Source organism: Corythoichthys intestinalis, chromosome 10 (genome assembly GCF_030265065.1).
Source record: "Corythoichthys intestinalis isolate RoL2023-P3 chromosome 10, ASM3026506v1, whole genome shotgun sequence".
NCBI classification, from domain to species: domain Eukaryota; kingdom Metazoa; phylum Chordata; class Actinopteri; order Syngnathiformes; family Syngnathidae; genus Corythoichthys; species Corythoichthys intestinalis.
Window position 1 is genome coordinate 28162414 of NC_080404.1, and position 121896 is coordinate 28284309.

The 121896-nt window shown below is 39.5% G+C and overlaps 1 protein-coding gene across 1 annotated transcript; it reads left to right on the top strand.

The window, feature by feature from the left end:
• The first annotated feature begins 47239 nt into the window (after positions 1 to 47239).
• Positions 47240 to 117788, top strand: oprm1 (opioid receptor, mu 1). The gene is made up of 6 exons (XM_057849029.1): positions 47240 to 47566; positions 110274 to 110623; positions 113918 to 114093; positions 114337 to 114515; positions 114587 to 114770; positions 115298 to 117788. Exons 1-6 carry the CDS (start codon positions 47289 to 47291, stop codon positions 115301 to 115303), a joined length of 1173 nt encoding a protein of 390 aa, XP_057705012.1. The 5' UTR covers positions 47240 to 47288; the 3' UTR covers positions 115304 to 117788.
• The last annotated feature ends 4108 nt before the right edge of the window (positions 117789 to 121896 follow it).

Sequence of the window (121896 nt, forward strand, 5' to 3'; positions counted from 1 at the left end):
TCGGTGGCACATGTGGCAACAAGACACACAAAGCTCCCAAAGGTCAATAAAGAAAAGCCATTAAGTGATATTAACAGGATACGGGCTGTGTGTCTTGTTTTGGTGTCAATGTGAAACTGTTTCGAAAAGAAAAGAAAAAAAATCCCAAATGGCTAAATTTGACATTCAACAGTTTTCCATATCAAATGCTATAAAAAGATATGAGAGATAAAGGCAATAATAATGGCTCCTCTGCGTGGACAATAATGGAACAAAGACATTGCATGGCACTACATGACAGATTAATTACACTAAAAATTGCATTTGAATTCATCAGCAGCATCACCGAGCAGCGGCCATTTAATTATCCGACACACATACACACATAAACTCAGTGATGCATTAAAGTGTATCAAGGGTGGGGCCAAATCTACGTGCACCTCTTAAGATTATTTTAAAAAATACATTTATCAAAAAAGGAGAATGACTTGTCTTGTCAAATTTAATATTTTCTTTAAAATTGTTATGTTACAATATGGATCCAAACACAGACTTTGAAATTAGAAGTATTTATTACAAAAACGAGAACAAAGGGAGCACGCCAAAGTAACGCGAGTAAGAAAATACAACTGAGAGAGTACGCTAAGTAACGCGGGTAAGAAAATACAACAGAGAGCACGCTAGAAAACGCGGGTCAGAAAATACAACTGAGAGAGCACGCTAGAAAACGCGAGTAAGAAAATACAACTGAGAGAGCACGCCAAAATGGCGTGAATATAACAGTACAAAATTTCAATTACAAAATCCCAATAAAACACAAAAGTAAATGAGATCAAACCAGAACACGATCGAAGAATGTCGGGAAGCACCAAGGGTGACGATGAGCACACAGCGGTAAGCAAAGCAGGTAACAAGCAAATGCAATAGTCCGACACTCGCAGACGGTGACAGGAGTCCTTAAATAATGAGCGCTCCAAATGTGCCACAGGTGTGCAGCACAGCCCCGCCCATCCAGCTGCATAATGTGCTGGAAAGGAAAGAAAAGAACTGAGAAGGCACATAAACATGACAGAACCCCCCCCTCAACGGACGCCCCCTGGCGGACCACCTGGTTTCAACGGATGGAGGGAGTGGAAATCCCGCAGAAGTGACGGGTCGAGAATCCAGGAGCGGGGTACCCAGGAACGTTCCTCAGGGCCGTAACCTTCCCAGTCGACCAGGTACTGCACCCCCCTACCCCTCTTCCTGGAATCGAGAATGACACGCACCGTGTACACTGGTCCACCGTCGACTATGCGAGGAGCAGGAGGAGGCACTGGCGGAGGGTTCAGAGGACAGGTGGAGACAGGCTTGAGCAGCGAGACGTGGAAAACGGGGTGAATCTTCATCGAGCTGGGAAGCTTCAGCCTGACTGCGACAGGGTTCACCACAGAGTCCACCGCGAAAGGGCCCACGAATCTAGGGCCTAGCTTCTTAGAAGTCCCAGCAAGGCGTAAATCCCGCGCCGACAGCCAGACCATCTGGCCCGGACGATAAGCTGGAGCAGGTCTCCTATGGCGATCAGCAATCAGACGGTTGCGGGCTGCCGTGCGAACAAGTGCCGCCCTAGTGTCTCTCCAGACCCTATGGGCTCTCCGCAGGTGCACCTGGACAGATGGCACAACGACCTCGGCCTCCTGAGAAGGGAATAGCGGCGGCTGGAACCCATATGCGGTCATGAAAGGTGACCTCCCGGTGGCTGAGCAAACGAGGGTGTTGTGAGCGTACTCCACCCAAGGGAGGTGTGAAGACCAGGAAGCTGGGTGCAGGTGACAGACACAACGGAGGGCGGCCTCCAGCTCCTGGTTGACCCGTTCCGTCTGCCCGTTGGACTGAGGGTGGTAACCAGAAGACAAACTTGACGTGGCCCCCAAGGCCTTGCAGAACGCTGCCCAAACCCGGGAGACAAACTGGGGGCCCCTGTCGGAGACGAGGTCACACGGGATGCCATGAGTCCGAAACACGTGCGTTACCAGCAAGTCAGCGGTTTCCAGAGCCGAAGGCAACTTTGGGAGAGCGACGAAGTGTACCATCTTGGAGAATCGGTCCACCACTGTCAAGATGACGGAATGACCCCTGGAGCGTGGAAGGCCAGTGATGAAGTCAAGTGCAACATGGGACCAAGGGCGAGATGGAACAGGCAAGGGACGCAAGAGTCCTGCTGGAGCACGGTGGACTGCCTTGCCCCGAGCGCAGACGGAGCAAGCAGAAACATAGTCCATGACGTCCTTTCGCATACCTGGCCACCAAAATTTTTGGGAAAGTAGGAAGAATGTGCGGGACACACCCGGGTGGCAGGCAAACTTTGAAGCGTGACTCCACTTCAGCACTGCTGCACGCTGAGCAACCGGAACAAATAGCCTGCCAGCAGGACAGCCCCCAGGCACCTTAACGCCTTGCAGGGCCTCTTCCACAAGCCGTTCGACCTCCCAGCGTAGCGCGCCGACTATCAGGTTTCCAGGAACAACAGGCTCCTCCGAAGGCTCCTCCCCCGCTGGCTCATGAAGCCTTGAAAGTGCATCGGGCTTCCCGTTTCTTGAACCTGGACGGTAAGTGATCACGTAGTTGAATCGCGTCAGGAGTAATGCCCAACGGGCCTGGCGTGAGTTGAGACGCTTGGCGGCCCGAAGGTATTGCAGGTTCTTGTGGTCGGTAAGTATTTGGAACGGTACCTCTGTGCCCTCCAACCAGTGCCTCCATTCCTGCAAAGCCTGGACTATAGCGAGCAGCTCCCTGTTGCCCACATCGTAATTCGCCTCGGCAGGGGTGAGGCGGCGGGAGTAGAAGGCACAGGGGTGCAGTTTCTGGTCGACTGAAGACCTCTGGGACAGGATTGCCCCCACTCCGGAACTCGACGCGTCAACCTCGACCACAAAAGGAAGATCTGGGTCAGCATGGACAAGGACGGGAGAGCTCGTGAATGACCGTTTAAGACTTACGAATGCGGCCTCTGCCACTGGAGACCACACAAAGGGGCGTTTGTTAGAGGTCAGCCTGGTTAGGGGCTCAGCCCTCATACTATAATTTTGGATAAAACGCCTATAAAAATTGGCAAACCCAAGGAATCTTTGTAATTGCTTACGTGAAGTGGGAGTCGGCCATTCTGCTACTGCCTTAATTTTAGCTGGGTCAGGTCGTAGCTGCCCTTTTTCCACAATAAAACCAAGAAATTGGATTGACCCTTGGTGGAACTCACACTTTTCAGCTTTGACAAACAGTTTATTTTCTAGTAGTCTTTGCAGAACCATGCGGACATGTTGGTGATGTTCCTGCAGGCTTCTAGAAAATATCAGAATGTCATCTAAATAAACAAAACAGAACACATTTAGCATGTCACGCAATATATCATTTATGAGGCTCTGAAAAACAGCAGGTGCGTTAGTTAGGCCGAAAGGCATGACCAGGTACTCGAAATGCCCGAGCGGGGTTTTGAAAGCGGTTTTCCACTCGTCTCCCTCACGAATCCTGACTAAGTGGTAAGCGCTGCGCAAGTCTAATTTGGTGAATACTGTGGCTGATTTCAACGGAGCAAAAGCCGAATCCAACAACGGCAGCGGATATTTATTTTTGATAGTGATCACGTTGAGACCCCGATAGTCGATACACGGCCTAAGACCCCCATCTTTTTTGCCGACGAAGAAAAACCCCGCCCCCAAAGGAGAAGATGACGGGCGAATAAGGCCAGCAGCCAAGGAAGAGGAGATGTATTCCCTCATTGCCTCTTGTTCCGGTTTAGAGACCTGGTATAATCTAGAGCTAGGCAACGCGGCATTAGGCAATAATTCAATTGCACAGTCGTACGGACGGTGCGGTGGCAGGGTCTTGGCACGCTCTTCGCTAAAAACGTGCTGGAGGTCATGATATTCGGCCGGAACATTCTCCAAATTGACCGGCTCGATGGCCGTCTGCGTTTGACCAGGAAGTAAACATGCAGAACGTAAGCAGTGCGCATAACAAAATGTGCTCCACGTCACTACTTGTGTCTTGGCCCAATCAATATTAGGGTTATGTACTTTTAACCAGGGGAGCCCAAGTACAACTGGAGCCGATTTGCACGGCATCACTAAAAAACTACGGATCTCAAAATGATTACCGGAAAGCTTTGTTTTGAGCGGAGGCGTAATAAATCTCACGTCCGCCAGGGGTCGCCCATCGAGATCTAAAACCTTTTTAGGCCGAGCTAGTTTTATCAACGGACATTTAAGAGCGTCAACAACACTTCGGTCTATAAAGCAGTCATCCGCCCCCGAATCAACTAAAGCAGTAAACCTAAAATTAATCCCACTATATGACACCTCTCCCGGCAGTTGCAGTCTCAAATCACCTCGAGGGTGTATTGGTTCATTTAATTTGTCGCGAGGCAACTCGTTCGATGGACTGCGGTCATGCCCGAATCTCGTTCCCCCTCGGGTGAGGGGAGCCCCAGCAGCCGAAGATCCGAGGCGACCTGAAGGGATCGCGTCACAGGCGGCGACATGGTGCCCCGGCAAGCCGCAGTACAGACACAAACCCGTTGTCATCCGTCTCCGTCTCTCCGCTGCAGAAAGACGACCGCCACAGAGTCGCATAGGCTCCACTCCTGTCGAGCCTGGACCGCGCGTCGGCGTGGAGACAAATGACCGCTCGACGAAGCCATCTGCACGGTCCGCTGTCGGGCCGCCCCGCGGCGAAGGCCAACGACGTCCCCGAGTCTCCATGGCTCGTTCCCTCTCGCGCTCCTTCAGACGATTGTCCAAAAGCACGGACAGAGAAATCAGGTCCTCCAGACCCGATGAATCATCCCGGGCCGCCAACTCATCTTTGACAGCAGGCGACAGCCCCCGCCGAAAAATACCACACAGAGCCGCTTCGCCATAACCGCACTCCGCGGCCAAAATGCGGAACTGAATGGAGTAGTCCGCCACAGACAGATCGCCTTGAAAAAAATCCAACAGGCGGCTGCCTGCCTCCTTGCCTTTAACCGGATGGTCAAAAACCCTCATAAACTCAGTCTTAAAAGTCTCGTATGACTGACGGATCGTGGGTGTAGAGTTGCTTACCGCCATGGCCCACGTAGCAGCTTTACCGGCGAGGAGACTCATGGCATATGCTACACGGGAGCTATCACTCGCAAATGTGTATGGCTGTTGGTCAAAAACAAGGGAGCGCTGGTGCAAAAATTGTCGGCAAGCACCGGGTTCTCCCTCATATCGATGGGGGTGTGGCAACACCGGCTCCCGAAAGGACGCCGGCGGGCACATCGAAGAGGGAGGGAGCTGATCGGGCGCCACCGCAGCGTCAACTACGCCACAAGACTGTGAAGGTGACGTCATCTTTTCTACACGTGTAATTAGCGAGCCGATCGCGTTTGCTAGTTCACGCAGTGACTGTTCGTGCTGGCTGATCACGTGACCGTGACAGGCGATTACACGGCGAGTACTTTCAGAATCTGTGGGATCCATGGTCGGACTATTCTGTTATGTTACAATATGGATCCAAACACAGACTTTGAAATTAGAAGTATTTATTACAAAAACGAGAACAAAGGGAGCACGCCAAAGTAACGCGAGTAAGAAAATACAACAGAGAGTACGCTAAGTAACGCGGGAAAGAAAATACAACTGAGAGAGCACGCTAGAAAACGCGGGTCAGAAAATACAACTGAGAGAGCACGCTAGAAAACGCGAGTAAGAAAATACAACTGAGAGAGCACGCCAAAATGGCGTGAATATAACAGTACAAAATTTCAATTACAAAATCCCAATAAAACACAAAAGTAAATGAGATCAAACCAGAACACGATCGAAGAATGTCGGGAAGCACCAAGGGTGACGATGAGCACACAGCGGTAAGCAAAGCAGGTAACAAGCAAATGCAATAGTCCGACACTCGCAGACGGTGACAGGAGTCCTTAAATAATGAGCGCTCCAAATGTGCCACAGGTGTGCAGCACAGCCCCGCCCATCCAGCTGCATAATGTGCTGGAAAGGAAAGAAAAGAACTGAGAAGGCACATAAACATGACAAAAATGCTTTATAATAGAAATAATCCCCCCAATATCTCTAAAAGACTTTAAGACATTATAATTTGAAGCTTAGCATTTTAAATTATGACTATTCTTGTACAATGTTGACTCCTGTAAATGGTTACTTCTGATATGAAAAAACGAATCTCCCAATTTTAATAATTGTTCTATTTACACTGCTGGCCAAAAGTATTGGCACCAGTGTTGTTAATCTTACTGAAAAAAAGTAATTAATTATAGTTACAAATTACTTCTCCCAAAAAGTAATTGCGTTAGTAACTCAATTACCTAAATGTAAGAGTAATTAGTTACTTGGCAAAGTAATTGGTGATAATTACTTTTTTTTTTTTTCCCTAAAAAAAAAAAAAAAAAAAAAAAAAAAAAAAAACACACACACATTGGCCACACTATGTGAAGTTTTTTGTGAAGGTTTTTGGTACAATTGGCCCGAGCCCAATTCTTTACCCTAATTTACCCTTTACCCTGAATCAACTGTTAAAAGTTGTTAAAATTGCTCCCATTATTGCATTTGTTCCCGTCTCTCTACTTTCGACATATGAAAGTTTTAAAACGGTTTCATCATTTAAAGATAGATTCAAGTCAAGATTTTGCCGATTTAGAAGTATTTTAGATAAAAAGTTACTTAGGTTCGCTAGGAAGGTTCTCTACAACAGAGCCGTCCTAAAAAGTCTACTGCTTTAAGATGGCGGCTGTCTACTAACGCATTTAGTGCCATGCAGTGTTGTTAATTTTACTTTAAAAAAGTAATTAATTACAGTTACAAATTACTTCTTCCAAAAAGTAATTGCGTTAGTAACTCAGTTACCTGAATGTAAGAGGAATTAGTTACTTGGCAAAGTAACTAGTGATATTTTTTTTTCCTCAAAAAAAAAAACAAAAAAAAAACCACAGGTCACACGATGTGAAGCTTAAAGGGTTTGGGGGACAATTGGCCCTAGCCCAATTCTTTACCCTCCACTTAACTAGACACGAGGGTATTGCGATAACTAGCTAGTAACCTTTGCTATGTGTGGAAGTCATTTAAAGTTGTGAATCAATCGTTAAAGTTGTTAAAATTTCTCCTGTTATTGCATTAGTTCCCTTCTGTCTACTTTAAACATGTGTAAGTTTTAAAATTGTTTCATCATTTAAAGATAGATTTAAGTTAAGATTTTGCCGATTTAGGAGCATTTTAGATTTTTTTAAAAAATTACTTAGGTTCGCTAGGAAGGATCTCTACATCAGGGCCTTCCTGAGAGGTCTACTGCTTTAAGATGGCGGGTGTTTACAAACGCATGTAGTCCTTAAAACATGTTGGCAATGCAGCAGTGTCTGTCATTTGCATCTAGTTCTATAATATGATATCTACCGAGTCATGTGGGTGTAGTTTGTCGGCTATGGCTGCAGTCAGGTATTATTGGAGCCACCTAGCATCGCGGTTGCAACGGCGTCTTCCCCACTCCTGCTCTGCTCTCGTCCCGCGAGTCCGTTTCTCTCAGACTTTTTTTTATTCAACCAACTTAGTAACGCATAGTAACGCACGCCTTTCCCGCCTCAGTAACGGTAACGGCGTTGCCAAAATGAGAAAAGTAATTAATTAGATTACTCATTACTGAAAAAAATAACGCCGTTAGTAACGCCGTTATATTGTAACGCCGTTATTAACAACACTGATTGGCACCCTGGCAATTCTGTCAGATAATGCTCAATTTCTTACAGAAAATGATTGCAATTACAAATGCTTTGGTAATAATATCTTCATTTATTGATTGCAATGAAAAACACAAAAGAGAATATAAGGCAAAAATAAATCATAATTTTACACAAAACTGGGCCAGACAAAAGTATTAGCACTCTTTGAAAAATCATGTTCATGCTTCTCGATTTTGTGTAATTAACAGCACCTGTTACTTACCTGTGGCACATAATATGGTGGCAATAACTAAATCACACGTGCCGCCAATTAAAATGGATTAAAGTTGACCCAACCTTGTCTTGTGTCCTTGTGTGTAACACATTGAGCATTGAGAAAAGAAAGTCGACCATGAGGGGCTTAGAGGGATGTCAGCACTCGAAATTGGTATCTCAAGCCCCCAATTTACTGCAAAATGGACCCGAATTTGTGTTATGATCGTGCTAGTCATTAGGACACCCCTCTATTATCAAGAGAGTTGGTACCCTCCATTAGCCGCGGGAGCTAAGCGTAAGCTAAGAAAAAGCTACGAGTGACGTCCCCACTCGTAATTAATATCTCAATAAAAGCATAATACTGTTTCTACAAAACCGTTTTTTTTTTTTTTTTTTTTTTTTTTTAACTTCCGGGTCATCCACTTGCCGTTGTGTTGCGTGATTTTGGAGTTGTGCTCCGAGCAATATGCTGTCGCGTTTTATGAGTTGGGATTCGTGCTTTTGCCAATTTGCAATCGCGCGTTAGGAATTGGGAATAGTGTTGTGGGAATTTCCATTCGTGCTACGAGCCATTTGCTGTCATGTTGTGGCAATTGGGGTTCGTGCTTTTTTCTTTTGCAAAGCGTTTGCAATTTGGGTTTGTGTTTTTTTCTATTTGCAAAGTGTTTGGACTTTGCATTTCGCCTGACACCTCTCGGCCACCGTACCCTTCAAATCTCAAAGAAGAAGGGCCAAAGAAGAATGGTCCAAATATCCAGCAAAGCATTGTAAGAAACTCAATGATGGGTACCGGACGCGGTTGTTCCCAGTTATTTTGTCTAAAGGTTGTGCTACCAAGTATAATGCTGAGGTTGCAAATACTTTTGTCCGGCCCATTTTTGGAGTTTTGTGTAAAATGATAATGTTTGTGTAAAATGATAATGATTTAATTATTATGTTATTCATTCTCTTTCTTGTTTTTTCATTGCAAGCAAAATAAATGAAGATATTACTACCACAGCATTTGTAATTGCAATCATTTTCTGGGAGAAATTTAGCATTATCAGACAGAATTGCAGGGCTGCCAATACTTTTGGCCAGCATAGTGATTAAAAGTATCCTGTTCTCGGGAGTTTTGATTTTATCTTGGAAAAAAAATGTTGTTCAGGTGATATAATATGAATGAATATTTCCCCCTCTCCTCTTATATATCGCGGAAAAAACGGACGAGACTGAAAAAGCAGTTTCTGATTTTGCACTACTCTTTAAAAAAACTGCCGTATTATAAAACAACTGTTGTGTTTGATAGAACAATATGTCTATATGCTGCCATAGCAGATTCATGGGGTGTTAGCCGCCGAACTATTTTTAATTTGTTCCGTTTTACCTTGAAACCCCCCGTTTACAGACGTCGCACAACCGCTTTTGTTTCAACCCAGCTATAAAACGAACGTAATTAATTATATTTATTATTCAAAATGTCTGTCGTTTTTAGCTTAGAATCAATAATTGATGTCTCATATTTCATTTAAAAAAAAAAAGACTGAAATTATTCACTCACATATTTAAAACTTTTTTGTCACTGTCGCATTTTCTCTGGTATGTTAGATGATAAATAATCGATCCAAACAAAGAAAAATTGAAAAGAAAAAAAAAAGTTTAAAAGGGTAAATGTATGAAAATGAAACTCTCGAACACTCCTTCATGTCTGCGATTTGTGCATCGTGACCCTTGTTATATTACCATGCTTCACCCATAAAAGCCCCCAAAAATCCGGCTGTGGTCATTCACATCTGTGTCTTGACACTCGATGATACATGCTACATGGAGTTTTTGGATCGAAACAAGGTAAGTACGCGATAATATCTCGTTAAAGTCATGGCGTCTGTAATTCTGCTCTCGCGTGCTCTCACCTCCAGACAGGATTTTGCTGTTTAAAAAAACTTTTTTTTTTTTTTAAATCCCCTCCTGTTCAAAATTTTTCTGGCCCCAGAAAATTGAGATCTTAAGCTTTCCAATGATGTATCACACTTGCATATCAGAAAATTTTGAAAGTTGGCCAAATTGGGGGTTTCAGAGCGGAACTTCAAGTCACCTGAGTGTTTTCCGCCATATATAACTTACTAAATGAAGGATGAGATGACAATTTTTTTTCTTTAAAAAAAAAAAAAAAAAAGACATGTGATGTCATTTTTTTTAATATTCAATCATAAAATGTTAACTTTAATATTGTAATATTCTAACTTGTTTCCCCTTGGAAATATGAAATTATGCCGATATTGTTTTTGACGACTTCATCCTCGTAAAATTTCAACTTTTCCTGATGATGAATAATGTAAAAATATGTTTCATTTCTAATAAAGATGACATTCAAAAAATACTAGGAATATAAACGACCTGATCCTCAAAATTTTCTTTTAAATTCACTTTTGTCTTTTAAAATCCTAACATTATATCACAATGAATATTACTTTTTCTCATGACATTACAACTTTTTTTAATTTGGTGTTCTATTAGATCCTCAAACGACTGATAAGATGAGTTAAATTTAAACTGAGGTGAGTTGATGGGCCGTACGCTCAGATAGGTGATCTCAGTCATAATGCAAAGATGAAAGCGCTCCAGGCTGGAACGTTTACGATTACCGAAGCTGTCGCCTCCCCTCTTCCGTTTATTCCTTTTCTGTCTGCTCTTCCTAATATTTAGAGCAGAGCCTGACTAAGATTGTAAACAGGCAGCTTTCAAGGGCTTCCTGCCGGTAACAATGAGGCACCTTGCCGTTTACTTGCTGTTTACATTGGCGCAATTGCACACAACATTTTCCATCAGCTTGACAATGTCTTCCTGTCTAAATTGGTGCATCAGTGGAATTGTGTGAAACATTAACTCATTGACTGCCACCAGAGGTGTTTAGTAGTAAGATATATTTAAAAATCTGCAGAAATGCAAGGGGTGTATTCACTTTTGTGATACACTGTAGTTAAGTAGCACCATGCATGCACTTTGAAATGTGAAAAAAATCAATGGATAAAATTAGTGTACCTTTGGCTTGAAATATTTACGTAAAATGAATACTAACTGCCCGTTTTTTGCTTTTAACCAAGAATCTAGACTGCTTTACGTTCATATTGATAGAAATTCTGCAATTTAAGCATTTATTGCAAGATTTTTCAACTTAAGAAGCTCTTTGTTTCGTGACGGCCGCCGTGTTGGATTACACAATACCGTAACTTTTGCTTGATGTATTTACGTAAAATGAACGATAACTGCCTGATTTTTTGCATTTAACAAAGAATCTAGACTGTTTTATGTTCATATGCATATAAATTCAACAATTTAACCCTTTAATAGCCAAATGAATCACATTTGATACACCTAAAATTTTAATGATTTTGAGAGTAATTCAGAATTTTGACATTTCTTTTTGAAAATAATGATGGATGCAAGTCAACACATGTATCTGCAGGTTACATGAGGAAAAAAAAAACAGGATTTAGCTAGGGTTATAGATACTAGAGCGCTTATTACACATTCATTTTGACATTTCTTTTGACAAATTTGAAAAAAAGAATTCATTCGGATCTTATTTTTCAAATTTTGGGATTCTCTGATAACTGCTTCATGTTGCAGGCATTAAAGGGTTAACCCTTTATTTCCATGAATTTTTAATTTAAAAAGCTCTTTGTTATGTGACGGCCGCAATGTTGGTTTTTCTATCTCTACACAATAGCGGAATACAAACTAAATAAGTTGTGATTGTATGTAGAAAAATGCACATTTTGCTCTTACTGGATAAGATTAAAGATTATTCCGCATGCTTTCCTCAAGTATTACGTTTCTGATTTGAAAATTGAGTGATTTATTAGCTGGTGAAAAAAAATGAAGTTGTTATTTCGGGCAACAACTTATTTGACATGTTAAATATCACTATTGATCCTCAAAATATAGGTGATTATCTCTGCATTTGGTGATTTTGTGCATCTAGTGTAAAATTTGAGGATTTTACAGCCATTTTAAGTTTTGTTATATTTAATCGGGATTTTATTAGGGAATGACTTAGAATTTTTTTATGTCACTGCTCATGTATCCATGTATTCATACAGTATGCCTAAGGGAGGTGCCTGGTTTGGGTTTAGGTTGCTAGCGGCTTTGGTTTTGAATATATTTAAATTTTAAGTTTTTGAAAATAGACCCCCTACGGATCAGCCCCGAGTCTATCAAATGTCCCATCAAATAATAGTGAAGTCAGTAGAGTAGTTTTAACACGCCAAATTTTTTACTTTTACTTTCGTGGCTTTGTGAAAAAAAAACGTTACTCTTACTCTGTTACTTTGTGCTACACCTACATTTTTCCTCTTTATGCTACATAACATATTTTGCTTTATTTTTGCCAGAGATGCCCACTGTGGCTCTACCAGTTTCACCAATGAGACGGCACAACAATAATTACATGATTGCATCACACCAATCAGATGTATCAATACAGTCACATGACACATAAAAAAAAAAATATATATTTATTCATAGAGCGCTGTCGTCAACATTACTCGAAAACGTGAATTCCAACCCCTCTCCCTGTATTTATTCGGCACCGATGGACCACAGAAAACTGGACATGTGATTGTAATTTCATGGTAGGTAATGTTTTCTCCACTAGAGGGCACTCATGCTCTTTGGATGGGTGATATTTCATTTCTATAGATTTGTATAGTTGGAATACGATGATTTTTGTGTGTGTGTTTTTTCATTGAAAGCAGTTAGTCGTTACTTGAGTATTCTTTTTACCGAATACATTTTTACTTGTACTTTAGTACAGTTTTTGGATGACTACTACTCCTTTTAACTCATTTGCTCCCAAAAATGTATAAACACGTTCTATTTTTAATTGTTTCAGTGTCCCAAAGACGTTTTTTTTTTTTTTTTTAAAGAGACATCTCTGGGTTCCGATTCAATTTATGAATGAATGAATGAATGAATTTATTGTCATTGTCATCATCATTTGTAACATTAACAAGTACAGAGTGTGGGATAGTTTGGCCAAGAAAGAGAAACACTGACACAGAATATAGAGTAATTGGCCCGAAAAGACGATGACGGACAAAGGAAGATGGGAAAAAAGCATATGCTTATCGATACCCGTCCCCCAACAGCCCGGGACGCACAGTCTAGCATGTTAGTGTTGCACAGTCGATTTTTTTTTTACTCATATATCTTTCCAAGACATGGCCGTTGGTTTGGTGCAGGTCTCTTATCTCCAAAGCAAGAAGCTGACGATCCATTTTAAAGCAATAAAACTGGCCACTGGAGGGCAGTAGCGCATTTGGTAAGACACGCAAACCGATTCAACAGCAACGAATGGCCAAGCCGCACGGCTGGGGAGCCGGCGGAAGATGACCAAATGGATGCCAGGCGGCGGACGACTGAGCAGAACAACCGGTAGGACGCCCAGGAAGCCAGGTGTTGGACGACCGAGCAGAACGACCGGGACCACTAGTGCAGCGGACGATGCCTTTGAGTCTGTGCTGCTCGCGAGCAAAGCCCGCAGAGACTCAAAAAAATTCATATTTACGAGACAGGCGGCGATAAGGGAAAAGTTAAACCGGCTGTCGCGGCCGGAACAGTGTCATCTTTCAGTTAGTTATGTGTAAATAAATTGTTACTTTGCTATCAAAAGCTCTATTTGTCTTGTTATCTTATTTTGTAGAAGGAAAACATTATTCAGATGTTTGGGATGTAACTAAAGCAAAAAATAGCTGTGTTAAAGTCAAAGTTATGTTTGAAATGTATGCTTTCACAAAAAGCTCAATTTCTCCGTTTCTTCATCAGAAATTGGAAAATTGCTCAAACTATTTTATAATGCTTATTTCTAAAGAATGGAAAAAGATATGAACTAACTTTTTTTTCTGCTGAAAGAAGAGAGTGTAATCTTTCTTTTGGTCGGTTCCATGTTTATATAGCAATAGAACATAATTTTCTGTGGGCCTTGCAAAATCAGTCAAAATCCAGTAAAACGGCCAGAAGCGAAGGGGGTTGCACTAGTGAAAATGGCTGGGAGTGAATGAGTTAAATGAGTAATAGTATTTTGAAGTCATTCTACTCTTACTTGAGCAATATTTTTTGCTGCTCTACCCACCTTTGATGGTGATAATTGTCTTGTCCATTTGGAGTGGGAGGGCTGCCAATAAAGATTGCCAAAATGAAAACTGTTTTGCAAAATATCTGAAGAAAAATGTACAATATTCCCGGATAAAAATATTGAATGATAACATGAAAAATCTTATTCATGAAACTATACAGCAAAACTGCACTGTTGAAACGCACCAAACGTAGTCTTGATTGGTCCGGTTTCTGTCCGACCAGTGACCGCGCCTCCAGGTTATGAGTGTGAAGGGAGCTTTAGAGTACGTCATAAAAATTCTCAAAAAAAACTAAGCAAAATAACTCTCCAACAAGAAAATCAGGCTAATAAAACTTCAACGCTGCATTTCTTCATGGTCGCTGTTCACCCGCAGGCGAGAGCAAACCGGCATTGGCAACACGCTCACGTTTTTCGAGCTGCAAACTTAACGTCCGTTGGCTTTCGATGTCAAATGGCTTCGTTGTCCGCTTGTCCTTCAGCAGCCGTGTTGTTCGTCACTACTGACAAAATCCATTTATCTGACAGATTGCGCTTGTGTACTCCTAACTCATTTAGAATGAGATCTAGTCTGGAATGTATGTATTTTCTTGCAACAACAGTTAATGATGATGAAGCTTTTTTATTTCGAGCATGCTAATAAGAAACAGAAATGCAGAATAGTTCAGATGAATGAAAGGATTGTTCAAAACCATGAGCTTTGCTTAAAGAGCATATGACATGAGAAAAAAAGTCTTAAATGGCATTATTATGTGAATTAGAATCATATTTTGAGACGATTCGACTATATACAACAATTTAGCAAAGCACAGATGACGAGAAATTAGTCTTTTAATCTGCCGGTTAGCCACGCCTACCATTACAGGGCTTTAGCGTCCCCAACAGGTGGATGACATCAGCGGTAGACTGGGCTCATCTGTTTTACTATTCAGCCCATTAAGGGGGAATTATTCAGAACGAGGAAAACGCGACGAAGAGAGCCGCAAAATGTCATTGTTTCAGTCTCTCTACTCCAATATTTTTACAGGATATTCTTTTTATCCAAGTATTTTTCCCCAATAGCTATATAAATGGCTTGAGAAGGACCAGTCAGCCCGTCAAGGGGGAACTATTCACAACGAGGAAAACGCAACGAAGAGAGCGGCAAAATGTCAGTGTTTCTGTCTCTTTACTTCAATATTTTTACAGGATATTCTTTTTATCCAAGTATTTTCCCCAATTGCTAAATAAATGGCATGGTCATGACAAATAACAGTCTTGTGCTGAATGGAATATGAAATAATAAAAATGCATTTAATCAGGACGACATGGCAAAATTACTCCATAATGGTCAAAACTGTCGACTTCATCTTTACTGTCGCACCTCCCGAACGATATTTTATGACACCTAAATTGGACATATGTCATTTCCCTTCCCCGGCTTCGGAGAATGTAAACAAACCAGAAGGCGTGACAGCTAGCCGACATGCTAACCCGGACCGAGTGATGTTTCAAAGTCTTCGAAGCGGAAAATCACACATAATTAGCCTGGATTATTTGACATGACGACCCGGTTGTTGATTGTCTTCGTGGATCGGCAAACCGCCCGGCGGAGAGCAATTTACAGTGCGTTCCCGGAGGTGGGTGGCTGGAGTTGTTGTGCAGCTAACGTGCTGCTGCTAATGAGCATTAGGAGAGCTTTTTACATGCCTATCAATGATCAAACGTAAGTAATCCTTTATTTAAAGGAAGTTTGTAGTGTTTACTTTGTAATCGCTGTATTCGTATTTGACATAATACAAAACAAGATGTTTACTCACTTCCTCCTAAGTCCAATGGTCCCACAGTAGTAGGGCTTGGCCAATATCCATGGTGAATGGGAACCTTTTGAAACTCCAAAAAGGCGCATACGCCTCTCCCTCATACAGAATGATTTTTCTGCAGCCGTTTGGCGGGGTTTGGGGGGGTAGGCGACAGCTTGGATCATTTCTGCTCCAACCTTCCAGTTAAGACAAAACATCAAGAGTTGCGGTTAAAGTTAGCAGTGTGTTGACAAACTCAGAATCAAATCAAAGGGAACCACTGATTCTCCAAAAATGGATTCAGCACAATGTACATGAGGGTCCGGAACTTGGCATCGTGGCTGTGCGAACTCCTGGAAGCGCCCAAATATTAGGGGTGTAACGGTACACAAAAATCTCGGTTCGGTACGTACCTCGGTTTTGAGGTCACAGTTCGGTTCATTTTCGGTACATTAAGAAAACAAAATGCAGAATATAAATGTGCTAGTTGTTTATTTCACACTTTTGTGCTTTCAACAATAGGAACATTAGCCTATACAAAGCTAGAATTCTGCTCAAAAAGTAGCGCGTATTTAAAGATAATCCAGCAACAATTTGCCTTTCAGACCCTGCGTATTGGTCAGCTTTCTTTCTGAAAGAAAGAAGAAAAAGAAGTCCTGTGCTAAAGAGAAAAGCAATCCCAATGACAAAGATTTTAACATGTATTTACAAATGAAATGCCTCAATGAAACTTTTTTTTTCTTATGAACGGTTTTCAAAAGCTTTATTGGTGGATTTTCTCAAGTTAAAGCGCCACACAGAAATTAATAAATTTAATTGTGTAAGCAGGATATGTGTATTATTCTTATTATTTAACGACAGGTGTTTTAGCTCATTTCAATTCAATTTCATTTTATTTAAATGGCCTATTATTTATTTTATTATCTGTTTATAGTTTACAAATGTGATGTAGTATTCATTTATATTGTATATTTTATGTTGTATAACTTTAGTTAATATGTCAATATTAGTTCCTACTTGTTTTGTTGTGGTAGGAGGGTTTTGTATTGAACACAGGGCCGTGTTGGTTATTATTATAGCAGAGAAGACAGCAGTAAATAAACAAAGACAAGTCAACTGTGTCCTGATCTACCACTCAAGAGATCTGATGGACTCAAAAAGTGTGAGTGACTTCCAGCCCAATCCTAGCTACCGGTAGTAGTAGTATTGACGCAGGAGGGCCGCGTCTCGCGTCAAATAATAAACTCTGTCATTCTTTTCGCGTGCGCCGCGTTGAGCCGCTTCTGGGACGCATCTAACACGCAGCTGCACTGCGACTGGTGTGCATTGTTTGACTGACTCTAACGCCCGCGTTTCACTGCGTTCTCGCGGCGGCCATGTTGTCGCGCCGGAGACGTTTATGGGTTATACTGTCCTACCGTGTTGGTCCTCATTATAGTAGAGAAGACGGAGTAAATATAATCGATACAAAGAAACTGTAACCCGATCGACTCACAGCCTCGAAAAGTAAGGGTTATATTATGTCAGAAACTCGTTCGGTACGCGTCCGTTCCGAACCGAACGCCACGTACTGAAACGTTTCAATACTATTACATGTACCGTTACACCCTTACTAAATACCGTATTGGCCCGAATATAAGACGGCCCTGATTAGAAGACGACCCCCTCTTTTTTCAAGATTCAAGTTTGAAAAAAGACTTTTTGAACACCAAATTCAGTTTCAAACAGAAAATAATTACAGTACATCTGAAACAAATGATTATAGCAATATATTTGAGAAAAAAAGCATGTTATTTTGCCTCATTCAAATCCTAATATCTGAACATTTAAATATGTAAACTAAAGTGCAATCACATTCGTAAATGAATGGCTCTGGTTTTTGAAATGTTAAATAAACCAATCTATTCTGATAAAACAACAAAATTGCAATAACTGAATTAACCATCAAAGTGAAGTTTAACTGTAACTGTAGTCTTGAAACAAATCTGAGTAAGGAAAAACATTGCAATAAAATAATGCAAACTGGTTAAACTTGAGAGTAGCTGAGATCAGTCATGACAGAACATCGCTTAGTGATATCTGCCGCCATCTAGCGTCGTGAATGGGTATAATGTCTAGACCGCGAATATAAGACGACCCCCACTTTTTCAGTCTTATTTCAATGCAAAAAACATCGTCTTATATTCGGGCCAATACGGTATATGGTTTGAAGGGGAATGGGTTTTATCACGGACCAGCTACAAGGCGCAACTGTGGATGTACCCTGCCATACGCCTTACATCCAAAACCAGCAGCAGACAATATTTCAAGAATACGGATCGCTTCTCTAAAAATAAAGGCTCCACCTAAAAGGTTATATGTTTGTTCTTATCACTTCGTAGATAAGAAACCCATCGAAGAACAACCTTTCCCAGAATTTTGATTATGTTGTTGTAGTATCAGCTACAGCAGCAGCAGTAGTTGTGGTAAAATGATTAAACTTTATAATTACATTCATCATCGTAATATCAATAACTAAGGCAACAAGTCATTTCATGCGGCAGATTTTAGGATTCATATTTTTGGAGATAATACCTTCCATAACACAGCGGAAGCATGACTACTCGAACGCTCGGGACCCGCGATACATGTACGGTCTGCAGTTTCGACGTCTCCCTCCTTTGTTACCAGCACCCATGCTTTGTGGTACGTAGCACTGAGGCACTGGCTTCATTCCACATCCCCCTTCATGATGAAAAAAATTCCCGTGTTCGTGTATGAGGACACATCCAACTTTGTGGCTGTGCAGGTACTGTAATGCCTCGGAGCTTTTCAGGTTCTGATGGCGTTTCCATCCACTGCCATAGCGTAAATAAAATATGATAGTATTTTACTTGTGGTCACCTTCGGACATTTCTTCCTTCGGACACCAGAGCTATTGCTGTCAATGTTAAATAACATGAAAACGGAAGCCGCCAACAGAAAGCAGGAAGTAAAGCGGAAGTACTACGGAAACTTGTCTATATAAAGTCATAATTGAAAACCAGAAGCACATATTGAAATCCTATTTTGAATCTAGAACCTAGGCTACAAAACCCTATTTTGTAACTTTAACCCTATTTTTTTTTCTTTAAATAAAAGCCTGAATTGAAACCATAAATTTGTCTCGAAAAATGTTTCAAACCCTAATGTTGAGAACCAAACCTGAACTTTGAACCATTATTTTGGCAGGCTAACCATGGCTTTGAAACTCGAAACTTGAACCCCCAATTTTGACTTCTGGCCTTTTCCAGAAATCTCCATTTGAAACTATAACACTTATTTAAAACACCTCACGCAGGCTTCAAACCCAAACTTAAAACCTTTATGCAGGCTTGAACACCTAACCCAGGGTTAACACCCTAATTTGCCCCAAAAAACTCTAACCCTGTTTTGAAAATTAACATTGGCTTCAAATACAAACTCTCAACCAGGCTTGAAACCATAACCTTTGGTTTAAATAACCCAGGTTGAAACCTTGCTTGCTAGAACCATTTTCATTGTATCTGCAGCATAAAATGGCAATGAAGACTTTCTATTTTATTGCTATCTGTCAACAAAGGTTTAGGCCCGTGGTCCTCAATTAGCGGACCGCGGTCCACGGCCGGACTACGGCACACCTCTCTGCGACCCATGGACAAATGAAAAACAAACAAACAAACAAACAAAAAAAAATGAATAAAGTTTTTTTCAACATACATCATTTGTATGAATCGCCGATCTATTGCTATGCGCTACTATTCTATCGCTAAATTCTTTTTCATTTTTAGTCAAATATCTCCATGTTCTCGCTTCTGTTGTCATCTCTATGACAACGATGCACTGATTGGCTGAGAGAGCCTGCGTGGATGCGCTGATTGGCTGAGAGAGCTTGCATGCTACTACCTAGCATGGACTGACCGCAGCAGTGTCAGCAACCTCAAACACAAGTCGCACCAGGCACTTTGCAACCTGTTTGTACATGCTGTCGTGTACTTTATTTTTCATTCAAGAATGTGACTCATACTGTGAGCATACGTGATTTATATGTTTATTTATTTATTTATTTCTCTGTGTTACGAGGGCACTCTTGTTGCATGCGGGCACCGTTCAAGATCACAACGTTGAGCAACGTTTACTAACACCACACATGCTACTAGTAGAAGACCGAATCTAACAAAATGGCATGCTCAAAGTTGACCAAGAGAAGAAAAGTGGTCGACGAAAATCGCCGTTTTAATGAGGAATGGAATGACAAATATCCGTCCATTTTACCACCTGAAAGTACCAAACCTATGTGCTTGATATGCTTTAAAGTGATCCTCTAACTTAAATACATGTTGGCTCTAATAAACCACAATTCTTCTCTTGTACTAAAATATGTTGTTAGAAACACATAAAATGTTAAATCAATGGCAATATTTTTTAATATTTAGTTCATATTTTGACCGTTAGTTGGTGCCATGGTTTTCGGGCTCGCAGTGATGACCTAATTGGTATCTTTCCAAATATGTAGCGTGTTCAACAATTGCTTATTGCTGCCTAAACTCGCGAAATAAAATGCCACGATGTGCTGCTTTTGGATGCAATTTCCAGTCAAATGGAAACAAGGGGAGTGGAGTGAGTGGTCAAGGTGAAATTATTATTTTTAGTGAATAAATGTGCATAAGTGGAAGCTTCTTCCCCTTTTTGGTCCCTGTATGCACGTATCTTACCCACCAAGCGTTACAACTGGCGCCCAAACATTTTTCCTGGATCCTCAGTCAAGTAAGGGATCCGTCTATTTTCTGGATCCGACGGTCCCACCGCGTCTGCAATATTGGTTTCGGATCTGTCCATTTTTTTGATTCGTCGGTCCCACTGCGGCTTTTCGGATCAGTGTATTTTGTGGAACGGACGGCCTGACGCGGCTGCGACATTGCCATGGGATCGGTCTAATTCCTGGATCTTCGAGTGAGTAAAAAAACGCGGATTTGGATTACTATTGCTATCTTTTAAGTTGACTATTCTTCGTGGGAGTTTTCCCCAAATCATACTAAACAATTAAAGCACTATGGCACGCTACAGTGACGACAGTGACTCTGACGTGGACCTCACAACAATGTTGGAGTTCGTCAGGGAACGCGTGTTTGCGTACTGCTGAGCTCCCGATTGAAGAGTGGTCAAGGTGGAAATATTGTTTTTTGTGAATAAATGTGCATAGTGGAAGCATCTCCCCTTTTTGGTACTTTTATACACATATTCTAGCTACCACGCGTTACAATGTACAAGACATGGATTACACAAGGTGTGCTCTTTGGCCTGTACTGTATGTAAAGCACACGACAGCTCTGGATGCTAACACTCTACATAATTATATTGGGATAAATTTGAAAACGCAATATGCTTACCTTGAATATCTGCTAATAAAACCAGAGTTCCAAATAGCATACACTCTCACTCCCAACCGGAGTTCCAAACAGCATACACTCTCGCATCACCAGTTTTGCCCAACTTTTGTCTTATCAGGTATTTGCTGCACGCATTTTCCCCTGAAGCTCATCTTGTGAACGACTGACAGTGCCGTCCTGCTCTTCACTTTTCAGATCGGGTTCAAACAGGAAGGGTAGAACTGACGACATGTTTGGAAAGCTAACGAGTGACACGCTGGAATTTCGGCAACGGGACCGGTGACTGCGAAGTAACAAGAATGGCGACCTATCACTTGAAATAATTTTACAAACTTTATTCAAACAAAAACATTAAGATGGGTTTTAATATCAAATTATTATAACTCATACTAACATTTATCTTTCAAGAATTACTTGTCTTAAAAATAGAGGATCCCTTTAAGATAGTTTCTCTGATAGAAAGTGAAAGTGTGAAACGCCATTATGTTAAAGAGCACAGCTCTTTAGAAGATAGGGTTCCTCCTAAATCAGAATTGAGAAGGCAAGAAATTAACAGGTTGAAGCAGTTATATCAAGAGTCAAGCAAGGTTATTGTTAAATCTATGACACAACAACAAATTGCAACGGAATGCTCACTCATTGTCGTGGGTGTTGGCCAAACATATGAAGCCGTTCTCTGATGAAGAAATTAAAAAAGTGTATGACTGAAGTGATGACTGCAATGTTCAAAGGGAAAGAAAAGGAGGAAATGACAACAAAAATCAAACAAATCTCACTCTCCGATTTATCAACTACAAGATGCACTGAAGCACTGGCTGATGATGTGAGTAAACAGCTTTGTGACCCCCATATGCCAGTTCTCTGAGCAGTGTTTTACAGTTAAAGTTACTGTCAATAATGTTATGTTTGCACCTCAATGACAGATCTAGTCAATTATTAGTGTACATGTGTAAACATTGTACTTGCATGTTTTTTTTTTTTTGTGTGTGTTTTTTTTTTCAGGTCAAAAAATGTTTTGTTAATTTACTTTTATCTAATCAGAATGAACATTGTATTTTTGTTTGATTAAAAGAAAACCACCATTACCACCTTCGACCTGCCTTGTACTTGACCAACATTAATAAATGGACCCATGCTTGTATGAAAAAAATAATTGTGGACCTTCAAGATTTGTATTTGAGGACCCCTGGTTTAGGCTATTGAGATTTCATGTGCAACATCTCATCAAAACCTAAGCATTACGTGCGCATACACATATATGGTATATTGAGTACATTTCTATGCAAAGCATTATTTTGTGTCAGCCACACTGTCACGCACTCTTTCTCTCCGATTGGCTGTGCCGCCTTGCGCACTACAGTCGCGCTATTGTTGCACAGCGTATGCTCGCTCGTTAGTGTGTTACAAACAAAAGGAGATAGGGATAGTATGAGAAATGGGGGATGGCGAACAAGGGCTGTGGGTCTCATCAAGCCAAAATCCTAACCTCACATTCTAAAACCGTCAATTTAAATTGGATTACTACTTTAAAAATCGCAGCAGGCTTGAAACCATCGAATGAAACATCTTCAGCTCCTCTTTAAAAGCCGAGATGACTGTAATCTAAAACACTTAACTTAATGGCACAAAACTTTCAAACTCTCATCCGGACATGACACTGTAACCCTAACTCACCCAAACTATGATAAAGATTGGTTAAACACTAGAAATCCCAGAGAATTCTGGTACTCCTACTAGTCCCAAACAATGGCCGATATGGCCTCTCCCCCGGAAAACCCAGAGGTGGCAAAAATGACCCAAGTGCTTTTGAATTGGCAAGTCGTTGTCGGACAGACAACAGCCGCTCATTTGGAAATAAAACCACTAGACATACATTAACTTCAGACACATTGACCACAATCCATACTCCATGCCCCTGATTCAATCCTTCTAAACTATAGACACAATTCGTGCTTTACACTTAAATTGCAGTTCGAAAACGCTTTATTTTTTTCTTCAAAACAATGTACACATTTGGGCCATTCTTTCTGTTGTTATGTGTGGAGTATAGGAGAAGTGAATTAAAAATTTGTAAAAAGTGTCAAACTTCATAAATAAATGTAATTAAATAAATGCAGCTTGACTTGAACTGACACAAACTATCACATGAGTCACGGAAGAGAGGCCAAATCGGCTATTGCTAGGGAATATTAGGAGTGTTTGTCTTGGGAGAGGCCAAGTCGGCGTCTGCTGGGTTTTCTAGTGTTAAGATATGAAACTTCAAGCCACTTTTCAGACACTTAAACCCCTTATTTTAAACTCCAATTTGTCTTAAACCATGCAGCACAGTGGTACATCGCAGTGTTGTTTTGGCAGCCATTTTAATTTTCGTCTAAGTCTTTTGGACGAAAATACTGATTAGTCTTAGTCATATTTTAGTCATTTCAAAATGTGCTCATCTTCGTCTAGTTTTAGTCAACAAAAACTCAGAAAAATTTTGTCTAGTTTTAGTCGAAAATTCTCAAAAATTTTTTTACTATAAACTTCACTTCAAAGTTTTAGTCCATGAATAAATAAATAGATAAAAGGCTTCCCACAATGGCGTACCGCACGCTACACGTCACTTCCGCTCATTAATATTCATGACGTTAGCTAAGGTTGTTAAGGGGGTATACGCTACCGTTTGTCCCCAATAGGAAACGAATGGAAATCGTGTTCGAAGGAGATGTTTACAGAGCTAAACCTACCAATTCTGTCTGAAAATGAGTTCCCTGGTGCCAAATTCACTGGTAAAGATGTGGAAGAACATAATAATGTTCAGTTAAAGCAGTACTTCTCAAATAGTGGAGCGGGCCTCCCCAGTGGAGCGCAGAGCGATGCTGGGGGTGGCGCAAGTGACCTTGGGGAACATACTTTTTTGCCGTACTAGAATAAAGTATAATTGCACATCCACCGAGTGGGTGGCAGTGGCGCTCTGATTTTCAGCATGTGCACAGTATTTTTGAACCAAACAAGAGCACGCAGCAAAGAACACTGGAGATATGAAAAGCTAAGATGAAGAAATATGACGAAGCATATGTAGCATTTGGCTTTGACTTTTAGTACAGTGGGAGACGAGAAAAGACCAGTCTGTTTACTTTGTCTAAAAATATTTGCAGCGGACAGCAGGAATTCTTTTTTTTTTTTTTTTCCCAGCAAAAACGTGCCGAATATTGCCAACAATCGTCCCGCTTTGTCAGTATTACATCAGTAAATCAGCTAACATTGTCAGCATCACATAAGGAGGCATACTAAGTTTCCAAATGCAAAATAACCCAACACCACAGCAAAGGAGCTGATACTGCCTGCAGCAAAAATAAAAACTGTCTCTCTGTCCAATGACACTATCATTTTTGTTGTATTAATTTTTGTTTTTTCAGTCAAATAGTTTGACATATTGTCCTCGCGAGTTAATGTTGCTAATCAATTTGAATTTAAGATTATTTATTGATTTTATTTATTTATTTTTTAGTGTCAAATGGTCAAAAATGTAACGAGTCTATTTTTACAGTATGGATGTTTTTTTTTATTTTTATTTTTTTACATTTTTCTTTTTTAATATTAAGAGGACACAATGTTATGCAGAGGTGTACTTATTATAATACGAATTTTATAGACAAATCATACTACAGTAAATTTATTGGCGGCAGAGAGTTGGGGGAGCGTAGAACATTTACGTCTACCTGGGGGGGGGGCGTAACAGAAAATAATTGAGAAGCACTGAGTTAAAGAGATGGCTTGAGTGTTGAGGGCTAAAAAAGACGAGAGAAAAAAAACTAGCCGACCTAAGCATAGCCTTAGCTTTTTTATCGACACCTTTTTCTTACCCGACTGACAATGACTTTCTCCTGTTTTAACAATCTATCCGTTACCACCACATGCCCTGTCTATCTTATATATTATATCCTCTGGTTGTCTTACGTCCCTGACCGTTTTTTTGGGCAACTGACATTGCTATTTTTGTGTAGCGATCGACAATGCTACTCGTTGAGAGCCAACGAACACTTAATTTTTTCATTAATAACAAATCTTAATTCTATAATTTATATACCTGTACACTTCCCTCTTACTAAAGTTTTTTTTTTTTTTTACAATAGAAAAGGTAACAGTGGCAGTCAGATACCATTTTAATTCTTTTCAGGTCATTCATTGTCAGACAGAAGCAGCACAGCACAACGCCCTGCTAAAAAATAAGTTAATAATATCAAAATGGCTTAGCTACATTGGGGAAAATAAGTATTTAGTCAACCACCAATTGTGCAAGTTATCCTACTTGAAAAGATTAGAGAGGCCTGTAATTGTCATCATGGGTAAATCTCAACCATGAGAAACAGAATGTGGGGGGAAAAAACCTGAAAATCACATTGTTTGATTTTTAAAGAATTTATAACCAAATTAGAGTTGAAAATAAGTATTTGGTCACCTATAAACAAGCAAGATTTCTGGCTGTCAAGTAGGTCTAACGAGGCTCCACTCGTTACCTGTATTAATGGCACCTGTTTTAACTCATTATCAGTATAAAAGACACACGTCCACAAGCTCAGTCAGTCACACCCGAAGCTCCACTATGGCCAAGACCAAAGAGCTGTCGAAGGACACCAGAGACAAAAAGACTGATTCTGCAATTGGTAAAACACTTGGTGTAATGAAATCAACTGTGGGAGCAATTATTAGAAAATGGAAGACATACAAGACCACTGATAATCTCCCTCGATCTGGGGCTCCATGCAAGTAACAAAGGCTACTATCAATAACACAATGCGCCACCAGGGACTCAAATCCTGCACTGCCAGACGTGTCCCCCTGCTGAAGCCAGTACACATCCAGGCCCGTCTGCGGTTCGCTAGAGAGCATTTGGATGATCCAGAAGAGGACTGGGAGAATGTGTTATTGTCAGATGAAACCAAAATAGAACTTTTTGGTAGAAACACAGGCTCTCGGAGGAGAAAGAATACTGAATTGCATCCCAAGAACACCATACCCACTGTTAAGCACGGGGGTGGAAACATCATGCTTTGGGGCTATTTTTCTGCAAAGGGACCAGGACGACTGATCTGTTTAAAGGAAAGAATGACTGGGGCCATGTATCGAGAGATTTTGAGTGAAAATCTCCTCCCATTGGCAAGGGCATTGAAGATGGGACGTGGCTGGGTCTTTCAGCATGACAATGATCCCAAACACACAGCCAGGGCAACAAAGGAGTGGCTTCGTAAGAAGCATTTCAAGGTCCTGGAGTGGCCTAGCCAGTCTCCAGATCTCAACCCCATAGAAAATCTGTGGAGGGAGTTGAAAGTCCGTGTTGCCCAACGACAGCCCCAAAACATCACTGCTCTAGAGGAGATCTGCATGGAGGAATGGGCCAAAATACCAGCAACAGTGTGTGAAAAGCTTGTGAGGAGTTACAGAAAACGTCTGGCCTCTGTTATTGCCAACAAAGGGTACATAACAAAGTGATGAGATGAACTTTTGGTATTGACCAAATACTTATTTTCCACCATGATTTGCAAATAAATTCTTTCAAAATCAAACAATGTGATTTTCTGTTTTTTTTTTCTTTCATATTCTGTCTCTCATGGTTGAGGTTTACCCATGTTGACAATTACAGGCCTCTCTAATATTTTCAAGTGGGAGAACTTGCGCAATTACTGGTTGACTAAATACTTATTTGCCCCACTGTACGTGTCTTTAAGTCCAAGGTTCCCTTTATAGCCTACTTTAGAGGCATAATGTATTCGTGCGTGTTGTTCTCATCATTACATGCGTCCGCTTGTTTCAACTGTTCAGTTTTGGCCACGTTTCATGAGGCTGCACACGCACAGTTCCTGGAGTACAATTTCATTCGTCTCGTTGAATGAATATAAACATCTTTTGTGTATTTTCGAGTGACTGTGACAAAATGCTGCAAGGCCATCAGCGGAATCGCAATGATGCATGTCTGTTTGTGTGTGTGCGTGCCCTATCAGCACAGAACATGTGGCTCTGAATATTTTCCAACGCTTTGAGTCATTCGTCTTTTCCAGTTGCCTAATATCCTGTATTACTGTCTCAGAAACGAATTGCTGTCTTTAAGATTTTGTTCCCGCTGTATCAGCCACATTACTAATAGAATTAATTTGGGCATCGAATTAGTATTGTGATTATGCACAGCTCGACCGGCTGGCGACCGGTTCGAAGTGTACCTAAACTCTCGCCCAAAGTCAGCTGGAGAAAATGAATGGCTGTACAGTGCCCATCATAATTATTGGCACCCCTGGTTAAGATGTGTTTTTTAGCTTCTAATTTTTTTTTTTTTTTTTTTAATTCAAATAACATGGGACCTTAATGGAAAAAAAGAGAAAAATCCAACCTTCAATACAAGTGCATTTATTCAGTGGGGAAAAAATCCCACATATCCCACGGTCCCAGGCTTCAACTGGGACCGTGTGCTTTGGTCAGATGAGACCAAGAAAGAGCTTTTTGGAACCAAACACTCTAAGTGGGTCTGGCGTGCCACGAAAGATGCGCATGCTGAAAAGCACCTCATACCCACTGTGAAGTATGGGGGTGGGTAAGTGATGCTGTGGGGCTGTTTCGCTTCCAAAGGCCCTGGGAACCTTGTTAGGGTGCATGGCATCATGAATGCTTTGAAATACCAGGACATTTTAAATCAAAATCTGTTGCCCTCTGCCCGAAAGCTGAAGATGGGTCGTCACTGGGTCTTTCAGCAAGACAATGACCCCAAACAAATGGCCAAATCTACACAGAAATGGTTCACCAGACACAAAATCAAGCTCCTCCCATGGCCATCTCAGTCCCCAGACCTTGTTTTGTTGGCAAAAGGGGGTTGTACAAAGTATTAACACCAGCGGTGCTAATAATTGTGACACACTAATTTGAGGCCAAATATTTTTTTCTTTATAAGGGATTTTTCCCCCACTGAATAAATGCACTTGTATTGAAGGTTGGATTTTTCTCTTTTTTTCCATTAAGGTCCCATATTATTTGAATTTAAAAAAATATTAGAAGCTAAAAAACACATCTTAACCAGGGGTGCCAATAATTATGGAGGGCACTGTAATATGGTCTATAATTAACACAGATTTTTCATTATTTTAGTAAATGAAATCTCTTCAAATGAATCATTGTGACATGAAACATGGATGGGTGGATACACTTGAGCAAACATGACTGACTGCTGAAATAAATGTTCTTTTCTGACATAAGATAGACAATGTGATTTAGTACGGTATGTGCATGGAATGCAAATATGTCATTTGGGATAATTGCTTGAATAGTACACTGCGAGAAAGACACATGGTAGATTATGTCTTGGACAGCGCTCGCTCTTGTGGATTTACTGGCTTTGACGCCATGCTTGTTTTGGGACTTGTTGCGGGAGCTCGAATGCCAAAAATGAGCAACCCATCAAAAAAGATTCAATCTGGCCTCAGCAGAAGAAAGTTTGGCTGAAACCTGGACCTAATATGCGCATGTGACCATCTGACACACAGTACAGAATTTCTCCAGAAATGGTTAGGAGGTGTTTGCCTTATTTCTGGCACTTGAGGTTTTCCAAATTAGAGGTAGCCATCTTGGCATGTTCATGTTGTTATATGATTTAACCAGGTTTAATTAAAAAAAAGACTATTCAAAATTGTGTAAATACCCAGTAAATATGACCCTTGGTCAAAAGATATGAGAGGCGGAGTTTATTTACATTTTTTTTTGGGGGGGGGTTAAAGTATTCATTCAGATTTAACAGCATTGCAAATCCGATCTGGGCCACGTTTATCCAGAATGTGGCGGCGGTCTAAACCGTCAAGTCTCCCAAATCGGAATTAATGCAACAATTACATCAGCAAAGAGCGAGAGTGACAGGCAGGACGGCGGCAATAGCTGTTCATTACCGTTGGCGCCTAGCTTGAACTCAGCTTTTAAGCAGGAGGCACACTTGACCAGTCATAAAATAAAATAAAAATAATAATAATAATTTTTATTTTTAAAAAGGATAAGCTTGATAATGCTCGGTTTTCTTTCTGTGCGCCAAACAAGGAATATTTCAGTATTGCTTACACCAGGGGCGTCCAAACTTTTTGTGAAGGGAGCTGGTTGGATTTGGTGTGGTAAAAATGTGGGGGGCCGACCTTGGCTGACGTCCTTCATGTAGAACAATATATTTAAGCAAATTTTAGCAAGCCCTTCTGTGTGTCACATTTGCTTTATTATTTTTTCAATCAATAATTTCAACAATCTCGCAACTAGCCTTTGTGGCGTTGTCTTTCAACTCTCGGGCTCTTGCGAAATACTGCTGCTGTGTAATTGAACTAGCTTCAAGTTGCTTCAATTTCTCACTACGGATCCAATGTTTCCCACAGGATTTTAGGAGACTGTGGTGGGAGGGTTTCTGACCCTCAGGGTAGGGTGTGTGTGTACATTTTCAAGCCTGGTGTATCTCTTTAGGGCATTTTGAGACCACTGAATGTAATATAAATTGCTGTATGCGGTGTCGCCGGATCGCGCCAAATGCAGCAGAATGCAGCAGACAGTAGTCCCGTAGCCTGGTACACCAGACTCAGCGGCAATATGTTCCAATCCGCGGTAAATTCGGTTTTACATGACCAAAAACACATCGAGTCGCTAAAACAAACAGTCTGTCTCGCGCTAGCCATGTTGAATATGTTGAAATGTCTCTCGCTAGTTTCTTGCCGCTTTACCAACGTCGCGTCAGCCCGTCGCTGATTGGTCCGCTCCGCTGTCTATTTGCTGTGGCTGGCTCCGCCCTGGAAATTACTCTCATAGCCACGATGGAGGTAGATGTGTTTTTATTATTCAATCAAAAAACAAAGTTACTTCTATCAAAAACAAAGTTGCTTCAATCAAAATACAGTATATACTTTTAATCCCAAAAAAGTAACTTCAATAAAAAAAAAAAAAAATGTTTTTGATTGCAAGAATAAATTTGAGACAAAAACCATTTTAAAACTATTTTTCTTGATTGAAACACATTTTTCCATTGAAGTAATGTTCTTTTGCGTTTGGGCCACATTTTGGCTAGGACATTTGTGTCTTTATTATTCAATCAAATAAGTTGCTTCAAACAAAAAAAATATATATAAAAAGAAAAACTTTGCACATGTGTCAATCACCGTTTAACAAAGCCTGAGAGGGTTTGAGTAGACTCACTATGAAGCATTTAATAAAGCCAAGCATTTTCTTACTACTTTATTCTTGTTTAAAAAATAATTCGGTGGGGCAGTAACATGTTTAAAACTTATCATAATTCTTACATTTTGAAGTGCTTGAAAACCATTTATAAATGATACTTTGGTGAAAAAAATGAAAAAACATGTCTTATATATAGTTATCTTTTTTCCAATGTAAAATCTGAATAAATACATTGAACACGCACAAAAAAAATGGGGGTTTGCGCTACTTCGCGGTTTTCACTTATTGCGGCGGGTTCTGGTCCCCATTAACCGCGAAAAACGAGGGATCCCTGTATTTCTGAAAAGCTTTAAGAAGCAAGAGTCATTCCCACCACTCGTCGGGCCGGTGTTGTGCCGACACCGGCCGTCAGCTCAAGTCCCAGCCGAAAATAACGCGTCTCAGGTGGACGACGGGAGCGATACGAGGCGCCCCCCTCCATCCGAGAGCATGCCGCTTAATTTGACTCAACAGTGTGTTTCTTCGTTTATATTACCGCTAAATACACAAGCTTGACGCCAATTTAACGGGAGCTATTTTTTTTCATGGGAGATTTGGCTAGCTCTGGCAGTGTTCAACGCAAGCTGCAATGAATGGCAGTAACTTTTTTATATCGCAAAATGTGAAAACAATTGAAACCATTACTCACCAAATTCAATCTGCTGGCAAATACAGGCAAGTGTGTATGCTGCGCTCTGGTCTGCCCCGGTGTGGATAAGGCCTGCTTTTTGTTTTCGCAGCTTTGCAATGCAACCAAAGGCTCTCCGAGCACTCCATGGTAACGTAAGGAGTGCGCGCGTTTGGAATAATGGAACGCAGCTTGGGGCGATGATTGGTTCTCGTCAGCGAAGCATCTAGAAGGATTTGCTGACTGTCCAAGTGTCCAAGTGCGGTTTATTATTTTTTTAAATTAAGAATTTCAACAATCTCGTAACTAGCCTTTGTGGCGTTCTCTTTCGGTTTATGGTTTCGGCCAAACATTTTCATTTCGGAGCATCCCTTGTACATGTATGCATGTATTTATCTGTTCAATCACAAGGTTTCAACTCCTTTTTTTTGTTTCATCACCACATTGCGTGCTCAAACTTTATTTGATTAAAAAGAAAAACACTGTTTATCCGACGACATTTTCCTTAAAGACCAAATGTGAAGTAATTTCATAACATGCCAAATAGGGTCACAATTAAAGTAATTAAACATTGTCCAACAAATAAAGCATGAAAAAATAATTTATATGTTGTATATTTGACAAAATAATTGTGTTTCCGAAGTTCGAGCCTGAAAGGGGACGAACCCGGAAGTGATACGTCACACCGAGAACAACGATGGCAGCACTCCATACGGCCGCCATACAAAGCCGTTCAAACAATAATATAAGCGATAGATCGAGCGCAAGGGAGGAGATTTTGAAGTTTTTGAAGAGTTGGCGGAAGAGGAGGTTGGAATTTTATGTTGGACCTAACATGTATTCGCCAGACGCTAATCAGGATGCAAACAATGTGCCTAGACCACCTGACATGAAATGGATACAAGACCCATCGAGATTACAAGATTGGTAAGATATAGGCTGTTATTATTTTCATGATTTGAAGATGCAGGCATTTGCACATAATTTTATGTTTTTGTCTATCTGATGACATTGCTTAAAAAAATCTGGCAGCTCTCGTGCATATAAAATAATAATATAAAAACGTTGGGGAGGAAGAAGGAGATGAGTCGTTGATGGCTTTCTCCACTTTATTGTGGCAACAATAAGAAAACAAAATACTAGCGGACTGCCGCCACATTCGACCGCAAAGCTTTGCCTCACGCTCATCTCACCCCCTCGCCTCCTACTACTCACAGCTCTCCAGTCCCAGTGTCTCTTATACGGATCGTGCATAGTGTCTTGTTATGAGCTTTTTGTTGACAAAGGTATCAAACACACGACGTGCTGACAACTTTGTTTCTTTATTAACACGTGGAGCTAACAGTACGAACACAGCCTGGGGCTCTCGGCAGGCTGTGCGGAGCGATAGATAGAGCCTGTAGAAGTGGCGTCTAATGGCATGAGGAAATATAGTTTTTTTCACACAAGCGAACAGATTACAAAGCACCACTTCAGGGTTGTCCCGAGACTACATTTCCCATGATTCACTGCGTGACCAACGCCGCTCGCAGATTTGCTGCGAGATTGACTCAATGGCTGCGCTAAACCAACACGCTAGTTGTCAACTGTCCCCTGTCAGCGGCTCTCGTAAAACACAAACTAGAAGGCTATCATGCGATCACCGTGAAAGAAACGCCGAAACATCCAAAAAGCAATGCAATGCTTGAAGCATGAAGGTGGAAATACATAATACAAATGTGCACAAACTCACCGGCGTTGTGCGTCTCTTATGGCAACGTGACCATGAATTACCATGACGCCGACCCGTTTATATGCACATCCACAACCCTTTCCCGAGTGACAGTGGATTAACCCTTTCGGACAAGATCGTAGAAGACGCACAATTTAAACACGCTTAACCTAGCGAACGCAACAACAACTATGATCGGGGATAGCCTCGGCTAACGTCGCTAGCTTCTACTGTTCATTCCACAACAGTTGGCAGCTCTGCTTTGACAAAGTCATCAGTCATCTATCCAAAAATCACACTTTTTGGCAAATCCTTGATTATAAGCAAACCGGTTGAGGAAGCAGGCATCTTCGAAGCCTTTGTAGCAGAGAACACGACTTGATGATGGCGTGAAATTCATTCGCTTAGTGCGAACAAAAGATGTCCATTTACGTGCCCTGCTATCCTTCAGCCACTCATACTTTTCTTTAGATTGAGAACAATACATCGCCAAACACCGCTGTGGCATCTTACCGAGAAGCAATGCAACAATACTGTGTGTATGGCGGACTTCCCTCGCAGTTCTCGGTGTGACGTGATTTCTGAAGATTGTCGAAGAAAAGCCTTTTCGTTGTCAAGGGCGTTGCTATGGGTTAAACAAAGAATCTGGAAGGGTTGCGTTAAAAAAACATAACGAAAATATGCTTATAATTGTTTAGCCATTGATATTATTCAAAAACATGGTAGGCCAACCTTACTTCACATTTGGTCTTTTAAGATTTCAACACTTTTAATAATAATTACATTTTTGTGCCTATCCAATTAAGGCTTGTTGGGCAGATGGCAAGGGTTAGTGTTATTGAAAATTTTTATCCCCTCTATGATTTTCCATTTCACTCCCATTGTGCACGTAACAAAGCTTGCCATTAGTGAAAGGGAAACTCCAAACAGCCAAATAACCTTAACTGGTGTTCTTACACTCAATTAGACAATCAGAATAAACAAACTTGATTTCTTCATTCTTGATTAAGATTTATTATCAGGCAGACAATGATGTTAATTATAGCACCACGTTGGCAAACAGTAAGGCATGGGGATAAGAAAGGGTTAACAGTCATCCTTCATGAAACACGCATTATGACACTGATTACCTGTGGAGCCAGTGTTGCTTCTATTAAAGTAGTCACCATGGCAACAAGGTAAAGCTCCTTTTCCCCAATGGGACGGAACGACTCCACTTGATCCAAATTACGTGTCTTTGCTTTCACCTTTTGCACTCAAATGAGAAAACTGTTCATAACCAATATGGTTCATCATAAATATGTGTACGATTTACCCCGCGGTGACTGCCCGCGTTGTGCCCAATTGTAATAAAGCCTTCTCTCTGATTAAAAACTCTAAATCTGTTCAAAATCACCCCATCCACGACACGACAGGAGCTTATCCGTCCCGCTAAGTGGAGCCTATAGCGCTCGCGGCAAATGCCGAGCTTCAATAAATCAAGCGGCTATCCTCCAAAGGAATTTATGACCTTAAATTCCATGAGTCAAGGCAGTTTTTTAAACGAAGAGGAAAAATCTATAGCAATGAAATGGTCATCTATTCTTGTTTAGTGGGAATGGAGCGACTGCAACACAGACTCTGTATCAAATCCAATACAAATTTTGAAATAAATACCAAGTGTTTTTGGTTTGCTTTTTAGCAACTTTGAAAAAGCGGGAAATGAAGAGTGTATGCTGGTAAACTAGGTTGGCACATTTTTTAAGGAAAATGAAACTTCCATATTTATTTATATTTATTATTTTTGTGCATTTTTCCTAATATTTGTCCATTTTTAAAAATTCAATAGTCTCATATGGTTTCTATTTAGTAAATTTTAAACAACAGTTTTGAATATACATTTTTTTTTCATGCAAATTTTTCATTGTATTTTCTAATTTTGTGGTTGTATGTTGAGGTTTTTGTCCGTAACATTTAACATTTTTCCCCATTACTCTTGGCAAATATAGCTTTTCAGAAACATCAAAATACAGAATTAATAAAGAATTTTTTGTGTTTATCTTTCTCCATAACGTTGGTACTACAGTTCATAGGCTTCATAATGACACCTTCAAGTAGGGGGCCGTCCCACACACCGCTTCAGTCGTCGAAGTCGGTCGCAGTTATTCTCAAACACATGCAGCGATCCAAAGTCGGATTTAGGTTGAAAAGTATGAAAGCTATTTCACATTCAAAAAGGAAGGATTGTCTCAGGAGTGATTTGTTTGAGGATTCAAGGTAATCATTATATTTTTCGTACCATGCATGCATTTTGAAACATTGTGAAAAAAATCAATGGTAGAAATGAACCGCTACGGCATTGGCGTTATAATTCCAAATATTTATGTAAAATAAATGCTAACTGCCCGTTTTTTTTGTTTTTTTTTTGCTTTTAACCAAGAATCGAGACTGTTTTACGTCAATATCTATAAAGAATTCAGGGATTTAAGCATTTTTTCACAAGAATTTTCAACGTAAAAGCTCTTCGTAGTGATAAGGTGGCGCTACAGCAGCATAAAGACTAGCAGTACATTCGACATATTTACGTAAAATAAATGCTAACTACCCGTTTTTTGTTGTTGTTTTTTTTTGCTTTAAACCAAGTACCGAGATTGTTTTAAGTTCATGTCTATAAAGAATTCAGGGATTTAAGCATTTATTCACAAGAATGTTCAACGTAAAAAGCTCTTTGTAGTAAAAAGGCGGCGCCACAGTGACTTAACCCTTTAAGGTCTGGGCCTATTTTGTCTGATTTTGCATGCCTTTGAAGTTGCCTTTGTATTTCAAAGAAAGAATTGTTTACGATGGCCTGGTTTGGTCCCTTTTTTTGTGACACCTTGAACTTCATGTCCAAACTGTTGTTTCCTTCACTGACCGATTATAAATCATCATTTTGGGCCCAAAAAGACCAAAAATTCCAAAATCGTTTTGTCAAAATTTTTAATATTGATGTCCAATTGACAACCAAACATGCGTAACGAACAGTTTTGAAACTTTGTAATATTTATGCAACATGTTAGGATGAACATTCAACCAAAAAAATTTAGAATAAATAGACTTATATTTGACAATTCAACATAAACAACAGGTATAGCCATAGGCGTTTTTTGCCTTTATACATGCTCTAGTCAAAACAGGTTATATACAGCAGACCAAACAGTGAAGAACAGTGAAAAAATATATACCATCTAACACAAAAAGTGTTTAGAGGCCATCTCTTTATGAGTTTAGGTATTGCGGCCCATCACCTGATGAAAACTATGTACACACAATCAAGCTTCTTGAACACACATTTATATACACAAATTGAGAAGACTGATTGTGGGGGGAAAATATATATATATAACATTGGAAAAAAAAGTATTTTCAAAAATATTTACAATAAACAAGTACAATTTTTTTCAGGCATGCCACTCCGAAAAGCAGTTTCGTCCTGGAATTCGAAACAGGGCGACATCACACAGCCCACACTTCCATGGGGTGTTGGTCCTCTTTCCACCCTTCCATTTTCATTTCACTTTACTTTCATTGTCACTATAAATGTACATGAAAAAAAGTCAGTATTTATGAAAATAATAAAGTATAAAATAAAAATATATAAAGCAATAAATAATATTGGAAATCTATATGTATGACAATAGAAAGAATACCATAGCTGAATATGTGCTACATCCCTAATCTTCATATAGAAAGAAGAACACCACAATTATAAATTCCTGCCTTGGATACACACAGTTCACGTACGACTTTGATCTGATATGCACAGTTTATTATTATATACACAAACACAAACTTATATTGCATCAAAATTAACTTTGTCTTGCAATATCAAAAGAAACTTTCAAAAGAAACTTTTTCCAGCCTAAAAAAAAAAAGTGAGTTTGCTTACCTCTGCTCGTCGATGGCGTCACCCACGTGTTCAAATCCGTCACTATCTTCACTCGAGGACTCTTCCGAAGAAGACGATGATGACGAATTTGGACCATCCTCTTCCTCAAGTTGATCAAAAAGCACAATTGCTTGCGCTAAATTCAGTTTTCCGTTCATTCTCAAAGTCACACAAAGTCGCTGCTCGATCCAAACGGCCGTCGCTCGCCACCTCGCTGCTTCAGAACACTCCTCCCTCTCGTTCGGTGGAACCTCGCACGGCAGTTATATTTATTAAAAAAAAAAAAACACGTATTTTGTGCTTCCACTGTGACTTCGAAAGGGTTCGTTTGATTTGTGTTTTTTTAATGGAGCTTCCGTTTTGAAAAAGGACAAGAAATGATGGAAATATAGACATAAACAAATGATCCATGCAGCGTTTTAATGTTTTTTTGAGAGGACAATAAAACTATAAAACTTAAATGACAATATCTCACGTTTTAGTTGGTCGATTGACTTCAAATAATGAGAGTAAACCGCAACTTCCGCACTTTAAAACGAGACCAACCAACGGCATGTGGGTGACGTAATTAAAACGTGAGGGCGCTTCAAAGACGATGTGCGCTGAGGATGCGCCGGCGCGTCCTTCGACTCTCAAGGGTTAAAGACTAGCAGCACATTCGACATATTTACAGTACGTAAAAGAAATGCTAACTGCCCGTTTTTTTTTTTGTTGCTTTAAACCAAGAATCGAGAATGTTTTACATCCATATCTATAAAGAATTCAGGGATTTAAGCATTTATTCACAATAATTTTCTACGTAAAAAGCTCTTTGTGGTGATAAGGTGGCGCTACAGTGGCTTAAAGATTAGCAGCACGTTTGACATATTTACGTAAAATATATGCTAACTGCCCGGTTTTTTTGTTGTTGTTGTTGCTTTAAACCAAGACTCAAGACTGTTTTACGTCCATATCTGTTAAGAATTCAGGGATTTAAGCATTTATTCACAAAAAATTTCAACGTAAAAAGCTCTGTGGTGATAAGACTGCGCCACAGTGGCTTAAATGATAGCAGCACATTCGACATATTTACAGTACGTAAATTAAATGCTAACTGACGTTTTTTTTTTTTTTTTGCTTTTAACCAAGAATCGAGACTGTTTTACGTCCATATCTATAAAGAATTCAGGGAGTTAAGCATTTATTCACAAGAATTTTCAACGTAAAAAGCTCTTTGTCTGTGTTTCCACTCGGTCAGCTTTGACGGAGATAGGCCCCCTATTAATCTGCCCCACGCTCTGTGTCCCATCAATATATTATAAAGCCTATGTACAGTTATACTTTAAATAACATTTTCGTGTTTTTGGTCAGTTCAATTTTGCATGTGTATAATTCAATTTTCCTGATATGATTGGTATTACGTATAAAACAGGGGTGTCCAAAGTTTTTGCAAAGGGGACCAGATTTGGTGTGGTAAAATTGTGGGGGGGCCGACCTTGTCTGACATCCCTTTACGTAGAACAATATATTTAAGCAAATTTTAGTAAGCCATTCCGTGTGTCACATTTGCTTTATTATTTTTTTAAATTAAGAATTTCAACAATCTCGTAACTAGCCTTTGTGGCGTTCTCTTTTCACTCTCGGCTCTTGTGAAATACTGCTGCTGTAAAATTAAACTAGCTTCAAGTTGCTTCAATTTCTCGCTACGTATCTTCCCTGTAATCTTGTCGTACATGTCAGCGTGTCTTGTTTGGTAATATCGCCTCACATTGAACTCTTTAAAAACAGCGACTGTCTCTTTGCAATTGAGGCAGACACAGGTGTTGTGTATTTTAGTGAAGAAATAGTCCAATTTCCACCTAGCCTTGAAGCATCGGCCATCGCAGTTAACTTTCTTTTTTTTTTTGTTGATTGTCGCCATTTTAGAAAATTGGGAGTAAAGGGTCACACGGAGTAATGTTGCTTAGAGTGCTGCTGCCTTTTAGTGGGTAAATGAGGAGCTGACCAATTTATTAAGTCTGTATGCAGGCCAGACGTAATTGATTTAATGACAGAGGCTGGGGGCCGGATGAAATTTGACCAAGGGCCGCATTTAGCCCCCGGGCTGGACTTTGGACATTACTGGTGTAAAACAAAAAAATCCCTTATCTTAAAATTGCTTTGACAATTACTGATTTTTATTGTAGCATTGAACTTCAAGTATAATTTTTGATATTTTTTTCTAATTGTATATAGTGTATATTATTTATTTTCCTGTAAATACTTGTAAATTTTTAAATGTGTTGTATCCCATTCCCCCATTGTACTCTTATTAGTATTCACTCCATCAAGTACAGTCGCATTGTTGTGTACTAATTAAAGTATGCTTGTTTTAAGGAAAAGCCTGCCGATAGGTACACACGAGGACAATTCTAATCCATGACTCTCCATTGATTTAGACCTTCAAAATCGATAAAATGTGCTGTTTTGTTTGTCGGACTTTGTTGAGTGAATCAGCGGCAAACGTGTGGGCAATGTCACGGAGGACTGGCGCTGCTTGTCAGTGTTTGTGCAGACATGCCTCTGGTACATTTAATAAATGATCTCTTCACCCCTTTTGGGACTGTAATGAGACAAAGAGGAACATTATCCAGATTGAAATCGATCCAATTAAATTAGAGAATTGGCTCTATTTCCTTACTCGTTACGCCAATACCATGTGTGTGATTGGAAAGAAAAACAACCTACAAGTGTCACAGATACTGGCATAAATATATTGTGACACATTATTAGCTCAAGAACCTGAATATGTCAGATCATGTTGAATGACTTAGCTGACGGACTGCTAAGCGCAGCCTGTGATGCTAACTAAACACCATTTCCTTGATATGGAAGCCTGTTACGTTCAAAAGATATGTTATTTCAGCAATAGTCCTGACCACGGTGCGGTTGCTTTCACACCTATAGTGAACTGCACCACGGTCCGCTTGGAAGCGAAACGAGACCACCTCTCCAGCGAGGTCTCGGACCGGCTATTTAGTCCGCACCAGGGTTTGCTGGTTTGTATTCACACCAGCAAGTGCCGCTCGGCCGATGCTGCCTCGTGTGCGCCAACCGGGAAGGCGGAACTTCGCGCGTTCTCTTCTTATTTTAACCCTTTGTACTGAATCCATGTTTCAAAAGTTTAAAGAAGACTCACCGAAAACAGGTTGACAATTTATTCGTCAACAATGGTCAAAAACAAGGCAAAAACAGACGATGGAGGGAACAATGCTGAATCAAAAGCAAGGCTACATGGCAAATGTTTCCGAGCAGCAAATCTGTCTTATCTCAGTGTCCAGCGTTTTTTAAGTCCGTGGGCCGGCCGAAGGTGTGTCCGGGCGTTGCTTTGGGATCATCCCTCTCTGGCCAGTTTCGGGCTGTTTAGGTTTGTGCGTGGATGGGATGTGGTTGCCACAGCGACCGACGCTGGTCTTGACGTCACAAGCGCCTGCTACCAACTTTGTTATCCGGGCTGGCTCTACTTGTTTTAGGACAAAGCGCGCTGGTCTTTGTCCTTGTTCGTTTGTCGGGAGGACTGATTGCCAGAGTTGGTGGTCAATCTTGCTCGTGGCACCCACTTTGGGCTTCTGTGATAAGATGGCGTTGTGCATCTATTCTGTTTCTTTAAACTATGGTGTGCTATTTATTTTACATTAGGTGTGTTAGAGTAGTGCAGCCCTACAGTGAATATGAGAAATGATACTATTCCCTGATTGATTATATTACGTGTGTTCGAGTAATGCAAACAGTTAGACGGTGCCTACGAGAAACGGTACCATTTTTCCTTTTCCCTCTCATGAGCACCGATAAGGTGATTCACTTTACTGTGTTCAAGGCCACTGAGTGAAGTCTGCCTAAACTATAGTTAAAGGAATGTGTTATACTAATTGCAAACAATTATATGGTGTGTTCAAGAACGGTACCTTTTCCCTTCACTGTGAATGGCCACAGCTGGATTTTTGGGGGATTTCATGGGTGAAACATGGTAATATAACAAGGGTCGTGATGCAGAAATCGCAGACATCTAGAAGTGGTCGAGATTTTCTTTTTCATATATTTACTCTTTTAAAAGTTTTTTTTTTTTTTTCAATTTTTCTTGGTTTGGATCGATTATTTATCATCTAACATATCGGGGAAAATGCGACAGTAACAAAATAATTTAGAGATAGTTATGAGGTAGATATCCGTGACTTTTTTACAGACGCCATTTTTTTCATTGTGACATAATTTGTTTAAAAGTTTATAACATGCAAGTGAATATTTTTTTACAGTCATTTTTTTTAAACAAAATATTAGACATCAATTAATGATTCTAAGATAAAAATGACAGACGTTTTGAATAATAAATATAATTACCTTGTTTTCATGGCTGGGTTGAAACAAAAACGTTTGTGCGCCGTCTGTAAACGGGGGTTTCCGGGGTAAAAGGGGCAAATTAAAAATAGTTCGGAGACAATGCACCATGAATCTCCTATAGCAGCATATAGACATTTTAAAGAGGAGTGCAAGAGCAGAAACTGTTTTTTCAGTCTTGTCTGTGTTTTCCGCCATATATCTATACAGTGGGGCAAATAAGTATTTACTCAACCACTAATTGTGCAAGTTCTCCCACTTGAAAATATTAGAGAGGCATGTAATTGTCAACATGGGTAAACATCAACCATGAGAGACAGAATGTGGAAAAAAACAGAAAATCACATTGTTTTTTTTTTTAAAGAATTTATTTGCAAATCATGGTGGAAAATAAGTATTTGGTCAATACCAAAAGTTCATCTCAATACTTTGTTATGTACCCTTTGTTGGCAATAACGGAAGCCAGACGTTTTCTGTAATCCTTCACAAGCTTTTCACACGCCGTTGCTGGTATTTTGGCCCATTCCTCCATGCAGATCTCCTCTAGAGCAGTGATGTTTTGGGGCTGTCGTTGGGCAACACGGACTTTCAACTCCCTCCACAGATTTTCTATGGGGTTGAGATCTGGAGACTGGCTAGGCCACTCCAGGACGTTGAAATGCTTCTTACGAAGCCACTCCTTTGCTGCCTTGGCTGTGTGTTTTGGATCATTGTCATGCTGAAAGACCCAGCCACATCTCATCTTCAATGCTTTTGCTGATGGAAGGAGACTTTCACTCAAAATCTCTCGATACATGGCCCCATTCATACTTTCCTTTACACAGATCAGTCGTCCTGGTCCCTTTGCAGAAAAATAGCCCCAAAGCGTGATGTTTCCACCCCCATGCTTCACAGTGGGTAGGGTGTTCTTCAGATGCAATTCAGTATTCTTTCTCCTCCAAACACGAGAACCTGTGTTTCTACCAAAAAAGTTCTATTTTGGTTTCATCTGACCATAATACATTCTCCCAATCCTCTTCTGGATCATCCAAATGCTCTCTAGCGAACCACAGAGGGGCTTGGACGTGTACTGGCTTCAGCAGCGGGACACGTCTGGCAGTGCAGGATTTGAGTCCCTGGCGGCGCATTGTGTTACTAATAGTAGCCTTTGTTACTGTGGTCCCAGCACTCTGTAGGTCATTCACTAGGTCCCCCCGTGTGGTTCTGGGATTTTCGCTCACCGTTCTTGTAATCATTTTGATGCCACGGGATGAGATCTGGCCTGGAGTCCCAGATCGAGGGAGATTATTATTGTCTTGTATGTTTTCCATTTTCTAATAATTGCTCCTACAGTTTATTTCTTTACACCAAGCGTTTTACCTATTGCATATTCAGTATTCCCAACCTGGTGTACGTCTACAATTTTGTCTATGGTGTCCTTCGACACCTCTTTGGTCTTGGCCATAGTGGAGTTTGGAGTGTGACTGACTGAGTTTGTGGACAGGTGTCTTTAATGCCGATAATGAGTTAAAACAGGTGCCATTAATACGGGTAACGATTGGAGCCTCGTTAGAAGAAGTGAGACCTCTCTGACAGCCAGAAATCTTGCTTGTTTGTAGGTGACCAAATACTTATTTTCCACTCTAATTTGGAAATAAATTCTTTAAAAATCAAATAATGTGATTTTGTTTTTTTTTTCCACATTCTGTCCCTCATGGTTGAGGTTTACCCATGTTGACAATTACAGGCCTCTCTGATCTTTTCAAGTAGGACAACTTGCACAATTGGTGGTTGACTGAATACTTATTTTCCCCACTGTATATTTAACAAGTGAAAGTGGAAGGATTAGAGGGTGTAGGTTTGCATAGGGACGGTGGGGACATAACACTACCAACTTTTTCAGGATGCTGAAATTATCCCCACCAGCATTGAAGCAACCTTATTTACATAATGACTTCAGTTATATTGGTCATTTAGATTGTCTTCCTATATGTTGTAAGAATAGAATTGATCCTACCACAATTAAGTGAATTACAGTACTTTCATTATGTTCAGACTCACATTGACCCCTTTTCACTCACAGAATGTGCCAGTCCATTTTTTCCCCTCACATACACGTTTGATTGGCTCACGATTGCCCCCCCCCCCCCCCACACACACACACGCATTCACAGCCCGACAGAAATACAACATCCCGCCTCCCCCGCCATCTTCGAAGATGAGGGATATTAGAAGTTTTTTTCCCCGCCAGCAGCAGCAGCCACTGTAAGTAATGTAAAGACGTCAATGTTGTGGAGGTGGGGAACACACCACTAATTTTGCATCTGCTACTTTGCTTCAAGTCAATTTTACTCACTTAGATTTCTTGACATAATAAACACAGCTAGCTGAAAACAAGATTAACAGACTTATTTTCAGCAAAAAATTGTCTATTTAATAGGGCTGTCAAAATTATCGCGTTAAGGTGCGGTAATTAATTTCATAAATTAATCACGTTAAAATATTTGACGCAATTAAAGCATACAGTATGCACCGCTCAAACAGATTAAAATGACAGCACAGTGCAATGCCAACTTGTTACTTGTGTTTTTTGGTGTTTTGTCGCTCTCTGCTGGTGCTTGGGTGCGACTGATTTTATGGGTTTAAGCACCATGAGCATTGTGTAATTATTGACATCAACAATGAAGAGCTACTAGTTTATTTTTTGATTGAAAATTTTGCAAATTTTATTAAAACGAAAACATTACTATGAAGAGGGGTTTTATTACAAAATTTCTATAACTTGTACTAACATTTATCTTTTAAGAACTACAAGTTTTTTCTATCCATGGATTGCTTTAACAGAATGTTAATGCCATCTTGTTGATTTATTGTTATAATTGTCATGATTGTTTGTATTCTCAGTTCATTTTCCTGTATTCAGCACCTGATTGAGCCAGCTGGGCGGGGTAACGTGACACACCTGTGCTGCATTAGGAAGACTCAATATTTAAGGAAGCCTGTCACCATCTGCAAGTGTCGGATTATTACTTGCTACTTGCCTTGCTTACCGCCTGTGTGTTCATCGTCAGCCTTCGAGTTTCCCGACGTTCTACGGTTGTATTTTGGTTTGGTCATCTTTACGTTAGTGCTCTTTTGGGCTTTGTAGTTAGATTCTTGTACTCTGTTATATTCATGCATTCTAGCGTGCTCTCTTGGTTGCACTTGTTAAACTCGCGTTTGTTAGCGTGCTCTCTTAGTTGTTCTTGTTAAACTCGCGTTTGTTAGCGTGCTCTCTTAGTTGTTCTTGTTAAACTCGCGTTTGTTAGCGTGCTCTCTTAGTTGTTCTTGTTAAACTCGCGTTTGTTAGCGTGCTCCCTTTGTTGTACGTGTTAAACTCGCGTTTGTTAGCGTGCTCCCTTTGTTGTACTTATTAAATACAAACATTTACTCTACTGATCTCCTGGTCTGTGTTTTGGATCCACATTAACGGCTTGCCGTTCATAACAATAATAAACAAATACAGTACTTACAGTATGTTGAATGTATATATCCGTCTTGTGTCTTATCTTTCCATTCCAACAATAATTTACAGAAAAATATGGCATATTTTATAGATGGTTTGAATTGCAATTACGATTAATTAATTTTTAAGCTGTGATTAAGTCGATTAAAAATTTCAGTCGTTTGACAGCCCTAATATTTAATCTTAAAAGAAAACGTCAGATATGTTCTTAATGCAAGAATGTTGTTCAAAACATTATTTGAATTCAACTTTTAGATGTATGGGCTCAATACAAATAAGTAGTAATATTTACTTAGAGTAAGTGTAAGAATCTGACGCATTAATCTGTTAACTAGCCTTTAACACTCAAAACAAGATGGGAGAAAATTATTTGACTTGCTTTTACAAAAATATATCAGATTAAGACGTTATACATTTGAAGTGTGAAAGTTAGTATAGGTCAGTCCTTTTCAAATAGTGGGGCGCGCCCCCCCAGTGGGGCGCAGAGCGATGCCAGGAGTGGCACATGTGACCTCAGGGAACATGCTTTTTTTTTTTTTTTTTTTTTTTGCCGTACTAAAATAAAGTGTACTTGCACATCCACTCAGTGGGTGGCAGTGGGGCTCTCATTTTCAAAGTGCGCGCTGTATTTTTGAAGTAAGCAAGAGCACACAGAAGAGAGATATGAAGAGCTGTGCGCCGTTTTCGAAAGCCGCTTTCCGGCCGGACTCACGCAACGACCTACTGTCTTCTCCGGTTCTCACGTGTCCGCCCGAGAAGGGCCATTTTCGGCTTGGGATCGTCACGACGACCGCCCTCACCTACGGTTGTCCCTCGGCCGCCGAGAATGCGCTTTTTTTGGGCCGTTTGCCTTTTGGCTTTAACATTTAATACAGTGGTAGATGAGGAGAGACCACTGTTTACTGTGTCTAAAAATGATTATAGCGGACAGCCGGAAGCCAATTGCCTGGCTCTGCCCGACTATTCTCCCTGTATTTTTCAAACACTGAGAGTATAGTGTGGGAACCAGCCCATTAACGGCCTCTCGAGCAGGTACAAAATCAATCGACAAATCAGATTAGTTTATTTGCGTGACGTGTTCTTAACGAGCAACGTCACTCTTGCGCGTCGAAAGTCATCTCCACAACACAGATGGTGAACGGGAGAGCCGAGAATATATTCCAATCCACGGTAAAATCAGTTTTAAATGACCAAAAACACATCGACACGAGTCATTGACAACAGTCTGTCTCGCGCTAGCCATGTTGAATAAACTCCGCTCTCTTCGTATGTTTACTTCCGCGCGCAAGTCCCTCGTCCTGCCCTCGTCATTTTACTAACATCCCGTCTGCCCGTCGCTGATTGGTCCACTCCGCTGTCTGTTTGCTGTGGCTTGCTCCACCCTGGAAATTGTATCCGCGTGAACGGTGGCCAGACTCAAGTCTGGTGTACCAGGCAAGGAAGCCAAATCAATTAAGACGCCACTTAAAGACATTAGACCCCAGTCTGATAAACCGCTTGGTTGTTTTTCAGCGAAAACGTGCTGAATATTGCCAACAATCGTCCCGCTTTGTCAGTGTTATATCAGTAAACCAGTGAGCAATGTTAGCATGCTCAGTGCAAAATAACCCCACACCTTTGCAAACTGAAGGTGATACTGTGAGCAGCGAAAATAAAAACTGTCCTTCTGTCCAAAGACACTTTTTTTTTTCTTCTAATCTGTTTTGTTTTTTCAGTCAAATTTTTTGGCATATTGTCCTCATGAGTTAGTGTTTCTAATCAATTTGAATTTATTATTATTTACTGATTTTATTTTTCAGTATCATATGGTCAAAAATGTACCTTGAGTGTATTTTTACAGTTTGGAAGTGACTTTTTTTTTTTTTAATTCAGGCAAATTGATGCACATTAAGTCTTTTCTGTTACAAACAAAACAATTTAAATAAAGTTATACTTTATAAGTTGATCTCTCTTATTTTCTCTAATAGAAAAAAGGACACAATGGGAGGCAGAGGCGTACTTATAATAGTAATATTATAGACAAATGATACTATTTACAGTGGCGGCAGAGTTTGGGGGGGCGCGAAACATTTACTTCTTCCTTGGGGGGGGCGTAACAGAAAATAATTGAGAAGCACTGGTATAGGTCAATACTGATTTATTTTTGCATGATTCATTTAGCCTATCAATTAATTCGGTTCATTAATTAATTAGGTTCATATTGGTGAGAAGTGACCCTGACCCCCGTTCACCAAATCTATTTGGTCTTATTAATGTCCCGTCCTCAGCCAAAAGTGTACATGCAGGTTATACTGTCATATCGTGCCTACCAATTTTGAGACCAAACCTATGCCCTTGAGTTGGACCTTGCATCCTTTGAATTTTCTGAAAACAGTCCTCAAAGAAAAATGTTAAGGTACCCCTGAGATAAGCTATTGATAGGTGTGGAATACATGTACTAAACCCTGAGAGAGTTCATTAATGATTTCCTCAGTCCCCCCCCAATGTGCGCAAACAAACATCACAGCTGGATGCTGCTCCTCGGTGGAGGTAACAAAATGAGCTGATTGTGTTAAAAAGGTTGGTAGCTTGAATGGTGTGAAGAAGGTGATTATGGATTATATAGTGGGAGGAGAGGGAGCAGTGTAAAGAAAGGGAGGGAGGGGAGGGGGCAACTATCTTTTTTTTCTGTCCCGTTAACGCCTCACTCCAACTCTCCCACCTCATCATCCTTGCTTTAGTCTTTCGCAGCTTTCACTTAAGACCACAACCGTCCTTCCCTTCCTCCTCTACAGCCGCTTTTTTAAGAACCATGGAGAGCGCAGGTAACCTCTCGGACGCGGATTACGGGAGCCCAATTGTCGCCTTTACTAGCAACGGCAGTGGAGGCATGATGGGCGACTTGTGTACGCGCAACCTGAGCGCGGGCTCCAACAGCAGCGTGTGCGAAGGGGAGCTTGCCGCGAGCGGCGACCTGGACTACGTCGACTCCAACCCGGTCATCATCGCCATCGTCATCACGGCCGTTTACTCCATCGTATCCGTGGTGGGGCTGGTGGGCAACGTGCTCGTCATGTACATCATAGTCAGGTATGAGCACGCACACGCTCGTTGAAGAAAAGTCTGGCGGGAGTTTTCATTTATTTATTTTGCTTTGTTGCCGAGTCAGCACACGCTTGTGCGTAAAAAGTCACCCGGAGTTGCGCTCCCTTTTCCCCAATGCAAAAAAATACATCCATTCACGTTTTGAAAAGCTTCAAACAGCGTTATGGTGAGACCTCTGCCAAGGAAACGCAGAGGAATCTTTAAAGTCGAGCACCCCTAAAGTCGTACTAAATTCTAATCATCTGAAATAAATCGCAATCTACCAGTCACGTGTATGACGTCACACATTAGACCTCAGTTCTGCGAGTTTCAACCTTTTACCCCCCTTTTGTAACACTTGTCACTAGTAAATGGCATAACACCAGACCTCAATTCTGTGAGGTTTACGGCTTCAGTTTTGTTTTTTCAATAGTTTTTTCTTAACCCTTTAATGCCCAAAATATGAAGCAATTGCCAGAGAATCACAAAATTTGAAAAATAAGGTCTTAATGAAACCCTTTTTTCGAATTTGTAAAAAAGGGAAAAAAATATATGTGTAATAAGCGCTCTAATATCTATAACTCTTGTTAAATCCTGTTTTTTTCTCATGGAACCTGCACATATATGAGTTCACTTGCATCCATTATTTTTTGGGGAGGAAATATATTTCAAAATTCTGAATTAGTCTCATAATCATGAAATTCTAAGTGTATTAAATGTGATATTTTGGCAAGAAGGGGTTAATGCATGACATCAAACAGTTCAACTTCTAGCTGATTTTACAATTAGAGATGTCCCGATCGATGCCGATCGATCGGGTCCGATCACATCGTTTTCAAAGTATCGCAATCGGCAAAAAAATATCGGCCATGCCTTTTTTAAATATATATATATATATATATATATATATATATATATATATTTTAATTAAATCGTTTTCTAATTGTATTTAACGTTACAGACATAATATGTTAACACTCATCCAGAGTCTTTAGGTAGGGTTATCAGAAATATCCCGATAACGGCGGCAATTAATTTATTAAAAAATGTGTCACGTAAAATTATTTAACACTATTAATATATGCGCTGCACGACCCTCTCACTCATTGTCGCGCTTAATCTGTAATGACGGCGTTTTACCTATATAGAGAGGTAAAAGGCAGCGCAAAATGAGTAGAGTGAGTTTTGGCAGCCTTTGAAGCCTTTCTTCAATTGGCTATAACCTCTCCCTCTCCCTATGATTAGAAATATCATGGGAAGCAATGTGGGGAAGCAAGGTGACAATTGAGCTTTGTCTTAACAACCTAAGTTATTTCCCAAAGCAGAGAAGATATGTCCATTGGTAGCACGACGCACAATCATGGATTTACTTCCCATCGTGGTTCCACTTCCCATCATGCATTGGGGCATGGCTGCAGTATCATTTACTGAAAGCTCAACAAATACACTAGATGGCAATATTTAGTCACAATATACACAGTCACAAGTCTTTCTATCCGTGGATCCCTCTCACAGAAAGAATGTTAATAATGTAAATGTCATCTTGAGGATTTAGTGTCATAAAAAACAAAGTACTTATGTACTGTATGTTGAATGTATATATTCATCCGAGTTTTATTCATTTTTTTCTTAATGCATTGCCAAAATGTATATGATCGGGAAAAATTATCGGGAATGATTGGAATTGAATCGGGAGCAAAAAAAAAAAAAAAAGCAATTGGATCGGCAGATACTCAAACTAAAACGATCGGGATCGGATCGGGAGCAAAAAAACATGATCGGAACAACCCTATTTACAATATTGCTTTTTGTTCTGTTTTTAGCATGTCATGCCAGCTCCAATATTGTTTCAAGTTAAAACCACTCTTGTTCATTAAAAAAAAAAAACAGAAGCTTTTTGTGTCTTGTTTTGAGACACTTTTCAATGTTGTTAATAACGGCATGAGATTATAACAGCGTTTCTAACGGCCTTTTTTTTTGTTTTTTTTAAGTAGAGAGCAGTGTAGTCAATCTTATTTAAAAAAAAATAATTAGTTACAAATTACTTCTCCCAAAAAGTAATTGAGTTAGTTACTCAGTTACCTCAACGTAAGAGTAATTAGTTACTCGGCAAAATAGCTGATGTTACTTTTCATGTTTTACATGTTATTACATGATCCATTCGATAATGTCTTTCACATCAAATATGTTATATTAACTGATTGAACTGAGTCTTTTGAATTAAAAAAACAAAACAAAACATAGGTCCCTCTTTTTACATTTGTTTTAAAATTTCACCTATATAAGAGTGTAATAATATACAAACTTTAACTTTCAAATGCTGTGAGAAAAAAAAGACTTTTTCCTGTTGTACTGAACTGTGACTTCTGTGTACCGTCACACCCCTAATATTTAGATACAGTTGGGAAAATAAGTATTTAGTCAACCACTAATGGTGCAAGTTCTCCCACTTGAAAATATTAGAGGCCTGTAATTGTCACCATGGGTAAACCTCAACCATGAGACAGAATGTGGAAAAAACAAACAAACAAACAGAAAATCGCATTGTTTGATTTTTAAAGAAAAAGTTCATCTCAATACTTTGTTATGTACCCTTTGTTGGCAATAACGAAGGCCAAACGTTTTCTGTAACTCTTCTCAAGCTTTCACACACTGTTGCTGGTATTTTGGCCCATTCCTCCATGCAGCTCTCCTCTAGAGCAGTGATGTTTTTGGGCTGTTGTTGGGCAACACTGACTTTCAACTCCCTCTACAGATTTTCTATGGGGTTTAGATCTGGAGACTGGCTAGGCCACTCCAGGACCTCGAAATGCTTCTTACGATGGCACTCCTTTGTTGCCCTGGCTGTGTGTTTGGGATCATTGTCATGCTGAAAGACCCAGCCATGTCTCATCTTCAATGCCCTTGCTGACGGAAGGAGACTTTCACTCAAAATCTCTCGATACATGGCCTCATTCATTCATTCTTTCCTTTACACACATCAGTCGTCCTGGTCCTTTTGCAGAAACACAGCCCCAAAGCAAGATGTTTCCAACCCCATGCTTCACAGTGGGTATGGTGTTCTTCGGATGCAATTCAGTATTCTTTCTCCTCCAAACACGAGAACCTGTGTTTCTACCAAAAAGTTCTATTTTGGTTTCATCTGACCATAACACATTCTCCCAGTCTTCTTCTGGATCATCCAAATGCTCTCTAGTTAACCGCAGACAGGCCTGGACGTGTACTGGCTTCAGTAGGGGGACACGTCTGGCAGTGCCGGATTTGAGTCCCTGGCGGCGCATTGTGTTACTGATAGTAGCCTTTGTTACTGTGGTCCCAGCTCTCTGTAAATCATTCACTACGTCCCCGTGTGGTTCTGGGATTTTTGCTCACCGTTTTAGTTATCATTTTGACGCCACGGGGTGAGATCTTGGATGGAGCCCCAGATTGAGGGAGATTGTCAGTGGTCTTGTATGTCTTCCATTTTCTAATAATTGCTCCCACAGCTGATTTCTTTACACCAATCATTTTACCTATTGCAGATTCAGTCTTCCCAGCCTGGTGGAGGTCTACAATTTTGTCTCTGGTGTCCTTTGACAGCTCTTTGGTCTTGGCCATCGTGGAGTTTGGAGTGTGACTGACTGAGTTTGTGGACAGGTGTCTTTTATACCGATAATGAGTTAAAACAGGTGCCATTAATGCAGGTAACGAGAGGAGCCTCGTTAGACCTCGTTAGAAGAAGTTAGACCTCTTTGAAAGCCAGAAATCTTGCTTGTTTGTAGGTGACCAAATACTTATTTTCCACTCTAATTTGGAAATAAATTCTTTAAAAATCAAACAATGTGATTTTCAGTTTTTCTTTTTCCACATTCTGTCTCTCATGGTTGAGGTTTACCCATGTTGACAATTACGGGCCTCTCTAATCTTTTCAAGTAGGAGAACTTGCACAATTGGTGGGTGTCTAAATACTTATTTGCCCCACTGTATGTAAAATGTTTCCCAGGCATTTAACATGATGCACGCCACCCTAAATGCTAATACTAGCGAGAACCCGAGTGCTATGCTAACGCTCCGAGCCACCTAGCATCGCGTTTGCAACAACATCACATCCTTCTTCTTAAGCCATCTTAAAGCAGTAGACTTCTCTAGAAGGTTCTGTTATAGAGAACCTAATTACTTTTTATCTCAAATACCCCTAAATCGGCAAAATCTTGACTTGAATCTATCTTTAAATCAGTGTTTCTCAATTATTTTCTGTCACGCCCCCCCAAGGAAGACGTAAATGTTTCGCGCCCCCCCCAAACTCTCTGCCGCTACTGTAAATAGTATCATTTGTCTATAAAATTACTATTATAAATACGCATCTGCCTAACATTGTGTCCTTTTTTTCTAATAAAGAAAAAAAGTAACATAGATCAACTTATAATAAAGTATAGCTTTATTATAAACATTGTTTTGTTTGTAACAGAGAAGACTTGATGTGCATCAATTTGCCTGAATTAAAAAAAAAAATTCACATCCAAACTAAAAAATAAACTCAAGGTACATTTTTGACCATTTGATACAGAAAAATAAAATGTAATAAAATCAGTAAATAATACCAAATTAAAATTGATTAGAAACATTCACTCATGAGGACAATGTGCCAAAAAATTTGACCGAAAAAACAAATCTGAATAAAAGGGGGGGGGGGGGGGGGAGTGTCCTTGGACAGGACAGTTTTTATTTTTGCTGCTCACAGTATTTACCTCCTTTGCAATGATGTGGAGTTATTTTTCAATTAGCATGCTAACAATGCTCACTGGCTTACTGATATAACACTGACAAAGCAGGACGATTGTTGGCAATATTCGGCACGTTTTCACTGAAAAAATCAAGCGGCTTAACAATGAGATTGGGGTCTAATGTCTTTAAGTGGCGTCTTAATTGATTTGGCTTCTTGCTGTCTGCTATAATTATTTTTAGACACAGTAAACAGTGGTCTTTCATCATCACCCACTGTATTAAAAGTCAAAGCTAAAAGGCAAACGGCACGAAAAAAGCGCATTCACGGCGGCCGAGGTAGAACCGAAGGTGAGGGCAGTCGTCGTGAAGATCCCAAGCCGAAAATGGCACTTCTCGGGCGGCGACGTGAGAACCGGACAAGACAGTGGTTCGCTGCGTGAGTGAGTCCGGTCGGAAAACGGCTTTCGAAAACGGCGGTGGCACACTGCTCTTCATATCTGTTGTCTGTGTGTGCTGAGTGCTCTTCCTTAGTTCAAAAATACTGCGCGCACTCTGAAAATGAGAGCGCCACTGCCACCTACTGAGTGGATGTGCAAGTACACTTTATTCCAGTACGGCAAAAAAAAAAAAAAAAAAAACCCACATAAAACATGTTCCCCGAGGTCACATGCGCCCCCCCCCTGGCATTGCTCTGCACCCCCCCAGGGGGGCGCGCCCCACTATTTGAGAAGTACTGCTTTAAATGATGAAACAGTTTTAAAACCGACACATGTTGAAAGTAGACATGAGGGAAATTATGGAATGACGGGCGCAATTTTAACAACTTTAACGGTTGATTCACAACATTAAATTAATTGAATGTAGTTTAAAGCTGCTGATACAGAATGGGGACTTGAGTATTTTATTTACTGTTTTTAACCGCTAACTTGATACTAAAATAGTAGTTTGGTTTATTCAGCCTGAGAGGATTTTTGAACAATTTTGAAACAAATATACAAAACTTTTTTTTTTTAAATGGGGTGGGGGCATCAATAATCGATTCATAATCGAATCGGAGTCTCTGAATCGTAATCGAATCGTTAGGTTCCCAAAGATTCCCACCTCTAGTGACAACAGTATTTATTAAGGATTTAGAGTCGGTTTTCGGGCTGTGGAACGAATTAATGGAATTATAATGTATTCTTATGGGAAAATCTTGTTCGAGATACGACCATTTCGAATTACAAACAAGGTCCTGGAATGAGTTGACTTCGTATGTAGAGGTACCACGTGTAACCAAGTGTAACTTACGTTTGTTGTTTTTTAAATGAAAAAATTCAGGTTAATTCAATTAGTTAATAAACACATAATTGACGTGAAAGATGTTATAGAATGGTAATAAAGTGTAGAACCTGAAACGGGCATCAGTTACTTTTCTGAGTAATTAATTATTCTTGCAGTAAGGCAACTGAGTTACTAACTGAATTACTTTTTGGGAGAAGTAATTTGTAACTGTAACTAATTACTTTTTAAAGTAAGATTAACAACACTGCTTATAATGCACAATATCAAGAGAGCCTTCAGTTCTAGTGCTAGCATCAAATTATTTCTTTGTCTTTAACTTTTAATTTCAAGCCTTTTTTCACAGCGTTAACCTGACAGTTGAATTATGTTGTTATACAGATGTATGTTGACGTATTACATCTTCAGAGGACATCTGACTGTTCCGCCATGTGGTGCATTTCCGTTTCTGTTCTGCAGAGTGGACAGTAGCAGTAGTAAGCGTTACTCACATGTAATTCCTTAGCAGTGTTTGCTATTGAAAATGAAAATGGTGCTACATTTTAAAACGTCTCAATTAAAATAAGGTGGCGTTATTTTGCAGTCACAGAAACACCTCAATGAAACTGGTTACTGTTGCTAAGCACCACGTGGAATAATTGCTCCCTTCTGCAAATGCTTTAGCCTTGGTGGTGGTCTGAGTGCGCTCTCGTTTCTTAATTTTTTCACTCGCTTCATCTTACGTACGTGAGGCATCAAGATGAAGAAAAAACAAACCAGCATACCCTTTTGATGGAGTGCTGTATGTCCCCCCCCCCAACGCTGCTTAGCAACACATAAGGATGAGGAGCTTTTTGAGTTTTTTTCTTTCTCGATGTGAATCTCAGCAAAGCAGGTGATAGATGAGCAAAGAGGTCACTTAGAGGCTGTAGCTTCACCATCACTCAAGTGTGTTTTGGGAACACACTGTCACAAGACTCCCCCCAGTGGAAATGAAATAAGCATCGACACTGATTTCAACAGACAACCTTTGTGTGTGTGTCCGTGTGTGTGTTTGTGTGTGAGTGCAGACATGCGTGACTAAGTGTGTTTATGATGGTGAAAAAGCTGTCTGCTAACTTTATAGCCCGGCTAATGAAGTCATAAATTTTAAAACGCCATTCAGTTGAAATAATACACTGGACCCTCCAAAGCCAAACTGTATTAACATCGAAGTAATATGGTCCATGATCTAATTTGAACTGTTTTAAAGAACAGTTTAGCATTGCTAATTGTCATGCAGTCGTTACTAGGGCTAGGCAATGATTAAAAATCTTAATCTCGATAAAGAGCATGAGATCCTTCTTGCGATTAATCGCATTGTCATACACACAAACCAATAATAAATTAAAAAGTAATACATACAGTACAATGGCGGATGCTGGTATTTCAAGGAGGGGAAGCTCAAGGTAAGTCCGCCTGTGAGTGCTTTGTGACAGTGGAGGGGCTTCTCGGTAGGGAAAGAAACTAGGGCGACAGACATCAGTCTCCAAACACAAGCAGCTACAAAAAAACCCAACAGAAATAGAAGCTTGATTTTTCGCTAGTCGTTTTTAACGAAGAAAGTGTTGTTAGATGATTAGACAATTCAGTTCAACTCAGAAGAATGGAATGAAAATTGAAAAATTCTTCCTGCGGATTGCTGATTCGCTCATTTTGCTGTCAATCAAAAAGGGATTCAGCCTCAGACAGATCATTCAATCATCATGCAGAGAAGCATATGGTCCGGGCCAGCCAAGCACCACCTACTGCCCATAGACCTCCAGAGACACACAGCGTCCATCCATACTGTTTAAAGGACTGTAAAGCAGTGCGAATGAATGGATGAAAAGTATGTCGTGCCATATCCAGTGATAAAGAAGCTGATCCTGACAACAGTATGCATTTGATCACTTATTTTTGAGATTTTAGGGTAAGATATGCTTCCCTTGCAGTCTTAGAGCAATTGCCCTTGATACAGTTTAACCAGTCATACCCAAATCTGTCCTGGCTTCCATCTTTCTGTGCTATCAGTTATTACCATATTTTTCGGACTATAAGTGGCACGTGAGTATAAGTCGCACCAGCCGTAAAATGCCCAATGAAGAGGAAAAAAACATATATAAGTCGCACCGGAGTGTAAGTCGCATTTTGGGGGGAAATTTACTTGATAAAATTCAACACATAGACCAGATATGTCATCTTGAAAGGCAATTTAAAATAAAAATACAATATGGAACAACATGCTGAATAAGTGTACAGTATGATAATGTTACATATGATGCTTGAACAACAAAATGCGAATGTGACCGGTATGTTAACGTAACATAGCTATTAGGAGTTATTCAGATGCAGTAACTATAGCACAGTGCTTCTCAATTATTTTTTGTCACGCCCCCCCAAGGAAGACGTAAATGTTTTGCGCCCCCCCCAAACTCTCTGCCGCTACTGTAAATAGTATCATTTGTCTATAAAATTACTATTATAAATACGCATCTGCCTAACATTGTGTCCTTTTTTTCTAATAAAGAAAAAAAGTAACATAGATCAACTTATAATAAAGTATAGCTTTATTATAAACATTGTTTTGTTTGTAACAGAGAAGACTTGATGTGCATGAATTTGCCTGAATTAAAAAAAAAATTCACATCCAAACTAAAAAATAAACTCAAGGTACATTTTTGACCATTTGATACAGAAAAATAAAATGTAATAAAATCAGTAAATAATACCAAATTAAAATTGATTAGAAACATTCACTCATGAGGACAATGTGCCAAAAAATTTGACCGAAAAAACAAATCTGAATAAAGGGGGGGGGGGGGGGGGGTGTCCTTGGACAGGACAGTTTTTATTTTTGCTGCTCACAGTATTTACCTCCTTTGCAATGATGTGGAGTTATTTTTCAATTAGCATGCTAACAATGCTCACTGGCTTACTGATATAACACTGACAAAGCAGGACGATTGTTGGCAATATTCGGCACGTTTTCACTGAAAAAATCAAGCGGCTTAACAATGAGATTGGGGTCTAATGTCTTTAAGTGGCGTCTTAATTGATTTGGCTTCTTGCTGTCTGCTATAATTATTTTTAGACACAGTAAACAGTGGTCTTTCATCATCACCCACTGTATTAAAAGTCAAAGCTAAAAGGCAAACGACACGAAAAAAGCGCATTCACGGCGGCCGAGGTAGAACCGTAGGTGAGGGCAGTCGTCGTGAAGATCCCAAGCCGAAAATGGCACTTCTCGGGCGGCGACGTGAGAACCGGACAAGACAGTGGTTCGCTGCGTGAGTGAGTCCGGTCGGAAAACGGCTTTCGAAAACGGCGGTGTCACACTGCTCTTCATATCTGTTGTCTGTGTGTGCTGAGTGCTCTTCCTTAGTTCAAAAATACTGCGCGCACTCTGAAAATGAGAGCGCCACTGCCACCTACTGAGTGGATGTGCAAGTACACTTTATTCCACTACGGCAAAAAAAAAAAAAAAAAAAAAACACATAAAACATGTTCCCCGAGGTCACATGCGCCCCCCCTGGCATTGCTCTGTGCCCCCCCAGGGGGGCGCGCCCCACTATTTGAGAAGTACTGCTATAGCATAAAGAAAATGCTAACAAGAAAAAAAGATAATTGGCCAGCACCTGTCAAATTTATGCAAATGACCTTTGATGGATGACGTAAGCAACGCCCCTTTTGCGCACCTGCCAAAATATGGTATGGTTAGGTGTTCCTTTTGACACCAGTAAAAGAACTATGGTTATTGGTTGTCTCTGAAGTCAGGTTAGCGTGTAGGTGTGAGAGGAAACCTGTGGAGCTGAGGCGCCAGGGTGTCTGGTAGTCTTTTGTTATTTGGGGTCTCCCAACGTGGCGAGGGGTTTAGGAGGAAGCGGGCTGTGTGTTCGTGGTGAGACACTGCGTCTGCGTTCGGCGGGGGGTCCGCCATGCAGGTGTTGTGGGGCGTCTTTGATGAGAAGAATAGTTGAGACATGTCCAGACAGCCCCACCTATGTAGGACCACGTGATCGGCGTGGGGTGGTCCCAGCGATTAGGTTAGTTTAGCCATGCAATGTTAAAAAGTCATTTCTGGTTAGCCTACCTTAAGAGCGCGCTGCGAAGCATCTTTCCTCCCCGGCTGTGGACCAAATTTCCTGACTTTGACGGTTTTGTTGAGCTATACGTTTTAAAAGTCTTACGTGAGTGCCTTTTCTAGATTTTTCTAACTCAACAGTGTTTTTGATCTTTTCCCAAACAGCGTCACCACATCTACTCTAAAGCACAACGTCTGTCAAGTTTGCTTGAACATTTCAACGCTGCTGATACTGTTTTTTTTTTCGGTACAACATCACCTAGGTTTGATTTATTTTCACAAGAGCATTTGATAGTTAGCATGCTTTATGTATACTTTTTTTTTTTGGGTACAACTTCACCCTACTTTATTTATTTATCTTACAAGAGTTTTTGATAGTTAGCATGCTCTATTTAATGAAAAGCATCCAAATAAGAGTTAAATAGCGACCTACCAACAATGTTGCAGTTTTTGGAGAGTCTTCAGAAGATGCATCTTCCTTGCGTTGCCGCGGGAGACTGATTTGACACATGTTTCAATACACATTGCGAATCTCCACCCCCCATTTTTGAGTCGGCCTATGTCGCATTGTGGTGGGCGTGAAAAGCTGATGACATAGACCAGAAACCCTGCCTCTGTAAACATGAACGCCATGCCCCTGAAACATGATACAATTTCCAAACCTGAATGTTTGACCGTAAAGTAGATTTAATGTTTGAATAACTGCAGACATAGCCACTCTATTAACGTATGTGAGTTTTTTCTGCCACGGTAGATCTGTTTCTAAAAAGTCAATGTGTCTGTAAGGGCTATAAGTTAAGAAATGACGAACACATTCTTAATATCAAGATGACGGAAAAACAACAGGTTGTTGTATTGCGCAGTTTCATTACAAATGTGATAGTTCAAGAGAGTCAAACTTAAGGCGGGACCCTAATCAGTAGCAAAAATAAAAAATTAAATAATGCATTGGATATTTTAAAAACACACAGCAGCTGAGCTGTATTATTAACCGTCTCTGATAATACTGCGTTACATAGAAGCTTACATTCGTGTGTAACAGAATGTAGTATATCTGATTCAGATAAATATGAAATGTTTTAAAATACTGTCTATCGTGTTCTAATTCTTCAATCAGTAAGTATAAACATCTTTGATATGAAAGATATAACGTGTATAACATGAAAAGTACAACATGAAATAATGAATATAAAAGAATACTCCATCCGAGGTGTTACAAACTGACTGTTAACATTAGTATATCTGGAGGAATTTCGTAGGATTCACTACAGACTTCAAAACGCATTGTCCCCAAACTATGTATAATAAAAAAATGTATGATAATTTATGATAACGTAATAATTTCTTAGTTTGTAAGTTTTTAAAGAGTTTAGTCAGCAGTATAAGTAAGTTCAGATCAAATACCGATCCACAAACACGTGCAACTAGATAAAACATTTGAGGTGTTAATTTTAACAAGGGGACAGGGGGAAGGCAAAGGTAGGGCCAAGCAAGCAAATTAACATAGAATACTGGAAGGCTTCAGAGCCCAAGACAATTATATATTTAAAAATATCTGCAATGATACTATTGTTATTTCAAAGGATTTCATGAACATTACTTAAGTGCAGTACGCATTTGTTTTGTGCATATATTCATCCATTCCACATCCTAAGAAATGATTCCACATCTTATACAGTTGGTATACCTTCTCTTGGAAAACAAAATCGGTTTGTAAGTGCATAATATGTGCTCTTACGCAAGGCAAACGTTTTCACTTGAAAAGTGCAACAAGCAACAAATACGGTACCTCGAAAAGCATACTGTAAGTTTCTGAACAACGATGAGGGAATTTGTCAGACCATCTTTAACCTTCTGTCCTTTCCTATTCCAAAAGCTACCACTACTTTCATACACTTAACTCATACCAGAGTCAATCCAAGTTAATTAAAACATTATGTTTACTAAGTTCTATTACATTCGTGCTTAACAGAATGTAGTATATCTGATTCAAATAAATATGAAATGTTTTAAAATAGTGTATAGAGTGTTCTAATTCTTCAGTCAGTAAATAGAAACATCTTTGATATGAAAGATATAACGTGTAGAACATGAAAAGTAAAACATAAAATATTGAATATAAAAGAATACTCCATCTGAGGTGTTACAAACTGACTCTGTTAACATTAGTATATCTGGGGGAATTTCGTAGGATTCAAAACGCATTGTCCCCAAACTATGTATAATTAAAAAATGTACGATAATTTATGATAACGTAATAATTTTGTAGTTTGTAAGTTTTTAAAGAGTTTAGTCAGCAATATGAGTAAGTTCAGATTAAATACCGATCCACAAACACGTGCAACTAGATAAAACATTTGAGGTGTTAATTTTAACAAGGGGACAGGGGGAAGGCAAAGGTAGGGCCAAGCAAGCAAATTAACATAGAATACTGGAAGGCTTCAGAGCCCAAGACAATTATATATTTAAAAATATCTGCAATGATACTATTGTTATTTCAAAGGATTTCATGAACATTACTTAAGTGCAGTACGCATTTGTTTTGTGCATATATTCATCCATTCCACATCCTAAGAAATGATTCCACATCTTATACAGTTGGTATACCTTCTCTTGGAAAACAAAATCGGTTTGTAAGTGCATAATATGTGCTCTTACGCAAGGCAAACGTTTTCACTTGAAAAGTGCAACAAGCAACAAATACGGTACCTCGAAAAGCATACTGTAAGTTTCTGAACAACGATGAGGGAATTTGTCAGACCAACTTCAACCTTCTGTCCTTTCCTATTCTAAAAGCTAGCACTACTTCCATACACTTAGCTCATACCAGACCCAATCCAAGTTAATTAAAACATTATGTTTACTAAGTTCTATTCAAATAAGAGTAAGGTAGTTACATACCAGCTTTGTTAATGAGCATACGTATGCGCAGTTTGATGATGAGTCGTGTTTCTCACTGATAGGATTTACACAAAATAATTTGAAAATACTTTAGCCTTAAAACTATTCATTTAACACACACGGCACCATACCCCCACCCCCACCCCCCACCGTTAGGACCCGCGAAACACCCCCCAACTAGTTACAACATTTGAAGTGTTAATTTAAACAAGGGGACAGGCAAGGGTATTCCGTATGCTAGTAAGGCCTCTGATTTTTACCCGTTACATAGCTTGCTGAAGAATTAAAGATTGTCATTGTTTTTCTTCTTCCTCAAAACCTCTGTTTATTTTGTTTTGATATAGAACTAACTATATGTATTTTTAATACATCCACATCATTTAGCAGTTTAAATTAGTCTTTTCAGTTAGCAGTTTAAATTTGTCTTTTTAAAAACTTCATCTGTAGTCTCAGACGCCAGGCTCTAACTGTTTTCGTAACGCAATTTATGAATTACTTTTTTTGCATAACCACAATAAGTAGGTAAACTTTACTGTTACTTGAATGATAAATACTTAAAGACATCCTGAAGTACCTTCATCAACATGGATTTTTTTTTCTTTTAAGACATCCATTAGCTAGGTTATTGAAGACACAGAAGATATACTTTTTTCCTACAAAAGCTTTTGTTTTTTAATTGGAGTAATTGCAGATGTTTTTAATATGTCATAAAAAACATGAATTACGACAATAAAACACAACCAAGTCACTTTCGCACTATGTAAAAGAATTTCAGTCCCAGTGCTTGTATTTACTTTTTTGAATGGTGTTCATTTAAAGAGAATGACCTGAAAATATGTATATATTATACAGTAGCAGCTTTTCTGTGATAATGTCTAAGTCAAATTATAGCCCAAATATTGCACGCCTGACTTTAGAACATATGTGGACAAAGGAAGCATGTTTCACAATCCCATGGCCATGGAGATTTTAAACATCGGCAGTGCTCATTTTAAATGTGTTTTTTTTTTTCTTTTTTTTTTTCCCCCCTACCACTTTTTTTTCTTTGCTTGCGTTTGATTGCATCTAATCCATCTTTGCCCTACAACATACAGATCACCTACATTGGCCGACATTTCTCTACTGTCCCATGTTTTGTCAGAATATGATGCTTTGTTATATTACGTTGTGGACTTTTTGCGAGTAAGACTGCAATGCCGAGGAGATACAAATACTATAACGCTGTTGCAACACTTATTCCGTCTTCGGTAGGTTTTAAAACAAAAATACTCAAGGCGGAGACGGTGGAACCGACTCGGGCGTAGGCGTCGCAGCGCCACCATCAGGCAATGGCCTACATCAAGAGGTTTCTTCGCGACGACAAGTTTTGGCGACTTGTTCGACAAAGACGTTGAGATGGCGCGCTTGCAAAAGCTGCTTAAAAGTACCGTTTATCCCATTCATTTAGCTATCTACATGTTTACATTGTGAAAATCCATTCATTTAGCTATCTACACATTTACATTGTGAAAATGTTCATGTTTTCCTGTAGTCTTTGATTCGCATTCCCACCAGGTGATACGTTCCCATGGACAATTAACCTGGCTCAGTTTAGCGCGCGCACTTTGCTGGGGCAGCAGCCCAGCTTGAGCCTCCTCAAACCAAACACATCACACAAGCCGACTAATTATTCAGAAAGAAGACACTCTTTTGTTGTCTGCCGCCATGTTGACCCCCACTGGGTGGTCAGGTACTCAAACCCTTAGGTCAGTCATACACCCCCCAACAACTAGCTAAATATCTAGATTTGCTTATATTTTATAGATACCGTGCATCTTACATGAAGGCTTACACTAGAAGGATTTTTTTTTTTTAACAGTTTGCTGAACAATTTACAACACCTTTTTACAACGGTACTGATCGTTATTCGCATTATTTTGTTTTTGCTGGAACAAATGCTGCCTAAAAATTAAAAACTGAGAGAAACAGCGCGGCTTAGTTCCCTTCCTCATGCCTATTCCTGCTACCAGACGATTAAGTCAACCCTGCTACGTCCTCTGAAAAGTTTTAACCGGTAAAGACTCTGACTCGGGTTGGAAGGAATTGCTACAGCTTCACCCACCAGTGCCTAATTTTGTTAGGGTCTATATCGTAAGTCTTTGATGAAACAATCACATTTGCTGTTTTTACCTTTCTGGCACTGATCTGATGGGCTAAACGCTCGCCGCTTTATGTGCGTACTCTTACTTTTGTGCGTGCGTGTGTGTGTGTGTTCAGTCAGCTATCAAATTGCAATGATTATAACGTGTACATGTTTTCCACAATGTGTGTGTAATTTTATTCGTGGTCAATAGTCAGAACATTTTTTGTTAACTTATATTCTTCAATTAAAGTGATTGACGTCGACGGCACGGTTACAGAGTGAATAGCATGTCGGTCTTACAGTTTCAAGAACAATGATTCAATCCAGGCCTTTCAGTGTTTTCTCCAGGTGCTCTGTTTTCCTCCCACAATCCAAAAACATGCACGGAAGCCCGATCAAATATTTCAAATTGTCCTTGGGTATGAGTGCATGCGTAAACCGTTGTATGTCTCGTTGTGCTCTGCGAATACTTAGCAACCAAATCAAGGTGTACCCTCCAACAACCCCAAGATCCTCGAGAGGATAAGCGGCATGGAAGACGAATGAATGAAAGGTATAAAGTTTATCTATTGGATTTTGGGGTTTGGCGTAAAAGTTAGTCAACAGTTCAACTTCAATAAAATCCTGAAAATGTTATATTCGAGTCTTATTTTTAACAATATTGTACATTTTTCCCCTCTTTCTAGTCCTCTTCAGACAAGCTGTACGGTCCCACAAGTGTGATTGCAAGGAATATCGGTCAAATTTGACAAAGTTTTGGACGAAAGCTGGGTATGAATGAAAGTAAAGTGGGTTGTATCTGGATGAGAGATCCAACCAATCTGGATGAGGTAGTCGTATAGATGTTGAAAGAATGGCGTATGTGTCGCGGACCCGAAGTTCGCACGGAAGAGTCGATTGAGGGTCTCGAAGCATGTCAGCTAAATCTCACGGCTGATAAAATGTGGCAGATACTGCGGTCCACATCGCTAAGTACTTTGAAATTCAAGTTGTAGCTGCAGAAACTACAAACAGATATGGCTTCATCTAAAAAATGTTTTAAAGTTGCTTTTCCTGTATACGTAACGCAATCAATGGATGTAAGACTGACAGGTTTATCGACTACTACTAATTTTGTTTATTTTAAAGACAACATCCGTCAATCATGATTGTACTTTTGTTCGTGAAATTATCAATTCATTTACTGTAATAAATGTGAAATTATCAATTCATTCACTGTAATAAATGCATATTTTGCTAATGTTCATATTTTGTGACTTTTTTTTTTTCCAACCTAGACATTGGCCAAGGTTATGATTATATAACAATACTAATATTCATCATCATCATAGGTTTTGTGGAGTCTTACACTGCAGAAACACACCTCCCTATTTTTTTAAAAAGCTTGTTTGTCAGAAATGTTCTTTATTCAAGAAAATATATTGTTCAAAACCTTAGTTGAAAGCAATTTTTTCTTGATTTAGGTGAAAAAATGACACAAATGCCCGAAGCACGAAAACAGATTTATGAAAATCATTTCCAGAAAAGTGTTTTTTTTTCCGAGACTCAGTTAAATATTTGGGGGATGTTGTGAATGCTCATAGAGTTCATACTGATTCGGATAAAATCTCAGCTTTGAAAACCTGGCCACACCCATCTACTCTCAAAGACCTGAATTTTTTCCCTGGCTTTGCGGGTTACTATCGACGTTTTGTCGAGGGATTCTCCTAGATAACGGAACCCCTCAATCGTCTCATGAATTATCACTCACCAAAGACACAAGGGAAGATTTACAAATGTGAGGCATCCCAAGTAGCTTGCACTTCCAACCAGTCTTTGGCCGAGCAGTGGGCTCCCGAGTGTGAGACAGCATCTCTAACGATAATAGAGAAACTAACTTCAGCCCCAATTCTTGCTTTTGTAGACCCACAGCTTCCATATATCTTGCATACAGATGCCTGCCGTGATGGGTTGTGGGGTATGCTCTATCAAGAGCAGGGAGACCGCCCAAGGGCCATCGCATATGCTAGGCGAGGACTTCCCAAAGACATAATCAAATAACCTTTTCTGGATTCATCACGAAACAAAAGTAAATAAAATTATAATATAATATAATATAATATAATATAATATAATATAATATAATATAATAACACTATTAATTAAATAGATAATAACCAAATTCCCCCCCTCTGGGTTCTTTGCAGAAAAAAAGCCAGGAAATAAATAACACAATTAAGAAAAAAAATTGTTGAGGGGGCCGGACCAAATGTGGAGGCGGGCCGTATCCGGCCCGCGGGTCGTAGTTTGGTAACCCCTGCCTTAACACATACCTACGATTGTACAAAAAAATGACGCGACAGGATATCCCCCACATATTATTGTTCGGTAGACAGCCAATGTTGCCTATTGATCTGGTCATTGGCATTTATCCAAGGGAAGTTGGTTCTAAAGACTTCCCTTACCCTAGCTCCTCCGTCGGGATCCCTAGGTGTTCCCAGACCAGGCGAGAGGCATAGTCTCAGATTATTTTTCCTAAACCTAGTCAATAATTTTCCCCATCTTGTTTTGAGTGTTAAAAACTAGTAAACATATTGATTTGTCAGATTATTCCACTTACTTTCAGTAAATATTACTATTTGTTCTTATTTCAACAGTACAGCGCCTCGGTTCACTTTAAATTGCCGGGGATATCTCTTCCTCACACGCACTGCTATCATTACGCAATGCATTTGTACCATTTCTATTCTTACATGGCGACCTTATTCTCTATATTTATATGTTTACTACATAAACACTGTGAGTTTAATAATCGATTTTTACCTTTGATGTTTCTACAGCAAAAAGCTATTGCTTGATTAAGTTGTCTCGTAACTAATAGAATCAGAACAAGTATAGTTATCACCAAATTATTCATTTGCCTTCATTAGGTGTGAAAAAAACAAGAAGTCAAAAGTCATTCAGGGTGCGGTTGAGAACATGAAGGATCCACGAGGGATAGGCAATGGCTTAATGGCCCATGAGGGAGGTGGGTGCATCATTGTCCTGGGAGGGGTTGCAACGTGTGTGAAAGCAGTAAGTAACCTACTCCACAAAACCTATGATGATGATGAATATTAGTATTGTTATATAATCATAACCTTGGCCAATGTCTAGGTTGGAAAAAAAAAAAGTCACAAAATATGAACATTAGCAAAATATGCATTTATTACAGTGAATGAATTGATAATTTCACATTTATTACAGTAAATGAATTGATAATTTCACGAACAAAAGTACAATCATGATTGACGGATGTTGTCTTTAAAATAAACAAAATTAGTAGTAGTCGATAAACCTGTCAGTCTTACATCCATTGATTGCGTTACGTATACAGGAAAAGCAACTTTAAAACATTTTTTAGATGAAGCCATATCTGTTTGTAGTTTCTGCAGCTACAACTTGAATTTCAAAGTACTTAGCGATGTGGACCGCAGTATCTGCCACATTTTATCAGCCGTGAGATTTAGCTGACATGCTTCGAGACCCTCAATCGACTCTTCCGTGCGAACTTCGGGTCCGCGACACATACGCCATTCTTTCAACATCTATACGACTACCTCATCCAGATTGGTTGGATCTCTCATCCAGATACAACCCACTTTACTTTCATTCATACCCAGCTTTCGTCCAAAACTTTGTCAAATTTGACCGATATTCCTTGCAATCACACTTGTGGGACCGTACAGCTTGTCTGAAGAGGACTAGAAAGAGGGGAAAAATGTACAATATTGTTAAAAATAAGACTCGAATATAACATTTTCAGGATTTTATTGAAGTTGAACTGTTGACTAACTTTTACGCCAAACCCCAAAATCCAATAGATAAACTTTATACCTTTCATTCATTCGTCTTCCATGCCGCTTATCCTCTCGAGGATCTTGGGGTTGTTGGAGGGTACACCTTGATTTGGTTGCTAAGTATTCGCAGAGCACAACGAGACATACAACGGTTTACGCATGCACTCATACCCAAGGACAATTTGAAATATTTGATCGGGCTTCCGTGCATGTTTTTGGATTGTGGGAGGAAAACAGAGCACCTGGAGAAAACACTGAAAGGCCTGGATTGAATCATTGTTCTTGAAACTGTAAGACCGACATGCTATTCACTCTGTAACCGTGCCGTCGACGTCAATCACTTTAATTGAAGAATATAAGTTAACAAAAAATGTTCTGACTATTGACCACGAATAAAATTACACACACATTGTGGAAAACATGTACACGTTATAATCATTGCAATTTGATAGCTGACTGAACACACACACACACGCACGCACAAAAGTAAGAGTACGCACATAAAGCGGCGAGCGTTTAGCCCATCAGATCAGTGCCAGAAAGGTAAAAACAGCAAATGTGATTGTTTCATCAAAGACTTACGATATAGACCCTAACAAAATTAGGCACTGGTGGGTGAAGCTGTAGCAATTCCTTCCAACCCGAGTCAGAGTCTTTACCGGTTAAAACTTTTCAGAGGACGTAGCAGGGTTGACTTAATCGTCTGGTAGCAGGAATAGGCATGAGGAAGGGAACTAAGCCGCGCTGTTTCTCTCAGTTTTTAATTTTTAGGCAGCATTTGTTCCAGCAAAAACAAAATAATGCGAATAACGATCAGTACCGTTGTAAAAAGGTGTTGTAAATTGTTCAGCAAACTGTTAAAAAAAAAAAATCCTTCTAGTGTAAGCCTTCATGTAAGATGCACGGTATCTATAAAATATAAGCAAATCTAGATATTTAGCTAGTTGTTGGGGGGTGTATGACTGACCTAAGGGTTTGAGTACCTGACCACCCAGTGGGGGTCAACATGGCGGCAGACAACAAAAGAGTGTCTTCTTTCTGAATAATTAGTCGGCTTGTGTGATGTGTTTGGTTTGAGGAGGCTCAAGCTGGGCTGCTGCCCCAGCAAAGTGCGCGCGCTAAACTGAGCCAGGTTAATTGTCCATGGGAACGTATCACCTGGTGGGAATGCGAATCAAAGACTACAGGAAAACATGAACATTTTCACAATGTAAATGTGTAGATAGCTAAATGAATGGATTTTCACAATGTAAACATGTAGATAGCTAAATGAATGGGATAAACGGTACTTTTAAGCAGCTTTTGCAAGCGCGCCATCTCAACGTCTTTGTCGAACAAGTCGCCAAAACTTGTCGTCGCGAAGAAACCTCTTGATGTAGGCCATTGCCTGATGGTGGCGCTGCGACGCCTACGCCCGAGTCGGTTCCACCGTCTCCGCCTTGAGTATTTTTGTTTTAAAACCTACCGAAGACGGAATAAGTGTTGCAACAGCGTTATAGTATTTGTATCTCCTCGGCATTGCAGTCTTACTCGCAAAAAGTCCACAACGTAATATAACAAAGCATCATATTCTGACAAAACATGGGACAGTAGAGAAATGTCGGCCAATGTAGGTGATCTGTATGTTGTAGGGCAAAGATGGATTAGATGCAATCAAACGCAAGCAAAGAAAAAAAAGTGGTAGGGGGGAAAAAAAAAAAGAAAAAAAAAAACACATTTAAAATGAGCACTGCCGATGTTTAAAATCTCCATGGCCATGGGATTGTGAAACATGCTTCCTTTGTCCACATATGTTCTAAAGTCAGGCGTGCAATATTTGGGCTATAATTTGACTTAGACATTATCACAGAAAAGCTGCTACTGTATAATATATACATATTTTCAGGTCATTCTCTTTAAATGAACACCATTCAAAAAAGTAAATACAAGCACTGGGACTGAAATTCTTTTACATAGTGCGAAAGTGACTTGGTTGTGTTTTATTGTCGTAATTCATGTTTTTTATGACATATTAAAAACATCTGCAATTACTCCAATTAAAAAACAAAAGCTTTTGTAGGAAAAAAGTATATCTTCTGTGTCTTCAATAACCTAGCTAATGGATGTCTTAAAAGAAAAAAAAATCCATGTTGATGAAGGTACTTCAGGATGTCTTTAAGTATTTATCATTCAAGTAACAGTAAAGTTTACCTACTTATTGTGGTTATGCAAAAAAAGTAATTCATAAATTGCGTTACGAAAACAGTTAGAGCCTGGCGTCTGAGACTACAGATGAAGTTTTTAAAAAGACAAATTTAAACTGCTAACTGAAAAGACTAATTTAAACTGCTAAATGATGTGGATGTATTAAAAATACATATAGTTAGTTCTATATCAAAACAAAATAAACAGAGGTTTTGAGGAAGAAGAAAAACAATGACAATCTTTAATTCTTCAGCAAGCTATGTAACGGGTAAAAATCAGAGGCCTTACTAGCATACGGAATACCCTTGCCTGTCCCCTTGTTTAAATTAACACTTCAAATGTTGTAACTAGTTGGGGGGTGTTTCGCGGGTCCTAACGGTGGGGGGTGGGGGTGGGGGTATGGTGCCGTGTGTGTTAAATGAATAGTTTTAAGGCTAAAGTATTTTCAAATTATTTTGTGTAAATCCTATCAGTGAGAAACACGACTCATCATCAAACTGCGCATACGTATGCTCATTAACAAAGCTGGTATGTAACTACCTTACTCTTATTTGAATAGAACTTAGTAAACATAATGTTTTAATTAACTTGGATTGGGTCTGGTATGAGCTAAGTGTATGGAAGTAGTGCTAGCTTTTAGAATAGGAAAGGACAGAAGGTTGAAGTTGGTCTGACAAATTCCCTCATCGTTGTTCAGAAACTTACAGTATGCTTTTCGAGGTACCGTATTTGTTGCTTGTTGCACTTTTCAAGTGAAAACGTTTGCCTTGCGTAAGAGCACATATTATGCACTTACAAACCGATTTTGTTTTCCAAGAGAAGGTATACCAACTGTATAAGATGTGGAATCATTTCTTAGGATGTGGAATGGATGAATATATGCACAAAACAAATGCGTACTGCACTTAAGTAATGTTCATGAAATCCTTTGAAATAACAATAGTATCATTGCAGATATTTTTAAATATATAATTGTCTTGGGCTCTGAAGCCTTCCAGTATTCTATGTTAATTTGCTTGCTTGGCCCTACCTTTGCCTTCCCCCTGTCCCCTTGTTAAAATTAACACCTCAAATGTTTTATCTAGTTGCACGTGTTTGTGGATCGGTATTTAATCTGAACTTACTCATATTGCTGACTAAACTCTTTAAAAACTTACAAACTACAAAATTATTACGTTATCATAAATTATCGTACATTTTTTAATTATACATAGTTTGGGGACAATGCGTTTTGAATCCTACGAAATTCCCCCAGATATACTAATGTTAACAGAGTCAGTTTGTAACACCTCAGATGGAGTATTCTTTTATATTCAATATTTTATGTTTTACTTTTCATGTTCTACACGTTATATCTTTCATATCAAAGATGTTTCTATTTACTGACTGAAGAATTAGAACACTCTATACACTATTTTAAAACATTTCATATTTATTTGAATCAGATATACTACATTCTGTTAAGCACGAATGTAATAGAACTTAGTAAACATAATGTTTTAATTAACTTGGATTGACTCTGGTATGAGTTAAGTGTATGAAAGTAGTGGTAGCTTTTGGAATAGGAAAGGACAGAAGGTTAAAGATGGTCTGACAAATTCCCTCATCGTTGTTCAGAAACTTACAGTATGCTTTTCGAGGTACCGTATTTGTTGCTTGTTGCACTTTTCAAGTGAAAACGTTTGCCTTGCGTAAGAGCACATATTATGCACTTACAAACCGATTTTGTTTTCCAAGAGAAGGTATACCAACTGTATAAGATGTGGAATCATTTCTTAGGATGTGGAATGGATGAATATATGCACAAAACAAATGCGTACTGCACTTAAGTAATGTTCATGAAATCCTTTGAAATAACAATAGTATCATTGCAGATATTTTTAAATATATAATTGTCTTGGGCTCTGAAGCCTTCCAGTATTCTATGTTAATTTGCTTGCTTGGCCCTACCTTTGCCTTCCCCCTGTCCCCTTGTTAAAATTAACACCTCAAATGTTTTATCTAGTTGCACGTGTTTGTGGATCGGTATTTGATCTGAACTTACTTATACTGCTGACTAAACTCTTTAAAAACTTACAAACTAAGAAATTATTACGTTATCATAAATTATCATACATTTTTTTATTATACATAGTTTGGGGACAATGCGTTTTGAAGTCTGTAGTGAATCCTACGAAATTCCTCCAGATATACTAATGTTAACAGTCAGTTTGTAACACCTCGGATGGAGTATTCTTTTATATTCATTATTTCATGTTGTACTTTTCATGTTATACACGTTATATCTTTCATATCAAAGATGTTTATACTTACTGATTGAAGAATTAGAACACGATAGACAGTATTTTAAAACATTTCATATTTATCTGAATCAGATATACTACATTCTGTTACACACGAATGTAAGCTTCTATGTAACGCAGTATTATCAGAGACGGTTAATAATACAGCTCAGCTGCTGTGTGTTTTTAAAATATCCAATGCATTATTTAATTTTTTATTTTTGCTACTGATTAGGGTCCCGCCTTAAGTTTGACTCTCTTGAACTATCACATTTGTAATGAAACTGCGCAATACAACAACCTGTTGTTTTTCCGTCATCTTGATATTAAGAATGTGTTCGTCATTTCTTAACTTATAGCCCTTACAGACACATTGACTTTTTAGAAACAGATCTACCGTGGCAGAAAAAACTCACATACGTTAATAGAGTGGCTATGTCTGCAGTTATTCAAACATTAAATCTACTTTACGGTCAAACATTCAGGTTTGGAAATTGTATCATGTTTCAGGGGCATGGCGTTCATGTTTACAGAGGCAGGGTTTCTGGTCTATGTCATCAGCTTTTCACGCCCACCACAATGCGACATAGGCCGACTCAAAAATGGGGGGTGGAGATTCGCAATGTGTATTGAAACATGTGTCAAATCAGTCTCCCGCGGCAACGCAAGGAAGATGCATCTTCTGAAGACTCTCCAAAAACTGCAACATTGTTGGTAGGTCGCTATTTAACTCTTATTTGGATGCTTTTCATTAAATAGAGCATGCTAACTATCAAAAACTCTTGTAAGATAAATAAATAAAGTAGGGTGAAGTTGTACCCAAAAAAAAAAAGTATACATAAAGCATGCTAACTATCAAATGCTCTTGTGAAAATAAATCAAACCTAGGTGATGTTGTACCGAAAAAAAAAACAGTATCAGCAGCGTTGAAATGTTCAAGCAAACTTGACAGACGTTGTGCTTTAGAGTAGATGTGGTGACGCTGTTTGGGAAAAGATCAAAAACACTGTTGAGTTAGAAAAATCTAGAAAAGGCACTCACGTAAGACTTTTAAAACGTATAGCTCAACAAAACCGTCAAAGTCAGGAAATTTGGTCCACAGCCGGGGAGGAAAGATGCTTCGCAGCGCGCTCTTAAGGTAGGCTAACCAGAAATGACTTTTTAACATTGCATGGCTAAACTAACCTAATCGCTGGGACCACCCCACGCCGATCACGTGGTCCTACATAGGTGGGGCTGTCTGGACATGTCTCAACTATTCTTCTCATCAAAGACGCCCCACAACACCTGCATGGCGGACCCCCCGCCGAACGCAGACGCAGTGTCTCACCACGAACACACAGCCCGCTTCCTCCTAAACCCCTCGCCACGTTGGGAGACCCCAAATAACAAAAGACTACCAGACACCCTGGCGCCTCAGCTCCACAGGTTTCCTCTCACACCTACACGCTAACCTGACTTCAGAGACAACCAATAACCATAGTTCTTTTACTGGTGTCAAAAGGAACACCTAACCATACCATATTTTGGCAGGTGCGCAAAAGGGGCGTTGCTTACGTCATCCATCAAAGGTCATTTGCATAAATTTGACAGGTGCTGGCCAATTATCTTTTTTAACAAGTTTACCAGAATATGCTAACAAGTTTACCAAACCATCAGTGTCACTCCAAAACACCAAAATATTATTATGTTTTAATAATTTCACACGTAAGTCGTTCCAGAGTATAAGTCGCACCCCCAACCAAACTATGGAAAAAAAAACTGTGACTTATAGTCCGAAAAATACGGTAAGTGTATCCTCAGTAAATGAAGTCGTATCGAGCTTGAAAGTAGCAACACTACTAATAGCAAGGTAGCATATATAGTTGTCTGGTAGTATTATTTACTAGTGCAGAACTTCTCAAATAGTGGGCACATGAGACCTCGTAGAATGTACTTTTTTGCCATACAAGAAAAACATGTAATTGCACATCCCCTCAGTGGGTGGCAGTGGGGCTCTCATTTTCCGAGTGTGTGCAGTATTTTTGCACCAAACAAGAGCACAAGGAACTATGGCAAAGCATACGTGGCGTTTGGCTTCACTTTCATTACAGTGGGAGACTAGGAAAGACCGGTATGTTTACTTTGTCCAAAAATGTTGGCAGCGGACAGGATGGAGCGAAATTAGTGAAGACGTCACTGAAAGACACTAGACATCAATCACAATCTTGACAACAATTGTCCCGCTTTGTAAGTGCTACAGCTGTAAAGTAGCGAGCACTGTTAGCATCATACAAGGTGGCATACCAAGTTGCTCAGTGCAACAACAAAAAAAAGCCCCATAGCAGAGGATCGGATACTGCCTGCAGCATTGGACATGGTCAAGTTCTGCAAAAATAAAAACTGTCCCTCTGTCCAATGACACTCATTTTTGTTTTATTAGTTTTTGTTTGGTATATTGTGCTCTGAGTTAATGTTGCTAATCAATTTTAATTTATTATCATTTATTGATTTTAATAAATTTCATTTTTCAGTATCAAATAGTCAAAAAATGTGCCTTGAGTGTTATTTATTATTATTTATTCAGGCAAATTGATGCGCTTTATCTTTTCTGTTACAAAAAAAAAAAAAACTTCATATCAAGTTATACTTTATTGTAAGTTTATCTGTATTTTTTCTTTATGTTAACAAAGAAATAATGTTATGCAGAGCTGTGCTTATAATAATTTTATAGACAAATTATACTATTTACAGTGGCGGCAGAAGGTTGGGGAGGGCGCAAAACATTTACTTCTTCCTGGGGGGGGGGGGGGGGGGGCATAACAAAAAATAATTCAGAAGCACTTTACTAGTGGCACACTCTGAGTCTACATGTGCACCACAGCACCCTGAACTGATGCTGGGTTCAGCTCTGTATTAAGGCATGCTGTTCTCAATAAAATCTTTTCATAATAGAGACTGAACCAGACAACTAATGGTAGCACTAATGGTAGCACATGAATAAAATAATTAACTACTTTAGTAAATTGATGGGTTAAGTACTGCAGTTACCTTGCCAACTTTTCATTTCAAACACTGTCAAAGGAGGTTATTAGAGTTTTGAAATTGCAGGCAAAATGTGATTATATTCTAACTTTATTAGCGCATTCACTTGCTATTGAATGAGCGCTGCCAGTCCCTCCCACTTCAAATGGGTTGGACGTCCATCACCTTCAACGGCAAACCGTGAGTTAACTGGGAGGGTGGCAGTGATTTTTTTTGCAGGGTCTACTTAACCTAACAGTGTTGCTCTAAAACCTGGATGAAAACATTAAGATTGATTTACACTCCTGCTTAAGGGATGAAAACATGTCCCCGACCCATTAGAGTACTCAATAAGTAAATGATGCGTGCTAATGTGAGAGACAACTTCCTTGTCTTTCTTACTCTTTCAGCCTTAACACCCATTTAGCTAATGGGACATTGTGGACATTTCCTGGGGAATTAAAAAAAAAAAAGTAGTCATGCGCCCTTTCTCACTTTTACACCGGATGCAATTCGGCCCAATTAAATAGTGACAGGGGCAGGTGAGTAAGGCGTTCCTGTAGCAACCCTTCAGGCCGTAAAGGCTAACGACCGCCATCTCGCTCTTTATCTCCTCATGCGTCCCTTCGAGCTCGTCCACAAACTTTATCGTTAGTGAGCATTGAGTAAATGAAAACAAATAATAAAAATCAATCACAATTAGTTGAGGAGGAAGCACTGGCTTGGAATAGTGCTTCTTGTTACCATGGAAACAAGTGATGTAACCTCTTCCACCACTAGGACCACTCTTAAGCGCTTCGAAAAAGTTACACTGGCAGTTAAGGCTCGGTGCCATGTGTGAATTGTTCTAAGTATCATAGTGGCAAAACAAATGTTACCTGTGTGGGATTTCCAGGAAGGAGGCTAACTTGTTCTAAATTACAATCCATTCCCAAAACGGCCTTAACGCCGATATTCCATTCATGATCTCGTTTTGAAAATTCCAAATTAACAGTGGGAGTATGAAGCAGTCACTGTCATTGTTATTACTTCTCTTGAGATCCACCAATAAACAAAAGCACAGATGTTTGGAAGACATTCAAACTAATGTAGTATTCCAGTTTGCTGCCAAAATTCTAAGGGGAAGTGCCATTAAGTTGTTTATGCGTCTACGCTGAGCAGGATAGAAAACTAATTCAATAAGATTTTACGCAAAAAGAAATGCACTTACATTTGGATGAAAGGAACTTTTGAAAATATATAATATATACAGTGGGGCAAATAAGTATTTAGTCAACCACCAATTGTGCAAGTTCTCCTACTTGAAAAGATTAGAGAGGCCTGTAATTGCCAACATGGGTAAACCTCAACCATGAGATAAAGAATGTGGGGAAAAAAAACTGAAAATCACATTGTTTGATTTTCAAAGAATTTATTTCCAAATTAGAGTAGAAAATAGGTATTTGGTCACCTACAAACAAGCAAGATTTCTGGCTGTCAAAGAGGTCTAACTTCTTCTAACGAGGTCTAACGAGGCTCCACTCGTTACCTGTATTAATGGCACCTGTTTTAACTCATTATTGGTATAAAAGACATCTGTCCACACCTCAGTCAGTCACACTCCATTTGGATGATCCAGACGAGGACTGGGAGAATGTGGTATGGTCAGATGAAACCAAAATAGAACTTTTTGGTAGAAACACAGGTTCTCGTGTTTGGAGGAGAAAGAATACTGCATTGCATCCGAAGAACAACATGCCCACTGTGAAGCATGGGGGTGGAAACATCATTCTTTGGGACTGTTTTTCTGCAAAGGGACCAGGACAACTGATCCGTGTAAAGGAAAGAATGAACGGGGCCATGTATTGAGAGATTTTGAGTGAAAATCTCCTTCCATCAGCTAGGGCATTGAAGATGAGACGTGGCTGGGTCTTTCAGCATGACAATGATCCCAAACACACAGCCAGGGCAACAAAGGAGTGGCTTCGTAAGAAGCATTTCAAGGTCCTGGAGTGGCCTAGCCAGTCTCCAGATCTCAACCCTATAGAAAATCTGTGGAGGGAGTTGAAAGTCCGTGTTGCCCAGCGACACCCCAAAACATCACTGCTCTAGAGGAGATCTGCATGGAGGAATGGGCCAAAATACCAGCAACTGTGTGTGAAAAGCTTGTGAAGAGTTACAGAAAATGTTTGGCCTCCGTTATTGCCAACAAAGTGTACATAACTAGGTATTGAGATGAACTTTTGGTATTGGCCGAATACTTATTTTCCACCATGATTTGCAAATAAATTCTTTAAAAACCAAACAATGTGATTTTCTGTTTTTTTTTTGCCACATTCTGTCTCTCATGGTTGAGGTTTACCCATGTTGACAATTACAGGCCTCTCTAATATTTTCAAGTGGGAGACCTTGCACTATTAGTGGTTGACTACTTATTTGCCCTACTGTATATACTGTATAATATTGTGTCCATAGCCATTCCTTTCATTACCGGAAGACTGTGGTGAAGGCTATTTTGGGAAAGACATTTTTTAAAATGTTACCTCTACATTTTAATTTATGTCAAATGAAACTGGATTACAATACAAAATCAAATTGAGAATTTAACACTCTGAAGCCATCACAGTGTAGTCAAAAATACAAGCATCCCAGGAAATTGACAGACTGAATATCAGCTCCAGCACTTTTCGTTTTTTGAATAGATAGGAGAGGCATGAAGGATGAAAGCAAATTTCAGCCACATGTGTGCGTAATGGGATTCCATCCATTCTTTTGGCCCTTTTGATGTTACCGACTTAGAAATACATTCAACATATTAAAGTCTATGATTGTTGTTGATATTAAAAGTGCCCCTTGTGTGCATGCATTGTATATAGATCTTTTTCTACCCCATTGGGGAGTGTTGTGCACGAATGCGTTCAATTAACGATCGTTCATGAACACGTTCATATTTTGGGCAAAGGAAAATACAACGCAGCATATATTGGTCTCAATAACATTACTGTGAATGCACTCATTCTAGCGGATGTGAGCGGCGTTCATAACCTCGTTCGTGAGTTCAGTATTAGAGCCTTTCCGACATAACTGCAGATAAAGCCATAGGCTAAAAACACGCTACACTCTCGTTTTTCGCGGTTAATGGGGACCATATTTATTTATTTTATTATTTATTTATACATTTATTAAAATATATACATACATACAGTGCATACACTGCATATACTGGACTGTCTCAGAAAATTAGAATACACAATATTCTAATTTTTTGAGACAGTCCTGTGTATATATACAAAAATCTCAAAAAATTAGAATATTGTGTATTCTAATTTTCTGAGACAGTCCAGTATATATTAGTCCTTCTCAAAAAATTAGTTTATTGTGATAAAGGTAATTATTTTCTGTAATGTACTAATAAACATTAGACTTTCATATGTTTTGGATTCATTACACACAACTGGAGTAGTTCAAGCCTTTTATTGTTTTAATATTGATGATTTTGGCAAAAAAGTCAAGAAAAACAAAAATCTCTATCTCAAACAACTAGCATATTTCATCCGACCAATACAAAAAAGTGTTTTTTAATACAAAAAAGTCAACCTTCAATTAATTATATCAGCTATGCATTCAATACTTGGTCGGGAATCCTTTTGCAGAAATGACTGCTTCAATGCGGCGTGGCATGGAGGCAATCAGCCTGTGGCACTGCTGAGGTGTTATGGAGGCCCAGGATGTTTTGGTAGCAGTCTTAAGCTCATCCACAATGTTGGGTCTGGTGTCTGTCAACTTCCCTCTTCACAATATCCCACAGATTCTCTACAGGGTTCAGGTCAGGAGAGTTGGCAGGCCAATTGAGCACAGTAATGCCATGGTCAGTAAACCATTTACCAGTGGGTTTGGCACTGTGAGCAGGTGCCAGGTCGTGCTGAAAAATGAAATCTTCATCTCCATAAAGCTTTTCAGCAGATGGGAGCATGAAGAGCTCCAAAATCTCCTGATAGCTAGCTGAATTGACCCTGCCCTTGAAAAACCACAGTAGACCAACACCAGCAGCTGACATGGCACCCCAGACCATCACTGACTGTGGGTACTTGACACTGGACTTCAGGCATTTTGGCATTTCCTTCTCCCCAGTCTTCCTCCAATCTCTGGCACCTTGATTTCCGAATGAGATGCAAAATTTGCTTTCATCTGAAAAAAGTACTTTGGACCACTGAGCAACAGTCCAGTGCTGCTTCTCTGTAGCTCAGGTCAGGCACTTCTGCCGCTGTTTCAGGTTCAAAAGTGGCTTGACCTGGGGAATGCGGCACCTGTAGCCCATTTCGAGCACACGCCTGTGCACGGTGGCTCTGGATGTTTCTACTCCAGACTCAGCCCACTGTTTCTGCAGGTCCCCCAAGGTCTGGAATCGGCCCTTCTCCACAATCTTTCTCGGTGTGCGGTCACCTCTTCTGGTTGTGTCGCGTTTCCTGCCACACTTTTTCCTTCCCACTGAGGTGCCTTGATACAGCACTCTGGGAACAGCCTATTTGCTCAAAAATTTTCTTTCTGTGTCTTAGCATCTTGCTTGAGGGTGTCATTGATGGTCTTCTGGACAGCAGTCAGGTCGGCAGTCTTGCCCATGATTGTGGTTTTGAGTAATGAACCAGGCTGGGAGTTTTTAAAAGCCTCAGAAATCTTTCGCAGGGGTTTCGCGTTAATTCATTGATTCAGATGATTAGGTTAGTAGCTTCTTTAGAGTACCTTTTCATCATATGCAAATTTTTTGAGATAGGGATTTTTGGTTTTTCTTTACTTTTTTGCCAACATCATCAATATTAAAACAATAAAAGGCTTGAACTACTTCAGTTGTGTGTAATGAATCTAAAATATATGAAAGTCTAATGTTTATCAGTACATTACAGAAAATAATGAACTTTATCACAATACGCTAATTTTTTTAGAAGGACTAATATATATATATATATATATATATATATATATATATATATATCTGTGTGTGTGTGTGTATTAATATATGTATAAATAAATAATAAAATAAATAAATATGGTCCCCATTATCCGAGAAAAACGAGAGTGTAGTGTGTTTTTAGCCTATGGCTTTATCTGCAGTTTTGTTGGAAAGGCTCTAATTCTGAACTCACGAACGAGCTTATGAATGCCGCTCACAACCGCTAGAATGAGTGAGTTCACAGTAATGTTCATGAGACAGATATATGCTGCGTTGTATTTTCCTGTGCCCAATATATGAACTTTTTCACAATATGCTAATTTTTTGAGAAGGACCAGTATATATATATATATATATATATATATATATATATATTAAATGTTTTCAAAAATTTTGCTGTCCCACCGAATTATTTTCAAACAAGATTAAAGTTGAAAAATGCTTGCCTTCATGAAATGCTTATTTGAGTGAGTCCACTCCAATGTGCTCAAGTTGCTCTCTTTCACACAATGAGTTGCCACAGCAACTGTTGAAGTTAAACGATGATTGACACACGCGGCGCTTTGAAGTTTCGGCTTTGAAGTGTCTCTGGCAAGATCAAACCTAAACATCTGTCAATCTTTGTTAACTTTAAAAAGCAACTCCAGTGCACTGCCTAACCAAGAAAAGCGGCAGGAGCAAGAGTGAGGGACTAAGTGATTGGATCGGGACAGCGCTATAAAATATTGCCTTTATTATTATTTTGTTTCTTTAAGTGGGAAAAAAAATAACCGCGATGGACTGAGGGCACAAAGTTTAAAGCGTGAAATAGCTTGGGATTACTGGATGAAAAACAAACCTTAATAGCGGGAAACTATCCAACCTGGCAACCCAAGTTCCCTGACATGGCTGTGTTGTTTTAGCAAATACAGCACCATGGACAGTCAGGAGTATTATTCTCATAACACGGTGCTTTTATGGCGGCAAATAAGCATTCTTATACATTCAGATGGACTCTCAACATTATCCAAAGGATCCAAAGGAATTGAGGATTCGAAGTTCTGCATCAAGCATAATTCATCGGCAAGCCACTAGAGTGTTGTGGCTTTGTCTTTGTATGGTTTTGGGGGACTCTTGTCGAATTCCTTTAGTTTCCCTCCCATGATAGACAGCAATGGTAAAGGGGACGGAACTTGTGTACTTGCAGCTGCAGCTAATCAATATTGAATAACAAATGTTGTTCAATACAAATGTTGAAACGCAGGCGAAACAGAAGACGTTTGCGAATGTTTAAACAGTGGTGTTGTTCTGCTGAACCGAAAACAACTTTCTGTGGGGACCAAACACAGTTGTTTGATATTCACATCACTACGCGTTGACGTGACGCGTAGTCAGTATTTTTGGTAAGCACATGTCAGGCTACTGCGTAGGGTCGAAAATCGGGTCTGCGTTAACGCCGTAGGTCTGCAGTCACCACAACACAGAAGCCTAAATCAGCCTTAAAGCAACACAAGGTAACTTTTCAACCTTTATGAAATAATTTCATAACATTTGTGATGATATGTCAACTGACAATTAGTGTATTGTATCACTTTTACCCATCCTAATTAACTTAGAGGAGGGTGGCAGGAACCATGCCTCACAAAAAAAAAACTACAAATGGGCTGACTGCTTTATGGCATACGTCCCTTCCCTCTTTCCCCATTCGTTATTAAGACGGAAGTCTATGCAAACGCGTTCCTGCAAATTCTTCAAAAATGGCAGAGCATCAGAGACAAAAAGTTTTGTCTGATGATGAAAAAGAAAGCGAGTTTACCAGGTTATACAGAATAAACATTTGCCCGGCTTTTACTCGCTGGCGTTACGCCCCCTGCCCCAACCGAACTCGTCAGTGCTGACAAATTTGAGTGGACTGGGGGGGTTAACCAATAACCACACGAAGCCACACGGTTGCTAACGTCATATGCTATTGTTTAGCCACAACTGGGTTCATTACATTATTACTTTTCATCCTTCACACAGCCGCTGGAAACAGAAATGTTATTTAAACAAGTGTTTTTCAACCGGTGTGCCGCGGCACTAGTGTGCCGTGAGAGATCGTCAGGTGTGCCGCGAGAAGTTATTCAATATCGCTTTTTTTTTTTTTTTCGTCGAGCGGAGTTTGTAACAGTCACCTACTTAAATGGTGTTCCTCCAGAGATATACCACGCGGTGGCGCTGCTTTATTTACATTGAATATGTTCTTCTGTTGCTGCTTATGTTTATGTTGGAGTTAATCTGTGAACGCGTGTGTGCGAACAGCTGAGCTCCCGAGTGACGAGTGGTCAAGGTGGATTTTTTTTTTTTTTTTTGTGAATAAATGTGCATAAGTGGAAGCTTCTCTCCTTTTTTTTACATTTATACACGCATCCTACCTACCACACGTTACAAGTAGCAGTAGGAAAGGAGTACATAGGTAGAAGGTTGCGGTTGTGTGCAAATGAGCAATATATTGCTCGTGTCGCGTTCAAGAACTGCTCAGATTTCTCGCCATTATCCATCTTGCAGCCTGCGAAAATGTGGACCCCAGCACGTCTATTGTACATCATTTGATGAGAGTCGTCAAGTGTCAATATACACGAAGGTGTCCTTTCCATTTCATCCATATGTGAAACCCTCAATCCTCCCCGTGTTTTATTCCAACACATTGTTGAGGACAGCAAGGTAGCTGATGGCTAGAAATCCGAGCAGTTCTTGAACGTGACGCGAGCAGTTGCATTTATTCTCGTTTCAAAACAAGTCGATTGACTGTTTTTTTTCGCCTCCATTAAAACAGAGAAAAAAGACAACTTTTTTTTTTTTTTTTTTTAGAAACACTACAAAGGTAAATGAGCAAGCCCTCAAAGCCAGTTCAGGTACTCTTTGCTGAATCCTAAAGGAGACAATACTACCTGCCTGCAAAGCCATTGTCAGTGAGATGCTTGCCCTGATGCGATTAAAGACATTTCTAAACTCCCCCTGTCTGACAATTCGGAGCTTTTCAAGCCTAACTGCTATAAAAAAAAAATAAAAACACAGAGACTATGAGCTGTTGAAGAAGATTCCTGCCAGGATATCGACTTTGTGTTTATCCATACAGGCTCAAGTTTCACACTGACTAAGCATAAATATTGAGAGATTATTTTATAATTAAATATACTGTACAGATAGTAATTTTGGAACATTTTTGGTTTGTGGTGTCCCGCTACATTTCTTCCTATGTAAAAACGTGCCGTGAGACAGAAAAGGTTGAAAAACACTGGTTTAAACCATCTGCAGGCAACCATCATGATTTTACGACACTATGCGGGTGTGCGCTGGTCCTCATGGAGTCTACCTTAAGGCAAAACACTACCGCTTTTGTCCACCGGCGTCGCTAAAATCGACCAAAACTGAAAAGTTACCAAGTGTTGCTTTAGGACTGGACTGCAAGCTTGTGTTGTGTGAGGTTATGTATCTGTATTGTTACGTCTCATTCAAAGGCGTAGGTTTGGTCTCAACATTGGTAGGGACGAGATAACATAATAACCTGCATGTACACTTTTTGCTGGGGACGGGACATTATTAAGACCAAACAGATTGGGTGAACAGGGTTCAGGGCCACATTTCTCATGAATATGAACCTAATTAATAGATAGGCTAGATCAGTACTTCTCAAATAGTGGGGCGCGCCCCCCTGGGGGGGCGCAGAGCAATGCCAGAGGGGGGCGCATGTGACCTCAGCACACACAGACAACAGATATGAAGTTCAGTGTGCCACTGCCGTTTTCGAAAGCCGTTTTCCGACCGGACTCACTCACGCAGCGACCCACTGTCTTGTCCGGTTCTCACGTCGCCGCCCGAGAAGTGCCATTTTCGGCTTGGGATCGTCACGACGACCGCCCTCACCTACGGTTCTACCTCGGCCGCCGTGAATGCGCTTTTTTCGTGCCGTTTGCCTTTTAGCTTTGACTTTTAATACAGTGGGTGATGATGAAAGACTACTGTTTACTGTGTGTAAAAATAATTATAGCAGACAGCCAGAAGCCAAATCAATTAAGACGCCACTTAAAGACATTAGACCCCAATCTCATTGTTAAGCCGCTTGATTTTTTCAGTGAAAACGTGCCGAATATTGCCAACAATCGTCCTGCTTTGTCAGTGTTACATCACTAAACCAGTGAGCATTGTTAGCATGTTCATTGCAAAATAACTCCACACCATTGCAAAGGAGGAAAATACTGTGAGCAGCAAAAATAAAAACTGTCCTGTCCAAGGACACTTTTTTTTTTTTCTTTTATTCAGTTTTGTTTTTTCGGTCAAATTTTTTGGCATATTGAGTGAATGTTTCTAATCAATTTTAATTTGTTATTATTTACTGATTTTATTACATTTTATTGTTCTGTATCAAATGGTCAAAAATGTACCTTGAGTGTATTTTTTAGTTTGGATGTGATTTTTTTTTTTTTTTTAATTCAGGCAAATTGATGCACGTCAAGTCTTCTCTGTTACAAACTAAACAATGTTAATAAAGTTATACTTTATTATAAGTTGATCTATGTTACTTTTTTTCTTTACTAGAAAAAAAGGACACAATGTTAGGCAGATGCGTATTTATAATAGTAATTTTATAGACAAATGATACTATTTACAGTGGCGGCAGAGAGTTTGGGGGGGCGCGAAACATTTACGTCTTCTTTGGGGGGGCGTGACAAAATAATTGAGAAGCACTGGGCTAGATGATCAATGCAAAATAAATCCGTATCGACTGATACTAACTTTTACATACATTGGTTCAGGTGATATACTTCGATTCAAACCTTAGTTTTTAAAAACTACGAAAGAAACATTTTGAAAACTTCCAAAATAAACGTGTGGTTTTTTTTTTTATTAGCAAACATAACATAATGAAAATAATTCACTTAATAATGGTAGGGTCAAATCTGTCCTTATAACACATGGGAAGACAATTTAAATTCCCTATATGACTGTATTCATTATATAATGCAAATAAGGTTGTTTAAAAGTTGGTAGGGACAATTTTAGCATCCTGAAAAGTTGGTAGTGTTATGTGCCTACCGTCCCTATGCAAACCTATGCCCTTGGTCTCATTGGTATAATGGAGCCATGTGATTATTGTTGCTTCGTTTGATTGGTGCGACAGGGTGAGCCACTGCGCTGGTAAGAATAAAGACAGAAAAAAAAGTAGCGACTCCAGTGCAGCCTAAAGTAGTGGAGTAAGAGTAGTGATTCTTCTTCCCACTCAAGTAAAACTACTCTTAGAAGTACATTTTTCTCAAAAAGTCAAGTAAATGTAATGGCATTTACACTTCTGGTGGCAGTCAATGAGTTAATGTTTCACACAATTCCACTGATGCACCAATTTAACCAGGAAGCCATTGTCAAGCTGATGGAAAATGTTGCAATTACGCCAATGTAAACAGCAAGTAAACGACAAGGTGCCTCATTGTTACCGGCAGGAAGCCCTTGAAAGCTGCCTGTGTACAATCTTAGTCAGGCTCTGCTCTAAATATTGGTAAATACATTTTTCTCAGAAAGTTATTCAAGTAAATATAACGGAGTAACTGTAACTTGATGTTAAAATAATAAATTGTTTGATTGATGATTTAAAAAAATAGTGATTATATGTTATATGGTTTTAAAAAGAGAGGGAAAAGGCTTGCCTCATTAGTGCGAAGATGCTGTAGATGTCTCCGAAGACTGCGCTATATGTACAGTTGTGTAAAAAAGTATCTGAACCTTTCGGAATTCCTCACATTTCTGCATAAAATCACCATCAAATGTGATCTGATCTTTGTCAAAATAACACAGAGGTAAAAACAGTGTCTGCTTTAACTAAAATCACCCAAACATTTATAGGTTTTAATATTTTATTGAGGATAGCATGCAAACAATGACATAAAGGGAAAAAAATAATTAAGTGAACCCTCGGCTTAAGGAGACTTAAAGAGCAATTGAAACCAATTTTTACCAAACATTTTAAGTCAGGCGTGTGCCCAATTACTAATGAGTGGTTTAAAGCTGCCCTGCCCAATATAAAACATGCCCCTAGTGAGAGTTGTCTTGATGAGAAGCATTGTCTGATCAAGGATTGTTGATTTGTATAAAGCTGGGAAGGATACAAAACCATCGCTAAAATTCAGTCTGAGAAGTTGTATACATGTGGAGAGACTTTGGCACTGTTACTTCTCTCCCAAGGAGTGGCCGCCCACCAAAGATGACGCCAAGAGTTCAGCGCAGAATACTTAGAGAGGTAAAAAAGAACCCTAGAGTCTCTCCTAAAGACATACAGAACTCACTGGCACAGTCCAATATCTCTATGCACACATCAACTATATGTAAAACTATGGCCAAGAATGGTATTCATGAGAGTACTCCACAGAGGAAGCCACTGCTGTCTAAAAAAAACATTGTTGCTCATTTAATATACACAAAAAGGCACTTGGACACTCCACAGAAGTTTTGGCAAAATATTTGGTGGACTGATGAAACCAAAGTTGAATTGTTTGGGAGTAACACACGTCATATGTGGTGGAAAAAAAGAATAGCAACATCAACACCTCATCTCCACTGTGAAGCATGGTGGAGGGAGGATGATTTGGAGCTGTTTTGCTTCCTCAGGGCCTGGACAACTTGCAATCATTAATGGAAGTATGAATTCAAAAGTTTATCAGCATGTTTTGAAGGAAAACCTGATGCGGTCTGTCGGACAGGTGAAGCTAAAAAGAGGATGGATGCTGCAACAAGATAATGATCCAAAACACAGAAATAAATCAACTTCAGAATGGTTTCACAAGAACAAAATACACATTCTGGAGTGGCCAAGTCAAAGTCAAGACTTGAACCCCATTGAGATGCTGTGGCATGACCTAAAGATAGAATAGCATGCCAGACATCCCAGGAATCTGACTAATCCAAGATTAGTTCAGATCGATGTGCCAGACTGATCTGCAGCTACAGGAAGCATCTGGTTGAAGTTAGAATGTTTGGATGGTTTTAGTTAAGGCAGACACTGTTTTTTCATCTGTGTGATTTTGACAAAGATCAGATCACATTTGATGGTGAATGGGCAGAAAAATGAGAAACTCCAAAAGGTTCAGATACTTTTTCATACCACTGTTTACTATATACAGCAATATGACAGCATGCAACCATTCCCCGTACGAATACCGAGGCTATTTGGAATCAATATTTGTCTTAAAATCAAAAGCGGTGGCTATTTTTCAAATGCATAAAACCGTGTGTTACATGCTGCTCTAAGCTCAAATTCCGGATGTTTACAACATGAGTTAGGTCTGCAGTCTTGTTAGGGCCTAATTATGTTTTTTTTTTTGTGTATGTAGGAGAGAAAAAATAAGAAATTTCATGTGTGAAGTAATCGTGGGTGGTCTTGCATGTCAAGGGGCACAACCTCAAGCTGTTTTCCTGAAAAGTGTGGTGAAGTGGTCGCTGTGTTACTGTGGAAACAAGCAGACAAACTAAAGGCTAAATTGTCTCTCTTTTAGTCTGTAAACAAAACAATAACACAAGACTGTGGGTGTTGTACATGATGATTACTGCAATTTTCATAATTTACTTGGAGGGGAGCTGCATTTTAAAATGGCCAGCAGCTTTCGAATAATGACATTTGCTATTACCACTATTAGGCTTGGGCTTCAGTCAGTGTCAGAAATAAGCCTGCAGGGAAACAAAGGGGTAATGGATCAAGAAACTGACCACATACAGTGTGTAAGTATTTGATACACTGTCAATGGGTTTTCCCATTGGCAGTGTATCAAATACTTGTTCTCCCTACTGTAAATATGGGATTTTTTCACAATATCATGATTTTCGTGGCATCCCTAATATATCTGTACATAGTGTAGCATACAAATTTCAAACAATACAAACATCTACTCTCCAAAAACGTGCAAAGTGGACTAAACTCGTTGGCTGTCATTGAGGGCAATAGAGGTTCAATCGATTTAAAGTGGAACTGAGCAGCAAGCACATCACAGTCAATGATTTCACAAGAACACCTTAATTTTGGCCTTCACAAATAGTAATAGTTCAAATCAGACAAATTATACTTTGGTGAGATTGCAACTGTCTAATGTATTACAGTGCTGGCCAAAAGTGTTGGCACCCCTGCAATTCTGTCAAATTCTCCTAGAAAATGATTGCAATTACAAATGCTTTGGTAGTAATATCTTCATTTAGTTTGCTTGCAATGAAAAATCACAAAAGAGAGTGAAAAAAAAATTAAATCATGATAATTTTACACAAAACTCCAACAATGGGCCGGAAAAAATATTGGCACCCTCAGCCTAAAACTTGGTAGCACAACCTTTAGACAAAATAACTGCGAACAACCGCTTGCGGTATGGAATTTTAGACAATTCTTCTGTGGCCAACTAGGTCTCTACGATTTGAACAGTGCCTTCTCCAAACTGCCATTTTCAGATCTCTCCACGGGTGTTCTATGGGATTCAGGTCTGGACTCATTGCTGGCCACTTTAGAAGTCTCCAGTGCTTTCTCTCAAACCACTTTCTAGAGCTTTTTGAGTGTTTTGGGTCATTATCTTGCTGGAAGACCAATGACCTCTGAGGGAAATCCAGCTTTCTCACACTGGGCCCTACATTATGCTGCGAAATTTTGGTAGTATTTAAACTTCATAATGCCATGCACACGGTCAAGCAGTCCAGTGCTAGAGGCAGCAAAGCAACCCCAAAACATCAGGGAACCTTCGCTATGTTTGACTGTGGGGACCGTGTTCTTTTCTTTGTAGGCCTTGTTTTTTTCCCTGTAAACTTTATGTTGATGCCTTTTCCCGAAAAGCTCTACTTTTGTCTCATCTGACCATAGAACATCCTTCCAAAACTTTTTTGGCTTTTTCAGGTAAGTTTTGGCAAACTCCAGCCTGGCTTTTTTTATGTCTCTGGGTCAGAAGTGGCGTCTTCCTGGGTATCCTACCATAGAGTCCCTTTTTCATGCAGACGCCGACGGATAGTACGGGTTGACACTGTTGTACCCTCTGACTGCGGGACAGCTTGAACTTGTTTGGATGTTAGTCAAGGGTCTTTATGCACCATGCGTGCAATCTTTCGTTGAAATCTCTCGTCAATTTTCTTTTCCGTCCACATCTAGGGAGGTTAGCCACAGTGCCATGGGCTTTACACTTATTGATGACACTACACATGGTACACACAGGAACATTCAGGTGTTTAGAGATGGACTTGTAGTCTTGAGATTGCCCGTGCTTCCTCAAAGTTTTGCTTCTCAAGTCCCCAGACAGTTCTTTGGTCTTCTTTCTTTTTTCCATGCTCAATGTGGGACACACAAGGACACATGACAGAGGTTGAGTCAACTTTAATCCATTTTAACTGGCTGCAAGTATGATTTAGTTATTGCCACCACCTGTTATGTGTTACAGGTAAGTAACAGGTACTGTTAATTACACAAATTAGAGAAGCATCACATGATTTGTCGAAGGGTGCCAATACTTATGTCCGACCCATTTCTGGATTTTTGTGTAAAATGAAAATGATTCCATTCTCTTTTGTGTTTTTTCACTGCAAGCAAAATAAATGAGGTTATTGCTACCAAAGCATTTGTAATTGCAATCATTTTCTGGGAGAAATTGAGCATTATCGGACAGAATTGCAGGGGCGCCAATACTTTTGGCCAGCACTGTATAAAACTACTTTTAACTGATGGCGATAATTTCTCTTGCTTTCTTCAGATGCTTCTTTCTATCTTCTCTTGTTGGGTGCAGAAATTAAAACTGATGCCTCACGTATATATGGGAATTTCCTTGTGGATCAATAAGATTTCAACCTCACGTTGCTAATTCAATTCAAGCAATTCATTTGTGGATTTGTTCAGTTGGAGAAGCAGGCATTAAATGACTGCAGCAATGTTTCTTTTAACTGTCAATCTGCATGTCTGCATTTTTAAAGGCATAGTGATTTTTGACCTTGGACTACTGCGGTGGGAATGTTTAATGAATTCACGTCGAGCTCTTAGAATACTCACATGCGTGACTTATTGATGGATGCTTTCCCTAAATGTGTTAGTCAGACACAAAGGACACCACCAAAACAGGTCAACCGTAGTGTCAATTTCCCTAATTGGACGAATTGTTTATGGAGGTAAATAATCACTGCCTACCATCCCAGCCAGTTCAAATAGGTTGGGAGACTACACTGTAAAGAAGGAAACTCCTTTTAGTCATGCTAACTAAAGTTTTTAGGTATACATAACTCAACTCATATTCTTCAATTCTCTTAATGAACTCATTTACTACCAAATATCATCTCAGAAGACGGCACATAATACAGGGTGTTCCAAAATGTTTGACCCCTTTTCGTAAGCCAATCATTTTGACAACTTTCGTTGGAAATACCTCAAATTTTCACAGCTTGAGTAGAAACGTTTCAAGTTTTTGTGTGTAATGTTTGGCATTTCTATCTTTTCAGGTTAAGAAATGTCGTTCACCTCAAAAGAAAAGGCATTTTGATAAGGCATTTTGCAGTCGGCGCTCATATTGAACATTTAGGAAAATCTGTCATAGAGCCAACAAATATTCGTACTTTTCTTTTTTAAATTTAACCAACAAAACTTATGACCCTCAACATAAAGTGTATTTAGTTTCATGAAGATCCATCAAGTAGTGTTTGAGATATGAGCATTTAGAATAGGGTCAACCATTTTGGAACACTTTGTATTGTATTGAATTCTAAATGAACACAGAGCTTACAAAAAGAAAGATTAAGCTACCATCCCTCTACATAAAATTTGTTTCTACTCTTTTTTTGTTCTTTAGTTATGAGCAGTTTAACATCTTTAAAATTGTTTGTACCGCCTTGTTGGTAAACACGTTAAGTAGGGTGACTAAACCCCCTCTTTTGCCCAGACAACTCTACTTTTCATGTCCTCTCCGTGCTGCCGGGTTTTATAAATTCACAAAAATGTCCAGGTTTCAAGATTTTTCACGGGACCAGTTTGAAGAAAATCCCTCCGGCTGATGGGGGGGCAGCGCTTGCCTGCGTTGACGTGGCTCCCATTAGAAAGGGGAGAAGGAGTAGCTCTTATTCTTGTTTTTTGTTGGCCCCTTGTATCATGGGGCATCACCGCCATTTACTGAGTTGACGGTTTGGCAACTAAGAGATCAGACATTTACAGACTACAATAAGGAGTAGTTCTAAGAGACGTTTATACTGTTGTAAATTATAAAAATGTTTAGTTGGCAATTGCCTACTCTGTGTGTGTATTGACTGGACTACATTTACATGGGTCTGCATTCTTTATTTTTTTAACACTATTTAATTTTTTTTTTTTTTTTGGCGTTTTTATTTTATTATTATTTTTAGGAAGAATAAAGCCCGTTGAGTAAAAAAAAAAATTTCCATATAGTATAAAAGATACTATATCGCAATATATATGGGGGAAAACACAGACAAGACTGAAAAAGCAGTTTCTGCTCTTGCATTCCTCTTTAAAATAAACTGCTGTATTTTAAGCCAAAACAACTGTTGTGTTTGATAGAACAATATTTGTATATGCTGCCATAGCAGATTCATGGCACATTAAGCCCCCGAACTATTTTTAATTTGTCCGTTTTACTCTGAAAACCACTGTTTACAGACGTCGCGCAACCACTTTTGTTTCAACCCAGCCATAAAACGAAAGTAATTCATTATATTTATTATTCAAAATGGCTGTCATTTTTAGCTTAGCTTTTTAAAAATAAAAAAACAACTTTGAAAAATTATTCACGAGCAGATTTTAAACTTTTAAACAAATTACCTCACAATGAAAAAAATGGCATCTATAAAAAAAGTCACGAGTATCTACCTCATAAATATCGCTTAATTGTATGTTTTTGTTACTGTCGTATTTTCTTCGATATGTTAGATGATAAATAATCAATCCAATAAAAGAAAAATTGAAAAAAAAAACAACATTTAAAAGGGTAAATATATGAAAAAGAACATCTCGACCACTCCGTTATGCAGTGTTGGGAAAGTTCATTTTCTACATGAACTAGTTCAAATTGCAGTTCACAAATTTTAAAATGAACTGTTCAGTTCATAGTTCATAATTCAAAATTTTGAACTAAAGTTCATGGTTCCAAAAAATGAACTTTTGTAGTTCAGTTCTTTTTGTTCGCCAAAAATTGTTGCAAACTATTATTTACTGTATTTATTTCCAAAGCTTATAGAAAATAATCACAGTTCATTTCCTACCTGAATATTTGACCACCGATGCTGAAGCGTCTCCCACAATATACTGCAGAACTAGATTGTCTAGCTGCGGCTGGGAGAGACAGAAAACGGGGCCGCTCTGGTATGCTGTTAGCGGTATTTGGGTGGCAGAGGTACTGCTCTGGCCAACCGTTGCCGTCTCTTTATTTAATCGCACATGCTCGCAGTCGCAGATACCTAGCAAGGCTTGTCGCATGCTTTATTTCGATGTGCCGTTTAAGGTTGGCTAAAGACATTACCGACGTACGGACGGTTTTCTTATATTTTTGCCATCCGGGTCGGTACTGACTTTTTCGTAAAACTCTTTTAAATGCTGGTACTGTGTAGAAAGTTGCTCTGAGCGGGCCGGTGGAGAGCTGCCAGCTTCTGTGTCCATGCTGCTCTTGTTATGATGACGTATTTGCTTAAACAATACGGCCGTGACAGGCAGCTTGGGTTGCCATGTTGGATAATGTTCCGCTATTAAGGTAAAAAATTTTATTGTGTGTTTTTAGCCTATGGCTTTATATGCAGTTTTGTCGGTAAGGCTCTAAATGTGATGAACTCATGAACGAAGTTATGAGCACCGCTCACAACCGCTAGAACGAGCGCGTTCACAGTAACGTTCATGAGACAGAAATATGATGCGTTCAATTCACGTTCGCCCAAAATACGAACGTGTTCATGAACGATCGTTCATTGAACGCGTTCATGCAGAACACTGCCGTTATGTCTGCGATTTCTGCATCGCAACCCTTGTAATATTACCGTGTTTCACCCATAAAATCCCCCCAAAAATCAAGCTGTGGCCATTCACAGCTGGGGCTTGACACTCAGTGATACATGCTATATGGAGTTTTGGGATCGAAACAAGGCAAGTACGCGATAATATCTCATTAAAGTCATGGCGTCTTTAATTTTGCTCTTTTATGCTCTAACCTCCAGATAGGGTTTCGCTGTGTATATATATTTTTTAAATGCCTTCCTGTTGAAAAATGTTCTTCCCCCAGAAAATTGAGATTTTAAGTTTTCCAATGATGTATCATACATGCATATCGGACAATTGTGAAAGTTGGCAAAATTCGGGGTCTAAGAGTCAAGTCACCTGAGTGTTTTCTGCAATATATATTTTTTCATAAAACGATTTTATATCCAGACGGAGGAGGCACACTTCACATATATTAAAGTGGTATAGGCATCTTTGAGTGAACTTCGAGTAAAATTCAAGTATCTCGAAGTCGGGCTGAGTGTCCTCTTTTTTGGAAATCAAAATATGGTCACCCTAGCGTTAAGTAGCTTTTTAATGGCGTACCGAACGCATGCTATTTTTAGACCGTGACGTCGCATCGTAAAGCGGAAGTAAAGCCGAAGTGGGACATTATAGACCCGCCCTCGCATAGAAACAACATAATTTGTGCCACTTTTCTCCGGTAATCTTTCAAAAACGAACATGCCGATCACGCATTGCTTTTTTGGAACTTGTAGAAACGACTCTAGACATTACGACACATGAAGGATGTTTTCTTCATATGTTTCCGGAAACCAAAAACTCGGGAGGAAAAACTGTGAAGACCGAATCAACTTGCGCGGACTTTAACACCAGCTCAGTGAATCCATTCACATTTCATATGCAGTAAACATTTTGTTGGGTTGGCATGGTCTTTCCGAGGACAAAGAGGTAAGCCATTTTTATATTTTTAACTTATTTTTTATCGTAACGTTGTGCCGAACTGCTTCTGTCTGACAATGACTGACCTGAAAAGAATTACAATGGTATTTGACTGCCACTGTTACCGTTTCTGTTATATACATATAGATATATAAAAAAAAACAACTTTAGTAAGGGGGAAGTGTAAATAAATTATAGAATTAAGATTTGCTATCAGTGAAAAAATTAAAAGTGTTTGTTGGCTGTCACTGAGTAGCATTTGCGATCGCTACACAAAGCTAACTAAACTACCCCCAAGAGCGGTAAGAGACGTAGGACAACCAGAGGATATATAAGAAAGACATGGCTGATGTAAAGGATAGCTTGTTAAAACAGGAGAATGTGATTGTCAGTCGCGTCGATAAAAAAAGCTAAGGCTATGCTTACATCGGCTCGTTTTTTTCAGCCTTCGACACTCAAGCCATCTCTTTAACTGAACATTTTTATGTTCTTCCACATCTTTGCCAGTGAATTTGGCACCAGGCACATCATTTTCGGAGAGAATTGGTAGGTTTAGCTCTGTAAAAATCTCCTTCGTACATGATTTCCATTCATTTCCTATTAGGGACAACCGGTGGCTTGTCCCTACTTAGCAACAGTAGCTAATGTCATGTATATTAATGAGCGGAAGTGACGTGTTGCATGCGGTATGCCATTACACTATTCCAAATTTTATGTCTGAGTAGACATCTGAGTTTAAAATGATAAGTTGTGAGAAACTTAGGGTGAGAACCTCGGTCATCCGGGAGGGACTTGGCATCGAGCCGTTACTCATCCGCATTGAGAAGAGCCAGCTGAGGTGGCTCGGGCATACTGTTCGGATGCCTACTGGAAGCCTCCCTGGAGAGGTGTTCCGGAAATGTCCCACCGGCAGGAGGCCCCGGACACGCTGGACAGACAGTGTCTCTCGGCTGGCCTGGGAACGCCTAGGGATTCCGCCGGAGGAGCTGATTAAAGTTGCTGCGGAGAGGGAAGTCTGGGCTTCCCTGTTAAAGCTGCTGCACCTGCGACCCGATATTGGAGTAAGCGGTAGACGATGAGATGAGATGTTGTGTGAAACAGTTAAAACTCCACTCCCGATGTATTCAAAAGAGGGCGCTGACAACTAGGCGGTCAGCCTAGGTGTGTAGCTCTGTTGTTTGCAAGTTTGGAGCATTATATTACATAATTACCTTAACTGAAGTGTACTTTATTTAAAATGTTAAGTTCAAACTACTTAAACTGAAGTCCTATTGGCTTAGAATGTTGAGTTCCAAGCATTAACTTATTTTATCGAGTTTCCACTCAGAGCTAGTTAAAAATCTGTAGTGATAAATGAGTTAACATTAAATAGTGAACTGTCATTAAAACTCAGGCATTCATAGCAATAGGCCTTAAAATCATTTTCACTAAGACGGTCGGGCAATGAATGGTCATGACGCTGATAGATATCCAAGTCATTTTGAAATAAGATTGGATGGGATGTGTAACGCCGCCAATGGCAGTCAGTTAGATTAAAAAGAAAAAAAAAAAAACCCTGTGAAGTTTTTCACTTTCATCAATCAATCGAGTTATTTCTAGAGCTGTGACTGAAAATTCGGGGCCGAAAACTATTGGCCGACAATAGCTAAAAATGCATTTTTGGTTTTGAAGACCGAAAGTTTACCACCGAATAGTGTGAAAAATTAGTCTTCTTGTGATGACAAAATCAAAAAATGGCTGGCTGACGCTGTCTCACTAACACTATTGGCTCACAGTCAACATGTCCGCGGTTTGGAAATATTTTGAGCTATCAAAGAAATACTGTATATACTGTAATAGTTTTTTGTTATTGTTGTTGTTGTGAACTACATTTCCACACAAACATACATCAAGATCTCATTTAGCTTTGCAATTGGAGGTGTAAGACCAATTTTTCAAGTGTCCCAAACTTCCAAGAAAGTGCATTTATCCAGGTTTCATCGGCCGTGACGTGACATGACGTGTGTCTCTGTCCACCGAACAGCATGCTATCACTACGCCAGCACCTCTGCTATAAGACACGTTCAGAATTTGCCAAAACCACTCACTGCCGCCAGGAACGCACCCTCCCATGGGGTTTAAGAATCAGCACCTTTCAAACTCAATCTCTCAAGCCTCCAGGGTCAAAGAACCAATGCCAAGGCAAAGGGTACTAATTGGAAAATAACTAAATAAAATAAACTTTTAAAACAATGAAATAAAAAATGAATTGTGCACATTAGGGGTGTGACAAAATATTGAAATGGTGATATATCGTGATACTTTGAATCCCAAAATGTTATCGATACGCCTATGCAAAGAATCGAGATATCATTTTAAAAGGGTGTCAATGTTAAAAAAAATTTTTTTTTTTTAAAGCAACCAACAAGTTGCTACGAAAATCTTCCACCATAATAGTGTTTCAGTTAACTCTATGGCTGCCATTGACTGCGCTCGACGCCCAATTCATTAAGATCGGGAAGAGCGAAAGAACGTTCATTCATTCGAAACCAGAGCATTTAGTCACTTTCCGATTTTTGGGGCATTTACTGTTCACTTTCTGTTCATTTTACGGCATTTACAGGTCACTTCCTGTTGAGTTTGAGTCACTATCTAATCATTCCCGGGTCACTTAATATCCTGTAACCCATAATAAACAAGAAGTGACCCATAAAATGCCCCAAAATCAAGAGGAAGTGATTGAAAATCAACAGGTAATGGACCTGAAATGGCCCAAAATTACCTTGTTGGCTGGCATTGGCTTCCACTGACAGTCATGGAAGTGGGAGGGGTTTATTTGCTGCCACCCTCCCAGTTCACATGGATTGGACGTCTAGAAGAGAAGGATGGGGGTAGCTTGTTTATCTATTAGTTGTTTTGTAGAATATCCTAGAATGATTTCCAAACCAATGTATTGATAATCGTTCTATCGCCTTATCGTTTGATCATCGTTATCGTGAGCTTTGTGTCGCAAATCGCATCGTATCATAAAGTACCAAGAGTTTTCCACCCCTAATATACCAATAGTACATGAGTATTTTTCGGCCTTTGGCCAAGTGTTTGCAATATTCGTTTATTTATTTCGGCCGAGAAATTTGCTTCCGGGACAACCCTAGTCATGTCGACTTAAGCCTGAGTTATGCTTCCGCGTTGCGGTGACGGTGCAGCGACTACAGCGTCATTCGACATTCGATGGTTCTCCGGCCAGGTGGCGCGCTGCTCTGTAATTCACCGCCAAGCCACTAGCGGGGTGTGGCGTTATGTTGTACGGTTTTGGGGCATGCTTGTTGACTTCCTCTTGTCTAGTTTAACGGAGAAAAAATAAATAATGCAAGATGAAACACTTGAATGTGGATCTTCAGCTCATCGACATTGAATAAATGTTGATCATACAAATGTTGAGGCGCAGGAGACGCAGAAGACGGTTTCAAGGCGGTCTGTCCAACTTTTGATGCCGCATAGAGAGTTCTAACCTCGGGTGGAAACCAGCTAGCTGTGGCTGCTTAGCTTCAAACTGACGTCGAGTACTACGTCCAGCGTTTTGTCCAAGGTCTGCAAAGCCCTTCAGCCCGATTTGTTTGCAGTGTTCTACATCCAGCCAGTGGGAAGCCATAGCAGATTTCTGGCCTTGATGTTAACGTTATCATAAAAGCACCGAGGCACTCTCAATCAGTGATGATGTATCGTGTGTTAACTGTCTGTTGTTGAAAATTAAACATCAAAACAACTCTTTTGACACCACATCTGTGCTTTATTCTTCATATACTTCAAGTGTGACACGTAAATAAGTCACAGACTCACAGCAAACATATGTACACAATAAATGATGAAGTGCACCAACTAAAAATACGACATAAAGTGATAAAAAGTTGGCAGTTTTTGGCCGACTGGGTCACCGCTTCATGTGGCCACTCGATTCCAAACACACGACTTGGTGGTTCTTCCATTTATTTCATTCAATCGCTGAACTTGCCATTTCGCAATCTTTATGATGTCTTGACGAGACTTGCTCTTCGATGATAATCCCGTCGGCTTGTGTAGAAAAATAATGTTTGATTCTATTCTACAATGGCGGTGATTTCGCGCTGAACCAGAAACAACAGTCTGAGCAGACCAATCACAGTCCATTTCCGCGAAGTCATATGCGTCGACGTGACGCTAGGGTTTGAAAATTCAATAGGAACACATAAGGCTACGGCGCAGGGTCGTAAATCAGGTCTTCCTTGACAGCGCAGGTCTGACGCAGAAGCATAACTCGGCCTTTAGGCAAGAATTTCCCTTTTGACAGACATGAAAACGAGACGGCTTCCTTTGAAGCCTCCATAATCATGTCCCAACTCAGCTTTTGAGAGTCATGCAGATAGTGGAGAGGATGTGCTTTTTGCAGAACCTTCAAATAGCATTTCTAAAAAAAAATGTGAAAAAAAAAAAGAAAATCCCCTCCCTTTCAAGCTTTGATAACCGCGACAAGCCTGCCACAATTCATTTCGAGAAAGCATAAAGTGCGCTTGAGCACAACATCTCGCAGCGGTGTGCCATTAATCTACTGGACTACTGTTATGCAGCCTCCTAAACATCATTTGTCATGAGCACGTGAAAGTGTGCTGCTGCTGTTTTGATATTTTCTCACTACCAGTAACACTCTCCACGTACACCAAGAAGCTCTGAAATATAGTGGCTTGTCCACATGCTGCAAGCTGTTCATTAAATTCAATATTTAGAAATACAATTCCAAGGAATCTATGTTCCATTTGCACCATTGCTTTTTGCCCTGTTTCGAGGAATCTAATCACAAACTCAGCAGACTTGAAAGTTCCTCATAGGCTGGAGCCTGATCACATTGTGAAAAAAATCATTGCCGCAGCATTGGCACTAAACTGTGTCGTTTATTGTGTGACTGCATTCGGGTTGAAAAACCTGTCATATTCAGTGGAACAAGTGGGTCAGCTTCCATTTTGTTCATATTTCAAATCAAAAGGTATCTTTCATGAGCTCATTCGCTTTCAGCGATGGCTATCCATTTAAACTGCAAGGCCTGGCAGCGGAATTATCATGTATCACTGTCATTGTCAGCAGTAAACGTCCAATGTATTTTGAATTGTGAGTGGAATGCCTTCAAATCATGTGTCCTCCCACTCATTAATATTAGACCCATTGATTGCATTAGTGCCCATGTCGCATTGCAGCAGCTGTGCTTCATGTTACTGAACCCTCACAGCCGTCTTCTTCTTGTTTTTTATAACTGCAATAATCCCAAATCCTCTTAACAAGCATCCGTGATGACATGTTTGTTCATTAAATTCTAATTAACTTGAACACTGACAGCTTGCCAGACTCGTTATTACCAAGTTTTATTGGTCCAGGGACGGTTAGCCGAAGTGATAGCGTGTCACGTGCTACGGAGCGGCAGAAGGCGCATTTGTTTTAAACGCCCTCGTGGGCCAAAATGTTCTGTTTCAGTTTTTGTTTTTTTTCATTTTGTCGTAACACACTGACGATCATGCGCCAAACTTTTCCAAAACTTTGAAGGATAGTTTCCCCAATCCTAGATTTGGGGCGATATTGATCGACTGAAAGTAAAATGAGGGAAGGGTGTCGAATTCAGGTCAAGTTTGAAATAAATTTTTGAGCCTGTGGCGATGGCAAGGTGCATGAATGAGCAACGTACAGTAGGGCTCTATACAGCGGAACACAAGCAAATGAGGAAACAGGGACGGGTGTCAAAATCCACAGCAAAGTCTATTATTGATTTGATTTGTTTGGATCCAAAACAACAGCAAGAATATTAATGCTCTGAGGGGTTTGTTAACAAGGCAGATGCTGCAGACTGCAACCGCATTCTATTGTTATTACATGTATACCCGTGAGGTGTGACTGCTGTGAACCGAATGATCACGTAATGGCATGATATTGCTCATTAATTACAACAAGGATTTGCTCATGGGAATGAAAATAGTCATAACATTTTATACTTGTACAGCATCACAAAAGCAACAACATTTTTTTTAACATATACAGACAAAATATACAGTGGGGCAAATAAGTATTTAGTCAACCAGTAATTGTGCAAGTTCTCCCACTTGAAAAGATTACAGAGGCCTGTAACTGTCAACATGGGTAAACCTCAACCATGAGAGACAGAATGTGGAAAAAAAAAAAAAAACGAAAATAACATTGTTTGATTTTTAAATAATTTATTTGCAAATCATGATGGAAAATAAGTATTTGGTCCATACCAAAAGTTCATCTCAATACTTTTGTTTTGTACCCTTTTTTGGCAATAACGGAGGCCAAACGTTTTCTGTAACTCTTCACAAGCTTTTCACACACTGCTGCTAGTATTTTGGCCCATTCCTCCATGCAGATCTCCTCTAGAGCAGTGATGTTTTGGGGCTGTCGTTGGGCAACACGGAATTTCAACTCCCTCCACAGAATTTCTATGGGGTTGAGATCTGGAGACTGGCTAGGCCACTCCAGGACTATAAAATGTATCTTACGAAGCCACTCCTTTGTTGCCCTGGCTGTGTGTTTGGGATCATTGTCATGCTGAAAGACCCAGCCACGTCTCATCTTCAATGCCCTTGCTGATGGAAGGAGAATTTCACTCAAAATCTCTCGATACATGGCCCCATTCATTCTTTCCTTTACACAGATCAGTCGTCCTGGTCCCTTTGCAGAAAAACAGATCCAAAGCATGATATTTCCACCCCCATGTTTCAGAGTGGGTATGGTGTTCTTCGGATGCAATTCAGTATTCTTTCTCCTCCAAACACGAGAACCTGTGTTTCTACCAAAAAGTTGTGTTTTGGTTTCATCTGACCATAACACATTCTCCCAGTCCTCTTCTGGATCATCCAAATGCTCTCTAGCGAACCGCAGACAGGCCTGGACGTGTACTGGCTTCAGCAGGGGGACACGTCTGGCAGTGCAGGATTTGAGTCCCTGGCGGCGCATTGTGTTACTGATAGTAGCCTTTGTTACTGTGGTCCCAGCCCTCTAGGTCATCCACTAGGTCCCCCGTGTGGTTCTGGGATTTTTGCTCACAGTTCTTGTTATCATTTTGACGCCACGGGGTGAGATCTTGCATGGAGGCCCAGATCGAGGGAGATTATCAGTGGTCTTGTATGTGTTCCATTTTCTAATAATTGCTCCCACAGTTGATTTCTTTACACCAAGCGTTTCACCTATTGCAGATTCAGTCTTCCCAGCCTGGTGCAGGTCTACAATTTTGTCTCTGGTGTCCTTCGGCAGCTCTTTGGTCTTGGCCATAGTGGAGCTTGGCGTGTGACTGATTGAGTTTGTGGACAGGTGTCTTTTATACCGATAATGAGTTAAAACAGGTGCCATTAATACAGGTAACGAGTGGAGCCTCGTTAGACCTCGTTAGAAGAAGTTAGACCTCTTTGACAGCCAGAAATCTTGCTTGTTTGTAGGTGACCAAATTGTTATTTTCCACTCTAATTTGGAAATAAATTATTTAAAAATCAAACAATGTGATTTTCAGTTTTTTTTTTCACATTTTGTCTCTCATGGTTGAGGTTTACCCATGTTGACAATTACAGGCCTCTCTAATCTTTTCAAGTAGGAGAACTTGTACAATTGGTGGTTGACTATATACTTATTTGCCCCACTGTATACAGATAAAATATATTAATACGGTAGTACCTCTATTTATGAAATGATTTGGTTCCGGGAGTAGTTTGTTAAACTGAGAATTCCGTAAGTAGAGATGCATTTTCCATGAAAATGTCTTAATCCGTCCCAAGCCCCCCAAAATTCAGACATAAATCTTTTGTAAAGCATTAAAATGCATCAAAACATGTAACATATACATGCTAAAATGTTTGAAAGCCATGACACCGGTAAATCTCACGTCACCTTAAACGGGAATTTAGTGGGATATAAATCTGAAAGGGGCTTTACAGTTTTACTATTTTCCAGTAACTCTCCCATATTAAAAAAAAAAGTCCTCTGCTTCTAATTTTGTTACTGGCACCACCAAGTTCGCTATTCTTTTTAAGTAGGGCCGGCGTTACAAAATCAATGAGCATAGAAGAAGGGAGAGTGAGAAAAGAGAAGGGAGGTTGTGTGCGGTTTAGAAAAAACTGATGTGTTGGGTGGCTCCATCCATCTCTATTTAGCGCCTTCAAATAAAGTGTCTGAAGAATGAGCAATTTTACAAGTCCGTGTGTCCATTGATTTGGGGAGAAAATTGGACTGAGCGTTACCAAGCATACAAGCCACAAAGGAAGAAGGTCCATTCCTTTAACCCGTCGGTGTTATTTGTCCATACTCTGGCTTTTTTTTTTTTTACTTTTTTTTTCTGTGTTTCATCAAAGAAAAAGCATTGGAGTCGAGAGAGATTTTGAGTGAAAATCTCCTTCCATCAGCAAGGGCATTGAAGATGAGACGTTGCTGGGTCTTTCAGCGTGACAATGATCCCAAACACACAGCCAGGGCAACAAAGGAGTGGCTTCGTAAGAAGCATTTTAAGGTCCTGGAGTGGCCTAGCCAGTCTCCAGATCTCAACCCCATAGAAAATCTGTGGAGGGAGTTGAAAGTCCGTGTTGCCCAACGACAGCCCCAAAACATCACTGCTCTAGAGGAGATCTGCATGGAGGAATGGGCCAAAATACCAGCATCAGTGTGTGAAAAGATTGTGAAGAGTTACAGAAAACGTTTGGCCTCCATTAATGCCAACAAAGTGTACATAACAAAGTATTGAGATGAACTTTTGGTATTGACCAAATACTTATTTTCCGCCATGATTTGCAAATAAATTCTTTAAAAATCAAACAATTTCTCTTTTTTTCCATATTCTGTCTTTCATGGTTGAGGTTTACCCATGTTGACAATTACAGGCCTCTGTAATATTTTCAAGTGGGAGAAGTTGCACAATTAGTGGTTGACTAAATACTTATTTGCCCCATTGTAGTTATCACACTTCAAAGGAAAAGCCATACTTTAGACAAAATCACAAGAATTTAGTTTAATTCAGAAAACTGCCATTGTGTAAAAACTGGGCATGCATAAAAAATTCTGCTGTTGAGGCTTATGGACTTATTCAAGCCTATAACTATGTCATATGAAATATTCAAATTAGACTTTTATTTTATATTATATACATATACAGTATATATATATGTATATACAGTGGTTAGCACGTCCGCCTCACAGTTCTGAGATCAAGGGTTCAATCCTGGGCTTCGGCCTTCCTGTGTGGAGTTTGCATGCTCTCCCCGTGCCTGCGTGGCTTTTCTCGAGGAACTCCGGTTTCCTCCAACATCCCAAAAACATGCATGGTTGGCTGATTGAACACTCTAAATCAGGGGTGTTCAAACTTTTTGCAAAGGGGGCCAGATTTGGTGTGGTAAAAATGTGGGGGGCCGACCTTGGCTCACGTCCTTTACGTTGAACAATATATTTAAGCAAATTTTAGCAAGCCATTCTGTGTGTCACATTTGCATTATTATTTTTTTAAATTAATTATTTCAACAATCTCGCAACCAGCTTTTGTGGCATTCTTTTTCGACTCTCGGGCTCTTGCGAAATACTGCTGCTGTAAAATTAAACTAGCTTCAAGATACTTCAATTTCTTGCTACGTATATTCGCTGTGATCTTGTCGCACATGTCAGCGTGTCTTGTTTGGTAATATCGCCTCACATTGAACTGTTTTAAAACAGCGACTGTCTCTTTGAAAATGACGCAGACACCGTTGTTGCGCATTTTAGTGAAGAAATAGTCCAATTTCCACCTATCCTTGATGCGTCGGCCGTCACAGTCAACTTTCTTTTTTTGTTGATTGTCGCCATTTTAGAAAATTGGGAGTAAAGGGTCACACGGGCTAATGTTGCTCAGAGTGCCGCTGCCTTTTAGTGGATAAATGAGGAGCAGCATTTAGTGTGTAAGCTACTTTAAATGCTGGTAGAAGTACTGCTGACCAATTTAATTAAGTCTGTGTGCGGGCCAGACGTTATTGATTTTATGACAGAGGCTGGGGCCGGATAAAATTTGACCGCGGGCCGCATTTGGCCCCCTGGCCAGACTTTGGGCATGTCTGCTCTAAATTGACCGTAGGTATGAGTGTGTGCGTGAATGGTTGTATCTCCTTGTGCCCTGCGATTGGCTGGCAACCAGTTCAGTGTGTACCCTGCCAACTGCCCGCAGTTAGCTGGGATAGGCTCCAGCACCTCCGCGACCCTCGTCAGGAAAAGCGGCATGGAAAATGAATGAATGAATGAATATATCTACAGCATAGTTAGTTTTGCTATTAGAATAATACTGCTATTATTGTCCATAAGGGGCATTATTATTATTATTATTTTTTTTTTTAAATAAAAACTTTATGTGTAGATAGGTCTGATGCCACTGAACATTTTGAGTGTTTGAAAGGGAAAAAATATTCAGAAATTACTTAGTTATCAAACTTCAAAAGAAAAGCCATACTTTCGACAAAATCACAAGAATTTAGTCAAAATAAAATAACGCCCACGGGTATAGACACCATTGCCCAAAACGAGCAAAGTTAACAACTGTCCCTAGCCTCGTGAGAATTGTCACCTGCAGTAGCCAGCGTGGCAGTTGTTGCGAGCTTAGTGTCGGCAGCGGGAGGAAACCAGACAAAACCTGCCAAAAAAGAAAAAAAAAAAAAAAAAACCTAAAGAAGTCCTGTAAACGCCTTGAAAATTTAATTTCTTAAAGAGGAGTAGGATGGCGCACAGAAATATTCACATCATTTAACATCAACAAAGGTAGGCCTATCAGATTATGATCAACTAATTAGTAATCTGCTGACAAGTTTATTTTTAGATTTCATGTACTCCTGTCTTAAAGGGACACTGGAGCTCGGTTGGGGTGATGGGACAGCTCACAGCGAGTATTGGAAAATTATTACTATTTATTATAAAATCCTAACCTTGATAGATATAGTTAGGACCTATAGGTGAGGCATTGAATAATGTGTTTCAATCCTTCCATTGAGTCCCCTCATCCATTATTCATATGCTTCAATGCAAACATGGTCGATGATGATGTTATGCTGAGCATAAACGCTTTCTCATTCTTTTTGTCATTGATTGTGTGAAGATAAACGCCAAAATGACAGTGATGCTGACTTTTTTTTTTTTTAGATACAAATATAGAAAATGGAACTTAAATCGGTCTGAGCTTTGGCGCATAGAGATGAAATTCCTTTTCCTGTCCACTGCATGCGTCTGTCCTTCCACTTACTAAGAGTAATTTGTATTTCTTCTGTTATTGTACATGTCAAGGCAATAAGTAAATGTTGGCTCTCAACGTGGCATGAAGTTGCTGTAATGTGCTTACAACAGTCAGAATGAAAAAGGTCATATGTGAATGAGACTGATACAGTGTACAAAAAAAAGTAAAAATAAACACCCAAACCATTAAATTTACAGCAAAAAACTGGCGACTGTGTTTGCCATAATTGTACCATTACTAATATAAAAGATAAAGAACAGGTACACTGTCAAATTAACAGTAAACGACTGTAAAATTTACAGTTAATGAAACACTACAATGTATTAAAAATAAATAAATAAAATAAATAAATACAAAATATAAAAGAACATAAAATTGTTAATGTTTGGAGTGGTCCTTAAAAAATATTCTGTGGTTTTTACTTCATCACTCTCGTCATTATTGTTATCTAATAAATTCTCGTTGAAGATGATACGAGTTGAAAAGAGTGCATTCAAGATTAAAGAACCACGAGCCTAATGCCCTTGTGACGCTTTCAGGAGAGATTCATGGCAGAGTTACAGTGGAGCGCATCGGTTGACTTAGAGACGGGCTGTTCCCATAGGAAATTATACAAAATGAAATCATTAAAATGAAGAAAAAGCTTGTTCTTAACTTCTTTATCTTTTGGCTCAATTTGAGCAATTTTGAAGTCCCTACAAATCAAGGGCGTAGGTTTGGTCTCAACATTGGTAGGGACGATATGGCATAACATTTTGCTGGGGACGGGACATTCATAATGATCAATGTAAAATAAATCTGTATTGTCTTATACTAACTTTTATGTGTATTGGTTCAGCCTACACGGTTAAATTAAAACTTTTGTTTTCAAAAACTACTAAAGAAACATTTTGAAAACTTCCAGAAAAAATGACCGGCTTTTACGAGCAAATTTAAATTGCATTATTTGAACATAACTTAAATTATATTAACATACACAATAAATACAAGTTTGTTAATCATCTCTTAGCTATCCAGGTATTCAAAAAAAAATTAACATCTGCCAGAAGACCCCTCAACATTGTCTAAATAAAGAAATCAAATATAACTGAAAAAACTTCTTTGTCAGGGAATAACAAAAATCAATAAAAATGGAGCTGTCCTTCATGTAAAACACGACTGCTTTTGTCCACAGGCACAGCCAAACTCAACAAAAAAACATGAAAGTTCCTTTGTAAGCTGCTTCAAGACCACATCAATAAAATAAAACGTAAAACTGGGGAGATGGGGGGTAAACCTCGGTTTACTACATTTCTCACAGTTAATTTAACGTTAACAGTAGAAAACACATACGGGAGGACACTCCTCTCTAAGCAGCTTCCTAAACGAGTTTTGCAGATTAGCAAGTTCACACAGTTTAATGGTATGCTAACTCGGATGCAGGTCAGACTTTCAGTAGCAAAATTAGTGGTGTGTTCCCAACTTCCACAACATTGACATATTTTTACATTTCTTACAGTGGCTGCTGCTGGCTGAAAAAAAACCCTCTAATATCCCTAATATCTCTAATATCTAATGTGTGATGGTGGGAGGTGGGTCAATTAATCAGCCAATCAAATGTGCGTGTAGGAGGGGGAAAAATGGACCGGCACATTCAGCAAGTGAAAAGAGGTATATGTAAGTCTGAACATAATGAAAAAAATGTAATAATGGTCGGGCCAATTACAACAATTAAAAAATATGGGAAGACAATCTGAATGACCTATATAATTGACGTCATCATAAAATACAAATAAGGTTGCTCAAAAGATGGTGGGGACAATTTGAGCAACCTGAAAAGTTGGTAGTGTTTTGTCCCTACCTTCCCTATGCAAATCTTCGCCCTTGCTACAAATATTGAAACACTTAAAAGGCAACAGGTCAAGTTGAATGACATTAACATAGGTCTGGATTTAAATTTTTAATTAATGCACAATATGTTGCAGTTAAATTATTAGTTGCCATTGATGGTGATAGGCGTCCAGTCCATTTTCGAATGATTGCTGCTAGCCCTCCCAGTTCAAATGGATTGGACAGCTATTGCCGTCAATGGCACTGAAATACGATCATTTACTGTCACAGCCGCTGAAGGGATACTATAGTGCTTGCTCTCTCAAGTCCTCCAAATTTGACGCTTTTTATACTTTTGTGAAAAAATGATCACTGAAAAGGAAATGGGAATTCAAGTGTTTTTAGCACACGTAATTTGTGCTTCCGCTATTAAAGAGATTTGAAGTGCACTTTCAAGGGAAATTGTTTTCAGGCTACATTGGCACCCACAGAAATCCGGGTTCACTTGAGGAAAAAAGCAGTTTGGGCTTTTTAATTCATTTATATAATAAAATGTTGACTTTTTTGTTTCATATTCTGACTAATAATATTACATACAATTCTCCAAAATTTTACTAATTTATTCTGCATGGTGATTTTACATTTATTTAGGAAATACTGTCTCTCATTAAATTTCTTTTGATGTTTGTACTTTAGTCTGCTACTCAGTTCATGAAAACATTCTGCAGATGACACACAACTGTACATTTCTGTGTCCCCACATGTTTATAGTCCCTTAGTCACCCTGAGCAAATGCATTCATCAAATCAATGAATGGATGTGCCAGAATTTTCTCCAGTTAAATGTGCAGAAGACAGAGGTGATCATTTTTGGGCCAAAAAAGGAAAGGTCAAAGATAAGCAGCCAACTTAGCACAATGTCACTTAAAGCTACAAATCAAGTCAGAAACCTTGGCGTAATTATTGACTCAGACCTAAAATTTGATAGCCATTTAAAGTCCGTCACTAAATCCGCTTATTACCACCTAAAAACTATAACCAGAATTAAGGGGCTTCTGACTCAACAAGACATAGAAAAACTTATGCATGCATTCATTTTCAGCAGATTGGACTATTGCAACGGTATATTTACAGGTCTTGATAAAAAATCAGTCAGGAAGTTGCAGCTGGTACAGAATGCTGCAGCCAGAGTCCTCACAAATACAAGGAAGCTGGACCACATTACACCAGTTTTGAAATCGCTACACTGGCTTCCAGTAAGTCAAAGGATAGACTATAAAATACTACTGCTCGTCTACAAAACACTTAATGGCCTTGGACCAAAATACATGCTTGACTTGTTAGAGTCCTATGAGACATCTAGACCCCTAAGGTCGTCTGGAACCGGTCTTCTGCATGTTCCAAGAACAAGAACCAAGCAGGGTGAGGCAGCATTTAGTTATTATGCTCCTCACCTCTGGAACAAGTTACCCGAACGTCTGAAGTATGCTCAAACTGTTAGCTCTTTTAAATCAGGGCTAAAAACGCTTTTGTTTAGCACTGCATATCTATAACTGTCTATATATTTCAATCTACCTGCTTTCTATTCCTCTTGTTTTTATCTCCATTGCTGATTTCAATTATTATTATTTGTAGTAGTTTTTGTTTTATTTTTATTTTATTTATTTATTTTTATTCTGTGATTAAATGCAATCTTTTGTTTTCGTTTCTACGTTGTGTTGATTTAAATGTGATTTTTATGATCTTCATGTGATGTAAAGCACTTTGAATTGCCTTGTGTTGAATTGTGCTATATAAATAAATTTGCCTTGCCTTGCCTTGCCTTTTAGTAAGACTATTTTTCTTAATATGTTGACTTCAGCTGGGCCGAGTTCTGATATTATTACGTTTACCTCAAAATATTACGATACACATCTCCTTATATTTTGATATAATTTTATAACTCATCATTTTGTTGTATAGATGAGGAGCAAGTAAGACAACAATTGATTCAATGTTTAGTCTAGTGATTAAAAAAAAAAAAATCATTTTGTGGCATTATTTTTTGATGCGTATCAATACTTTCTTTTAATATATTGTTAAAAGAAAATATACACTACATATAATTTCAATATTTTGTGATCTCAAAACTCAGATTTTTATGATTATTTTTTTCTTTCATTGATTTAAAAATATTTTGTGTTCATTTTAGCATAGAGATTATGCTCTATTGGCTACTTTTGTCGGCAATAGATGTCCACTCCATTTGAACTGAGAGGGCTGACAGCTCCCAATTTAAATGGGTCGAATGTCTACTGCTGTCAATGATACTGAATAACTTCAGTTGAGAAAACGTGAAACATCATGGATTAATTGGCATGCTAGATAACCTAAACCTAATAGACAAGTTTCCGAGGTACTTCCGCATTTCTTCTCGCGATTTCAGTTTTACATTTTCTCCATCCAAAACAACGGTGGAGCTGGAGTAACATTACTCATCAAAATCCCTTAAAATAGACAATTTGGAAATACCGCATGGACAACATGTTCATGAAGGCAGATGTGGAACCAAGCTCGTGCCACCTCAAAGACCGGGTGTCAGTGCTGAATTTGTAAAGCATAAGGTGCCGGAACGCAAAGTACATATGACAGCGCAGGGACGACGAGACGGGCACAGGTCCCGGAACATACGAAGAATTTGGTGCTGAAAACAATACACAAATGCCAACGTACCATGTTGTGGGACTTAAAAGCCTCAATTTCAGATAATATCCATGGTATAAATGCTATAACAACAATTTACAATTACAGTATTTAGGCTATACTTAGCACAGCACGGGCATTTACCCACATAACCCCAGGTGGGACTTACAGTACACAGTCAGCTATTCGTTTCTTAACAGGTCTAACTTGTAAAACAAAACAAAACAAAAAATCAGAGATTACAATAAATAACACAAACCCATTCTTTTGCCAGTTTCATCCCCCCGTCTTCTCGCCCCAAAGTTCCCACCACCTTAAAAATTGCGCAGCCCAAACCCGAATTTCCCAAAAGGGTACTGGCCTGTTGCTCTGCTTGTTGATGGTCCACCTGGCTGACTGCTAGCGCGGTAGCTGGCCCCCACTCCGGGTAGCGCTGAACCTGACCAGCTGCTACAACGTTAGCGGCCTCCTGCCCCGGCTTGGCTGGCTGTCCGTGAACCTGGCTAGCTGCTTCGGCGCTAGCCCCCTGCTGCACCCGGTCATGACTGTTAGCATGATCGCTGCAGCTGCCCTCATCGCCGATTGTTGCTTTTCTGCCTGGTTTTGAACCATCATCCTTCTTTTTGGAAAAAAAAAAAGACAGTAAATGCAACTGTCTTTTTGGCAAAAATCTTGCGCATGAAACGACATGTTGCCTTTGATATTGTTATTTCGATGAGGATTGAAATTATGATGATCTTTAATATTTTTACTACAACTACTGTACTGCTGTGGCTGCAGCACATGCTATCTGCTGCTAGCCTGTCGCTAATCAGTACGTGTGGTGGGATGGCACTATTATGTCAACGCATAAATGCAAGTGTTATAAGTTTTTTCTCCGTTTGTTTACAGGTGGAAAACGCTGTTAGGCAAGAGAAGACAAAGTTGCCTCACAACAACACTTACTGTACATCGATGGACATACTGTATAATGAGACTACTTGCGTTCTACTTTGATGAGGGAAGACTAGACTTATGCTCTACCTCCGTTAATATATTCCTAAAAATGTTATAAATTGTGATTTATTGACCTGTTTTGCACATGCGCCAATCGTTTTAAATAAAACAAGAAATCATTGCAATCAATATCTGCAATAAAAAAACAATAACATACTATTTTTGTTTATATTTGTACATACTTTGTAGAATTTACTTGTAACAACAAAATCCATGTCAGCCCTTCAGCATTCAGCAACTGAAATAATTATTTGTAATTTCACCTCATTTTGGTCACTCAAGTGGCCGGCGTATCAATCTACATCTCACGTCAACACAGGTTGTGATAATTTTGTCCACGAATGATCAGCGAAGTGATAACAACAAACATACAATTTTTGGGTATATTCTTAGGTTTAAAGCACATCCTTAACTTATTGTCTTCAGCTGGTCTTGATTTAAGGTGTATGGCGAGGTAGATCCACTGATCCTTTAAAGCTCGACACTGTTCAAAACTTTCCTCTTTCAACCATATACTGTACGTAGGCGCTTTCCGGAGTTCACGCACAGCAAAGAAAGTCTCTGGGTCTCATCTATGTCGTGCTGAATCCATTTTGCGAGATTTGGTGGGCTCCTCTGGTTTGATTTTGCAGTTTTAACATTGTCGACACACTGCTTACTTTAATCGCACTTCATGTAGTTCTATCTAAACCGGATGTTCGGAGCAGAAATGATCAAAGATGGCGCCGCCCATGTTTCGCTCAGGAAACTTGTCTATAGCCTAAATTTATAAAGTATGTTTGTTTTGGGGTCAGGTACACCAAAATGAAGACGGCCACCAACATCTACATCTTCAACCTGGCCCTGGCTGACGCCCTTGTCACCAGCACCCTGCCCTTCCAGAGCGTCAACTACCTGATGGGCACGTGGCCCTTTGGCGACATCCTCTGCAAGATGGTCATGTCCATCGACTACTACAACATGTTCACGTCTATCTTCACTCTGACAACCATGAGCATTGACCGCTACGTGGCAGTGTGTCACCCGGTCAAGGCTCTGGATTTCCGCACGCCGCGCAACGCAAAGATCGTCAACGTGTGCAACTGGATCCTGTCGTCCGCCATTGGCCTGCCCGTCATGTTCATGGCCTCTACCGTCGTCAGTCGTGAGTCATGTGCCAGTAAAGCCTTTTTCTAATTCTGAGGTAAACTCATTGGACATTTAATGCCCTCAATGGCAGCCAATAAGTTAAATGTGCAGTCTGTCACGATTTGGAGGCTCCTAACATCCATGTGCTTAAATCCCCCACTAGCCTTTTGCTCCAAGAGCGGCAGCAGAAAAAACACTCGGCTTACTTAATTGGCTATTTTCTCTCCATTACCTCTTCTGTGTGGCGACGATGCCGGCGACTCATATAAATGAGTCACCGGGAAGCCGCTCGCCGGTGAATAAGCAGTAAATAGTGCTCCTTACAACAGACCCTAAGCAAGCCTACTGGTGTCTTCATTACGCGTCAGTTTGCGTGAATTATGTTCACATGGTTGCCAGCAGCTCAACTCTGGACCTTGTGTTTAATAAGAGCGCAATTCTGTGATGTTGTTGTCCATTTCATAATTGTGTTTATATGTTACACAGCCTCATTTTGGAATAGTTATTAAAAACCCAAACAACAGAAGGACAAACACAGGACACATGGCGCCAAACACTTAGCTGCACAATACTGACAAAATGATTGCCTTCCCGCCAGATTTAAGGAAGACAAAAAGCCATTGAAATGGAAATCCTCAAAAGACAGCGCTGTTATCATGTGAGGATAAAAATGATATATTTTATCTTTTTTTTGTGTGTGTGTGTGTGTTTTTTTTTTAAATGAATGAATGAATGACAAAATATTTGCCAGTATGTTTTTTTTTTTAAATTAATTTTGTTGTAAATTAGAATGGTATGACTTTGGTCTCTTGAATTTTCCCCAATATATACAATGATGATTTTAATAAATAAAAATCTTGTATATCTACATTTTTAACACTCATCCCCAAATCAATCTTTACTCATATGCATGCGTTCCTTAGTCTTTTTCTTAATTTTTTAAAATGAATCTAATTTTTAATTTAAAGCTAGTAGAACAGTCCATTAACGGAAAAAAAAAAAAAAAAAAAAACTAAAACAGTAAAGGCATATAATTTTACCAAAAAAACAGCAACTTCATTCTCAATGGACCGGCACATTCAGCAAGCGAAAAGAGGTGCATGTAAGTCTGAACATAATGAAAAAAACGTAATAATGGTTGGGTCAATTAAAACAATTAAAACATGGGAAGACAATCTGAATGACCTACACAATTGATGTCATTATATAACACAAATAAGGTTGCTCAAAAGTTGGTGGGGACAATTTGAGCAACCAGAAAAGTTGGTAGTGTTTTGTCCCTACCGTCCCTATGCAAATCTTCGCCCTTGCTACAAATATTGAAACACTTAAAAAGCAACAGGTCAAGTTGAATTACATTAACATAGGTCTGGATTAAAATTTTTAATTAATGCACAATATGTTGCAGTTAAATTATTAATTGCCATCGATGGTGATAGGTGTCCAGTCCATTTTCGAATGATTGCTGCTAGCCCTCCCAGTTCAAATGGATTGGACAGCTATTGCCGTCAATGGCATTGAAACACGATCATTCACTGTCACAGCCGCTGAAGGGATACTATAGTGCTTGCTCTCTCAAGTCTTCCAAATCCGTCGCTTTTTATACTTTTGTGAAAAAATAATCACTGAAAAGGAAATGGGAATTCAAGTGTTTTTTAGCGCACGTAATGTGTGCTTCCGCTATTAAAGAGATTTGAAGCGCACTTTCAAGGGAAATTGTTTTCAGGCTGCACTGGCACCCACAGAAATCCGGGTTCACGCGAGGAAAAAAGCAGTTTGGGCTTTTTAATTCATTTTTATAATAAAATGTTGACTTTTTTTGGTTTCATATTTTGACTAATAATATTAAATAAAATTCTCCATAATTTTACTAATTTATTGTGCAGGGTGATTTCACATTTATTTAGGAAATACTGACTGTCTCTCATTAAATTTCTTTTGATGTTTGTACTTTAGTCTGCTACTCAGTTCATGAAAACATTCTGCTTTTAGTAAGACTATTTTTCTTAATATGTTGACTTCAGCTTGGCGGAGTTCTGATATTATTACGTTTACCTCAAAATATTATGATAAACATCTTATATTTTGATATAATTTTATCAAAATATTGAAATATTCACGTAAAATGAATGATACCTGCTTGTTTTTTTTTTTTTTTTTTTTTTTTGCTTTTAACCAAGAATCTAGACTGTTATATGTTCATATCTATAGAAATTCCGGGATGCGTGCATTTATTTACCAGAGTTTTCAACTTATAAAGTTCTTTGTTTTGTGATGGCTGCCATGTTGTATCCATACACAGTAGCGTAACTTTACATTCAAATGTGCAGGTAATTTTCGGCCAACTGCCCGGTTTTTGGCAAAAAAGTAGTTATTTAGGCATTTCTGCATCCATACAATAAAAAAAAAATCGCCTTTTACGTGTTTTATTTTATGCAACATTTCAATCTAAAGACGACGAGGCCGAGATAGCCGGCAAGACGTGCCTCCGTGCTGAGACAATAGTAACATTGGATATTCCCAAAATAAGTTGTGATTTTATCTAGAAAAATGCAAATTTTGCTTTTTTTGAGTAAAATCAAGATGATTTTGCATGCTTTCCTCAAGTATTAAGTTTCAAATGTAAACATTGAGTTACTTATTAATTGTTGAAAACTTGCACTAAATTAAAAAAAAAAAAATTAAGTTGCTATTTTGGGCAAAAAACCTACAGTATATGATATGTTAAATATTGCTATTGATCCTGAAAATATAGGTGATGTGATTATCTCTGCATTTGGTGATTTTTGTGCATAAAGCCTAAAATTTCAGAATTTTATCGCCATTTTAAGTTTTGTTATACTTGTATTGAAAATATAATTGATTGGGATTTTATTACAGAGCGACTTTGAATTTTTTTATTTCGCTGCTCATGGAGACTCATATATGCCTAATGGAGGTGCCTGTTTTGGTTTTAGGTCGCTAGCAGCTTTGGTTTTGAAAATATTTGAATTTTTTGAAAGTTTTCGACAATAGGCCATCTACGGGTCGGCCCCGAGTCCCGTGTCCCGTCAACTTATTTTGAAGTGAATGATTAATCTTTGACCCTTCAAATGTCACTTTTCAGCCTTTAAATGTCACAGCTTAATTATTTTATAATTCCAATTAAAAAAAAAAAAAAAAAAACATAGCATTTGAGTCTCTTTAAGATTCTTTTCCTTGTAAAAAATAAGTGACTATATCTCCTATAATTGCCTCTATTTTGTAGCCTGCTAATACTGTTTTTCTCTTTGTGTATGTGTGTTGCTGTACCGTAAACGTCGTTGTACAGCCTCCGGTATAGTGGACTGCAAACTGATTTTCCCGCAACCCTCCTGGTACTGGGACATCCTGCTGAAAATCTGTGTGTTCATCTTCGCCTTCATCATGCCCGTGCTCATCATCACTGTATGCTACGGCCTGATGGTCCTGCGCCTCAGAAGCGTGCGCATGCTGTCAGGCTCACAGGTTAAGCCACTGATCATTTACTTCTGTGAATGCAAATGTTAATGCATGACTAAACAATGCAAGGTGCAAGGAATTAGAATGCATATCATGTACTGGGGTGCTAAATAATCCTTACCTCCTAGAAAAGGCATCTTTTCTGTTGCTCTCTAGATTGAAAAAAGGAGGAATTCAATATTCTCAATGAAGATTAAAGAGTGTTTTGACTCAAATGAGAAATCAATAAGTGCTCTCATTTGTGGCCAGGAGAAGGACAGGAACCTGCGCCGCATCACACGCATGGTGCTGGTGGTAGTGGCAGTCTTCATCGTGTGCTGGACGCCCATCCACATCTTTGTCATTATCATCGCCCTAATAAACATTTCCAGCTCCACTCTGCAGACCGTCACCTGGCACTTCTGCATCGCCCTGGGCTACACCAACAGGTAAAAAGAAGAACATTACAAAAGATGGAAGCGATAGTAAAAAACAAATGAATTTTTATCACACACTACAGCAGCCTGAACCCGGTGCTTTACGGCTATTTGGATGAGAATTTCAAGCGTTGCTTCCGTGAGTTCTGCTCATCTGGACCGTCGCTGCTGGAGATGCAGAACTCGGCCCGGGTGGGTGCAGCGGGACGCAAGGTGCCACAGTGCGAGCCCAACAGTGCGCAGACGGGAGACAGGTCAAATCAGCAGGTATGGTGGGGCCATTTAAACTGGCTAGTTGATTTGTTCAGTCATTGACGGTGAAAGACAAGTCTGGAAGTCAAAATGGATTGGACATAGCAGCCATTAGAGGCAGCCAATGACATTATATATAACATGTATATACAGTATACTGTATAACGTTTGTGATTTAGTTTCAAACCGGTGTTCTGTCAATATGGGCTCCATCGTCGAAGTAAGTTCCCCGTTGTTGACAGCAGCTTAACTCGAGCGCAGCCTCTATCTCACAATATGATTAATATTCTATTTTGATGTTTTCGCTGATTTTGTTTTTCACTATAAAATAAATAATACACTTTGAATAGTATTACTCATTTGCAGCAACGACAACGGAGTCAAAATGGTAGTTCGTATCAATGGACATTTGACCTGAGATAACCCTTGGGGAGGGGGGGGTGGTACATGCATGCATGCGCACGCTTGGTAGCGCTTAGCAGCACAATTCAATGGAGAGCTGAAATTGACAGAACACCGGCATCCATTTTGTGTCTCGGCAGGTATGACTAGCCGTGGCTGAGTCGTCAGTTGGCTCGCGCGGTCGAGGCGGTGACGCCAACGACGATCTCAACTCGGAAGTCACTGAAGTCACCACGGGGCTCTAATTACTCAAACACATTTGCACAACAACACATGAATGCGACTCAAAATATTGCAAGTCAGTAAGCAACGAGACCAGTCGGAATCTGAAGTATGTGTGCAAAACAGACTAACTCAAGATGCTCACTCTGACGCTGATGCTTTTCATCCTCCGTAACCCTCACAGACTTTATGACGTACATCTGCTCGGTCCGATGAGATCCAATATAGGCGCTACATCCATAATTCTGCCTTTGCAATAACCTGCAGACCTGCGCCAAGAACTGGAAATTGCATATATGTTTATAAATGCAATACCCTCCCACTCCAGCTCCCATCTAGAATAGAAAAAAATATAGGTTGTCTCAGTATAAAACGTTGAATGCATACGTCTAACGCCTTTACATTGAGATCTCGGATCTCCTTAAAAACAGTCATGATCCACGAGAAGATCAAAATCAAAAGTCAAGTTCGAAGCTGCTTCAAGAACCACTGGGAAATCAAATTCTGAACTGTGCCAAGAAGGAGCAAGTTCGGAATCAGTGAAAACCAAATGAAAAAAAACACTTTGAGAATCAGTGGAGAATGACATTAAATATGATGTAAAAGTTTGTCTCAAAGACTGCAGTCAAGAGCCAGTCATTTACCATAGTTGAAAACCAATGAAGAACCAAGTCATTGACAGGGTCAAAAACCATACGGTATAGCCAAAACTACATTAATTCATTGGAATGAATTGAATGAGTTCAAGTTCATTTATTTGTTTTTACCACACCTGTGTTACATTTGATCACTGTTTAAAAATTTTGAAATACTGTCCTGCCATCTATGATTTCGCAGCTTTTACTGATATTTGCCAAGGTATTATCTATGTACAGTGATCCCTCGCTACTTTCGCGCTTCACTTTGCGCCCTCAGTCCATAGTGGATTTTTTTTTTCCTCAATTAAAAAAAGAGATGAGCTGTCCCGAACCGATTGCATAGTCTCACTCTCCCTGCCTCCCTCTCCCTGCTCTTTGTTAGTCGGGCAGTGTGTGCACTGGAGTTGCTTATTAAAGTCAACGATGAGTGACAGACGTTTAATGTTTGAACTTGCCAGAGAAGCGAACTTCAAAGGCCGCAGGCGTCAATCATAGTTTAACTTGTTAAACAGTTGCTGTGGCAGCTCATTGTGTGTACTTGAGTAGCTTGAGCGAATTTGAGTGGACTCAATCAATGAAGCATTTAATAAAACCAAGCATTTTCCTACTACTTTATTCTTGTTGAAAAAAATTTGGTAGAACAGTAACATGCTTCAAACATAACTATTACATTTGAAGTGCTTAAAAAACCATTAAAATATATACTAGTGTATATGTACATAAAAGGTTTTTTTTCATTATACTTTGGGGGAAAAAAGTGAAAAAAACATATGTTATATATGGCGGAAAACAGTCAGGTGACTTGAAGTTCTGCTCCGAGACCCCCAATTAGGCCAAATTTCAAAATTGTCCGATATGCATGTGTGATACATCATTGGAAAGCTTAAAATCTCAATTTTCTGGGGGAAGAAACATTTTGAACAGGAGGGCGTTTAAAAATAAAAAAATACATCTTTTTTTTTAAACCCCTAAACCCTAACTGGAAGTGAAAGCATGAGAGACTCCATGATTTTAACAAGATATTATCGCGTACTTACCTTGTTTCGATCCAAAAACTCAGTGTAGCATGTATCACCGAGTGTCAAGACATAGCTGTGAATGGCCACAGCCGGACTTTTGGGGGATTTTATGGGTGAAACATGGTAATATATAACAAGGGTCGCGATGCAGAAATCGCAGACATCAAGGAGTGGTTGAGATTTTGTTTTTCATATATTTACCCTTTTAAACGTTTTTTTCCATTTTTTCTTTGTTTGGAGCCATTTATTATCATCTAAAACACAGGTGTCAAACCGATTCCAGAAAGGGCCAAGTGGGTGCTGGATTTTGTCCCAACCGATACCGTGCAGAGAGTTTAACCAATGAACTTCCTACTGAAACAAGCAGCACCTGACAAAGTTTAACTGATTACACATGTAAAAGATCTGATTGGTGAAAAGGTGTCCTCTTCATTGGTTGGAAAGCAAACCTGCACCCACTTGGCCCTTTCTGGAATCGGTTTGTCACCTGTGATCTAAAATATCTGGGAAAATGCCACAGTAACAAAAAAAATACAATAGATATCTGTGACCTACTGTATATACAAACACTATTTTTTTTAAGTGTGACGTAATTTGTTTATCAGTTAAAAATATGCAACTGAATATTTTTTTTTTAAGTGTTTTTTTTTTCTAAATACAGTGCCTTGCAAAAGTATTCGGCCCCTTGAACCTTGCAACCTTTCGCCACATTTCAGGCTTCAAACATAAAGATATAAAATTTTAATTTTTTGTCAAGAATCAACAACAAGTGGGACACAATCGTGAAGTGGAACAAAATTTATTGGATAATTTAAACTTTTTTAACAAATAAAAAACTGAAAAGTGGGGCGTGCAATATTATTCGGCCCCCTTGCGTTAATACTTTGTAGCGCCACCTTTTGCTCCAATTACAGCTGCAAGTCGCTTGGGGTATGTTTCTATCAGTTTTGCACATCGAGAGACTGACATTCTTGCCCATTCTTCCTTGCAAAACAGCTCGAGCTCAGTGAGGTTGGATGGAGAGTGTTTGTGAACAGCAGGGCTCAGCTCTTTCCACAGATTCTCGATTGGATTCAGGTCTGGACTTTGACTTAGCCATTCTAACACCTGGATACGTTTATTTTTGAACCATTCCATTGTAGATTTGGCTTTATGTTTTGGATCATTGTCCTGTTGGAAGATAAATCTCCGTCCCAGTCTCAGGTCTTGTGCAGATACCAACAGGTTTTCTTCCAGAATGTTCCTGTATTTGGCTGCATCCATCTTCCCGTCAATTTTAACCATCTTCCCTGTCCCTGCTGAAGAAAAGCAGGCCCAAACCATGATGCTGCCACCACCATGTTTGACAGTGGGGATGGTGTGTTCAGGGTGATGAGCTGTGTTGCTTTTACGCCAAACATATCGTTTTGCATTGTGGCCAAAAAGTTCAATTTTGGTTTCATCTGACCAGAGCATCTTCTTCCACATGTTTGGTGTGTCTCCCAGGTGGCTTGTGGCAAACTTTAAACGAGACTTTTTATGGATATCTTTGAGAAATGGCTTTCTTCTTGCCACTCTTCCATAAAGGTCAGATTTGTGCAGTGTACGACTGATTGTTGTCCTATGGACAGACTCTCCCACCTCAGCTGTAGATCTCTGCAGTTCATCTAGAGTGATCACGGGCCTCTTGGCTGCATGTCTGATCAGTTTTCTCCTTGTTTGAGAAGAAAGTTTGGAAGGATGGCCGGGTCTTGGTAGATTTGTAGTGGTCTGATGCTCCTTCCATTTCAATATGATGGCTTGCACAGTGCTCCTTGAGATGTTTAAAGCTTGGGAAATCTTTTTGTATCCAAATCCGGCTTTAAACTTCTCCACAACAGTATCTCGGACCTGCCTGGTGTGTTCCTTGGTTTTCATAATGCTCTCTGCACTTTAAACAGAACCCTGAGACTATCACAGAGCAGGTGCATTTATACAGAGACTTGATTACACACAGGTGGATTCTATTTATCATCATCGGTCATTTAGGACAACATTGGATCATTCAGAGATACTCACTGAACTTCTGGAGTGAGTTTGCTGCACTGAAAGTAAAGGGGCCAAATAATATTGCACGCCCCACTTTTCAGTTTTTTATTTGTTAAAAAAGTTTAAATTATCCAATAAATGTTGTTCCACTTCACAATTGTGTCCCACTTGTTGTTGATTCTTGACAAAAAAATAAAATTTCATATCTTTATGTTTGAAGCCTGAAATGTGGCGAAAGGTTGCAAGATTCAAGGGGGCCGAATACTTTTGCAAGGCACTGTATATTAGACATCAATTAATGATTCTGAGCTAAAAATGACAGACATTTCGAATAATATATATAATCTACTTACCTTATTTTTATGCCTGGGTTCAAACAAAAGCGGTTGCGCGGTGTCTGTAACGGGGTCTCCAGGGTAAAACGGAAAAAAATTTAAATCGTTCAGGGGCTTAAAACGCCATGAAACTGCTAAGGCAGCATATAGACATATTGTTCTATCAAACACAACAGTTCTTTTGGCTTAAAATAAAGCAGTATATGTTAAAGAGGGTTGCAAGATCAGAAATGGCTTTTTCAGCCTTGTCTGTGTTTTTCACCATATCTCTTTCCAATGCTAAATCTGAATAAAGACATTGAATACGAACACACACACGCACAGAACCCTTTATGGGGGCGCTACTTTGCGGTTTTTCACTTATCCCGGCGGGTTCTGGTCCCCATTAACCACGAAAAACGAGGGATCACTGTAATGGTATCGATGTACATTATACAGGTATAAAGGTAAAAATTTTGGTATCGTAAGAGCGTATTAGTACATAAACATTGATGGACATCCAATAATACCTCACATGGATAATTTTTGGTATGTAGCGAATGTACTACAATGCCTTTTGTGACATGACTCATTTTTCTTTTTCCTGCTGCACAGAGGCAGCTTCCAGGATGTTTTTTTTTTCTCTCTTAACACCCACACATGCACAAACTTTTACATTTCCAACCTGTGCCTGGACTCTGCTCTGGCTCTGCGTAATGCCGCTGCGTTCAATCAGATGGACTTAAAGGGGGAAATGGAGGACTGGCCATCTGTGTTTATGATGTTGGAAGCCTTCCTCCGCTGAATTAGAGTGTTTTTGTTTGAAAGTCTTTAACGACACGAGCGTGTCCACTTAATGGACGGGGACTCACTTGATGTATTTTAAACAAAAGATTGTGCTGTATTTGTGGTGTTTGTATTACTGCTGCTTTGGTGTCTGTAGCGTCTGTTGGATACTTTCTTATTTCTTCTGTGCCTAGCCAATGTATAAACATATAGATGGAGTTATTTATAGAAACACAATTGGTTGGATAGTGAGGCAAAATGAATGGATCCTTAAAGAGACTTCAAAAATTGATTTGAAAGGCTAGTGCAACCCAAGCTCTTGCATGAACCTGTTATTTTTACTCACCCAAACTTTGGCTTCAAACAAACAAACAAAAAAAAAAACTTAATTTTGGCTTCAAGCTTTAATTTGAAACTCTTTTTCTGTGAAAATAGTTTGAAACCATTATTTTAAAATCTTAACCCTGGATTTAATCCATAATTTCAAACGCGCACTTTAAATTGTCAAATCGTAATTTAAAACCATAATCTACAGTATCTTGAAAATATTTGAAGTCATAAACCTTAGCGTGAAACCCTTATTTTAAACTCCATCCATGGCTTTGAAACCCTGAACATTATATAAAGTCCTAACCCAAGCAGGGAAGAACTAATTTGAGACCCTAGTCCAGGCCTACAGCCTATTTCTGAGAGGTAAACCCAGGTTTGAAGCCAAGTTATCCAATTTTCAAATATCCACTTCAAAACCCCATGAACAGTTTATTTCAAACTTTTATTATTTCCTATAGAAAAATCATTTTTGGAAGACAGATTTGGAATTGAGCGCCATCACAATTAGGTCCAACATGTTGCGTTGGCGAATGAGTTTCAACTCTGTAGGGAAATAAATGTTTGTGCCTGCGCACACAGGCTAATGAAACAACGCCACAGAGCCATCTTCAAATCATATTAAGAGTGTGTGTGGGACGTAAGTGGATTTAACGGTCAAGCAGTGCACTCACCAGCTGTATTTTACTGTCGCTTTAAAACGCTACACTGTATGTCCTGTAGGCCGCTATTTTTTTCTCAATAAAGAAAATTGAGAACAAGTGTGAGCTAACTCCATTTTAGGTGGTTTGGGAAGTTAAGTAGAGAAGTACATGATTAATCCGTGCAACTCTGGGCCAAATTCTGTTTAAAATGGGCAAATATTTGCATGACGGTGCACGTTTCAGGGTGTTCCTGAGTGTGTGTAACAGTGAGCGTGTGTGCTGATCACTCTCCTGAGAATTTAAAAAAAAAAAAAAAAAATGAAGTTAGCCCACTCTAGTTCTCTGTAACTCAATCATTTGAATAATTGCTGGTACTTTTGTTTTTAAATAGTAAGATTTATTTTAAAATCCATTTTAAAAATGAACTCTAATGATGTATTGTGCTTCTACTGTGGTCATATTGAATCTAGTGTTTTCTAAGAATTGCTCAAATGTATGCATATTATGCAGTTGAATTATAAAGATGATTGTCTTTGTTATTTTTGATTAACATTGTACTGGTGTATATACTGTGTACAGCCTATCAGTGTTGTGGAAATGCATATAAATTTCAAAAGTATAATTAAAAGCTTCTTTGATGCTGCTTTATAGAACCACAGCATGCACACAATTATTAAACGTAATTTGTTTTTGGAGATCAAATTCATGATGGTGTCCAAGGATTTCTACCCAAGGAAATACTTTGTAAATTGTATTAAAAGAGTTTCAATGTACCATTATTT

Coding starts and splice junctions, on each gene's coding strand:
- oprm1 (XM_057849029.1), top strand. CDS start 47,289: ATGGAGAGCGCAGGTAACCTCTCGGACGCGGATTACGGGAGCCCAATT. Junction 47,567..110,273: donor GTCATGTACATCATAGTCAG/GTATGAGCACGC, acceptor TTTTGGGGTCAG/GTACACCAAAATGAAGACGG. Junction 114,094..114,336: donor GCATGCTGTCAGGCTCACAG/GTTAAGCCACTG, acceptor ATTTGTGGCCAG/GAGAAGGACAGGAACCTGCG.